The sequence below is a fragment of the Panthera tigris genome, chromosome B2, assembly GCF_018350195.1.
Source record: "Panthera tigris isolate Pti1 chromosome B2, P.tigris_Pti1_mat1.1, whole genome shotgun sequence".
In the NCBI taxonomy this organism is placed as follows: Eukaryota; Metazoa; Chordata; class Mammalia; order Carnivora; family Felidae; genus Panthera; species Panthera tigris.
The window spans coordinates 62599671-62743849 of record NC_056664.1 but is presented as its reverse complement, the minus strand read 5'-3'; the positions used below and the strand labels follow the sequence as shown (position 1 = coordinate 62743849).

General features: G+C 36.0%; 1 protein-coding gene across 1 annotated transcript; it reads left to right on the top strand.

Moving 5' to 3' along the window:
- Window positions 1-25144: 25144 nt before the first annotated feature.
- Window positions 25145-138028, top strand: LMBRD1 (LMBR1 domain containing 1). The gene is made up of 16 exons (XM_042986622.1): window positions 25145-25333; window positions 31534-31710; window positions 37147-37207; window positions 52731-52828; window positions 54950-55017; window positions 67280-67368; window positions 70590-70663; window positions 80739-80864; window positions 86309-86461; window positions 105001-105065; window positions 105172-105274; window positions 105819-105923; window positions 107856-108005; window positions 109787-109865; window positions 136541-136632; window positions 136775-138028. Exons 1-16 carry the CDS (start codon window positions 25256-25258, stop codon window positions 136889-136891), a joined length of 1635 nt encoding a protein of 544 aa, XP_042842556.1. The 5' UTR covers window positions 25145-25255; the 3' UTR covers window positions 136892-138028.
- Window positions 138029-144179: the final 6151 nt, after the last annotated feature.

Below are 144179 nucleotides of genomic sequence, written 5' to 3'. Positions count from 1 at the left end.
TTACATCCTTGCCAACATTTCATATTTTCAGCCTTTACATTTTTTCCCCATAGGTGGGTGTGAGTAGTTTCTCAATTGTTGGCTTAATTTGTATTTCCATGATTACTAAACAGTTTGAGCATCCTTTCATAAGTTATTAGCCATGTATACTATGTGGATCTTTATATATAAAGGTCAAAAATAGGAAAAATTAATCAGTGGTGATTGTGGTCATCATAATAAGTGCCATGTGATGAGGACATGGGTAGTTGTTGATTGATAGAGGCCATAAGGATGCTTTATGAAGCACCATATATGTTCTACAGCTTAATTTGGGTGGTGGCTACAGAGGTATACTTAAGTAAAAATTTGTTAACGTAAAGTTCGTGCACTGTACTGTAGATATTACATAGCAATGAAAAAGGATAAACTCTGAGATAAAAGGGAAAATGTAAATAGAACTACAGAATTTCTAAAATAATAATAATGAGGGGCATCTGGGTGGCTCAGTCAGTTGAATATCTGACTCTTGATTTCGGCTCATGTCATGATCCCAGGGTCATGGGATTGAGCCCCAGTTAGGCTCCATGCTGAACATGGAGCCTGCTTGAGATTCTCTTTCTCTCCCCTTTACCCCCTTCCCCTCTCCCCAATTTGCATGTGCTATCTCTAAAAAAATAAAATAAAATAATAAATAATAATAATAATAAATACATTATATAAAAGAATCTTTGGGGTACAATTAAAATAGCTATTTGAGACAAAAATTATAATGTTAAAAATATGTCTTATAGAAAGAAATAATAAAGATAGACTCAGAAATTAATGAAATGGAAAGACAATAAAACTAATAAATCAAAATACTGCTTTTTTAAAAGTCAGCAAAATAGACAAATACTGAGAACACAGAATAAAAATAACTAGAGGAAAATAACCACTGAAAGAGAGAAATTTAGAAAATGAGACCACTTTACACGAATAACAAATCTTTGTAATAAATTTTAAAGTACAGTTTAAATGGGTAATTTTCTAGGAAAATGCAATTAACCAGAATTGCCAGAATTGATATAGAAAACTTTTACACACTAGTCTCCATGACAGAAAAGTTCTTTTAGCAGTCTTCACTAAAGCTACACATGCATGTACCTTAAGACTAAATTCTTACAAAATAATTACCTATGAAAAATGTTACAGGGAATTCTATGAATCTTTGAAATTAATAACTGAGTGATACTTTTATTATTTCATAAATTAAAAAATAGAGAAAACTTCCAAATTATTTTCATGAAGCATAAAATTAATTAATAGTCTTAAAATATATACACAATAACCAGTTAGGATATATAATGTAAGAGAAAACCCTATGTAAAATCAAAACAAAGGAAGATAAAAATATTTAGAAGTAAACTCAACAAGAAAAATGCAAAACCCTATATGAGTAAAACTGAAAACTTTACTAAAATATATAAAAGTAAACTTGAAGCTTGAACCTATAGAAATCTCACGTTTATACACTTACGTACCAGTTTTATTTTCTGAAGTCAAATTTAAGGCATCAATTTTAAAATTTATATATAAAACAACATGCAAAAATTTTTAGAATAATCCTGCAAAAGGAGATCATTAAGATTCCAGTCTTATGGTAGTTTCTTGAAACTGCCATAACCAAAAGTACCACAAACTGGGTGGTTTAAGCAATAGAAATTCCTCATTTCACAGTTTTGGAGTCTCGAAGTCCAAAATCCAGATGTCAGTAGGGTTAATTCTTTCTGAAGGTTGTGAGAGAACAATCTGTTTAGGTCTCTCTTATTGGCTTGTAGTTGGCTATTGTCTTCCTGTGTCTCTTCACATCGCTTGTCCTCTATGCACATCTTTGTGGCCAAATTTCCCATTTCTATAAGGATAGATACCAGTCATATTGGATTGATCGCCACACTACTGACATCATTTTAACTTGATACCTCTCTGAAGACCCTATCTCCAAATAAGGTAACATTCTGAGGTCCTGGGGATTAGGACTTCAACATATAAATTTTGAAGGGACACAATTCAATCCATTGCAAATGGAAGCTACCATGGCTGCTATCATTGTATATTATTAAAAATATAGTCAGTGTGATATTGATATAAGTAGAGAGACATAAATAGAAGAATAGTAAGTATAGAAATAAACCAAAGTACATAAGAAAATTTAATGTGTGATAAAAGATGGGATTTCAAGTCACAAAGGAAACAATGGCCTTGTTAATAAATGACACTGTAACAACTGATAACCATTTGGAAAAAGGCAAAATTGAACTTACAGCTCACACCACATACAAGAATAAACTACAAAAGATTCTGGGATCTAAATGTAAAAACTAAAGCCATACAAATGCTAGAGTAAAACATGGGTGACTTCTTTTATAAACAGGCTGTGGGGTGGGATTTTCAACTTTCTAAAAGAAACAAACAAACAAACAAACAAATTAATTTAACTACATAACATTTTATAAAATTTACTTGACAAAAGGCACAATAATTGAGACCAAAGACAAATAACAGCCTAGGAGAAAACTATTGCACATATATTGCAGTTTTGCTAATTTTCTAAATATATAAAGAGCTTTTAAAAATCAATGGGTGCTAACTAAACTTATTGTGGTAATCATTTTGCAATATATACCTATATCAAATCATTATGTTATACTCGTAGAACTAATACAATGTTATATGTTCTAGTATATCTCAATTTAAAAAAAATCAATGGGGAAAAAAGGCCAAAACCAATAGAAAATGGGTGCCAAGAAAACAAAAACAAAAACAAATCTCAGGAAAGAATTACAATGTCTCTAACATATGAAAAGAAGACTTAACCTCTGTCATACTAAGAGAAATGTTAATGAAAACTACTTGATACATTTCTTACATATCAGGTTTGCAAACATTAAAAAGCTTGATAATTGTGTTTATGAAGCACTCATTCATTGCTAATAGAGCAAAATAGTACATTCCCTCTGAAGGGGAAATTGTTATTATTTAAGGGAGAATATTTATGAATTTATTTTTTGACCCCAAATTCCCACTTTTGGAATTTACTGTGAAGATTAATTTGATCCTATATATACTTACACATATATGAGGTTATTCATCATAGCATTATTTGTGAATGAGTGAATAGTAATGCCATCAAGTTATTGAGAATAAGGAACAGATTTCTGAGAGAAGATGAGTTCAGATTCATATATGTCTTGAGATGTTCCAAATAGAATATCCCACAATATATGTGTAGAAGGCCATGGAAACTCTTGAAGAGATTGGCACTATGTTCCACAGTACTTGGTGCCCTGCAGTGTACTTCAGTGAGTAAAACACATGGCTGCTCTTTCACTTCTGCCTTCTTGCAAAACGTCTTTTGTGGCCAACACTAATCTAGAACTATAAAGGTTAGAGGATTCTAGGAGCTATAATTCTAGTCTAATAAAGTCAACACAGTACAAGACCACAAATGGCGAACTGAGCCTCTGAAGGTTTTAGTTATTTGTGCACAAGCCTGCTGCGAGAGGGCTGTATGCTATTTGATTCTAAAGCTGGTGTTCTTTCTGGTACATTGCCCTGAAATTTTTACCTGGACTGGCTACACATGGGTGGGGAAAAAAGACCTGTAGATGAAAGAACTTTCTTTTTATATAATCACGCATACACATAACAGAATGTCTTTATTGCTTGTGGTTCTATGCCACTTATGTAAATAGATGTTTAGCAACATAGAGGAGATATGTGGCTGGGAATACTGTCTATAGGATGCTGGAGAGCAGGTTGCTACTCTGACAGGAGAGAAAACTGGTGCCATCTTTGATCTTTGTACCTGGAACCATCATTGAGATATGAGGGTGTGGCATTTTCTTAGTCTGCTTGGGCGGCTATAACAGAATACCACAGACTTAGTAGTTTATAATCAATAAACATTTATTTCTCAAAGTTCTGGAGGCTGGATATTCAAGATTCTGTATGGTTGGTGAGGGCCCCCTTCTAGGTCAAAGACTTCTTATTGTTCTCCCACGCAGTGGAAGGGGCAGGGGCTCTGTGGGAACTCCTTTATAAGAGCACGATCATGATCCCACTTTTGAGAGGTCCACTATCATGACCTAATCTTCTCCCAAAGGCTGCACTTTCTAATTCCATTACATTAGGCATTAGGATTCCAACATGTGCATTTTGAGAGGATACAAACCTTCTAGGTCATGACAGGCATATAGTGGAATGATTCCCAAATATCGTTGGCACAGGGAAGCCATTCGTGGAACTATCTACTTGACCTTTGGTGTTGGATGGATAGAATTCCTAGATGACAACATATTTTGTCTGTTAATCTGTTTTGATTAGAGAGACTGGTAACTTTTTGGAAATGAATACTTCTGTAAGAAAGATGAACAGGTAGACAGAATGCAACTAAAGGTTATAGTCAGGATCAGCTTCATGGGAATTCAATCACATTCGGATAGACCCCATGCTTGGTTTAATGTACTATCACTATCACTGCCTTGAAATTCATAATAATTACATTTGCTTTACTTATGTGAATTTGAATTCAAAAATTGTATTGGGGCACCTGGGTAGCACAGTCACTTAAGCATCCAACCGTTAGTTTCAGCTCAGGTCATGATCTAATGGTTTCGTGAGTTCGAGCTCTGCGTTAGGCTTCATGCTGACAGCACAGAGCTTGCTTGGGATTCTCTCTCTCCTTCTTTCTCTGCCCCTCTGCCACTCACACTGTCTCTGCCTCTCTCAAAACTAAATAAATAAACTTAAAAATTTTGCATTTTTCGTATGCCTGGGTAGCTCAGTTAGTTAAGCATCCAACTCTTGATTTTGGCTCAGGGCATGATCCCAGGATCATGGGATAGAGCCTCAAATGAGGCTCCGTGCTGGGTGTGGAGCCTGCTTGAGATTCTCTCTCTCTCCTCTCTCTGCCCCTCTCTCTGCACACTTGCATGTGTACATGCACTCTCTCTCTCAAAAAAAAAAAAAAAATTGTATTTTCAAATTTTGTAAGTGAAGTCCAGTGGGGAAATGGAGGAAATGGAAGAAATTTAAAAAGCTGTATATTAAAAAAAAAACTATATATTTTACTACCTTTAATAGCACTTTTTTTCTGCTTTTATAATAAGGAGTCCTTCATTTTCATTTTTCCCTGAAAATTATGCAGCCAGTCCTAAGAACAGTGGTGATATGAAACTAGCACACTGTAAAATAAATGAAATAGATATTTGAATTATGTGTTAAAACTAATACCAACAGTAGGGAGTCAATAGCAAAAATTCGATGCCGTCATAAAGTAGTAAATATTTTTCATTTAACAAAACTAAGCTTGTTTACAAGATTGAACTACAGAATATTAATATATCTATGATGTTTCACCAAGGAAAGCCTGGATATTTGATGTGGAACACTAACATTTGGACCTGTTTAGAGGCAAACAGCACTTGTGCCATGCTCAGAGGTGGAATATGGGATAGATGAACATAACTCCAAACAAAGGCAATGATCAAAATGTTTTGGAGTTTGGAATTTGGAGACTCCCAGCCTGTCCTTACAGCCACTGGGTAAAGCAGGGAGGTCAGGTGAGTATGCCTGGAAGATGGCATACGGCTCAGAGAATTAAAAAAAGGAGCAGCTGGGGTACCCTCAGGAAAGGCAAAATGGAGCAGATGGGCATGGAGAGAAGTAGGAGGGTGCAGTGGGAAATGGGCGGTGAGGCTGCTGGCTGGCCCGGACCCAGCACGTGTGGGAGTAACAAGCTGGAAAGCATATCCCAAAGAGGAGAGATAGTATTCCCTTTTACAAATAGGTTCAGGAAGAAGAGAACAAGAGCAAAAGAGACTGCGGGGAAAAGAAAAGACCAAATATATTCATAAAGAGGCAAAACATGTACAAAGAAATATATCTAAAATGCTCCACAAAATTGGAGTAGAATACAGACGTATTTTATTGCTCAAATGAATCATTTGACCTACAATATATCTGTTAGGAGAAGTTGAGTCTTACCTTCTTGAGGCATTTCCCTTTACCCCACACACTCATCATCAATAAGCCCAGGGCATGCTCATTCTGAGGGATTCAGTACTCTTTTTAACCAAGGAGAGCCGGGCCCACAGAGTGATGCAGTACACAACTCCATTGTTTATCCCTGTCATGCAGTGTTAGGTTGGAGACTGGTTTGGGGTAGCTCCAAAGTCTTATCCATCATCTCAGGGATGCTCTTGCTGTTTCAGAGCTGTGTTCAAGGTCACAGTGGTGCCCTTCATTGGGAGCCAATGTGGCTTCTCTTTTTCATTCACATTCCCTTGATCAGCTCTTATTCTCCAAAGCCTAACAACTGTGGCAGAGTCAGGAGGCACCTTTAGACCTTGTCAGCATAAATCCTCACATGATGCTTGGGGACCAACGTGAGCAATGTGATTTCAGGGACAAAATTTTCCCATGATGATTTTACCTCAAAAGTTTCTTGCTCTTTCTTGAAGTCTAAGACTTAGTGGAAACTGGTATGGCAGTTTACACAGCTCAGATTCTCAACGTCATGTCTCAGAGAACAGGATTTGGGGGTTGATTTTCTTTCCTTCCAGAAAGCCTTGGATTCTCCTCCAGGGTAATCAGCTTTTGCGTACAGGACCTTTAGTGAGGGACATCATTAATCAAATGATAAAAGGTTCTATTGCACTTTTCCCATGCCCATCACTAGTAAGTCTTATATCCCTGCTATTGTTTAAGAGAAGGAGATTCTCAGTGATTCTTCATAGAAAAAATAGCTGCTTATTGTGACTTTACATTTTGCCTTTCTGTAAGAAAGAAACAGAAACAGAAGTAACTTCTCTTATTAAAATGTGTGTGTTTATGTGTGTATGTCTAATGTATCCGCCGTATCAGACACTATATTTTGCACAAATGAAATGTGTAATACATAGAAACGATTAAGGACTAGTTTATGTGTTTGTACCTTTTTAGAATGGCTGTTTTATTTATTCATTTGATAAAAATTTATGGATCACTTCCTATGTGCCAAAACTGAAGACGTAGATAACAAAAATAGCCCCAGAGCTAGAGACTCAAGTGGAGAAAAAAATCGGTAAGTAGACAGACCATTTTAATACAACATAGTAAGTGCATATGCTAGCTAATGAGTACCGTGTTCTGCAATTATAAAAAGGTTGTATTAATTAGGCCTTCTTTGTTGTTGCAACGGCAGAACTTCCCTCAGAAGGACTTTAGTCATATGGTGTTTATTAGAAGGCTTCATGTGGAAATAAGAAAAAGAGAAATCTCACTCATGTGTCCTGGCCTCCTGGGAATCCAGGAAATGCCCCCAATCCAGTCCCCATGGGAAGAATTGAAATCTTTTTGGTAAAGATGGGTTTCCTGAACTGCAGGAATGTGGACAGTCATTCAGGATTCAATCTATGCCATCATCAATTCCTCCATGATGTAAATTTTAAAATTCTTTACCTTACATGCCACTGCTCATTCAATTTTCATTTATCTCCTTTCTGAGCTATAGCTTATGTTTCTTTCTACCTTCTCCTGGTATTTGGCAACTCGCTGCTTCTGGCCTGTAACTTTTATTGCCAGGTGATGGCTTCTGCTTTCTCTCTCTACCTTTTTCCTTTTGCTCTGTTATCTGGTCAACACTCTCCCTTTCTCTTTTCTTGATTTCAAAACTTCCTGTGTTTGTAGTCAGTTTATCCCCATTGTCACTGTTAGGCATAATTAGCCAGCATCCTCCTCTTATTTTCTCCTGTCCAGTTTATAGACCAGGTCCCCTCTTCATCTCCAGTATTGTCATCTGGCATGAAATCAGAATCAGGGCATAACATGGCCACTAAAGTGTCCTGATACTTTTTTGCAACAAAGGGTTACGGACAGGTTCACCTTCAAAGGGCCAATGGGCATAAGAGGCATTTCAAGGTGAGGTTTGCCTAAGACAAAGATCAATTTCAATATTTCTAATAATTTGTGAACTACTTATACAACATTCAAGTTACCAATAACAAAACTCTATTGGATATATAATTGTACAAGAGGTGTCATGATACCCTTAAAAGGTGATGCCTAAAAGCTTTGAGGCTTTTATCTTACAGGTTCCAAGCTCTCTACTTGAAGCCACAGATTTTTTAAGTTTTTTATTTAAGTAATCTCTACACCCCACATGAGGTTCAAACTCATGACCCTGAGTTCAAGAATTGCATGCTCTTCCAACTGAGCCAGCGAGGTACCCCAAAGTCACAGTTTCTTATGTGAATTTTGGTGTTACAGTTTTTGATTAATCAGAAACTTTCTTCAACTGTCTGATTTTATATGCATACCACACATTGATAAATATATAAATAACTGGGAAACCTATAAGATATTCAAACATAACTATAACAAAAGACTAAACTGACAGTCATAATTTTAGTAGTAAATTGCTAAGAAATATTTTTATGATTATCTTATTAGTAAAGCAAAATAACATTGAGAGCTTTTTAGGTCAATTTATTTTTCATTTTTTGGTTTTTTTTTTCACAAAAATCTTGCAATCATATATGAATTTGAGCATATACAAATCATTTGAAACACCTGGTAACTGAATACTATCTTGCAGTTGGTATTTCCTGTCCTGTTGGCAACAAGTGAAAATCAGATGACAAACATATCAAATTGAATGTATGAAAGTAGTTCATTGGTTGAAATAGAAAAATGTGATGGTAGAATTGAATGATCCCGTGGCACAAGATAATGCAGGCTTACCAAATTTAAAATAACCTCTTCGGTTAGTTGATGTTATATTCACATAATGAACAAGTGATTTGAAGAAATTCTATCTGTGTATGTCCCACTTTGTAATACTTCATTAGCAGAAAATGCATAATAATAAATTGTTCTATTCCCAATTCCAATAATAATTGAATTACAAAAACCATTTAATGCATACTTCAGTATGTGCCAATAGTGCCAATACATTATTTGCAAGGGAAGAAAAAAATTCATACAATTATCAAGTGGCTCCACTTTAAACTGACACTCAAGGATAACTCACTAGCACAGACTCAGTTAAACATAAAGTCTGAATAAACTTAGTGAGCAAACAAAGATTTGAAGTTATTAAGTACTCTGGGCACAGACATTTTCTACATTTGTGTTACTGAAATCAGAATTCCAAAACAGATTAATTATATAGCAGACATAAGCCTACATCTTTCTACTATTAAACTCACCACTGGGTGATTTTGTTTCAGCAAAACACCATCATGCATCATATTAAAATAATGTTATCAACATGAAGTTTATCTTCTTTTAAATTTTTGGTTAGATTTTATTTTTTAATTTGTTTTAAAGTTATAAAAGGCCTATAAGTTCAAGGTATTTATAGTTTTATATTTTTACATATTTAAATAGCATCACAAAAAATAATTTAAATTGACATTGGGGATTCCCCAAAATGTTTCCCTCTTTGAGAAGATCCACCCATATATCATTCAAGTTTGAGAAATACTGGCTAATCATGTAAAATATGGAGAATTTTATTCACTTTTAATCCCAAAGCAGAGACCTACTTCTTAGAAATGAGTAGCCAGAAGAGGGGGTCAGAGTAATAGAACCCAGATACTTAGCAGTTTTATGAGGTGGGAACAGTGTACAAAAAAAAAAATTCAATAGGGGGACAGGAGAGGGAGGGATACTGCTAAAGAAGGAGTAGCGCTTAGCACAAAAAATGTTAGCCTGTCTGGCCTTTAGCAAAGTTTCTACAGAGGAGCCAGAGGGAGAGAGAGAGGAGAATTTTTTTCTCAACTGCAAGGCAGAAACTTTGGGGAGGGGGTCCCTTTCACATAAAAGAATACAAAATTGTGAATACAAAGTCAAACTCAAAAGTGTATTTTCATTTAGAACAAGAAAAAAACAAATTAGAAAATTTTAATAGCTGACAAATATCACAGACATAAAAATACAACAACAACAAAAAAGTCCTCTGGCTCTATACTTTTCAAAAGTTTTGTCTCCATCACCCACAAACTTCTGCTGTTGGGCACTATGAGATTTGTCTTCCTATCACAATACAGGACTCTGTCTTGGCCTTTGTGTCATAGCATTTATTAAGTTGTGGGATATTTACCAACACCAACAAACAATTTTCAATTCTCCTGACACAAGCTGGGTGTCCAACAATTCAATTCAAATCTAAAACAATCTACCTGGAGCTGGTATCTGATCCCACAAGTTAAAGGGTTCAGTACCACAAGACTGCCTCCACTTGAAATACCAATATAAGGTACTAGGTCATCCATACTTCTGATTGGCAATAAATCTGGGTTTCCCACAATTCCCTCTGTGATTTGCTAGGTTCCACAATTAGCTAGAATGTCACACAAAACTTAGAAAAGCACTTTACTTATATTTACCAGTTTATTCAAAAGGACACAGTTCAGGGACAGCCAAATAGAGGAGATGCACAGAACAAAGTACAAGGAATGGGAGTCCTTGGAACTTTTGTGCTGTCCAGCATACCACCCACCCAGCACCTCAATATATTGGCTTACACTCTGGAAGCTCATCCAGTCATTCAAGAGTTTTCATAGTGCTTAATCTCCAACTCCCAATCCTTCCCTTCTCAGAGGTTGGTGAGTGAGGCCGAAAATTCTAAACCTCTAATCGCTGAGTCTTTACTGTGACTAGTCCCACCCTGAGATTGTCTAGGGACCCCACCCTAAGTTACCTCATTAGCATCAGTTTCAGTGTGATCAAAAGGGACTCATTATAATAACAGAAGACACTACTGGGGTGTCTGGGTGGCTCAGTGGGTTAAGCATTCCACTCTTGGTTTTGACTCAGGTCACGATCTTGCAGTTCATGGAATTGAGCCCCATGTTGGGCTTTGTGATGAAAGCGTGGAGCCTGCTTGGGATTTTCCCTCTCTTCCTCTGTCTCTCTCTCTCTCTCTCTCTTTCTCTCTCTCTTTCTCCCCCCACTCACACACACTCTCTCTCTCAAAACAAACAAACAAACAAACAAACAAACAAACTTAAAAAAAAAAAAAGACACTCTTATTACTCAGGAAATTCCAAGGGTTTTAGAAGCTCTATGTCAGAAATCAGGAGCAAAAAACAAATACATTTCTTATATCACAAGTGGAATAGTAAGCCATAAAAGCATTCCTAGAAGCCATTCCTGTAGCTGGACACCTAGCAATAACTTAACTATATAGGATTATAACTATGAGCCACACAAATACATTCCATTAAACCCACACTAAATGGAAACTTAACCCTATTTGCTCAGAGGTGGATCCTCAGAATGCCTCTGGTCACTCAAAAGACACTCATACATAGGAGGGGAATTGTGATAGATAATGTAAATGGAAAGAGACAGTGATATCAAAAGATTAAAGAGAAAATACATTACTCTAATTTTTTTTTTATATTTGTGTATTTATTTTGAGAGAGAGAGACAGACAGACAGAACGAGTGGAGGAAGGGCAGACAGAGAGGGAGAGAGAGAATCCTAAGCAGACTCCATGGTATGTTCAGAGCCTGATGCAGGGATCAATCTCACGGACCTCAAGATCATGACCTGAGCTGAAATCAAGAGTTGGATGCTCAACCGACTAAGCCACCCAGGCACCCCTAAATTTTTTTAAAGGCTTACTCTTTCTTTCTTTCTTTCTTTAGATGTTTTTTTTGTTTGTTTGTTTGTTTTTTTTTTAATTTTTAAGTAATCTCTACACCCAGTTTGGGGCTTGAACTTACAACCCCAACATCTAAAGTTGCATGCCTCACCAACTGAGCAAGCCAAGCACTCCTATTCTAAAAATATTTTACAAAAAACCACAAAAGCATGTGAACACATTTCTAGGCCCTCTTTCAGAGACCATGGAAAATGCCTATGCAAGTGAGTCATTGAAGTTTAAGTTTCATTAGTGTCACTGTAAATCTGACCCTGCAGACATGTGAGAGGAAATGAGAGTGAGGTCTAAAGAGGATTTTAAAGAAGCTTAATTACCCTAATTATCCTTTGGTGTTTTCTAAAGAGACAGAGTAAAGATTTCACTTGCTTCTAATTATATTTTTATGCCCAAATGGAACAATTCCTTGAATGTGACTCCAGACTGTATTATAAGTAGCCCCAGAATCATACAGGTTATGAGATAATTAGATAATAGTAAACAGATAGTTGACTTTGGTAGATGGTAAAGGTAAAGACCAAATGGTTTTCTTTTCTTTTCTTTTTTTTTTAACGTTTATTTATTTTTGAGACAGAGAGAGACAGAGCATGAACTGGGGAGGGTCAGAGAGAGAGAGGGAGACACAGAATCTGAAACAGGCTCCAGGTTCTGAGCTGTCAGCACAGAGCCCGACAAGGGGCTTGAACTCACGAACCGCAAGATCATGACCTGAGCCGAAGTCGGACGCTTAACGACTGAGCCACCCAGGCGCCCCAAGACCAAATGGTTTTCAAAAAAAGTTGTGAAAACTTGAATTTGCAAGTATTTATCAGAAAACAAATCTGGCCTAAGGAAAAAATGAGTTGTGAACATGTGACGTGGGAAAATTTCTATAGAGCTCCATTTGCCCTTCAAAATTAGGCATATTCTAGAATTGGTCAGATGTTAATTGCTGTAATGGCTTAGTGTTTTTGTTTTTTGTTTGTTTAAAAGTTATGAAAAGGAAATTTCTTAAAGGTTTCTATCAAATTTATTACCAAAGCTGTCTTTTATGTATGTATGTATGTATGTATTTATTTATTTATGAGAAAGAGGGAGAGAGAGAGAGAGAAAGAGAGCAGGGGAGGAGCAGAGAGAGGGGACAGAGGATCCAAAGCAGGCTCTGTGCTAACAGCAGGTAGCCTGATGCGGGTTCCAACTCAGCCAAAGCAGGACACTGAACTGACTGAGCCACCCAGGCACCCCTCTTCCATTTCAACATGAGAAAAGGCTTCTCTGAATGACAATGAGGTATCAATCCAGAAAGTGTGCATGTGGGCACATTTATGTATTGATGAGAATAATTTAAAAATTTGATACCTATTGTTTCTAGGTTCGTTTTCTCTAAGGTCTTATATATGTAGAAATAGCCCTGGCTTTTTGTTTTACACAATTCTTAAACTGTCCGCTAGTTAAAGATTATCTATAATTGATTCTAGAAAGGAAATAGATATGGAATCAATATTACCAGGGTCACTTGATCTATAAGACCTACAGAAAGTTTTTTGTTTTTTTTTTAATCCAGGATAGTTAACACAGTGTTATATTAGTTTCAGATGTACAATATAATGATTTAAAAATTTTATATATTACTAAGTATTCATCAAGATAAGATAAGTGTCCTCTTGGGGCACCTGGGTGGCTCAGTTGATTAAGTATCCAGCTTCAGCTCAGGGCATGATCCTGTGGTTCACGAGTTCCAGCCCCTCTTAGGGCTCTGTGCCAACAGCTCAGAGCCTGGAGCCTGTTTCAGATTCTGTTTCTCCCTCTATCTCTGCCCCTCCCCTACTCATACACTGTCCATTCCTCAAAAATAAATAAAACATTAAAAAAATTAAAAAGATAAGTGCACTCTTAATCCTCTTTACCTATTTCACCCATACCCCCAACCACCTCCTCTCTGGTAACCATCAATTTGTTCTCTATAGTTTAGTCTGTATTTTGGTTTGTCTTTTTTTTTTTTTCTTTTTTTTGCCTTTCTTCATTTGTTTTATTTCTTAAATGCCACATATAAGTGAAATCATATGGTATTTGTCTTTCTCTGATTGGCTTATTTTGCTGAGAATTATACTCTCTAAATCTACCTATGTTGTAGCAAATAGCAAGATTTCATTCTTTTTTTATGGCCAAATGATATTTCAATATGCATATACACACACACACACACACACACACACACATATATATATATATATATACACTACATCTTATTTATCCCTTCATCTATAGATGCACACTAGGGCTGCTTCCATATTTTGACTATTGGAAATAATGCCTCATAAACATAGGGGTGCATATAACCTTTTAAATTAGTGTTTTTGCATTTTGGGGGTAAATACCCAGTAGTGGAATTACTGGAGCATATGGTGGTTCTATTTTTCATTTTTTGAAAAACCTCCATACTGTTTTCCAGAGTGGCGGCACCAGTTTGCACTCCCACCAGTTGTTGTATAAATTCTTTATGTATTTTGAAAACTAACCCTTTATGAGATATATCATTTGCAAATCTTCTTCTGGTCAGTAGGTCATCTTTTAGTTTTGTTGATTGTTTCTCTTGCTGTGCAGAAGCATTTTTATTTTGATATAGTCCCAATAGTTTATTTTTGCTTTTGTTTCCCTTGTCTCAGGAAACATGTCTAGAAAAATGTTGCTATGTCAGAGAAATTACTGCCTGTGCTCTTATGATAAGAAAAAAAATAGGATAAAATGGGCAGAGAGGGAAAGGATTAGGACCTGAGGTCCCTGGGCAGGGAAAGACATATTTTAGAACAATGCTGGGAATGTCTGACCATAGAAAACCCCTTCAGGTGACTCCCCCTCAGGTTTCCTTCAGGAATTTGACAAAAGACCTGACTAAAAATAAATAGACCATAAGACCTAATACCCACAGGGAACTGGTATGGCCATAGACCACCCCTCATACAATGGAAACAAGCCAATCAGATATGGACAACCCAGCACCTAGAATTATCAAGCCGAAAGGGGTAGACTCTGAGAAGGAACAAGGAAAGGGTTGTCTAGAACCTTATAAAACAAGGACCCTCCTCTTGCACTGTTGGTGGAAATGCAAACTGGTGCAGCCGCTCTGGAAACCGGTGTGGAGCTTCCTCAAAAAATTAAAAATACACCTACCCTTTGACCCAGCAATAGCACTGTTAGGAATTTACCCAAGGGATACAGGAGTGCTGATGCATAGGGGCACGTGTCTCCCAATGTTTATAGCAGCACTTTCAACAATAGACAAATTAGAGAAAGAGCCTAAATGTCCATCAACTGACGAATGGATAAAGAAGATGTGGTTTATATGTACAATGGAATACTACTTGGCAATGAGAAAGAATGAAATCTGGCCATTTATAGCAATGTGGATGGAACTGGAGAGTGTTATGCTAAGTGAAATAAGTCAGGCAGAGAAAGACAGAAACCATATGTTTTCACTCATATGTGGATCCTGAGAAACTCAACAGAAGACCAGGGGGAGAGGAAGAGGGATAAAAAAAAGAAAAAGTTAGAGAGGGAAGGAGGCAAACCATAAGAGACTCTTGAGACTCTTAAATGCTGAAAATAAACTGAGGGTTGATGGGGGGTGGGGGAGAGGGTGATGGGCATTGAGGAGGGCACCTGTTGGGATGAGCACTGGGTGTTGTATGGAAACCAATTTGACAATAAATTTCATTAAATAAATAAATAAAACAAAAAGCAAGGACTCTCACCTAGAATCCTCAGTATTCATTTTTGAATGTCCCTTCTATGTAAAGAGAGCTTTCCTGCTATTCTTTTTTTCTAATCTTATATTCTAACCAACTTTTGCCTGGTACTCATTTTGTGTTCACCTTTTCATTCTTTGAAGTGGTGAAACAACCAATCCCGGGTATTGCGGTAAAAAATCCTACAACACTCTTCTAGGATTTTTATGGTTTCAGATCTCACATTTGGTCCTTAATCCATGTTGAGTTTATTTTTGCATATGGTTTAAGAAAGTGGTGCTGTTTCATTCTTCTCCATGTAGCTGTCCAGTTTTCCCAACCACACTTATTGAAGACTCCCCTTTTCCTATTGCATATTCTTGCCTTCTTTCTCAAAGATTAATTGACCATACAACCATGGGTTTATTTCTGGGCTCTCAATTCTGTTTAATGCAAAATCTATTTAATGCAATCTCTATCAAAATACCACCAGCATTTTTCACAGAACTAGAACAAACAATCCTAAAATTTGTATGGAACCACAAAAGACCCTGAATAGCCAAAGCAATCTTAAAAAAGAAAAACAAAACTGGAGGTATCACAATCCCAGATTTCAAGCTATTCAAAGCTGTAGTAATCAAAACAGTATGGTACTGGCACAAAAATGTACACAAAGACCTAAAGAAAGTTTTAACATTGTTCATTTTTTTCAGGGCTAAAGTTATCAGTAGCAGTTATTTTTTAATTATAAAGCTGTTTTTATGTAAAAAGACAAAACATGTCGATAGCTTTGTTATTCTGCATAGAATTAGAATCTTTTTTAAACCATACATATCATTGGTTGTTTTGATTATGTACAATACGAAATGCACAATGAATATTAATTAAGACAAGGATGTTGGGCCTTTTCTCATTTAGAAATATCAGTTTCTCATTAACTAGGCAAAAATTAGAATAGTCTTTGTTGTCACTACTCCTAGAGTAAATCACAGAATCTGTAGAAAACACCCTCTTTGTCTTCACCAGGAGTTCCATTGTCTTGGGTCTTAATTTCCTTTTGGACAAACCCTTCCTTTTCTGTTAATTGTCTTCCCTTTACTCCTCCAAATTCGTTCTCCACCATTCTCTACCCTGTTGTGTACCCAGGGAGGCTAACTATTATGCTGTGCATCAAATGGATTCCCTTACCCTTTGGCTTTGTGAATTTATCCAAAGGAGGCACTGGCAGGAGTTAAGAGGATGGGAGAAGAGAGAATTCAGGGCACTTATCCCCTTGGCTCTCTCTCTCTAAGAGATGTTGGGTTGACAATGGCTACTAGGTGGCTCTTACCTAAGTTTATAGGTCTTGCCAGATTTCAGTAACTTCTTGTTTTGTCCTTTTAGTAGTGGTACTGGCTTCCTGCTATTACCAATTTTAGGATGAGTTTCGCTTTTCCCTGCTCACACTTTTGTAAATAGTCCAGTCATTAAACTCTCTTGATAAACCCCTTTTGGCTATACTCTCTGTTTTTTTTTTTTTTTTTTTTTTTTTCTTACCAGAATCCTGGCTGATTGACTCATCTCCTTCCTCTCACCTGACTACCTCATTCCCAGTCAGAATGGCTAAAATGAATGAATCAGGAGACTATAGATGCTGGAGAAGATGTGGAGAAACGGGATCTGCCTTGCCTTGCTGATGGGAATGCAAACTGGTGCAGCCACTGGGGAATACTATGGAGGTTCCTAAAAAACTAAAAATAGAACTACTTCAACGATCCAGCAATTGCAGTTAGGTACTTATCCAAAGGGTAAAAAATACAGATTCCAAGGGGTTTATGCACCCCAATGTTTATAGCAGCATTATCAACAATAGCCAAAGTATGGAGAGAGCCCAAATGTCCATCAACTGATGAATGGATAAAAACGATGTAGTATAGGGGTGCCTGGGTGGCTCAGTTGGCTAAGCGTCAGACTTCAGCTCAGGTCATGATCTCGCAGTCCGTGAGTTCGAGCCCGGCATCGGGCTCCGTGCTGACAGCTCAGAGCCTGGAGCCTGCTTCTGATTCTGTGTCTCCCTCTCTCTCTGCCCCTTCCCTGCTTGTGCTCTCTCTTGGTCTCTCAAAAAATAAATAAATGTTAAAAAAAATTAAAAAAATATGTCATATATATATATATATATATATAATACAATATTATTCAGCCATCAAAAATAATGAAATCCTGCCATTTATAGGTTCCATGTGGATGGAGCTAGAATGTATTATAGTAAGCAAAATAAGTCGATCACAGAAAGACAAATACCAAATGATTTCACTCATATGTGGAATTTAAGAAACCAAATAGATGAACATATGGTGGGGGGGGGGGTGGAGAATAGAAGGAAATAAACCACAAGAGACTTTTAATAATAGAGAACAAACTAAAAATCAACAAAAAAGGTTGAAGGAGGGAGGTGGGAAGGGGGTGAGCTAAATAGGTGATAGCTTTAAGAAGACCACTTGTGATGAGCACTAGGTGTTGTATGTTAAGTGATGAATCACTGAATTCTACTACTTAACCAACATTGCATTGTATGTTAACCAATTGAAATTTAAATAAAAATTAAAAAAAAAACCCAAAATCTATGAAATACAGTAAATTTTTGTCATTCCTCCTTCCTAATCTGTTTTTCCTAATGTGTTCCCTATCTCAATTAGTGTCACTGTCATTCTCCACAGCTCTAGATTGAGAACTGGCAACAGTGTTGCTATGTAACGACTATGGTTAAGTAAATGAGATTATTTTCTATAATCTGGATTGGTTTGATCCAATCAGTTAAAAGGCCTTAAGGGCATGATTGAGGTTTCCCAGAGAAAGCAGAAATTCTGCCTGTGGAATTTCTGCCATTGTCAGCTCCTACCTTAGAGTTTTCAGCCTGCATTTTCTCATGGCCTGCTCTACGGCATGCAGACTTGCCTAGCCAGCCCCCATAATTGCATAAACCAATTCCTTGCTATAAATTTCTCTCTCTCTTCACCTTTCACACTTAGACACCATGTCTTGAAAATGAATCTTTATTACGATCTCATAAATTTGTCTTCTTCTTTCATGTTGACAGCTTGCTTAGCTTTTATCATCTCTTGCCTTGACTGTAGTGACAGCATCTTAACTGAAATAAACTCTGCTGCAAGTATTCTCCAGCTCCAACTCAGCATTCACATTCTTTTCCTAGCCTATTTGATAAACTCTTACAAAAATTAGTCTCTTATGATTCTGGAATCTAGAATTCCAAAATCAAGGTCGCAGCAAGGTCATGCTCCCTCCAAGGCTGCGGTTAGGGGCGTGGGGGAAGGTTCTGTCCCTTGCCTCTCTCCCAGCGTATGGTGGTTGCTAGCAATCCTTGGTGTTCCTTGGCTTATAGACACATTAATTCAATCTCTGTCTTTGTCTTCACATGGTGTTCTCCCTGTGTGTCTGTGTTGATAAACTCATTTTCATCCTTTAAAACCTAGCCCAATGTTGCCTCCTCCTGGAAGCATTTCTAAACCTCAATGAATATATTTCATATTTTTAATTAAAGCATTTTTTTAAAAAAGGATTTGGACATGGTGGTTGAAATTCCCTACTTTATATCATTAAAAAACAATAGAATTTACAGTATCTATTGGCAACAAATAAAAACATAAGGATAAATGTCTTTAATCATTTAAAAACTTAAAGATCGACTTAAAATTCTTTCATATTGTGCTACAATATCTAGACCTGAGCTACTTTAGCTCCATAAATTCTAACGAGAGCAATTGGTTTTTACAAAATTTTATGATTTATAAATTATTAACATGTGGGAATTTAACACCAAAAGTTACATTTTGATTTCAAATATAAGCTGAGAGCTGTGTCCAGAAAATGAAGGAAGCAGAACTACACAATGAACAAGAATAGATGTTGGAGTCAGGAGAGGAATCCTATTGTTAGAAAAAAGCACAACACAAGTTACAAATAAAAAATGCATCATTTATTAAAATTATTGAGTATGCTATGGATCATTTTAAATATAAATTTAGAATCAGTTTTTATTGTAATTTCTAATCAGAAATGATTTTGACATTCCCTTATGTTTGAGTTGTATATGCAAACTTAGTTTATACCTTAAAGTACATAAATACCAGGTTTAGGAATTGACACCATGAAAAACATTTGGATGTATTAAGTGATATTTTAGCATGTCTAGACTATGTTTAAATAATTTCTTTCATAGCCAGAAGAAAAATCTTAAGAAGAAAATAAACATGCACCACAAGTTCATGTGGGAATGTTTGTCCCACTAGAAGTATATAAATGGTATCCATTAAGAGTTTATAATTGCAGAAATATGGAAATGTGGATTTTACAATTCACATTATGATACTATGTGCAATCTAATTTTAGGATGACAAATTGGAAATTTGCCTCTGTTTCCACAAATCAGAAACACTCAGATATTAACATTTCAGTGCCATTTTCTATACAATGAAACAAATGAACTATACTTTTGAATATACCTTATACTTTGGGGCTCAATAAAGCTATTTTGATTTTAAATGAAAAAATGTAGACCATAAACATTTAATTTTTCATGGGTTGGCTCTTGTGCAAAAACCTCTGGCTCCCCACAGAATTATACACAAATGAGCAAATGTTCTAGCAGAACCAAATTGGCCTCTCCACCATTTGTGCCAATTCCCTCATAAACACACTTTCAGCCCTTTACAAAGGAAAGAAGAAACTTCTTAGGGTTGTGATGACAAATTCAGTTGGATGACAGTGGAAGGATTACGTGGGAAAGGAGATAATGTAGTGATGGGAGAAAAAGGTTTACTCCAACCTTCTCAGGCCCACAGTAATGTTCACTCAGGATCACTGTTAAATCTTTTTGACAGAAGATTAAGTGTAGGCAGTACATGGAGCACAAAAGAGAGCTAAATTCTAAATCAACAAATAATGGATCAGGATAGACATGTGCAAAATCACTAGGATCTGAGGCCAGCAAGGCTTAACTGTAACCTGACTGAAGGTATTAAACAAGCTAAAGAAAGAATTTGTCAATCAGAAGGATTATTGGTTAGCAACAGAAGCACAGACAACATGACAGAAAGAGAAATTTTGAGGCTTTTCAAGTAAGTGTCTTATTTGGACAGAAAGTCCAATGTTTTACATTTTCAACAAAGTAACAAAATAAAAAAATGATGTATAAAAATCAGCTGTTTTAAAAAGAAAACAACAGCATGTTAATATCTGATCTGATTGTATAATACATAGTTAATTTGGATCCATAACTAGACTTTGTTATTGTCTAAATGTAATTTCATAGTACAAGCCATATCAACTCATATAGTTCCCATTGTGTGATTAGTTTGACTATGGAACTTTTTTGGATTGCTGATCCCTCTGCTGGGTCCTGATCCTTATGTGTCCTGACTCATCCTCTCTTCTACCCTCTAGATCCAGGCCTTTGTTAGGCCTCTAAATCCTACTTAATTTCTTCATTCTCTACTCCCTTGGTGTCCCCTTGACATCAATTTTTCCTCCAGCCTGTTACTTCTTCTTCTTAATTAACTGAAACTTTCAGTTTTTTTTTTTTTTTTTGCTGTTTCTACCAATTCCTATGTAAGATTGTTTTTATAAATTTTACTTCCTAGCATGATCATAATCCAACCTTTGGTTTTCCAAAAGCACTTTGTAAAGGGAATGAGAAACCATTCTCCTGCCTCTTGTTTCCCAAATCCATCCCCAATTCCCCAGCTTAGGGAGGGGAACCACTTGAGGGGAACCACTGGTTCCATAGGGGCCAGAGATGAGAGGAATAATTATCCTTTCTTTATGAACTCTTTTGCTGGGAGTTTTGGCATCTGTGATCATTGTAGTTTTCTTTATTCCATCTTTGTCTGGTTTTGGTACCAAAGTGACCTTTGTAGGTTATTACTGCTTGACCCACTTGGGGCTGTTTCTTCAACTTTCTGCTGTCCACAAGTTCCTGGTTCTCAGAATTCTTAGAAAGGCCTCCTCCAGTACAGGTTGCTGAATCCATCCATAGGAATAAGCACATAGATAGGGTGGTTCTCAGAGGCCATCTACCAAAGCCTTCAGTGTGAACTTAATGGGCTATTGTGGGGCAGGGCTGGGAGGAAGGGTGGGAAAGAGCTAATCCACACCCTTTCTGCACAGGGATACTCCCAGCACAGGTTTCTATGCTAGCTCAGCACTAGGCATGTCTGTGAGTCACTCCCTCTCAGCACTTGGAGCAAAATGCTGGGCCTCTCCCAAAATTCAGGTCACACCCTCTAACCATATGGGTGATTCCCTGTGTGTCCTCTTCTCACTGGCTTTAGGGAAGAAGGACTACTCAAAAGCTGAAGGAGAGAGGAATGGGAGAAGGATAATTGCTATCTTGCAAATGTTGCTTTCCCCCTCAGAGGTCTCTAGCTCTCTCTCTCTCTCTTTTTTTTTTTTAACATTTATTTATTTTTGAGAGAGAGACAGAGTGTGAGTGGGGGAGGAGAACAGAGAGAGAGAGAGGGAGACACAGAATCTTAAACAGGCTCCAGACTCTGAGCTGTCAGCACAGAGCCCAATGCAGGGCTTGAACTCAGGACCGGTGAGATCATGACCTAGGCCGAAGTCAGACACTTAACCAACTGAGCCACCTAGGTGCCCCAAGAGGTCTCTAGCCCTCTTAACAGTAATGGGGGCTAGGTTTTGATAGGTTTTCTGCAAGGTATCCTCTTATTAAATCCCTTGGGAGTGATGGGCTCTACATGGCCATTACTTTGAACTTAAAATGGAGCAGATTCCACAGAAATTCTGGTACCTTCCTGGTGGGGAGTAGGGCAAAGGTATTCTTTAGTAACTCCATGCATCTTAGTCTCTTTAGCCTGCTGTAACAAAAATACCATAAACTGGGTGATTTATAAACAACATAAATTTATTTTGTATAGTTCTGGAGACTAGGAAGTCCAAGATCAAGGTGCCAACAAATTCAGTATCTGGCTAGGGCTTGCCTCCTGGTTCATAGGTGGCTGGCTTCTTATAATTTCATATGGTAGAAGGGGCAAGGGAGTTCTCTGGGGTCTTTTCTATAAAGGCACTAACTATTCATGAAGGTTCCACCTTCATGACCTAAGTACCTCCTAAAGGCCCTACCAATAAATACCATTACCTTGGGCTTTATGACTTAACATGAATTTGTGTGTGTGTGTGTGTGTGTGTGTGTGTGTGTGACAAATATTCAATCTATAGCACCTGGAGAGCAGGACAGGATTACCTGTATCAACAGATAGTATCTGTTATTTCATCCTTGCTGGCCTAGTCTGTATGCTAAATGAATAGTCCATCCTGACTAGGCTGAAGAATGGAGAGACAGGTTAATATGCACATCTCTACCTGTCCAGATGCCTCACATTCTCTTTCTTTTCTTTCCCAATTTTCCTGAATCAAACTATTACTATTCTTCTACCTAGTCACACTTGTCAGCAACATAGGTTATAAGGTTTTCCAACTTGAAAAATCATACAACTGCCCAACAGGATCCCAGTACTTAGGCATTCAGAGACAACAGTTTATTAAATGGACTTAATTCAATGGACAGCATATCAGTACAGAAATAGGCTGTTTGATCTTGCTAAAAGCTCCAATTTCGCATAAAATGTAAAGTGGTAGGGAAGATTATGGTCTTTAACTCTTTGTTTCCCTCCTAGCCTTATGTAAATTCTCCTTTATATGCAGAATTAAAAAGGGATGTGAAATGGGGCACCCAGGTGGCTCATTGGTTAAGCCTGGCGCTCTTGATTTCAGCTCATGTCTTCTCATGATTTGTGAGATTGAGCCCTGAGTGGGGCTCTGTGCTGACAGCATTGACAGAGCCTGCTTGGGATTCTATTATTCCCTCTCTCTGCCTCTTCCCCAGTTGTGCTCCTGTGTTCGTGCTCTCTCTCCTTCTCTCTCAAAATAATAAACACTAAAAAAAAAAAGGGATGTGAAAGGAATTTTTTCTACAACTCTTGAACCCCTCAGCCAGATAAAATACTAGTAAATGGATTAGAGTTGGGAGAAGAAAAGTTGCAGAGATTTCTTTCATGAGAATTGTTGTTGGTTTGTGGATCCCCACCTTTAACTCCAAAAGAGTGTGTGTTTGGGGGTGAGGGAACATTGGGTTAGGATGTTTCCATTTAACCTTAGACTAGTGAGGCCTCAAGGGAGCTACTTGGAGAATTTGAAATATGGTCCCTGCAATTGAGAGATACGGAGGGCTGGTGCCTGACTCAGGCATGGGAGGACTACAGCAGACTGTGGAGTGTAGGCTGACTCCCTCTGGGATATCCAAGAAGGGCTGATAGCTTTGATGGTAGAAGTAGCAGAATAGTTACACAGAGATTGGCCTGCGCTTCCAGAGGTTGTTATGTAAGGTACTTATGATCATTTCCTATAGAGGGGATTTGAGCCATGAGGGAAAGGGGGAAAACTGGCCTGGGGTTGTCTTGAGACCCTTCCTCCAAGCCAAGTGAGCACCTGGGAGAGGATTAGGAGACTAACAGGAAAAAGCAGAAGAGTACCACAGAGGTGCCTGGCTGGCTCAGTCTGCAGAGGGTGCAACTCTTGATCTTGGGGTTATGAGTTTGAGACCCAGTTGGTTGTAGAGACTATATAAAAATAAAATCTTAAAACAAAAACAAAAACAAAAATATACCACAGTATGTCTGGAAACTGGTGAAGGAATCTAAATGACCACTTGGAATAGAGATGTCTCTATTCACTTTAAGGAAACTATATAGGAAAGATGTCTCCAGAAAAGTGAATGTTGCACAGAAGAAAGACATGATCAAACATTCACAGGTACAGAAAACACAAAGCCAATTTATGACAGTATCAACTTATGTTAAAACCATTCTCTCCTCTATTTTCTTCTTTTCTCTTCCCTTCGTCCCCACTCCTTCCCTACTTCTGGATTCAGCTAGAAGTAGGTCTTAGGTAGGGGGGTAGGGAATAATTTACCACCACATAATGCATTGTAAAGATATGGTAGGCTTAATTCATAAATTGTGTCTTGATTACAAGTTATGCTCCTTCAATTTAGTGGTTTAATATGTACTCCGACTGCAGGGGACCCAGGCGAGCTATCCCAGGAACTACCTCCTTGTCTCAATAGGGCCTACCATACTGTTTCGTTCACTTATGAATATTAGGAGAGCTTTCAATTTCCCTATGAATATGTTCACAAAGTCATTATGGAAATTCACAGTCATGTATAGGGGTAAATCGAAAAGCCACAGCACCATGTGATAAGCCCATATCCAGTGAAACAGTTACTCAGGCTGGGGGCCCCAATGTCAGCAAATTAGAAAGTCATTTAGGCATTGGGCAAACTTTTTTTTTTTTTTTTTTTTTTTTTCAGACGGCCATTCCTGCAACCTGGTGAGCTCTGCTAACTGCATGGCCCATTCTGTCTTGGACACTAGGGACAAACTTCCTTTCTAGGAGAAAGTTGAAACTCCTAATGTTGGCTTGAATTTCCAGAAAAACCCAATCCAGGCCTTGTGGAGTTCCCTCGCTTTCCCGTCTACCAGCTTGGGCTGAACCAGTTTTTCTAATAAGGTTGCGATGCAGTAAAACAACACCCAGACTTAAAGCCTTCACCTCACCTCGGGAGTGAGTAGCGCGGTGACGTCACGGCGCCCGGGCGCGCCCCGCCCCCGCCCGGCTCAGCGCCAGGGGACGCTAGAGGGCTGGGGCTCCTTGGCAACCATTTGCTCCGCCCCTCCCGCCCCCTCCGCCTCCTCCGCCCCTTTAACCTTTAGGGTGCACGGGCGCAGAGTCCTTCACACTCTTTTCCCTTTCCCCCTCCCCTTTCCCCACCCCCCGTGCCCAAGTCTCCGGGCCGGAAGTGAAGATGGCGGCTGCGGCGCCTTCTGGCGCGGCTTCAGCGGAGCTGGTGATCGGCTGGTGCATATTCGGCCTCTTATTACTGGTAGGGGAGGTGCTCATAGTTTTCCCAGTGTTTGGACTGGTGGGAGAGAGGGAGGGGCCGGTCGGCCCGGCAGCTGGTCTGTTAGGGCCTGGGAGACCCTCCTCGTCCCGCCCCACCCCCCTTTTAGTTTGGACTGTTGGGGGCTCCTCTGCTCCGGGGCGGGGCCTGCTCTCGGAGTGGGTACGGAGGCACTGATTTCCGGCTGCTTTTGATGTATTTTCCCTGATGACGTCTAGTATTGTAGGTTTCCATTATCGAAACTCTTACCCTCATCCCTCACTAGAGCACTGGGGCGGGTGGAGTTTGGGAACGGAGGAGACCCTCCGGGTTCAGAAGGGAGAAGTGACCCCTGGTCCCCACGTGAGACGGGAGCACAAGGTGTGGGGCAGCAGCGCCTGATCTTTGCAAGTTCAGTAGGCGCTGGCCTTGATCTGGCAGGAGGCCTCTGCTTCCCAAAATTGTTTGTCCGTGTTCCCTACCCTTGGGATTATTAAGTCTGCAACCTTCTGTACCGATTGTGCGATGCTTTGATGACGTGAGGTGTTCCTTCTGACTTCCCGGTTTCACATTCCTTTTCAGTCTTTTGTGGTAGATGTAGAAACCTATGTAGGGAAGAGCTGTAGCCCTCTTTACTGCCATTATCAGGGTGTGTATATACTAAAATGTATCTGACCTCAGGTACCACCTTTCCCAGTCGTCTTACTCCTGTTTAGTGATCAAAACGTGGGCCTAAATAGCCCAAATGGCCTAGTTTTTACTTTACTGCCTCATATTAAAATCCTTGGGCTTATTTTATTTGGGGGTCCAATTTATTTCTCTCCATAACCCTCCCCATTCTCACTCTCCTTATCCTGTTGGGTACTTTGTGTCCCAAAGTATTTTGCTGCTTTGCAATTACTAAAACAGAAAACAAAAATCAGCCCCTAAAACTGCTAACTTCAGTTCTGGAAATCAAGACTTGTTAGATTCCACTACAATGTCTGCAAGCCGGGTAGTATGTTTTGCTGGTAAATGTTTCAGAAAAAATGCTACAAAGAAAAAAATGTGAAAACTTATGGAAAATTATCTCTTGCTACCTTCACTCTCCCAGAAAATAATACTGCCTTTACACTGGAACGTACTTTATTTACTCTTCTTGGTGGAGAAAATGGAAACTAGAGAGGGTGGCCATGTCTCCAAAGCCCATCCAGTCTTGTACTTACGGAGTTCCTCGCGTTCAGGAGTTCCTGAACAGACTATCATATTCAGTTGGTTTAGAAGCAAAAAAATGAGCATGTAACCAGTATCAAAGTCTAGCAGGAATATCTTGGCAGTTATCGATTAATAAACATTTAATGTATATGAGTTGTGCTATAAATTGTGGGAGGATGTAAACAAAACAAAGTAGCTTTTAAGTGGGCCTGAAGATAGGTGGGAAAACAAAAATTCTTAAAATAGGTATTGTAAGTACTGAAAACCAAAGTATGATTTTATAAATGATATAGCACTTCAGAGAACAGAGAGTAATATCAAAAGAAGGTGGAATTGAGGTAGACATTGGATGGATGAATAAAGGAAGTCATTGAAATTGGTGATGATACACCAGGAAAAAAAATAAAATGAGAAGGGAATTGAGGAGTTTGAAACTAGATGTTGGAACAGGAAAAAATTAGTAATAAGGGCTATCGTTTAATTTTCTGCAAATTTCTATAATTCCTGGCTTATTAGAAGAGAGCTAGATTTTTTTTTATTATTTTTATTAAAAAAATTTTTTTTAATATATGAAATTTATTGTCAGATTGGTTTCCATACAACACCCAGTGCCCATCCCAAAAGATGCCCTCTTCAATACCCATCATCTACCCTCCCCTCCTTCCCACCCCCCATCAACCCTCAGTTTGTTCTCAGTTTTTAAGTCTCTTATGCTTTGGGAGAAAAGAGCTAGATTCTTATGTCTGCTTTTGCATTCAGTCTTTGAAATGTTATTTTGGTTGAAGTGTATGAAGAAAATCCCGTTTTAGTGGTACCTCGCAGAGGAGTATTTTTTAGGTAATTGTGGATATTCTTAAATATGACACCAAAACTCAATAAATAGAAGCTTTCTAAAGGTTAGTTGAAATAATGGAATCTGAAACCCTGTGAATAAACTTCATTCTGTTACAGTAAAATTTGTTGATCCCTGTTGCACTTGAATGGATCTTTCTGCCCCATGCATGGTTTTATAACATCATGCATTGATTATTTGGAAAATACTGGTTCACTGAGTGATGCAGATATTCCAAATATGGATATATTTCAATATATAATGTTAACATATCACATTCATTATTATTACCACTGATCTTGTCAGAAGAAATGTTCCAGAAATAAGTACTGAGAAACTGTCAAGCCCACAGTTGTGGATACAAGTTTTCCAAAATTCTGAGTTTCATTTAAACTCTCGAATTTTATCTTTGGGAACACATACTGTCAGGTTTTGTTTTGTTTTGGTTTTTTCCTCTTGAGGTGATAGGTTCTGTTCATTTCAACAAAATATGCCGAATGTCCAAGTCTGAGTAACCATAATCACACGTACTGTCAAGTCAAAGCGATATTCCTTTGAAACCCGTGCCTGACTTGGTTTTCAGCTCCTACATTACTCCTAAGAGATAGGCAGCACACCTTAACGTGCAGCAGCAGAAACTCCAGCCTAATCTTTGCAGTTTCCCCCATGGAGTATTAAAAAAGATTCAAGGGTTGAAGTTCAGTAAAGTTAATTTTTACTGTTTCATTAAGCACAGTCTTAAATTGTCCTCTGTGGGTGTGTATCTGGAGGTGAAGAATACAGTAACTACTGGCACAATTTGGTGCTGTTGTCTTGATTCATGCTTAATTTGCCAGCAGTTTTTACCCATGACTTACGCAACATGAGTGCAGATAGCAACATAGTGAAAAAGACAAATGACTTTTTAGTATTATGAGAATAGTTTTCAATTTGCAAATCCTTAGAAAGGGTTCTGGGACTGCCAGTGGTTGGAGGACTTCACACTTTGACAGCTGCTGGCAGTAATCTACTGAAGAATCGAACAGTAAGATTGACTTATTTGTGTGATCCTGGGCAAACAGAATGGACTTCAGTTTCTTCTGCCACATGAGGAATGGTTAGATTTAGTCCTCCAAGCCTATAATCTAACTACCTATGTTTACTATATGAAATCTAAACCTTTCTATATAAGTCCCCCAAGATCCTCAATTGCATTTCCCTTTGCTATATAAGACAGAGACTTCGTTTCTGTAAAGCAAGTTTATTCTTGTTATTCAAAGTGACCATCACCTTGTTAGATATACTAACAAGGGAACTTGTTAGATATACTAAATATAAGACCCCAGCCTTACTGACACGGAAAGGATCTATGCTCATTAGTTTAAGAAACATTCATCCGTTCTCATTCCTGCCTCTCCCCCAGTCATTGTCAACCTTAACTTCTCATCAAAGTCAACTAAGGAGTTTTAAAAAAGTCTACTGCCCAGACCAGTTAAATTAGAATCTTTTGGGAGGGGTTGGAGACTGCTCTAAACTTTTCTTTATAATTATTAACAAAATTGCATATTTCTTTTATGAAATGTTCTTAAGATGTTATTTCACATGACATTTGGTTTCATATGATGTAGTGACCTATGACAATTCATATGACAGTTGCTATTTGTGAAGCAGTTATTGTGGCCAGGCACTGTGCTAAACTCTTTACATCTTATTTAAGTCTTTACATCTTATTTAAGTCTTATAACCTTCTATGAAATATTCTTATTACTATTTTGTAGATGATGACATTTGATTTATTTTATAATGTAGTCACTACTGATAGATTTTACCCACATAAACAAAAAGCTCTTTGGGGTTCTCAGTTTTAAAACTATAAATATCTCCTGAGACCAAAAAATTCAGTATTCTCTGTCTTAACTATTTTGCTTGAGTTGCCCTTTCCCTACTTGTCTGTCTGGTTTTGGCAAACATCTTCCTTTGCAGTAATACCTATCACTTTGAACTTTGTAAAGTTCAGATCTTTTTGAAATCCATCAAAAAAATTACTGAATACTTTGTGTCAGGTCCTGCTAAGGATAGAATGATAAAGCTCAACTTGCAGTGGCTTCAAAATAATTTGAGGAATGTTTTAAATATTTGTGAATTCATTTAAAAACAAAAATGGTAAAATATTAATATAAATTAATGAAAAATGTTTTCCTAACACAAAAATAAATTCATAAATAGCCAGAATTTGACACTAGGTCTTATTTTTCCTCCAACATCCAGTTTCCAAAGTCTACATTCCCTTCTTACGTTATTTTTTCTGCTGTTCTGACACCAGCTGAAATATTAGTAATATGAAGGAATTACATGCAACAACTTGGATGGATTTCAAATGCATTATGCTAAGTGAAAGAAGCCAGACTCAGATGACATGCTATATAATATAGTACATTATGACATTCTAGAAAGGCAGAAGCTATCGGGACAGATAACAGTGGTGGAGAGTGGACAGAGGGGTTAACTACACAGGGGCAAAGGGGATTTTTCTGTGGTGGTGGAACTGTTCTTACATCTTGGTTGTGGTAGGGGAATTTGGAAGCTGTGAAACAAGTTGAGTGGTGGTGTTAGTTCAGTTCAGGCTCCTGAACTAGGATACCCGGAAAGGAAGTAACAGTGGAATCTGTTGAAGAGAGTGAAAGGACAAAACGACGCTTTTGTCCCAGAGCTCTTAATAGAGTTTATTTAAAACAATGGTTCTCTCTTATGGTTAAGTCATATTCCATTGCCATTTGCAACAACATGGATGGACCTAGAAGGTGAAATAAGCCAGAGGCATAAAGGCAAATACCATATGATTTCACTTGTATGTGGCATATAAAAAGCAAAACAAAAAACCAGAAACAGACCCATAAATACAGACAACAAACTGGTGGCTGCCAGAAGGGAGAGGGTGAGCAAAATGGGTGAAGGGGAGCGGAAGGTACAGGCTTCTAGTTATGGAATGAGTAAGTCATGAGGATGGAAGGTCTGCGATATTGTAATAGAGTTGTGTGGTTATAGATGGCAGCTACACTTGTGAGCATTGCATAGGGACTAGAATTGTAGAATCACTATGTTGTACACTGGAAACTAATGTAACATTGCATGTCAACACTACTTTAATAAAATAAAAAACAAAATAACAGTGGTTCTCAAATTTGGCTCAGATTGGAATCCTCAGGCTTTTTAAAAATGCTGTGGCCTGCAGGAACCTCACTCTGATTTGTGGGGACAGCATAAAGGTATTTAAAAACTGCCCAGGTGATTCTAACCCAGCCTAGGCTGAGAATCACTGGTTTAGTACCTATCTGTAATTCCCTACATTTGAGTAGAGGAGTTTCTCAAAATGTAGTTCTTGGACCAATAGCAGCCTCACTTGGAACTTGTTACAAAGGCACATTTTCTGGGCCCACTCCAGACCCCTGAATCTGAAACTCTGGAAGTGGGGCTTAGCATTTTTTACTATAACAACCCCTCCAGATGATTCTGATATTCCCTAAAATTAGAGAATCGTGAGCAAAGTCCTATGCTCTGTGTTAGTCATTAGAAAGGCATTGACAGCTATTAAGAGTACCTGGTGGATTAGAGATGTCATCCTCAGTACCTCTGAGTGTACTTTTATCACTGGAAAGTTCCTTGCAGTGCACATGTACTCATTTTTAATGTTCACGTTTCTTTGTTTAATGCCCTTTAAAATTTGAATTATATTATAACTTGTCGATTGCATCGTGATTATTGGCAGTTAGTCTTTTAGCTGAATGGTACCCTTGAACTGTCATAATGGGGCAGAAGTTAATTTCAATTCAAGTTATATTGTATTAGTCTGGAGAAATCTATAGGTAAAAAGTATGCAAAGCTAATTACAACTATGACATATGAGACCATTAATGATTGCAGTGTATTCAATGAGGATATATGTAACTGAGCACTGTTATCAATAACTTGTTTTTTGGTGTGTCTTTGCATCTAAGTGAGATTGTACTGCATTCATGAAATAGGCTTTGAAAATTATAAATCTAGAATAAGGTTATAAGAGGTAATGGACCTTCATTACACATGTAAAAGGACCTTCATTTGACATAGTTTCCCATTGGAAACTTTCAAACACATGCTAAAATCAGAGTTAGAGAATACATAGTGCAGTAGCAAAACATTTCTTTTTGTTCTCTTTCAGGCTATTTTGGCATTCTGCTGGATATATGTTCGTAAATACCAAAGTCAGCGGGAAAGTGAAGTTGTCTCCACCATAACAGCAATTTTTTCTCTGGCAATTGCACTTATCACTTCAGCACTTCTACCAGTGGATATATTTCTGGTTTCTTACATGAAGAATCAAAATGGTACATTTAAGGTAATTACTATCGTACTTTAAGGTAATTACTATCATACTTGTGATTTTTTTTCCCCTTTCAAATTCTTGGCAAATAAGTGTTTAAGTTTAGTAGTCCAGTATATATTGTGCTTCTGTTGTTGTGTCTGGGAATCAGTGAGGGTGCACATGCAGCACAGAGGCTAAGAATGGGACAGCCAACATGGAAGACTAGAAGTGAACTGGTACTGATTCAACAACTCTGCAAGTGTGAAGAATACCTTTTGTTAATCCGAAAATATATTAAGTAATGCAGTAGGTTTTATTTTGTATCTCTCCTAGCTCCCTTGAAGTTTGAGTTGATTTACATTAATGCAGTAAATAATTTACAAGGGCTTTTTTTAGTGGTGGATCACAATTGCAGTCTGTTTCACATTGAGTACTTTGAGTCAGTATGGTATATGGAAAAGACCACTAAGCTAGCTGGGAGTTACAAGACCTGAGTTCTAGACTTGACTCTACTATCTAGGCTATATTTTGGTCAAATTAGTTAAGTTTTCTAGACTTCAAGTTCTTCATTTTTAAAATGAAGGATGTTGGACTGGAAGATTTCTGATTTCCTTTCCAATTATGCAAATTATTATTTAAAACATTTTTTTTTAAATGTTTGTTTATTCTTTGAGATAGAGAGAGAGAGAGAGAGAGAGAGCACGAGCAGGAGAGGGGCAGGGAGAGGGAGACACAGAATCTGAAGCAGGTTCCAGGCTCCAGGCTGTCAGCACAGAGATTAATAAAACACATGAAGCTGCTCTTTTCATGGAGCTTACATTCTGTAAGATCAGGCCAACAGTAAACAGTCAAAACAAGTGAATTTCATGTTGATACATTCTGTGAGGAAATATAATAGATTGATGTGAAAGTTTAAGTTGTGGGTAATTCAGATAGGGGCACAGGAAGGCCAGATTGCTGGAACAGATTACTTGAGATGAGACCTGGATAAGGAGAAGCCAGTCAGGTGAAGAACCAGAGGGAAAAGCCTGTGGGGAGAGGAAACAGCAAATACAGAAGCTCGAGATGAGTTTGGCCTATTTGTGGTATTGTGGTGTTGCACTTTGGTACTAGCTGAGATTAAGACGAGGCCTGGTGGATTGTTTATGACCTTAAGTCATGTTAATAGAACTGTATTTTGGACAAATTACCTTCAAAATGCCTATTGTATATATAAAAGTGGAGGTATCAAGTTGGGAGTTGGAAGTGTTGTTGAGAGGTGTAGGGAGAGGGGTAGAGAAGTGACCGCTGGCTTTGGTCAGTGGTAAGCAAGGAACAAGATAGTTTCAGTGGAGCACATGGGTGGTCAGGTTGGAGTGGGTTAACTCTGGATGGGAGGTGAGGAAGTGGTGATAGGGAATGAGGAAAACTTTTTGAGAACTTTTCCTAAGGGAAAAGTTTCCCTTTTCCCTTTTCCTCCTAAGGGATTAGGAGGTGGGATCAAGAGAGGTGTTATTTGTGGTGGTTATGCGTATTATCCCTGTGCTTGATGGAAGTTACTAGAGTTGGTATACTTTAGGATTCAGTACAGTGGGAGAAATTTTTGAGAGGGAAGATAGGATATCATTGCAGGGACAGTGTTCTTGAGAAAGCAGAGGAGTTGGAGATCTAAATGTGAAAGGATTGGCCATAAATAGGACTATAGGTACTTGGCTGGAGGAAGGACTAACATTTGAATACAGATGGAGGTAGGTGTTAGATTTGGTAGTAAGTTGAGTAAGCTCCTGTCTTACGGCTCCAAATTATTTTAGGGAACTCCAAGTCAGCATTTTTTAGGCATTGACATTTTGTGCTGGTTTATCTTTGTTGTGGGGGTTATCCTGTGCATCATAGACAGTTAACACATCTTTGCTTCTACACACAAATGCCAGTAGCACACTGACACTCCCCCCTACCCCCTGGGTCTCCATTGCCAAATGCCCATGGGAGCCAGAGTCACCCCTGAATAAAAACTACTGGCCTAAGGTAAGAATACCAGGTAAAATCGAGGTGGGTTGTGTAGTTTTGGGTTGGGCTGATCATTTCAAAGTGTCATCTTGAAGAATAGAAAGAAAAGTTTACATACATAATCCACTATATCTTTGTTCTATGGAATTTCTATTTTCCTTTCATCTCAAGTGGTCTTTAATATTCTCTAGTATTAGTTCTTGGGTCTTCAATGACTCTGTAGTTTCTTTTGGTCTCTACCTTGGGAGGCAGTGGTCTACAAAATGTATCAAGGGCATAGCGGTTCTCAAAATGTAAAAGAAGGAAGGTTTCATAAACTAAGCTCTTTTGACAGTATATACCTTGGAGGCAAAACTGTATAAAAGCCATATGCACTAATAGTACTGGAATGATGTATATTTTACACATATTTTTAGCTTTAAAATAGTAACAGAAATATTTTCTTCTTGCCGTAAGATTTGGTTAAACAAAAGAACCTTGCAGGATGAAAAGTACTAAATGTCAGTGAATCTTTGGCTTTAGATTACCTAAACATACTTTCTACTTTTAACTTTTTTTCTGAGGTTGGGGTCTTGTTTAAAGTTTAACTTTTAAGTAATTCTCAATGGCCACATTAATTCTTGTGGGATTATTTTGGAAATTGGAAGGGAGTTTGTATTAGGGATAGATGAATTATCCTCTATTTCAAAAAATCTTCAGGATTCAGAAATCTTTTTAAAATTCTGTTTTGTGCATACACAACAGCTAAAGAAACTGTTAGGAGCTGAAGTTTTGATTATGTACATATTAATTTGGATACTTGAATCATTGAAAAAATTTCCAGTCATGGAACAGAATTCTCCCCAGTGCTTTGCCATGGCCATGTGGTAAACACTGTTGCAAAATTTTTTTTTTTTTGTATATGTGTGGGTGTTTCATTTTTTAGACAAAGATTGCATGTGTTAAAACTATTAGCTGCAATGTGTTCTGTGCTATCCCCTCATGGATATCTATATATGCTAGTTTATATAGATTCCATTGTTTTTAATGTCTATACAGTTTCTCCTCAGGCATTTAGATTATTTCCAGTTGTTGTTACTGTTTTTTAATTTTTTGAACAACACTACACTGAATATTGTTGGATAAAGAGCTCTTGAGTGAAGAATCAATAAACATTTGGTGCAGGCTGGAATTACGGAGAGAACGGTCAGCAAGTACACAGGTTCTTATCTACTTGACATTCTGCAAAACGATGACCTTTCCCAAAGTGCAGGTGCTTTAGCAGAGGTACCTCTTCCTCCTTTTGTTCGCTCATCTTATATGGCAAGAAGGAGAATGGCCTTGCAGGTAGATAAACAGTATGGACTTGGGTGCCGGGTAGTGTGCGCTTGATACAAGCTGTTCATGAGGTGCTTGGACATTCCAGTTGCTGAACATCTAGAGACTTTGGGCTCCCTTTAGTCCTGTGAATATGGGGTTCAGCTCCTCCTACTGTATGGGAAATGGAGGCTTCATTTTGGTAGCTTGTTGCCATATAATCCAGTAAGAGCTCTTGAGGTCATTCATTAGACAGTACTATTTGTCTTTAAAACATATCTGTGTACTGATACCTGTCCTGATTTGTGTGAATCTTTTTAGGATATATTCCAACAAACAATGTTTAGATCATAGACTATTTTACTTACCATGTAGGAGATGGCTTTGTCTCCACATTTGCCACTAATAATGTGTTTTAAATTTTGCCACCTAGGTAAATGAAAAGTTACTATAATAATAGATTTTTATGTTTTATTTATTTATTTATTTTTTAACGCTTATTTATTTTTGAGACAGAGAGAGACAGAGCATGAACGGGGGAGGGTCAGAGAGAGGGAGACACAGAATCTGAAACAGGCTCCAGGCTCCGAGCTGTCAGCACAGAGCCCGACGCGGGGCTTGAACTCACGGACCGTGAGATCATGACCTGAGCCGAAGTTGGCTGCTTAACCGACTGAGCCACCCAGGCGCCCCGATTTTTATGTTTTATTAATAAAATCTCATAATTGGGTAAATTCCTCATTGTTGATCTTTTTCGAAAAATTTCCTAGCTCTTGCCTGTATGTTTTTCAGATGATTTTTTTAATCAGCATGTCAAAATACTCCCACCTCCTAGTATATTGGGATTTGGATTGGCAGTATATATAGTTTTTATAGATTAATTTGGAGGGATTTGGTATTTACAATCTTTTCATGTGGGAACATGTGACTGTCATTTATTTAGATCTTTAAAAAGTTCTATAATCAAGTTAATTTTCTTTGTATAATATAACATTTGTATTTAACCTATTAAATTTTTTATAGTCTTTATTGCTATTGGAAAAATACTATTTTTATTCTACTTTGTGTGTCCAGGTTTTGCTTTTGTGGTGCTAAATTTGGATTTTCCACATTTTTGTTCTTTTACCAATTTGTCAACAAGAAATTCATAGATGTTCATTGTTCAAAGTGTTTGTAGGTGAAAAAGAAAAAAAAAAGAAAAACCTAAATTATTTTAGAAGGAACTTTAAATGCTGATACCCTTCCTTAAGAGCCAGTATAGTGGGATGTTGATACCACTTGAGCTCTTAAAGTGTTTGTAGAAAAGAAATGACCTTTGATACCAATTTGAGCCTTACTACTTAATAGCAGTAGTCACTTAGACTCTCCACATTTAATTTTTCATATGCATAAAGTTTAGGACATTTAATAAAAAGATTTGCATTTAGTTCTGATTCATTAGTATACAGATTTTTTTATTTGAAAAGATTAATTTGAATTATTTTCTAAGTTAAATTACTACATTTAAATTACTAATTTAAAGAACACTTGTGTGGGATGAAGGCAAAGAAGTTTAGATTGACTTTTTTTTAGGTATTTTTAAAAAATGTATATTGTACTCAAATATCTTCTTTCTAAAATTCAATCGTATTTCACTCTCTCTATAATAATTCGTCACTATTTTCTGTTTTCCTTAGGACAAAGTCCAAAATACTTAGCATGACTCATAGTCCCTTAAACCTGGCTCTTTCCCTCCCTTGCTCCACCTGCTTTTTCTTAGCTTTCCAAAGGCTCTAATGAAACTATATATTTAGCTTCTTGCAGTTTTTTCAAACTTTCAGGTATGTTCCTCCTATCTTCTGTACTTCCTACTGTTTTTTTGTTTTTTTTTTTTTTCTCCTATTTTCTGAGAACGACCTTTCTTTCTTCATTTTTCGGGTTAGAATCATTTTGGGAAGCCATCCCTGATCTTTAGGCTGAGTTTGGTGGCGCCTGTTTATGTGTTTCCCTAGAACTATGTTGTCATCTGAGCATTTGCCTGTTGAAGTTTGTTTACTTATCTGTCTCTTAATTAATTATTGAAGGCACAGGCCATACTTGTTTAGTTGATGATGTATTTATAAGTGACATTCAGTTATATTAAAACCTAATTGTAATTGTTACACAAATGGATGTTTCGTTAATATTTCTATTTCCTTTTTATCCCAGGACTGGGCTAATGCTAATGTCAGCAGACAGATTGAGGACACTGTATTATATGGTTACTATAGTAAGTATCTCAGTTTCATTTCCTATTTGGGCTGCTAACCAAAATGTAGAATTAAGCTATGTGTAAACATTTTGCTATCACTTTTGTGATTATTGTTTCAACACCAGGAGTAAGTAATACAGCATTCATTCCCCTAATCTGGAAACTTTTAACCTACTCTGCTTCATTTGGGTTTATTTATATGTCTCTTTAGAGTTTCAGTCAAGTTACTTTAAATCTCAAGTCTTGTCCTTTGTTAACATTACCAGTTTCCCAGTTGCGCTCTTGAGTTAAAAAAATCTCTGTTTTCTAGACATTTTTTTCTAAGCATTGACACTAGTAGAGGGTACACTGGAGAGTTTGTAGCATCAACTTTATTGTGCTATACTGATCCAGTTTAATCCAAGGGATTCTGGTTGATTGGGTCTTTCCTCTCTCTTCCTTCCCAAATGTTCAATTATAAAAGCTTATTATAAGCACCTAAATGTTTCCCAGATGTTCTCTCTGGATATACATAAGACTTGTGTTTTTATAAAAATATTAATGCTGATTTAAGGAAGGGATGTCAATTTTTTTCAGCAATGAATCAATGTGTTGAATAAGAATTCAGCAGGACACTAAATTGGAAACTGAAAAAACATAGTTTCTTTTGGTGGGATAATTTTTTCAAGGGTTTCATTGAATTTTAACTTAGTTGCTTTGGCTCTGCCTTTGCCTTTTCTCCTGATCTAAAATCTTCAGAACCCATGTAATTCTATCCCTCTGGCATGTATTTTAGAAATATTTTGTGGTATTTTAATGTAGAATTCATTATTTCTGATGAATACATTAAATGTAAATCATAAAATATAAATTTGACCTGTTAGAACCTTCGAAATGGTGCTGTATTAAACAGAATGTTATCTTTTCAGTACAGATTTTGGTAGGATGTATATAAATCACTTCAAAAAAGTTTTGGGGGAAGGGAGCCTCTCTTCTATGTGACACTAAAGTGTATTTGTGCAATAGAGCACATGACAAGATAAGGCAACTTTTATCTTGGTGCAGTCCAGGTTGAAGAGCCATATTTTATCATTGAACTTAGAGGCTACCAGATTAATCCATTGTAACCAAGGTTACAAAGACTTTTATACAGGAATGTTAATTGAATGAACATGTTAATGAAGCCCTTCCAGTTGTTTTATGGAGAGAATTAATCTACCTAAAATGATTTTAGTGTGTATTTTTCTCAATTCTCCTAAGGAAATATGTCCCTACTATTTTAAATGCATAGCATGGGAGATAAGTTAATCATTACAAACAGTAGAGGACTTAAGGATAAAGGGTTTGATTTTTGGCAGAACTTGAGTTATAGTTGGAAACATAACTACCTTGGGATAGTATAGTTGAGATACTGACCTAGGGAAGAAATTTGCATGAGAAGCCAAATAATGATAGAAGATTTCTTGATGACTGTGGATTCAAAGCAAGACTAATATTAATCGTTTTTGGCATAAAGTTAGTCATATCCACCTTAGCTATGGCTAATAGGCTCTTGGCTTTTACTTAGATGGTGACCTACCGCCGGGAGCCTAAAGGATTGTATAGCTTCTGAAATAGTTACTATTCCCAAGCACACCTGTTTCTCCAGAAATGCTAGATATTATCCAAAGAACTATTTTTATGTATCCATTCTGTGAGATTCCATAGTTCATCTAATTTCTTCTAACATATCAACATGTTTTCATTGTCTAACCTTGCCAAGAACTGTATGAGACTTTCATATTCAACGTTTTACTTAATTTTCATGAATGTCATTTTTTGGGAAGTATTTTCTATCTTTTACAGATGGAGAAATTGATATTTAGCAATATTAAAGATCACCTTGTTAGTGAGTGGCATAACCTAAAGCTGGAGCTTTGTGGCATTAAATGAGCTGCCTTTTAATAAATGGTTCTGGGGATGTTACCTGTGGGAATTCTTCATAGCACTGAACCCCCAGGGCAGCTCCAAAAATCATCTGGGATCTTTTAAATAATACGGAATGCTAGATTACACCCAGAATGAGTCTGGTTTACGTTGGTGTTCCATTAATGTCACCAGTGCTCTTACCAGAAAAGTGTTTATGTATTGGAAAGTTGTAAAACTCAAGGTGGTGGATTCAAGTTTTCCAAAAATCTTAATTTTCTTTTGAAAACTTAGGTTTTATTGGGCAGCAATACTATTACTTATTTTCTTTGAAGTGACAAAGCCACTTTATTCATTTTTGAGAAAGTCTATCTAATACTCAAGCCTGGATAACTACTGCTTGTCTGTCAGTTGTTCTTTCAAGAAAAATGGTGTTCTTTGAAAAAAAGTGCCTAGTGTAGCTCACAAGTGAAATACCAGAGTGCTTCTCACAAGGGCAATTTATGTGCACTTCTCTTCTCACAGGATATTAAAAAGGTGGGTACTCAAAGGTAGACATCTAATGGAATTATTACCGCGTCAAAAGGGACTTCCCTAAATAAAAGTTTTCCCCACTGGTGATTGCTTGGTGGCGAAAAATATAATAACTATGGGGTGCCTGGTGGCTCAGTTGACTAAGTGACTGACTCTTGATTTCGGCTCAGGTCATGGTCTCACAGTTCGTGAGTTCAAGCCCCATGTGGGGTTTTGTGCTGACAGTATGGAGCCCCCTTGGGATTCTCTCTCTCCCTCTCTCTCTCACCCCTCCCCTGCTCGCTCTCTCTCTCTCTCTCTCTCTCTCTCTCTCTCAAAATAAATAAACTTAAAAAAATAGTAGCTGTTAGTGGAATGGCTAATGACATTTTGATATTATGAAAATAATTTTCATATTTGCATACCCTGAAATGATCCGTGCTAATCCTAGGGTCTGGAAACCGTATTTTTGAGATACTTCTGTTATATTAATGGAACTTTGGGTATTTTTTTCCTGGAGATTCAGGCCAACTAGCTGCTGCTTCTACCTGCTTGTTCTCCCCTAGCTATTGATTGGTTATTAACAGTCCTCAGGTACCTGAAGCTGCCTGCAAAGGAGTCTCCTGGAGCTTGTTGAAGGATGAGAGAGTAAAGTTGTTTATTTCTGCTCTTTTGCCCTATACTCATAGGGATTCTGTACTCAGAAGAGACCCCCTCATATGAGGCTATTGTTTATCCTAGAAACATTCAGGATTCAGTCCTTTTTTCCTTTTTGAATGTTTTTATTTCTTGATTTATATCTTTAAACTTCTTTGATATTTTCTTTTATAAAACTGCTCTTGTCTGACATTTTTGTTTCACTTCTGTTTTAATCTCATGTTTGAACCTGTTCAAGTTTTTATCTCATGTATGTGTTTAGGCTTTTTATCTGAGTTCTATTTTTACATTTCAAATTTATTTTAATCTTTAAATTTTTACATTGTATTAATTTTAATTTATTGTAAAGCTTACTATAATGTTTTCTCTAACCATTCTTGAAATTTTTAGTTTTAACACTTTCACTACTTTCTTTTAATTTCTTTTATAAAATTTTTAATTTTTAAAAAATTTTTTAGTTTTTTAAAATACAATTTATTGTCAAATTGGCTAACATACAGTGTGTAAAGTGTGCTCTTGGTTTTTGGGGTAGAATCCCATGGTTCATCACTTACATGCAACAGTGCTCATCCCAACAAGTGCCCTCCTCAATGCCCATCACCCATTTTTCCCTCTCCTCCACCGCCCGCTTCCACCTTCAGTTTGTTCTCTGTATTTAAGAATCTCTTATGGTTTGCTTCCCTCCCTCTCTGTAACTATTTTTTTCCCATTCCCTTCCCCATGGTCTTCTGTTAAGTTTCTCAAGATCCACATATGAGTGAAAACATATGATATCTGTCCTTCTCTGACTGACTTATTTCACTCAGCATAATACCTTCCAGTTCCATCCACATTGTTGCAAATGGCATGATTTCATTCTTTCTCATTGCCAAGTAGTATTCCATTGTATATATAAACCACATCTTCTTTATGCATTCATCAGTTAATGGGCATTTAGGCTCATTCCTTAATTTGGCTATTGTTGAAAGTGCTGCTATAAGCATTGGGGTACATGTGCCCCTATGCATCAGCACTCCTGTATCCCTTGGATAAATTCCTAGTAGTGCCATTCCTGGGTCATAGGGTAGTTCTATTTTTAATTTTTTGAGGAACCTCAACACTGTTTTCCAGAGTGGCTGCACCAGTTTGCATTCCCACTCACAGTGCAAGAGGGTTCCCGTTTCTCCACATCCTCACCAGCATCTGTTATTTCCTGGGTTGTTAATTTTAACCACTCTGACCGGTGTGAGGTGGTATCTCAGTGTGGTTTTGATTTGTATTTCCCTGATGAGGAGTGACGTTGAGCATTTTTTCATGTGTCTGTTGACCATCTGGATGTCTTCTTTGGAAAAGCATCTATTCATGTCTTCTGCCCATTTCTTCACTGGATTATTTGTTTTTTGTATGTTGAGTTTGGTAAGTTCTTTATAGATTTTAGATACTAATCCTTTATCTGATATGTTATTTGCATATATCTTTTCCCATTCCGTTGGTTGCCTTTTGATTTTGTGATTGTTTCCTTAATTTCTTTTAAGTGAATTTTCATTTTACTTAATAGTTTCTCTAACTTTTTGTTTTGATTTTGTATGCATTCAGGGGTTGTAGCAATAGAGCCCAAACCAAGAGCGGGAATTATTCAAGACTGGTGTGTTCAGCCCTTCTGTAATTGTCCTATCACTTTATCCTAGAGACCCTTCCTTCTTCTGACACTGATTCTTGGGTGTCATTTTTTGTGTAGATGTAAATTGAATTATATAGTATATATTGTTTTCTGTTTCGTTTCTTTAGTGTTTAGCATTATATTTGAGATTCATCTGTATTATTGCAGGTAACAGTACTTTGTTGATTGTCATTGCTATAAATATTCCATTGTATTAACATATCATAGCTTGTTTATTCTGAAATTCATGATCAGTTGAGTTCAGTTTTGGGCTGGTTTTTTTTTTTTTTTTTTTTCAATATATGAAGTTTATTGTCAAATTGGTTTCCATACAACACCCAGTGCTCATCCCAAAAGGTGCCCTCCTTAATACCCATCACCCACCCTCTCCTCCCTCCCACCCCTCATCAACCCTCAGTTAGTTCCCAGTTTTTAAGAGTCTCTTATGTTTTGGCTCTCTCCCACTCTAACCTCCTTTTTTTTTTTTCCTTCCCCTCCCCCATGGGTTTCTGTTAAGTCTCTCAGGATCCACCTAAGAGTGAGAACATATGGTATCTCTCTTTCTCTGTATGGCTTATTTCACTTAGCATAACACTCTCCAGTTCCATCCACGTTGCTACAAAGGGCCATATTTCATTCTTTCTCATTGCCACGTAGTACTCCATTGTGTATATAAACCACAATTTCTTTATCCATTCATCAGTTGATGGACATTTAGGCTCTTTCCATAATTTGGCTATTGTTGAGAGTGCTGCTATAAACTTTGGGGTACAAGTGCCCCTATGCATCAGCACTTCTGTAACCCTTGGGTAAATTCCTAGCAGTGCTATTGCTGGGTCATAGGGTAGATCTATTTTTAATTTTTTGAGGAACCTCCACCCTGTTTTCCAGAGCGGCTGCACCAGTTTGCATTCTCACCAACAGTGCAAGAGGGTTCCTGTTTCTCCACATCCTCGCCAGCATCTATAGTCTCCTGATTTGTTCATTTTGGCCACTCTGATTGGCGTGAGGTGATATCTGAGTGTGGTTTTGATTTGTATTTCCCTGATGAGGAGTGACGTTGAGCATCTTTTCATGTGCCTGTTGGCCATAGTTTTGGGCTGTTTCAAATACTACTGGTTTGAGGATCTAGTGTATCTGTATTTTTTTTAAAAAGCATTTACTGCATTGTTGTCCACCATACGAATGCTCTTATTCAAAGAATCCTAGATTATTAGGTGTTATAATAAGTTCTTTTTGCTCTTCAGTGTTTCTCTAGTGAAAATAGATGTATGCATAGTTGGATGAGGTTAAGTTACAGAACTAAGGAAGAATAAGATGGACCAAGAAACTTACAAACTCCTATTTCTATGCCATGCCTTTTCTATGCCATGCCTTAAGAGCACTTAAGAGGGCTTTTATGAAGTTTTTCGTTACTCCCTGTTGGTTAAATCCTGAAAAGTTGTACCTGGAGTCTTTACTATGCATTTTGAACGTAGGGTTTACAACCTCCTAGTGTCTTAGTTTGAGATGAGTACTGTGGGACCTTGAAGTCATTTAACTTCTTTATGACTACTCCACTTGTGAAGTGGTGATAAAGTAGTATCTACTTCATGGTATGAGGAGTATGAGACATGTGGTATCTGGTATCTGTTGTTGTTTTAATTCACATCAGCTAAGAGAGCAAGGAAAGTAAACCTCTGTGCAATGATACGGGAAAATTAGAAGAATTGACCTAACATCTCATCAGATTTACATCTTTTTGATTCTTTGTTTTAAAATATTTTTTTAAGGTTTATTTATTTTTGAAACAGAAACAGAGACAGAGGGGGAGCGGGGGAGGGGCAGAGAGCGAGGAAGACAGAATCTGAAGCAGGCTCCGGGCTCCGCGCTGTCAGCACAGAGCCCGACGTGGGGCTCGAACTCACGAATCATGAGATCGTGACCTGAGCTGAAGTTAGACGCTTAACCGACTGAGCCACCCAGGCGCCCCACATCTTTTTGATTCTTTATTGTTGTGAAAACATCTCTAAATTGCTTTTCTAGGTAAGATGGACTGAGACTAAATTGGAGGACTTTTTTTTTTTTTTTTGATTCAGTTTTGTGAAGTTCTTGATGAGATAGTTGTGCTTTCCTTCCCCCTTCTTAAAAGACTGTATTCTTAATTATTGGGGGAGTTTTCTAAATGGCTTTGGATTACATTTGCTCAAGACATTCTCTGGATAATGACTCCATGAGACTTAGTGTCCTAAGGATTTGTTTCCAAGTGGAAATAGTAGGGGAAACAAACAACCAAAAAAAAACCCAAAAAACCTCTTAAGGAAAATGACTATTCTTCAGACTACATATTCTAAGTTAAAGCCTATAAACAGTTTTGTTCTCTGAGTTGTATACTGTCAGATCATGCTCCTTGCTGTTTGAATCAGTGAGTTACTATTAACAGCAGTAGTAGTTACCTGTTGTGTGTACCAAATCACACCCAAATTTAGCAGTTTAAAACAAACATTATCTCACAGTTTCTCTGGGTCAAGAATCCAGATGCAGCTGACATAGCAGTATTGCAAATATTGACAGATTTGATGTTTAGTCAACATATAATACTTTTATACTTGCAAAATATTTATTAAGCATGTAACATATAAAGTTTGAAGTCCCTTGTGTGCCTTTCCCTGGTGCCATCTCTCCTCCAACCCCCTTAGAAGTAATCACTATTCTGACTTTTTTAGTCTGTTAATCCCTTGCTTTGCCTTGCTGTATCTGCCATGCTGTATCTTTGGTTTTACATTTTGAACTTTATACGAAATTACTTGTTTTCATTCAGCCTTATGTTTCTGAGATTCTTATGTGTTCTTGCATAAAGTGTAGTTTATTGTGTCTGAATATAACACATGGTAATCAGTCTGGACATTTGGATTTTTTGCTACTAAAAACTGTGTGAGGAACATGTTTGTACATGTTTCCTGTTGCATATGTGCCAAATACATACATAAAATTGATGGACCATAAGTTATGTGCATCTTGAACATTCTAAATAATGACAAATTATTTTCCTCAGTATTTATACCACTTTAATTCCCATGAAAAGGGTGTGATCCTTCCAATTGCTCTGTATCCTAAAGTTGGTGTTTTTGTTTTTGCTGTTATATTCCAATAGAACATTATTTACAAAATCAGGTGGTGGGCCAGATTTGGCCTATAGGCTGTAGTTTCCTGGCCCCTGGCCCGATCTATTACAGTTATATAGAAAATAAAAATAAAAGCTGTGTGTGCAATCAACAACTAAAAGAAAACATCCCAAAGGTTAAATTAGGTGGCATTTAGGTAGTTGAATTATGTGTAACTGTTTTATTTTGTGTGTATATTTTTATTTTGCAAGATTACCAAAATGAGTATATACTACCTTCAAAATGAAGGGGAGAAAAAGAACATTTAAAAGTGTTCATGTATTGGGGCACCTGGGTGGCTCAGTTGGTTAAGTGTCTGACTTCAGCTCAGGTCTTGATCTCATGGCTCATGAGTTGGAGCCCCGTGTTGGGCTCTGTGCTGACTGCTCAGAGCCTGGAACTTGCTTTGGATTCTGTCTCCCTCTCTGTCTACCCCTCCCCCGTTCATTCACTTTCTCTCTCTCTCTTTCTCTTTCTCTCTCTCTCTCTCTCTCTCTCCTCCCTCCCCCTCTCTCTCTCCTCCCTCCCCCTCTCTCTCCCTCTCCCTTACCCTTTCTCTCTTTCTCTCTTTCAAAAATAAATAAACATTTAAAAAAAAGTGTTCATGCATTATCTGAGTTCTTGGAATAGCAAGGAAACTGTAACCTGAGATTAAAATATTGCTATAAAATACTACTGACAAGGGGTACCTGGGTGGCTCAGTCAGTTGAGCATCTGACTTTGGCTTAGGTCATGATCTCCTAGTTAATGAGTTTGAGGCCCACGTCGGGCTGTGTGCTGACAGCTCAGAGCCTGGAGCCTGCTCTGGATGCTGTGTCTCCCTCTCTCTGCCCCTTTCCCTCTCATGCTCTGTCTCTCTCTGTCTCTCGAAAAATGAATAAACATTAAAAAATTTTTTTTAAATACTACTGACAAGACTAATATTATTTGGATAATATGGAACGGCGAGACTGTGGCTGTAGTTTCAGAATCCATAGTGTACTTTTTTTGGAGTATAGTTGACACACAATGTTACATTAGTTTCAGGTGTTCTCTATGCCAAACTTGGATACTGCTATGTATTTTTAGTTTTTGCCAGTGTGGCAAGTGTGAAATGATAGGTCCTTAATCTTCATTTCTCTTATTTTGAAAAAGAAATTGCATGTTTTTAAAAAATTTATTGGCTTTTTCAATTTTCTATTTGAGTTACCTTTTTTAAAGTTAGGTTGTTTGTGTTTTTCTAACCGTTTTAAGACATTTTTTTAATGTGGTCTGAGCTGTTCACACAGTGATTCCAAATATTTTATTTTTCCTCCCACTGAGTTCCACTCCCCCCATCTTTCTTATGAAAGTCGGGACTTCTGAGCTTTGATTTAGCCATATTCATGAACCCTATAATGATGACTGGAACATACTCATTAGATATTTGAGTTGAATACATTTTATCAGAGGAGATAATCATGTGAGGTGGTTTTTTTTTTTTTTTTTAATCTTTTAAGTAATGTATTACATAGGTAAATTATTCTTCAACCAACTTTGCACTCCTAGGATAAACCTTGATTGGTCATGATGGTGGCTTTTTTGGTTTTTAAATCTCTTGTTGGGCTTGTTTTGCTGTTACCTTATTTGGGATTCTCTTAAAAATTGAGAGGTGAGACTGGTTTATAAATTTCCTGTATCTTATTATTCTTGTCAGGTTTGCATATGAAAACCCTGCTAGCTTCATAAAATGAACTGAGAAGTGTTTTTATTATTACTGTTATTATTATTTTAGAGAATGCTATGGACCAGTGAGCATTACATGGGACTCTGTCCCATAATCTGTACCCATCTTTAATAACTAAGGGATAGAAGTGAGTGTGGTAGTTTGTACAATTATTTCTAATGACCTAGTCACAAAACTTGTTTCTAGTAACTGAGTTCTGCTGGTTAGAATTCTTAATAGCCAGATGGAAGCACTTCTAGTAAGGATGAAACAATAGTTTCATTGAATTAGAGGTATTACTTCCACCTAACCATTTGGTTTCCTTATTCTATTGAAATGAACAGGCAATAATAGTTACCATGTTGGCTGGAATGATTGATGCTGGTTATTAGGGGAAATAGAGTTGCTGCTACACAGTGAAGGCAAGAGGTATATCTAAAACCCAGGGGATTCTGGGGCATCTCATGATGCTAGCATGTTCAGTGGTAAAAGTTAATTGAGATCTGTTACACTCATGACTCACAGGCTACCAACAGCTCTGGATAGTTCAGGAGTGAATGTTTGGGTTCTCCTATTTCTCGTGTCATATTCTGTTTTAGGGCTTACACCTGTCTGCTGTTTAACAGATTGGAAATACATGGCATATATAGTATAGTGTTGTCCTTATTTTATTTTATTTTTTTTTAGTCTCATTTAAAATAAGTCTGGAAATGGGCTATTCAGGGATCATATGGCAGTACTATGGCATCATGAGGGTCGTAAGCTTGTGGGGTTTTTTTGTTTTTTTTTTCCTCTGCTCTCCATCCTTAGTACATGATTTCCATCTTATATAGTTACCAAAGTCCAAAATGATGGCTGGAGTTTAAGTTGTCATGTATCCATTTCAGGCAGGAAGCTGGAGAAAAGGGGAAGGACGAAAAGGGGCATAGCAGCTGAAATGAAAATGAGTATTTGGATATGCAGCTAGCAGTCCTGACCCCGGATTCTTTCAGCTGGGTAAATGGGATAATTTTAGAAGGCTTTTAGAATTCCCAGAATATCTTTATACTTTGACCCTCTAAAACAAAATGCTTTGTAGTAAAGATTAATTATATCTCACAATATTGACTAAATTATCCTTTGTTTTAGTGTTTTCATCGGTAGTTAGGAGGAACAAAGAATGTCTAAAAATTCAAAAGCCTAATTTATCCCAGTTGGGGCACTTGGGTGACTCAGTTACTTAAAGCGTCTGACTCTTGATTTCACTTCAGGTCATGATCTCATGGTTCATGGGCTCGAGCCCCATGTTGGCTTTGGACTGACAGCATGGGGCCTGCTTGGGATTCTTTCTCTCCCACTCTGTCTCTGCTCCTTCCCTGCTTGCGTACTCTCCCTCTCTCTTTTTCAAAATAAATGAACTAAAAAAAAGCCTAATTTATCCAAATTCATTTTCCTGTGAGTTGCAATTTAATGATAGACATTTTTTAAAAGGTAGATTGTCTGCTTTGTGTATATGAAATGATCGTAACAATTATATATTCTTTGACCCAGTTTTTGTCCATATCCTTTTAAGATGGACATGACATGATTGCTCTCTGTTCATTTGTTTTTGCTGCTTTCTTGCTAAGTTTTTTAAAAAAGAATTTGTTTTATGAGTTTAATTCTTGCCAATTTTTGTGGACATGAGGTTCTAAAATTTGTTAATATGTTTTCTTTGATGTTAGTGGGACTATTAAACCAAACAGTCTGTTTATCTTTTACTTGCTAGTAGCAATCTTTTAACAAAAACATTTACAAATTAAAGCACACTTTATAAAGATGTAAGGATATCAGAGTGTCATCACTGTTAAGAATAATTTTCCTTTGTACATAATTATCAGTTTGAAGTAGAACTTTAAAAGAAGCAATTTCTCTGTTTCATGATAGTGGTAGCAGCAACTTTTTTTTTTTTATTTACAGGTATATAAACTCACCTGGACATTAGGGAACTAATCTGAAACACATAAAAATGTTAGTTTTTTTTTTTTCCTTACAGATTAACATTTATGGACTAAAGGAAGGGATCTTTATGAAGGACACTGAAAAAGAATAGTCAGAAGATAGTTGATTTAGAGTGTGGTGTTAGCAAAGCAAAGATTTAGAGCAGTTGTTCTACATGTATTTTGAATCACAGACTGCTGAAGGGATATTATAGAATCTTCTCGGAAGTGTGTCTCTTCCCCACTTCCTTCCTTCAGGTGTTGATTCCTAGAAACTGTCTCTTTTGGGATGTTCCTGTCAGCAACATATGCAGATTTTAGTTGCTGTACATCTTCATATCTCTTTACAGTCAGTAGCTACCACAACCACTTTTTTGACTTGTGTTGCAATAAATTAGTTTTCCAGTTTTAGAACTTCCTTAAGTTCAGTCACAAAAAATGTACTCTTGTGTCTGGGCTTGTTTTATTCCTTGTGTGTATCCGTAGTTTGTTCTTTTTTGTTACTATATACTAGTCATTTGTTTAAATATAATACCACTTAGTTTGTTTATCTGTTTACCTGTTGATGGACACTTGGATTGTTTCCAGTTTTTGGCCACTGTGAATAATGTTGCTGAGAACACTTTTGTTGTTCACCTGAGTCTGTTCAGTTATCGCCTACCTTCAGGAAGGCCTGCTTGTGTGGCTGACCCTGGACTAACTCCTGTGAACCCAATGCTTGGATGTACTTTGTATTGTGCCTGTTTTACAAGTCCCCAGTAAAAGCCCTGGACTCTGTAACCTCAGCAGGCTTCTCTGGGCAGAAACACTTTGCATATTTTGCTGCTCTTCATTGAGAGAGGAATAGACTTGCTAGATCACGTGGTAGTTGTAAGTTTAACCTGGTAAGAAACTACTAAACGGTTTTCTGTAGTGTTGGGCCACTGTACCCTGCCTCTAGCAAAGTATGAGAATGTCAGTTGCTTTACATTCTTGGCAGCACTTGGTATTGTCAGTTGAATTTTGGCTGTTCTTTTGGGTATGTGTATCTCATTGTCGGTTTAATTGACATCTTCTTGATGACTAACGATGAGGGCCTTTTAAAGTGTGCTTGTTGGCCATTTTGTATATCTTCCATGGTGAAGTGTCTGTCTTTTGTCCATTTTAAAAAATGGGTTATTTGTATTTTAATCAGTTATAGGAATTAATTTTATAGTTTGTTATGCTAATTGAATACGATGTTAACTTATGTAGCTACAAGATCATTGATCACAGGGGTTCAGGAATACAAGTAATGTTTATGAAATAGCCATAGGCTGTTTGGCTACCTAAAGGCATAAGCCACCAAGTAGTAGACATAAGCAACATGCTGAGAGTGAAGCCAAGCCTTATGGCACCTGTTAATTTATGAAAATTTGGGGGATGTGGCTATCAGCCCACTAAACTCTGTTATGCTAATTTAGGGTTCCTCCTATTCTATATAAGTTATTTGATTAATTGATTATTTATTTATATTTTGAGATAGTGTATGCACCTGAGCATTTGAGTGGGGCAGGGGCAGAGAGAGGGAGAGAGAGAATCCCAAGCAGATTCTTTGAGCTATTAGGGCAGAACTCAAAAAGGGGCTCAATCTCAATAACCATGATATCATGACCTGAGCCGAAATCAAGAGTCCAAACACTTAACGGACTGATCCACCCAGGTGTCCCTATTTGATTATTTTAATCATAATTATTAGAATAGTATTTAGTGTGATTTGTAGTTGTGTCCCTTTTATTTTTACTTTTTTAAAGTTTTTAGAATACTTATTTTGGTTACATTTGGAATATGTGTTATTTCCATTGGCTGTTAGATTTATAATAGAAATATTAATAATAACTACAGCTGATTGTTGACCAACACAGGTTTGAACTGTTAGTTACACTTAATGTGGATATTTTCTGATAAATCCGAACAGTACTATAAATGTATTTTCTCTTCCTTATGATTTTAATACCATTTTCTTTTCTCTAGCTGGTGTTATTGTAAGAATGTGTTGTATACTACATGTAACATATAAACTGTGTGTTAATTGACTGTTTATGTTACCAGTAAGGCTTCCAGTCAAGAGTAGGCTATTAGTTAAGATTTAGGGGAGCCAAAAGTTATATGCAGATTTTCATCTCTGCAGGGAGTGTGCCTCAATCCCCACATTATTCAGGGGTTAACTGTATTCTCAGTCTTGTGATAGAAACACCAGTGTTCATTACCCTTAAAGAGTTACTGCCATTAATAGTTTCTCATAATATTAAAGGACTGCATATATTTCTTTTTTTTAATATGAATTTATTGTTAAATTGGTTTCCATATAATACCCAGTGCTCATCCCAACAGGTGCTCTCCTTAATACCCATCACCCACCCCCCATCAACCCTCAGATTGTTCTCAGTTTTCAAGAGCCTCCTATGGTTTGACTCCCTCCCTCTCTAACTTTTTTTTTCTCTCCCCTTCCCCCATAGTCTTCTGTTAAGTTTCTCAGGATCCACATAAGAGTGAAAACATATGGTATCTGTCTTTCTCTGTATGGCTTATTTCACTTAGCATCACACTCTCCAGTTCCATCCATGTTGCTACAAAAGGCCATATTTCATTCTTTCTCATTGCCAAGTAGTATTCCATTGTGTATATAAACCACAATTTCTTTATCCATTCATCAGTTGATGGACATTTAGGCTGTTTTCATAGTTTGGCTATTGTTGAAAGTGCTGCTATAAACATTGGGGTACAAGTGCCCCTGTGCATCAGCACTCCTATATCCCTTGGGTAAATTCCTAGCAGTGCTATGGCTGGGTCATAGGGTAGATGTATTTTTAATTTTTTGAGGAACCTCCACACTGTTTTCCAGAGCAGCAAGACTGCATATATTTCACTAAACATCTGTAGTGCCCAAATTTAGTTTGCTGACAGTTATTTTATGATTGCTCAATAAAAATTACCTTTTACTTTTCTATTGATTATTTAGGGCTGTTTGCTGAGTTTTATAGCTATGCTGCATTTCATGGGGCTGTTTCATAAGTGGCCTCCAGATAAATGAGATAGTGCTAGCAAGTATTAAGATCATGTTTAAAAATTCTATAACATATAATCATTCCTTCCAACGGTAAAGTAATTGAGGTTATATTATACATTACTAACAAATCCTTTTTTTTTTTTTTTACAAAGGAGTATAATGATTATTATCCTGTGATTGTCTTATATAATTATATTGTCCCTCTTTCCGTGAACTTATGTACATGCAAATAAGTGTAAATTCACAGAAAATTTTAAAAACACGTTTCTTAGGTTTATGAAGCCTCTAAAAGTTGTTTATGTTGTTTTTGTTGTTAAATATACTTTGGCTGTTCAAATTTTAAGTTTTAGATTGAATTAAAAAAATACTTTGGCTACTGGGTCAGAGTATCTTTAGTATTATTTTAAAGCAGATAAATAGTAATTTGTATCTGTTAACTTTGAATCTGATTTTACTGTTTTACCATTCTTAACTTCTCTCAGTTTTGATTTGTATAAGATCAGTTTTATAACACTCCATATTTTAAACTTAGATTGAGGAAATTATTTGTACCAAAAGAACAGTATCAATTATAGCTGTTTCTTTAACTTGAGTGACTGGCAAATGTTTTGTCAACTTTACTTGATTTTAAGTTGGAAGGAATATAAAAGTTAACATTCCCTTAAATGAGGTGGTTCATAGGAAGTTCTTAGCACTGTGGTGAGTACATAGTAAGAGCTCAAATGTTAGCCGTCACACTTGTTATAGGCACAGTTATTATCATTATTATTGCTGAAAATTGACCCATAGTTAATTTGAATTGTGATGGTGCTATTGATTTCTTGGGACAGGGGTCAGAAAAGGCTGATTTGGATATTACATATAAACATAGAGTTACAGGTCTAAAGATCAGATGGGGGAGCAAATTTGGTATGTAAATGTGAATTTGGTTAAGTTAATTTGTATGTTAATATACACACACATAAGAATATATGTATGATAATTATTAAGTTCAAATGTATTCTGTAGAACTCAGTCTATTATTTCTTTCCACAGCCTTATATTCTGTTATATTATTCTGCGTGTTCTTCTGGATCCCTTTTGTCTACTTCTACTATGAAGAAAAGGATGATGATGATACTAGTAAATGCACTGTAAGTATGTTTGTTTTAGAGGTCCCAATTTAGGGGGAAGAGGAAAGATTATTTCCTCAAAGAATGACATGACTGTTTGAATTTATTATAGAGTTGTGTTGTCTAATAGAAATACAATGTGAGCCAGGTGTGAAATTTTAAATTTTCTAATAGTGACATTAAAATAAGTAAAAAGGAGCAGTTGAAATTATTTTTAATGGTATGTTGTATTTGATGTAATAGGTTCCAAGTAGTATTATAATTTTAAATAGAGGCAAAACACATTATTAATGAGATATTAAGTTTCTTTTTTCACACTAAGTCTTTGAAATTTAAAATGTATTTTACATTACAGCACATCTCAGTTTGAACTAGCCATATATCGAGTGCTCAATAGCCACATGTGACTTGTTTAGAGCAGTTCTAGAACAGGGATTGGCAGACTTTTTCCCTAAAAGGCCACGGAGTAAACATTTTAGGCTTTGTGGGCCATATAGTCCCTGTCTCAACTACTCACTTTTGCTCTTGTACTGTAGAAGTAGCCAGAGACAATACTTAATGAGCAATAATGTGATCCAGTAAAATAGGAAGCAGGCTACATGGGGCCCACAGGACAGTCTGCTGACCCTTGTTCTAGAACGTAAAGAACACTTGCAGACAATTTTTACTAATCCAGGATAACACTCATATAAAAACCTGATAAATATAACATACATGCATGCTCCAAATTTCAGACCATTGTCACTTAATATTGGTATAAAAATCTTAACTGAAATACTACCGAATTTAATTCAGAGGTATCTTAAAAATACATTAATATAGTATAACTGAGTTGGGCCCATCTCTAGATTACATGGGTAATTTGGAATCAGCACACCTATTAATATATAGTAATTTAATAGGTCAAAGAAATTGTATGTTGAAAGGTATTTGCTAAAATTGAATAGTTTTTTTCTGATTTAAGGGAAAAAAGCAGCATAAAAGGAATGTCTTTTGTCTTTTTATTGAGTTACAGGAATTTGTTTTATACCTTGGTTATATTTTGTATTTAAGCACAAAAAAATATATGCAGTTTTCACTCAAAAGCCAGAATTATGCTTAATCAGGTTTATTAAAACCTTAAAGTATTTGCATTAAGATCAGGAGCAAGTACATAACAATATTTTAACTGATTACCTGAGTGGTAAAAAGTACAATTTGTTAGAGAAAAAATAAGATGTTTAAATATTTATAAAGAAAGTCAAAATTAATTATTTGCAGATACCTATGTAACTCTATTTGAAAACCCAACATATGTAAGGTAGAGTGGCTGGTTAGGAAATTAATGTTAAAAACTGAATGAGATATATGCTTTCTCTTTTCACTTGTTCTAAAGTTCATCTTCCCCAACTCTTTGGTTGATCTTAAGATCCTCCTTAACCTTTAGTTTTTTTCCTAAAGACTGTCTTAAGTCCTTTGTGAAGAATTCGTTTATATTAAGCATGAATTTAAATTTTAAAAAGTGACTTTTAGAGACTTCATTAGGCTGAGAGACAAAATTTTTTTTTTTTTTTTTTACCAATTTAACCTTTTCTTTGAGGTTAACTTGTCTTTTCGTATTTAGAATATCCAGCTTTGTATTTTTCTTTGTCTTTGAACAAAGATAATGATAGATGTCTTATAAACTTACATATATGTTTTATATATTTGTTTTATATAAATACATATTTTATATATAAAGTATATACACATATATGCATATTAAATATTTATTGCAATTACTATTATAACCCATTTCAATGAATTGGGGGAGAGGTATTATAGATTCTGATTGCTTCCTGTTTGGGGGAATATTTTATTAAATATTCTGATAATTTTACTAATGATGCTCACTGAAGAATTGATTATGTTTTTGAGTACTGATTTTCATAAGGTCTAATCATTGAAAAGATTTTAAAATCTAGTATGGTTTGCAGAGATACTTATGATGTGGCATATATGTTGTTTTTTATTAAATTTTAAGATTCTTTTTTTCAACAAGGAAATTTTATGCAATTGAATATAAATGTACATTTGATATGAAAGTACTGTTACACTGTAGCAAGAATATTTTATATTTTAAAGGTCTTACTAAATGGTATACTTTTTCTCCTTGGCATCTAGCAAATTAAAACAGCATTCAAGTATACTTTGGGATTTGCTGTAATTTGTGCACTTCTTCTTTTAGTTGGGTAAGTCTTGATTTTTTTCCCCCTGAAAATGGAAATAGTATATAATGGAAATAATAAAGACTCATTCAGAAAAATGTAGAAAGAAAATATAAGAAAAAGAATAAACCACCTTTTATATCATCACCAAGCAATAACCACAATTATCCATTTTTGTCTGTGTTGTTCTGCCTAGACATTTTTTTATGTGGTCAGATACATGCAGAGTGCCCTTCCCCCCCATACATATGCCCTCCATGTTATAGTTTTACAGAAATGTGATTTCATTTTATGTAATTCTTGATAACCTACTTGCTGACATATTTTAGGTATGTCTTTAGGATAGTAGTGTAGATTCATTATTTTTGACAGTATTGCATTCTCTTTTTAGGATACAGTTTATTTAGGGGCCCCTGGGTGGCTCATTTGGTTAAGCATCCAGTCTTGATTTTGGCTTGGGTCATGATCTCATGGTTTGTGAGCTTGAGCCTCGTGTTGGGCTCTGTGCTGACAGTACAGAGCCTGCTTGGGATTCTCTCTCTCTCTCTCTCTCTCTCTCTCTGCCTCTTCCCTGCTCACACTCTCCCTCTGTCTCTCAAAATAAATAAATGAACATTTAAAAAAAAAAAGATGAAAGTTAAAGGATACAATTTCTTTAATCTTCTAGTGACGACTACTTGGACATTTATGATGTTTGCAGTTTTTCCATTTTTATAAACAGTTCTTTGATGAAAACCCATCTGTGTATCTTTTCGAATCCAATGCATCAGTCTAAATCTTTGAATTAATGTTTGTCAGTGAGTTTCTTTCTTAAATCTTCTTCCTTAACGTTTTAATATCAATAAAGTTTTACAATTTTTTTTATACATTTAAAATTTTCTCTTTGGAAAACATTTATCCTTTGTTAATGGAAGACATTTCTCCTTATTAAAATAGGTTTTGATTCTTTTTTTTTTTTTAATATTAGGAAATGTGTGAGGTGCTAATAAGCTTTTCAAAGTTCCCTTTTGTAATTTGATCTCAGAAACTTCAATAAATAAAAAGTAGCATTTATCAAATGCAATTTGTAGTGGGACTAAAATTGGTCAATAATCTTTTGTTGTTCTGAGTTCTTAGAACACAAATGCTTTATAATCAAGGCATATTTCCAGTACTCTTTGTCTGCCTTGATGTGTCATGAAAAAAGAGTACTTATTGAAAGAACATTTTTTTAGTAGTTTTTCTATTTATTTTAGGTATTGAATATATTTTTTTAGTGTCTGTTGGCCTTTTAAAAAAGCCAGTTATGTTAATGTGAAAGTTAATGTGAAAGTCTCTTCTCTAGAAACATAAATTATCCAGAACAGAGATCAGCAAACTTGAAAAGAAATTTTTTTTTAATGTTTATTTATTTTTGAGAGACAGAGCATGAGCGGGAGAGGGGCAGAGAGAGAGAGGAAGACACAAAATGCAGAGCAGGCTCCAGGCTCTGAGCTGTCAGCACAGAGCCTGATGCAGGGCTCAGACCCATGAACCATGAGTTCATGATGGGCTGACGTTGGATGCTTAACAGACTGAGCCACCCAGATGCCCCAAACTTTTGTTTTTTAAATGTTTATTTATTTTTGAGAGAGAGAAAGAGACAGCGCAAGCTGGAGACGTGCAGAGAAAGAGGGAAACACAGAACCTGAAGAAGTCTCCAGGCTTTGAGCTGTTAGCACAGAGCCTGACATGGGGCTCGAACTCGTGAACCATGAAATCATAACCTGAACCAAAGTTGGACGCTTAACCAACTGAGCCACCCTAGTGCCCCAGCACACTTTCTTAAAGCGTAGTTTTTTAAGTTAGAGGTCGATACGGTTTTTGTGGCAACTGCTCAACTTTACTGTAGCTCTATAGTAGTTGTAGACAATATGCAAACAGAATGACGTGGCTCAGTTCTAATAACACTTTATTGACAAACACCGGCAGTCAGAAGTTTGCCAGCTCCTGATTTAGAACATAACTGAGAACCATCAGTAAAAGTATAAAATCTTTATAACAGCCAGAGTATCTGTCCCAGATAAAAGGTATCCGAAGTGTGTGTGTGTGTGTGTGTGTGTGTTTAAGAGAGAGAGAGACCTTGAATGGGGGATAAATGTAGGGAGAGAGAGAGAGGGAAAGAGAGAGAGAGAGAGAGAGAGAGAGAGAGAGAGAGAGAGAAAATCTTAAGCAGGCTCCACGCTCAGCGAGGAGTCCAACACAGGGCTCAATCCCATGACCCTGGGATCATGACCTGAACTGAAATCAAGAGTCGGACACTGAACTGACTGAGCCATTGAGGCTCCCCCGGAAGTGTATTTTTAAATTTACTCATTGTTTTCATGGCAGATTACCTTCAATCCTCATTTAGAGTAACATTTTGCACGATTCTGATAGTTTTAACAGATCTCTAGATGACATTTATTTATTTATTTATAATTTTTTTTTTTTTTACTGTTTTATTTACTTTTAAGACAGAGACAGAGCATGAATGGGGATGGGGCAGAGAGAGATGAAGACACAGAATTTGAAGCAGTCTCTAGGCTCTGAGCTGTGAGCACAGAGCCCAACACAGGGCTCGAACTCAGGAACTGTGAGATCATGACCTAAGCTGAAGTTGGATGCTTAACCAACTGAGCCACCCAGGCGCCCCAACATTTATTTATTTAGAAGCAGTATACTAAAAGTTAAGCAAATGTTTCTTGCAAATATACCAATAACAAGAAGCGACAGTTTGGCCAGCCATTTTGAAGACTGTAACATTCACTTTTTTCCCACATATTATTGTGTACTAGTTATGTTGCAGATACCGTGCAAGGTGCTGGTGAAACAGCACTTAACAGAAAAGACAACTCCTTTTCTTCATGGCATACATTCAAGAGAGGCTTAGAGGGGCAGAGAAAGAAAATATACAAAAATAGGTTGTGTTGAGGTTGTGAAATGTTAGGGAAGGCACTGATGAGAAGTTAATATTTGAGAAGACATTTGAAGCAAGTGAGAGAGCCATGAATATTTGTGGGGGGAAGAGCATTCCAGCAGATGAAAAGCCCTGTGGCAGCCCTGAGCCCTGGCATGTTTGAGACAAAGTGAGGAAACTAGTGTGGCTGGAATGGAGTGAATGAAGGCTGCAGTAGCTGAAGATAGGGTCAGAGGTAACTAGATCTGCCAAATTTAGTAAGATATCATAGGCTTTTGTTAGGACTTTGACATTTCTTGTGGGAGAGATGAGAAGCTATTAGAGAGGTTTTGTTATTGAGGAACATAATCTGACATTTTAAAAGGATCCCTGGATGATGTTTTGAGATTTGACATTATGGCGCTAAGGGTAGAAATATGAGATCTGTGAGGAAGCATGATGGCAAGGCATGATGGTAGCCGTTGGAGAAAGAGCCAGCAGGATATTCTGATAGGATAGATAGGTGGGGTGTGAGAGAAAGAGAGATTGAGGATGTACCTACTTTTAGCCAAACTGCAAAGTCTTAGGAACATTTCTTTCACTTTTAACACCAACTGCAACTTTGGGAAGTTCCTAAAACCATTCTTAGGTTTCATAATTCTCTAGAAAGATTTAAATAAATCACTGATAGCTGTTATGTTTATTGTTACCGTTTATTATAAGAAGTGAATACAGTTTAAAATCAACCAAAAGAAGAGATGCATAAGATAGAGTCTGGGAGGATTCCAGATATGAAGCTTCCATTGTCCTCAAGATATGTAACTCTTCTGGCATTGATGTATGACTGTATACGTGGAGTATTGCCAACCAGGGAAACTCACATGAGCCTTAACATTCAGAGTTTTTATTGAGACTCTATTATGTAGACAAGTCTGATTGATTGATTGCCCACATAGTTATCTCAGCTTCTAGGTCAGTGGATGCCATATGACCCAGAGTCCACCACCGTAAATCATATGGTTGGTCTTTCTGGCCCACGACTTAAGATTGGGTGTTGCCAGCTCCTGCCCTAAATAAAGATACTCCTATGAGGCATGACAGTTGGGTACCTGGTGGAGCCATGGGCAAAATTCACACCTCTTTTTGGGCAAGGCCAAATTCTTTGCTACACAGAAAGAAGGGTGAAGTTGTCATCAACTGAGATAGGCACTTCTGAAAGAGGAGCAGGTTTGATGGGAGAGTATCAGAAGCTCAGTTTAGTTCATGGTACATTTTATAGGCATTCAGGAAGAGATGATGAGTAAGCCACTAGATTAAGCATTAGAAAAGTCAGAGTTTAGTCTCTGCTCTTCCAATATCAGTATCTAGCTCCAATGAGAAAATGAGTTTTTTTTTTTTCCTTTGTAAAATATGAAAGATAAGCTGAAGAATTGCTAAGTGTTACTCCCTGTGCTACCTCCTGCCTTTCTCAATACTATGGTCCTTTTGTAATTGAATTGATAATGTTGGCTATCATGGTGGATAACAGGTGAGAAAGAATGGCATAGAAAAGCACCCATACAGGTGGAAGGCTTTGATTAAGGTGGAAGGATATTTCCTCCGTTGTTACAAGAACGATAAAAATGAAGAGGTACAGGTAGGTTCTTAGGTTTTGTGTGCAAATAAAAGTATTCCTCTTTGATTGGCCTCTATTTTCTCATTGATATTTGAGATCTTTAGCTGAGAGCACTGATAGAGAAGGACATATGTGGACTCATGTATTTCACAAGCCTGAAATTTGTGAATAAAAGACTAGTAATTGTTTTGGTTACCCAAGGTAGTGTTCTTCTCATTACCATATTTGAATGAGGTATATACATTTAGGTTAAGTGATTGACTAAATTTCCTGAAATTTTCTTGATGGTGACCTACTCCTCATTTTTGTTAAGTGATTTTTTTTTTCTTTTAAAACAGTAGATAATTTTATGGCAAAAACATTGTTGAGGTTTAATTCATGCAGCTAACATTTTTGGAGCACTTTGTTGGGTAGTGTGCAAAGTCTTGGGGATAAAGATGAAGGGTCATTGTCTATTTCCTCAAGGTTCACAGTGGGGAGAGAGACATAAATATATAACTTGAGTTATAACATTTAAGTGCTGTAATAAGAGATAGGTACCAGGTTTTGATGATGGAGTAGCAAGTTCCTATTCTTTTTTTTTTTCCTAACATTTTATTTATTTTTGAGAGAGAGACACAGAGAGAGAGAGAGAGACAGAGTATGAGCAGGGAAGAGGCAGAGAGGGGGGCAGACACAGAATCCAAAGTAGGCTCCAGGCTCTGAGCTGTTAGCACAGAGCCAGATGTGGGGCTTTAACTCACCAACCGTGAGATCATGACCTGAGCTGAAGTCAGACGCTTAACCGACTAAGCCACCCAGGTGCCCCAGCAAGTTCCTATTCATATAATAGGAATTCTGCATTGAAGAATCAGGAAAGACCTACTAGGGAATAATATTTGAATTGAAGTTTGAGGAGTGGAAATTGATCAGCTGACTAAAAAAAGTTGAATAGCATGTATAGTATATTAGTCTTTTCAGAGTGCTGTAAATAATAGACATTTATTTTCTCATAGTTCTAGAGACTAGAAATCCGTGATCAGGATGTTTGCAGATCATGTCCTACAGGATCTTTTCTCTGTGCTGTCACTCAGGGAGAGAGTGCTCTCTGGTGTTTCTTCCTCTTCCTAAAGGACTCAATCCCATGGGGCTAGGATCCCACCATTATAATTACCTTCCTAAAGGCCCTGTATCCGAAACCCTTCACATTTGGGGTTAGAGCTCCAACATAGGGATTTTGTGAGGACAAATTCAGACCATAACATTCTATTCTCTGGCCCCCCAAAATTCAGGTCCTTCATACATGTGAAATACATTCATCCCATCCCAGCAGCCCCTAAAGTGTTAACTCAGCATCAATTGTAGGTCTAAAGTCTCATCTAAATATCCTCTAAATCCAGTATAGGTGAGACACCCGAAGTGTGATTTATCCGTCTGAGTCAAAGGAGTCAAAATTCTTCATTAGCAGTGAACTTGTGAAAACAGACAAATTTTGTGCCTCAAAGGTAGAATGAATGGTAGGACAGGCATAGGATGGACGTTTCTATTCTGAAAGGGATAAATTGGAAGGAATGAAAGTGTTATGCATCCCATGCAAATCCAGAACCTAACAAGGCAAATTATTCGATCTTAAGGCTCAAGAATAACCATCCTTGGTTGAATGCTCCACTGTCCAGGCCCATTGAGGGGTAGGTAGTAGAATCACTACTATGGCGCTAGGTATTGGGCCTCTCCTCTTAGTTCTGGGCATAGGTCCTGCTCCCTTGACTCCTTGCAGCAGTTGCCCTGTGGCCACAATTGAGGAAATAGAAGAGGAAGCAACCTTTCCCCTGGGCCTATAGTGGGAGTGGCAGCCCTCATTATAACCGAATTGCTTTTGGGTACTTTTTCTTGAAGGATAAAGCACGTTCTCAGCTAAATAATTTTGTTATCCTGTCCTGTGAATCCCCCAAATCTCATAACCTTCCTTATTTTGTCCCATCTGTGTTCCCTTTATGTCAAATTGGCAATGTTTCTGTTAGTATCATCCCATCATTGTTCCTGGCTTTTGGTGAGAAGGCTGATTAAATCTGTGGTTTCCACCCTTATTAATCTCCTTATCAGCCTGTTCAGCCACCATCTTAGAACAGGCTTCGTTATTTTTTACAATACTTTTGGGACAGTTCCTTTTTGCTTAACAGTTCCTTTACCTTTCCTCTCTCCTCTCACAGTTTTCTGTAAACCGTAAGGAGAAACCAGCCTACTCCTTCAACACTTTGCTTAGAATCCTCCTCAGCTAAGTACCCAATTTCATCTCTTAAAAGTTCTGCTTTTCATAGAACCACAAAACAATTCAGCCCAAAAGTCCTTGTCACTGTATAACGTGTTATCTTCTTTCTTTTAGTTTCCAATAATATGCTCTTCGTTTCTAGCTAAGATTTTACCAGGATGATCTTTAGCAGCCATATTTCTACCACCATTGTATTCATGAGATGATCTATATCTTTTCTAAGACAATGGTTTTCTCCATAATTCTTTTTTCAGTTGTTCCTAGAATTGTGTTTAGCATCCATATTTTTTATCAATAGTCTCTGTTAAAATTCAAAATTCCACTGGGTAAATTTGAAGATCTAGTTGGCTTTATTCAGCAATTCATGAATTGGACAGCATCCATCTAGCAAATAGAGAGGAGCTCTAAGGAGTTAATGCAAAATGGAAGGCTTCTAGAGGGAGAAGTTGGTGAGATAAGGAAATTCAAAGAGTGAATTGTTTCAGGGAAGGTCACCTTCCCTGAGGGGAAGGCAGGGGATTTTATCAGGCAGATTACTTTACTAGTACTGACTAGGAAGTTTCAGATTGATTAGTTTAAAATTCCACTTCTAGGGGCCCCTGGGTGGCTCAGTCAGTTGGGGGTCTGACTTCGGCTGGGGTCATGATATCTGGGCTCCTGGGTTTGAGTCCCGTGTTGGGCCCTGTGCTGACAGCTTGGAGCCTGGGGCCTGCTTCTGTGTCTCCGTCTCTCTGCCCCTCTCCTGCTCAAGCCCTCTCTCTCTCTCTCTCTCTCTCAAAAATAAAATAAGAAAATTGAAAAAAAATTTTTTTTAAATTCCACTCCTGGGAGAGGCTGCAACTGCAACTAGGTTGGGTATTAAATATTGGTGGGATTCAGCACAAGTGACTCCATTTGGGACCTTTTTTTTTTTTCTTTTATTCTTTTTTCACACCTTCTGGGCAGCCCAGGCTTTTTCTGGCATGCACCTTAAAACTCTTCCAGCTTTTGCCCATTACTGAATTTCAAAGAGACAGTCACATTTTTAGGTATTTGTTACAGTAGGAATCCACTTTATGGTATCAAAATCTATAACTGTCTACTTGGGCTGTGGTAACAAAATAGCACAGACTGGGTAGCTTACCCAGTGAACGTTTATTTTCTCACAGTTCTGGAGTTGTGAAGGCTAAAAGTCCATGATCAAGGTGTCAGCACATTTGGTTTTTGGTGAGGATACCTGACTTGTAGATAGCTACCTTTTCACTGTGTCCTCACATGGTCTTTACTCTGTGCTAGCAGGGGGAGAGAGAGCTCTCTAGTGTCTCTTCCTCTTCTTATAAGGACACCAATCCTGTTGGATTACAGCCTTACCTGTAGGACCTCATTTAACCTTAATTGCCTCCCTAAAGGTTCAATATCCAAATGCCATTAAATTGGTGATTACGGCTTTAACATATGAATTTTAGGGGGACCAGTTGAGTTCATAACATTGTGGTAACGGAGAGGCTGTAGTTAGCATGAAGTATTTGAAGAATGACTAAAACATACAATGTGAATTTAAACTCTCACAGTACCGAAAAAAAGTATGTTGTGACGTTTCAGGTATTTGTGTGGGTGACAGGCTATGGCATTAGCCAGGTAGGTGAACTCTGGGTTTTATATACAATGTTTAAGAAATTTCCAGTTTTATCCTGCTGATCAGTTGAAAGACAGTGAAGATGTATATACATTTATGTTTGTGAATGCATGAAAGTAATTATATATGAATTTATTTTAAGAGTTTTAACACCATGAAGGATGCATTTGAAAGGGGCATTTGGGAATTGGGTTGGAGAATTGAAATATAAATGATAGGAAGACCACTTAGGTAATTATTGTAATAGTTCAGCTGACAGATGAGGGTCTAAACTAGAGTAGTTACAAAGAGAACAGACAGGAAGAAACTGATAAAATATTTGGAAGATAAATATGACTTGGTGATTGGGTGTAAGATGTGAAAAATCTTACTTTCTATTCTACTGAGTTTATCATTTCAGTTTCATATCTACTGAAATTCATTAGCCTTTCCATTGTCTCTTCCTTTAAGTGAAAATCTGTATTAAACTAATACAGTGAGTCAAATTGGGTATAAAATATTTTTACTAAGCAGTTTTTCAGTTTTACTATTTTAAGAGTGTAAGAGAAATTTATAACCTTATGAGGCCGCAGTTCTCATCTTGATCTAGTATGGTGTGTCTTTGGAAGCTGAAGTTCTCTGTATGCATTTTTTTTTTTTTTTTTTTTTGGGAGAGACTGAGATTAAGAAAATATCTGTACTTTCTACCACACAAATCTCATTATACTCGTTGGTTATTTTAGTGTCATCATCATTTAGTAAATGGCTGATAACCTTATTAAATGCTGCCTCCTCATCAAAATTGATGTATTTATATTCCAGACACATCTGACTTTAGTTTTAGTTGCCATTGCATCTGTTAGGAGAAACTCCTTTCTCTTCATAGATCTTTGTCTATAGGCTGACATTTGGCTGGTGAACACTAGTTTGCCCCTTCTGGTTGTTAAGAGGTTGAAACGCTTCCATGTGAGTCAGCTGCTGCCCTGCCTTCTTGAGTCTTCTTACCCCACCCTAGGCCCATTTAAAGGGTAAAGCCTGGTTCAGCAGTGTCTTCCAGAATTAGGGCCAGTGTCTCTGTTGACTGGTTCATGTTGTTATGCCCAGAATTCGTAATCCCCAAAGACCACCAGGGAGCCGAGTCCGATGCAAAAGCAAAAGAGCCTTCATACGAGCTAGCTCGAGCTCAATCCCCTACCTGCACCGATGCAGCGGTGAGATACCAGGGAGAGAGAGCGAGTTTCAAAAGGACAAAGGTTTTATTGGGGCCTAGGGGCAGTTGGTGAGGTAATGGCTGTGGCCTCAGCTGATTGGCTGGGGAAGGGTTGGAGTCCTGTTAAGAAGGTCGCTGGGCGTGTTTTGACCAGGAAGTTTGAACGGGTGAGTGGGAGGTTACTCAAGGGGTGGAGGTGTGGTCTAGGTGAAGGACACAGAACAAGATGGAGTCGGCCGGCGTAGGCCCGCCCTTTCAATGTCTTTGCCATATTGGTTGTTAAATGTTTTGGATATTACTGTCCAGGATATATAGATGAATTTAGTTGTAACTCTTGAATTCTGCTTATAGATGTTTATCTTAGTTTATGTGAAAATATTTTGCAAATGTTTCTTAGATTATACAGTCCTGATGGCAAGATTCCCCTAACTGAGGAGAACCTGTTTGGGGTTTGTGCTTTCGTTACTCCCTATAGTTCCTACCTAAAAATCAGTGCTAAAATGTTAACTCTCCTGGATCTCTTCACAATCAGTATTTTTCCTGAAGTCATCCTGACAGTAGTTTGGGCTATTTGAACTTTAAATTTTTTTTTTTTTTTTTTGGTCATAGAAAGTTTCTTTGTTAAATATTTGAACTGCTAAAGAACCCAGCTCAGGAGTTTGAACATGTAAGTGTCATCAACAACTAAGAGTTAATTTTCTTCTACTTTTGGGTAGAACCTTTGTTTACCTAAAACTGACATAGATAAAAAATATTCTAAGTATGAATACTAGTTTTAGATATTTGTAATACATATTTCTGTTTAAGTACTATAGGTGATATTTTGTGCAACACAGAAGTTTTTCCTCCTACTCACAGAATTGGTCACTGCCAACTTACAAATTCAAAATAAACTTTTTGAAATATAAATATATATATCTGGAAAAAACTCTGTCCAAATAAAATAGATACTATATAGATAGTTTTTTCTTCCTTGCTTTATACTTTTATTCAAATGCAAATAAATAAGTTAATATCATCATAGAAGTATAATTTGCAAGAGGTTTATTTTTTTATGTTTTGATTCTACTTGACTACTTTTATTTGTTTTTTGATTTTATGGCCAGGGCAACAAATAATGAACTTTTTACATTTATTGCTCTAATTTTGTCACTTTTCTTTCTGAAAGTGGTGTGAAATAAGTCTCCAAGATTGAGTGAAGTAAATGGACATCAATGCAAATAGTTAAAAATTTAAATAACCTCCTGACATGCTCTGATCATTCACCTTTTTATAAGAATAAAAAGTATCAGTAGTACCAAGGGGTAAAGGTTTAAAACAGAAAAGTAGAATGATTGCTTTGTTTTACTTGCACACATTATCGGAGTGAATACCTTACTGTATATATTGTTGAACTCATTTAGTATTTCGTCTTTACAGAAGAGGATAGATCTTTGTGCTTTGCTTACAATTAAATTAGGTTAGAAAGGAGGTAGTGTTAGAGTCATTTCTTACATTCCTGTTTGATTCTCTAGGTGTACAATTTAAGGGATACCCAGCCCTTTACCTTAATCTTGTTTCTGAGTTAGGCACTAAAGTGACTGTCAACCTTCTTCCTTCTCTTCCCTTCTCTTTTCTTTCTCTTGTTTATTTTATCTCTGTCTTCCATTTTCTCCCAGTTTAAGCATCTAGAGTAAGTCCTAGGAAGCTAGCTCACTGTTATTTCCAAGATGCCCCTTCAACTGTGGATTGAAAAATAAATAGAAACTACTTTAATTTTATGTATTGGTTAGAATCTTGAATGACATAAAAAAAAAATGCTAAGAAGAGAGTAAAAATTGCCCTAGCTTCACAACATGATATTTACCATTTATTTTGATATATTTCCATTCTATTCTATTTATATAAATATGTTGAAATCACTATATATATATTGTGTTCTTCTGATTTAAGACAAATTCTTGACCTTTTTTGTATTATGGCCTTTTTGGTTTTTAGCCCATGTCTCCTTTTCAAAATTATCTTATCTTTACTTTGAGAGAGCAGGAGAGAGCGCCTGCAAGTCAGGGAGAGACAGAAGGAGAGGGAGAGAGAGAAACTCAAGCAGGCCCCATGCCCAGCATGGAGCCCCAATGGAGAGAGGGGCATGATCTTATGACCTTGAGATCATGACCTGAGGCGAAATCAGGAGTCAGATGCTTAACCAACTTGAGCCACCTAGGTGCCCTCTTCTCAAAATATTTTAAATGCAAAAAATAAAATACATAGGACTACAAAGAAAACTAATTATACTGAATACAGTAATAAAACTAAAAGAAATTTATAATGTAATAAACACATATGTAAGAAACTTACCACACCCCTCTGTACATGGTGCAGATTTGGTTTGTTAAGTTGTGTGTGTGGTGGTGGGGGAGGTTAATCGTTGTATAAAAAATCACTAGACGGGCACCTGGGTGGCTTAGTTGGTTGGGCAGCCAACTTTGGCTCAGGTCATGATCTCACAGCTCGTGAGTTCAAGCCCCGTGTCGGGCTCTGTGCTGACAGCTCAGGGCCTGGGGCCTGCTTCGGATTCTGTGTCTCCCTCTCTTCTGCCCCTCCCCTGCTCACACTCTGTCTCTCAAAAATAAATAAACATTAAAAAAAATTTTTTTTAATTACTAGAAATTGAATTTTAGACCTTTTCCTTTTATTCAAATTTTTATCTTTAAAACCATTAAGCAGAATTATTTTCTTTTTTGTAGTGCTTTTGTTCCTCTGAATGTTCCAAATAACAAAAATTCTACAGAGTGGGAAAAAGTGAAATTCTTGTTTGAAGAACTTGGAAGTAGTCGTAAGTATTCTTTTTACAAACACACTCATAATAATACATATTTTGTACCTCTTGGGACTTTTCTGAGTAGTCCGTTTTTATAGTGTTAAGAATTTAACCTTACAGCTCTTTTGACTTGTGGTTAAAAGTGTGCTAGAAAAATTGGGAACTGTGTGATGTTAAGACTTACTTCTAGCTATTATGTAGTTAGTCTCTTCATACAGTTACCAAGTTGAAACAAAAATATGATCTTCAAAGAATTTTAGCAGTGAAGGTCTTATAATTTCTATGTATTCATTAATTCACCTGAGATTATATAGACAATGTTAAAGAAATGTGCTTGATATATTGTTTTTTATTTCTAACTTTTAGCCAATGAGAGAACCCTATATTGCTGTTTGATCATGATTAATTTTTTAAATGTTTATTTATCAGAGTGACATAGTGCGCGCATGTGAGTGCGAGTGTGGGAGGGGCAGAGAAAGAGGGAGAGAGAGAATCCCAAGTAGGCTCCATGCTGCCCACCCCCTAGACACAGGATTTGATCTCACGAACCATGAGATCATGACCTGAGCCAGTGGCAAGAGTAGGATGCTTAATCGACTGAGCCACTCAGGTGCCCCAGTAATTTTTGTATATAGAATATAAATTACAGAGGTTTTATATGAATGAAATAACATTTTATTATAAATGTACCTTACCAAAACATTCAGAATTGCTTTTTCAGAAGTTTTTCTTATGTGATTTAGGGTTTTAGAAGGAAAAAAATAGGCAGGTTCAGGTTAGGTTAAGAAAGATGCTCACTCATTGAAAAGATACAATGGGTATTAGAAACTGATATAAATGTGTACTTATTACTCAATTTCATGTGCATTTGAACATAGTAATAACTTTATTTTCGAAGAAACCTAGAATATCTATTTTACAAACCTGAAAAATTCTTACTGCTTTTCTATTTATTTTTAATAGGTACTGTACATTCTTGATCAACATTTCTTTTTCCTTACCCAGATACAATATTAAATGATTAAATTAAATCTTAGAGTCCTTGCTATACAACTTCTTAATTTTCTTGCTTTCCACTTAAGATTTCATCTTATAAATTGTGTTCCATTAATATCTTGCTGATACTAGCAAGAACTAGGATAGCAATCCTGGCATCTACTAATACTAAATTGTCAGGATTTATGCACCTGATCCTATTACTGAGGAATAAATTGCTTCTTTTCTTATAGTTAACTCCTTCAGGTCTCTTGAGTAATTACTCCTCTGCCTTAAACATCATTTCATAAGTTATGCTAGTCTTTGAGTATTAGTATAACTTGAATCAGTAATTTTATAGGTAGCATTATTCTAATTTCTGTAATCTCATGCTCTTTAGTCTTAACATTATTTCTTTTATCTCAAATCTTAAACACCATATCCTAGAGTACATTTTACTTATCAAAATTAGTAATATTAATTTTTTGATTGGTCAACCATGTTAGCATAATACTCCATTTTATCAATTGTAAGATGCATAGTTTCCCACATTTTTATATTTCTAATATTAGGATGCATTTTATTTTTTCTTTAATTTTTTTTAACGTTTATTATTTAATTTTGAGAGAGAGAGAGAGAGATAGAGAGAGAGAGAACAAGCCAGGGAGAGACAGAGAGAGAGGGAGACACAGGATCTGAAACAGGCTCCAAGCTCTGAGCTGTAGGCACAGAGCCCAATGCGGGGCTCAAACTCAGGAATCATGTGATTATAACCTGAGCTGAAGTCAGATGCTTAACTGACTGAGCCACCCAGGTGTGTTTTATAAGTGATAGTACTTTAAAATTGCTATCAGCAAAATACCAGATCTCTCCTTGTTTTATGAACACTTTCCATTGATAATTCTAGTAAGATCAAGAAAGTAATAGCACCAAATGTTTTTGAGTCCATAAAATGTGATGTTTTAGCTTCATGAGATTAAGGCTTAAAATTTAGCCTTGCATGGTTTGTGAATTTGTTAATAATATGCTTTGTTCATGTGTTATATAAAAGCAAGACATGAGTTTTAAGAAGAGAAATGATTCTAATTTTATTGTTATTCATGAAAAGATTAATATACATTAAATTAAAATTATATTTGGTTCCACAGGACTTGCATTTTAACTAGTTCAAAACAGTTTCAGGGTGCCTAGGTGGCTCAGTTGGTTATGCATCTGACTTCAGTTCAGGTCATGATCTCACAGCTCGTGGGTTTGAGTCCCGGGTCAGGCTCTGAGCTGACAGCTCAGAGCCTGATCCTGCTTTGGATTTTGTATCTCCCTCTCTATCTGTCCCTCCCCTGCTCTCTCTCTCTCTCTCTCTCTCTTTTGTATCTCCCTCTCTATCTGTCCCTCCCCTGCTCTGTCTTTCTCTCTCTCTCTCTCTCTTTTTCTCAAAAATAAGCATTTAAAAAAATGAAAAAAAAAAGAAAAGAAAATGAAACAGTTTCGATAGGACCTGCATTACAACTGGAAAAATTATTATTACTAACTAACATTTAAGAAGATTCAAATTTGCATTGTATTTTTTTGTATAATTTGGTATAATAATTTAAAAGTGTTACTCCTGCCTCTGACTTATTGTCCTTCCCTTAAATAATTTCCTAAGTCTAACTTGTTAACATAGAATTCTATATTGGTGCTTTGTTTGAATTTATTTTTGTGTTTGCTTTTTTCCCCCCTGCCACATGGGCAGGCCAGCTCCTTTCAAATTAAAGGGTGAAATAAACTCTCTAAGATTTTAGTTTTAGACTCTATGTTGAAAACTTAATTGAAAATTAAGAACAAAGAAACCAAGAGTATCAAGATGGAAGGGAGAGGAAGAAAAAGTCAAGGTCACTGGCTTTCCTGGGCAATGTTGTTTTTCAAGGTCTGCCATTGAGAAAGTCCAGGATGGTTTTTTTTACCACCTTTTGAGCATGTAATATTTTGCTGCTTTCTTTTTAGGCTCAATTAGACAGTAGTTTTTCTGTTTAATTTTAAGAAGTGAAAGAAAGAAAATCTTAGTCCGAAAGATCTTCTGCAAATCAGTTTGTGAATAGCTCTTTAAAAACTCTTGTCTCTGCTTGGAGTTGACACTTCAAAGATGAGGTAATACACATTGAGTTTATTCCTTCAGAATGTATTAAGAAACCCAGTTTTTATATTTTTATATTGATTTTTTGAATATGAATGTTTGAATAGTATATATGTACACTTTTAACAGAGTTCTTATTTCTTTGCAGATGGTTTAGCTGCATTGTCATTTTCTATCAGTTCTCTGACCTTGATTGGAATGTTGGCAGCTATAACTTACACAGTAAGTGTAATGTTGATAATTGAGTTAAAATTAAAAAAATTACTTCATAAAGTAATACCTTAGTCATGTATTCAATTATATATTCCTCTTTAACATTTTAGTGCATTCTTCTTCATTTTCTTAAGTTTTCTTTACATAGAGGAAGGCAAACTTTTAACTACTTAGTCACAATCATTTTATCTGTGTTTCTGAAATTTAGTATTTAGAAACAAATCTTATAACTTGTAAACCTTGAAGTTAATTATATACTATCCAGTAATAGAGTTAGTGATTTATAAGCATATTAGAACTCTTAACTGTAGATCAGTATCTATTATGGATGCAATAGATTCATCCTACTTCGGCATATAGGGATTTTAAAATTAGATATTTATAACTTCATATTTCTCTAGTGTATAGAATCTAATCTTATACTCAGAGTATTTTTTATTTTCCTGGAGTTGGTAAGGTCTGAGTTAATAGCTTGCCAGTCTTGTGTACAGACTACTCTTTGAGGGTTTTGCTCCCATTATAGTTTTCCATTACTGGAAAAACCAGTAATAAATGCTTCTTATCTACCTCCTGAAAGAGAATGGTATAAGAAACTTTAAATTATCTAGAACCTTTTCAGATTAATGGAATTTATGTTTATAGCATTCTTAATTCTTGCAGAAATGGGAAATACTGGTTATAAAGAAAACATTTTTGGATATTGTTCCAATATGTCTTTCTTAGGCATGAAAGAAATGGGCTCTTAGTGTGATAGCAGAATCTAGTTTTGTTAGATAATCATTCAGGTGTCATGATTTAGAATAAAAGAAGTCTAAAATGCATGCATTTTAATATCTGTTAGGTGCTTATTTGGGTACTCTGTTTTATTCATTGCCATTTTTGTTTTTTTTTTCATGTATCACTACATAAGGAATTTGTCATAATATTAGTGGGTAGTTATTCTTCCATCTCACAGAATATAGGGGTAGTATGTTATTATTGTCTTTTAAGAAGCAGTCACAGATTAACAACAAATTAAGAGTTAGACCTGGACTCAAATTGCTATTCTGTGCCTGACTTATTAAGCTCATTTTGTATTTTTTAACCTTCCTGGGTCAGTGCCTTTCCCAGTAAATGGGAATAGAAAAATGCCTCTTACATATTTTTGAAGGTCAAATGACTTTGAAAACTGTAGGAAAATTAGTATATAACAGTGGATAAAAGATTAGTCAGGAGAAACAGATGGAAAAAGAGGAAACCAATACGTAAGATCAATATCAAGAACTGTGAAGGGTCTAAAATTTTATCCTATTTGCAGCCTGCTACAGCTCTTTGGTTGTTGACTGAAGATGCAAGATTTCTGGGTCAAAGACAAAGACTTTTACTTACAGTAATAGCAGTAGCCTTAGGATTAGCAGTTTCTTGTGCTGGTTTCCTGAGTTCACTTCCCATGGGACAACGTTAAGTACACCAGATAGTACTTTCATGTAGAAGAGGAACTTTGAGCTTAGGGAACCCGAATCTTTAGAATGGACAGTAAGCCTTTCTGCCCTTTGCTCTAGAGAAAGATGCTATCTTTGTTTTCTGAAGGCTGTTTTTCTATGTAAACATCCTTGAAAAGATAGTATGGAAAAAAAATGAGCTTTAGTTGCAAGGTGTGCAGAAATGAGAGACCCAGGGAGGATTGTCTTCCAATAGTCAAATGGTAGATGCTATGAAGAAAAATAAGGCAGTATAATGGGATAGACTATACTGGAGGCTGGTTCTGCTGTAAAAGTCAGGAGTGCCTTCTCTAGTATTTAAACAGAGACCTGAGTAACCAGCCATGAGGAGGAGTTAAGTGCAAAAATCCTGAGGCAGATACGTGTATGCTGTGTTCAGATAATAGCAGTGAGGCAAAGCCAGTGTGGCTGTAACTCAGTTAACAAGGGGAAGGATGACTGAAGTTTAGATGAGAAATAGCCAGAGGCCATGTTATGTAGAGCCTTTTAGACCATGGTTAGGATTTTGAATTTTGTTTTGAGATTAGAAGCCATTGAAAAGTTTTAAATGGAGAAGTAATAGGATCTAACATTTTAACACCATTGCTCTGGTGGATCTGAATTTCATAAGCTGTGGCAATGGTGAGTGTGGGAGTGGAAAAAACGTGTGAAGTTATTAAAATTCTTTAAAAGAGAGCTTCCCTCTAGGAACAATATTATTGTAAAGTAAATATTTTGAAGTAATATTTTATATTAGTCTAGCTGAAGCTGCAAAAATTATCATTTAAGCAATCAACTAAACCAAATAAAATAATCATACTGACTAAGTTATGATATCCTTAGAAGAACTTTATTTTTCTAGAGTGCAGAAGGCTGGGCTGAGGACATTGATATAACATGGCCCATGCTGGGAACCTAAAAGACATAGACGGTATGCTGAATTGGTAGAGAGGGATCCCTTAAGTCCTAAGCCCGAGGGAGAGGGTCCAATGGAACAGCATAGTAAGATTAAACTACCTAGGACTTATATTTTTTCTTTAAGTAGAATAAGCAATAAAATACGATCCTTGGTAAAGAGTCGTAAATGTGGATACTGTCTGTGGGTCCCTTGAACTACTCTACTATCTAAATTTACTGATTTCTAAAGTGGGAATAATGTTTAATAAGATTTTGAGAATTTAAGCAGTTTACAGAGTCTTGGAATTTGTTGGCCCCTCAGTGGTCACTAGTAGCTCACACTGTTGAATGTTCACACTTTAGTGTGATTTAAACTGTAGTGTACACCTCTTTTCCACATCTTGCAATGAAAGTCAACCAGATGCTAATAGCAGTTGGGTCATGATCAGTGAGAATGTGGTTTATGTAAAGATGAGTAAGTCAAAGAGGTATTCAAAGTTCGGTGGTCGTTGCTTGGTGGGGGAGGGGATGGAGAGACAAACATCATTTAAATAGCACAAAATATGCTCAGAGCTCAGTGGAAGAATGTTTTGCTACCATACCAGTCTGGCCAGTTTTACTATCTAGTGTGTATTGAAGAGACCCTGTTTAAGGGGGTAGCATGATGGTTGTAGCTGAGCGCTAGTCCTGAGTGAAAGTCTTTATGTAAAATCTGTTATCTGAACCATAGCTTCTCTGTCTGTAAAAATAGGCCATTACTACTCAATCTTTATTTAAAACTTGAGAGTTGAAAATTAACCTGTTTATAGATAGATGGTTTTATTATACAGAGGTGGTTAATAGTATTAATTACCATATTTGCTTACAGATATAAAGCTTTCTTCCAACTTGTTATGGAAAAGCTTGAGAATTGAGCTTTTCACATTGGTGGAGCATGGAAAGAGCGTACAGTACATATCCATGGGAAATAGAGGAGATTTAATTTTAATTAAAATACCCAAAGTGGGAAGTTAATGTTTAGACTATTTTGACCCTGAGTGCGAAGAATTAATTATTAAAGGTAAAGTCGTGTCTGTTACAGACTCTGTAACTGTTAGTATTGAGACCAGAGACGTTTTTGTAATGTGTCAATAGAGTGTGATTTTTCTTAGCTATACGTTATTGTTTAGTTTAGAAACTAGTTGATTATTTAAATTTTACCAAGATTGTATCTATTCTGTGTCTTTAAGGGATAACCCAATAATTGGGCGCTCAATTTTAGAAGAATATCAGACAACATATAGCTTGACTATTGTTTTCAGCTTAAATTGAAAAGAATCTGCTACTTTTCAAATAAAAAAAGGAAACCTTTAAACACAAATATTTATGTGGATATTTTAATTTTTTTGGTGCCACCAAGTGGGGAAATGTTGAATGATACTTTTCATACAAAATGTATCCTGTGGACCACTGAAGTGCCTATAGAGGTGGTAACTACTGAACTTTCTATTATATACACATTGCAGTGAAAATCTGACCATGTCACGTGTGTATATGTGTATACACATGCACATACACACACATATAACATGCTAATACATATACATTTAATATAAAATATAAAATGCTGGATTAAAGAAAATAAAAATGATAAACTAAGGATTCAGAAATAGAAATAGAGCATTGGTTCTCAGTAATCTTTGAGGAGAGGAAGGCTCTTTAAAAGTCAAATTTCTCAGCTTTCCATGTGATACAGTTTCATTAAGTCTATGCCACTTATTGTAAAATGTACTTTTACTTTACGTACCACTATGATGATCTCTGCCTATGCTTTTTATTATTTATAATTTTTGTTTTATATTTCATGAGGAGTTTTTACATATGTAAGTACTTTTATTTTTTTCACTTATATAAATACATTTAAAAAATCATATTCTTCATATATAATAAAAATATATATACATGAAATAAATTGAAAAGGTGTTCCTAAAACTTCACATTTGGAATCTGAGTCTTCTAATTCACTTTTTTGAATTGGTTATTCATGTCCATGTTTTACTATACAAGATTGTTTCTTGGGGCACCTGGGTAGCTCAGTTGGTTGAGAGTCTGACTCTTGGTTTAGGTTCAGGTCATGATCCCAGGGTCATGGGATCAAGCCCTGTATTGGCTCTGCACTGAGCATGGGGCTTGCTTAGATTCTCTCTCTCTCTCTCTCTCTCTCTCTCTCTCTCTCTCTCTCTCTCCCCCTCCCTCCCTCCCTCCCTCCTTCTGCCCCTCACCCCAGCTCACACATGTGTGCTCTCTCTCAAATTAAAAAAAAAAAAAAATGTTTCTTTTGTCTTATCAAGAGAATTAGTGATGCAGCTTTTCTTGAAGCCTCCACTCTTATCTCTGAAATTTTCTTTGAAGGTGCTAACATACCCAATGTGTAAGTATAAACTGATTTTGTTGTTTCTTGTCTTGCCATATGAAGGGCAAATGGAAAATGGCTTTTACCTTGGGTATGTTGCTTTAAGCTCATAAAGCACTTGACTGTTGCTTTGCAAGAAAATTCAGAATTATGCTCCTTGTTTCAATAAATATTTGCTTCACTGTTGGCTCCTTTGCTCTCTTTCTACACATTAACTTTTTGTTTCAATGTCAAATCACAGCCCTATCTTAAAGATATTTTAAGTGGCAATTAAACTCAGTAGTGATAGCAAGAATGCATGTAACTCTGATGAAGAAGTAACTATAAAGCAACCAGCTGAGACCAAATTTGTGCCTGGGCTGGTAATGACAGCTATGTCATGACTTCTGTGTAGCCAGTGATTATAAGAGGCATCCGAATTTCACTAATGTTAAATGTGAGAAAATATATATGTATCTTAAAATCCATGAATATTTAAAGGGGAAATCTTAATTGAGTATATGTTTAATGAATTGTTTCATTAGTCATAACAGCACACGTGTTCTTGAGTAATAGGTGTTACAAGTACATGTAAGACATTTATGCAGTCTACAGGCAGTGCCTTTATAGTATTCCATGGATCACAGATTGGAAACTATCATTCTGGATATTAGAGAGATATATGAGGAGAGAAAGGCTCTCTCTCCTCATATATATAGGGAAAAGTTGCTGTTCTAAACTGGGCAGTGTAAGAAGGTATTAGAAATGTTTGTAATTTGTATATATTCTTTTGAAAATTTTGGGTTTTAATATGGATGGTGCTTTATTTTTGGAACTTGAAACAAATAAAATTGGAAGCAATTATGACCAACCTGGAAGCATATTAAATGATACAATCTCTTTAGCCTTGTTGATTTTCTGGTAATTCACTAGAGGGCAGTAGTAAGCAATAAAAGTTTGTTTCTGAAAAGGATAGCTTTTTAAATACATTTTTTTCCAAAGAAGTCTGAGGTTAAGTTCAAAAAGACTATTTGAGAACCTAAGGTTGTATTGACTAAATGTTTCATGTCAATTTTATTAGAATCTAAATATTATGGTTACATTTCCTGATAATCGTTGAAACTTAAACATGCAATCCTTCCTCCCCCCCCAAAAACTCTAAAAGGTAGGTAACCCTAAACAATGACAACTTTCTCTAATTGTTTTTTTCAGACAATTAAAAATTCATGAAAAGATGTATTCTGGTCCCCTGTTAGCACAAGGTGTTACCAAGGACATATCTTTATTTTCTTAGATTTTTGTGTTTAAGCTATTTAGGAATTTAGTTCAGCTAGTCTAATAAATATGTAAATTCCATGTAAGGAATTAGGTTTGTGTGAACTAAGATTTATTTTTCAAACAATTTTTGGTTAAATATTAATAGAAAAAATTATTTTAGTAATTTAATAAATCTTTATTCTTAGAATAAAGGTAGGAAAAAGAATTGAGACCTAGTTTTTATAGATCAGATAGTCTCCTGTACTTGTTAGTAGTCTGGCTGATAAATCTATGTTTATAAGAATTTTCTGAGTGATTCTGATTAGCCAAGTTTGGCCAATGTGCAATGTGTTTAGTGATGAAACAAATGTACAGACCAATCATGTTAACGTACGGTGTTTTGTACTATAATAGAGTTATAAGCAAGGCACATTTCAAGTCAAGGCATATTTCTCAGACATGGTGTAATTAAGCTGAGGCCTGAAGGGCACTGAAATTTGCTAGAGAAGTAGAGATGATAGGTTGGGCATTCTAGATAAAGGCACTGCATGTGCCAAAGTGTGGAAGCTGGAAAAGCCTGTGTAAAACTGGAGTGTTTTAAGAATAGTGAACTATTCAGAGGTATGAGGCATGAGACACGCTGGTAGGGGTCATGAAGAGGTTTGTATGCCAGGATTAGATAATTACAAGACCAGTAATTCACAAGACCAGTCATTCTACCTGTCATTGAAAAAAAACAAAACAAAGCAAAATGAAACAAAACAATCTTACATGATACAGAAAAAAGTTGTACAACATAGAATTGCTCTGGTTGAAGTAGCAGCAGGCCTGGCTACCTGCCTTCTTGTCTCCTGTAGTGGCTCTAAAGGCATCTACCCAGAATCCTAGGGTCTCCTCCTAGAGCCCTTTGAAAACTATTTTAATTCATCCTAGATATCTTACTGGAAGTTAATTAGAGGAGTGACATAATCTGATGTGGGTGCTAGAGATTACTTTGCAAGCAGTGTAGAAGTTAGGTTTATAGAAGTGAGACTAGTAGACTACAGATTCTTTCGGAAATAATATTGAATACTGAGGTTCTGTATTTAGGGATAAAATCCATTCAACAGAGAGTAACAAGCATTGGGGTAAAATAAGCTTGTTTGGAGGTGGTTGGGAGGACAGGGAATTTATTTGGGCATAAACTGTTTAGCAAAATATTTTTGCCTTGGAATTTGGTTGTAAAAAGCAACATAGACTTGGTGTTAAAACGATATGTGAATGCAGATGATTGGCAAATAATCATGGTAATACTGCTTATTCATCAGAGTCTGAAAGTATTATGTTACTTTCTTCCCAATAATGTTTTGAAAATTTGTGGAACTACTAGAAGAAACAAATGGGTCAGATGGTAAAAGGGATAGGAAAGTCCTGTAAGGAAAGGTTAAAGAGCTGTGGTATACTTTGGCTCCTGTAGGCTTCTTAATTTACATTTTCAGTGTTTTAAGTATATAATATTTTATATTCTTTACTTTTTCTATTTTATCAAGGTCATTACAAGTATAGATTTGATAAGAATTTATTAATTGCAAAAAAATTACTCTATGTGTTCTTCTAATATGAAACAGAACCTTCTTCCTACTATCGGAACCTACTTCCTACTACCACTTTAGGAAGAAGGGGAGGTGATAGGGAAATCATGAGAACATTAACTTTGAAATACTATATTTTAAGGTATTTCTCCCTTAGAAAATAACAAGGATTTGAATATTGGGTAATAATTTTGTATAATTATCTAGATACAATTTGTTATAGGTAGTAGGTATTACCTGATAGAACTAGTTGATTTCTGGGATTTTAGTATGTTCTTTGTATTCTCCCTTAATTAAAAATAAATAAATAAATAAAATAAAACAAAACCAAACCATGGAGGGAGTTTAAAGATGGTGGCATAAGAAGACCCTGAACTCACCTTCTCCCATGGACACGATAAACTTACAGCTATATTTGGAACTAGATGAACAGCACCTCCACAACAAAAGACAAAAAAGACACATTCAGTAGTGTAGGAGAATCAAAGATATGGCCTTACCCAGGGGACCCCATCCCAGGTGACACCACAATCAGGAGGGATCCCCCAAGTAAGGAACTCTCCCTTGAGTAAAGAGATTGTGTCCCCTATCAGGCATCCTGACCCTAGGGGCTGGCACTGGAGAGATATGCTGCCCCCCCCCACCCCCCTGCCAAAAAAATCCTATCTGGTTTTGAAAATCAATGGGTAGGTTAAGAGAGGGAGAATCACAGAACTATAGGGAACAGAGATTTCTGCTCATAAGTGGTGTGTGCGTACACCTGCTCTCCCCAAGATCCAGCACAAAAGCAACAGATTGAAGAGTACTTATACTGTGAGAGAGAACCACTTAACTAATTTTAAGGTGGCTATGACAAAGGCAGGGACCTATAGGGACTTTATCTGGGATGGAAGCATTGGTGGAGTCCATTTTTGGAATCTCATTCTAACTTGCTGATGACAGAGCAGATGTGTGCCATTTTTGTTATCCTTCCTGTAGCATGCTAGCACTAGAGTGCATACTCTGTCCACTTACCCCTTACCCTGGCTGGCAAGCACCCCGCACCACATAGCCCCCCAGCTGCAAAAGGGCCAGGCTAGTGTCCCCACTGTACTCATTCAGTGATTAGACTGCACATGGACCAGATGAGCACCATGATCCCCACTTTCCCCATGTAGCAGCCGAGCTGCAGGTGGTCCAAGTGGGTGCTGTAAGTCCTGCGCAACCTGTGCAGAGAACCAAGCTGCAGCTGGGCTGGTAGAGTGCGCTGAGCCCTGCCCTCACTGTGCAGCAGCCAAGCCACAACCCAGTTGGTCCAGCAACTTGAGTCCTACCTTCCTGTGCACCTGATAGGCTACAACTGGGCTGATGAGCACCTGAGCCCTGTTGTCCCCTAGCAGCAGCCAGGCTGTAATTAGCTTCCAGAGGGACCTTAAGGCCCATCTAACCTGCATAGAGACTGGGTCATAACCATGATGGGCAAGCAGATGGAACCCCACTCTTCCTGCACAGTGCCTGAGCCACAACTGGGTGGGATGAGTGACCTTTCCACACAGCAGTGCTGGCTCTGCCACAGCTGGTGGTGGGCATATGCAGCAAATAGAGTGGACATTCATATGAAGTGCCTGGCTCTGATGGCCAAGGGAGATTGGTCTCATGGCCCACATGAACCAGCTGTTACACAAGACCACTCTTTCAAGACTGAGGGAGGTAGCTATTTCACATAATACATATAGACATAGAGGCAAAATGAGATAGAAGAGTATGTCCCAAACCAAAGAATAAGGCACATCTACTTAAAACAAAACAGAAACTTCAATGAAATGGAGATAAGCAATTTACCTGATAAAGAATTCAGTAATGGTCCAAAAGATGCTTACTGATTTGGGGAGAAGAATGGATGAACACAGCAAGAACTTTAACAGAACTACAGAAAATATAAGAAGGTATCAAATAGAAGTTATAACTGAAATGAAAAATACACTAGAGGGGTTCAGTAGCAGAAGGGCTAAACAGAAGCATGAATCAGTGAGCTTGTTGTACTATATTTACATTATTTTTGCAACTTTACCTTTGAACCATACATGTTATCTATTCTGTGAATAGTATTATACAGATGTAAATTTATATAACTGTTAATGTGAAATAAGAGAATTATGGGACAGTATAATCATGATTCACTCCCATGTACCATGTTCTTCAGTGACTATAATCCTTTACAACTGCTTACTCTGCAGTTGCCCTTTTTTTTTTTTTTTTTTTTTTAATTTTATAAAGAGAGAGTACATGCGAGTGGGGAGAAGGACAGAGAAAGAGAGAGGGAGAATCTTAAGCAGCCTCCACGCTCAGCATAGAGCCCAGCATGGGGCTTGATCCCACAACCATGAACTTGGTCATGACCTGAACTGACATCAAAGTCAGACGCTCAACTGATTGAGCCACTCAGGTGCCCTGGCAGTTGCTTTAAAGGATCTTTCCCCCTCAAAATTGTGTATAATTGTGTGTAAAATAGTGTTACTGAAAACACATTTTAATTTTGTTTCTTTTAGGCCTATGGCATGTCTGCATTACCTTTAAATCTGATAAAAGGCACTAGAAGTGCTGCTTATGAACGTTTAGAAAACACTGAAGACATTGAAGAAGTGGAGCAACACATTCAAACGATTAAATCAAAAGTAAGTTGGTATTTTATTGTAATTGGGAAGCATAAAAGTACATTGTCTTTGTGCTATTTTCTGATATGACTTAGATATTGGCAATTCCATATTTTTGACATTGTTTGAATTTTTTTGCAACATATCCTTAAGAAACTATGTCCTTAGTTTTAAAATTTGTCTTCTGTGAAATGCAAAACATTGACAATTTGAGAATTTCTATCAGTGTTCAAACAACTAAAAAACAAAATTCTTCTCAGGTATGAACAGGACCTTGCTTATCCCACATATACTGATTACATGTGTAACATCAGATTTTACTGTATCATTTATGTTCAAGTTTTATGTACTAGTGGAATAAGCTAAAAGTTACATGTAACCACTTGCCAATTAAATGTACTTCTAAAAACACAATGAAGTTTTTCTTTCTCTATCACCTTCAAGGAGCAGATAAATATTATCTATAGACCATAGTAAAAAATGGAAAGTTTTCTGAATTATTCTACTAAACTAGCATAATCCTGATATAGAAACCAGATGGTAATTGCACACAAAAAGGGATATATATATGTACTGATCTCTCTTATGAACATAGAAGCAAATGTTATAAAGAAAATATTAGCAATTCAAACCTATGCTATAATAGAATATGTTGTAATTATCAGATTAGGTTTATCATAGAAATGCAAAGTCTGACACATTAGAAAAATCTGTTAGAATAGTTTAATATGTTGATAAAGAATGAGAAATATTAGCATCTTAATAGATGCTTAAGAATATTTAGTAAAAGTCAATTTGTAGTTATGATTTAAAAAGAAGCCTTACCCACTTGTTGGGATGAGTACTGGGTGTTGGATGGAAGCTAATTTGACAATAAATTATATTTATAAACAAACAAAAAAGAAGCCTTACCAAATTAGAAGAAAAGAAAGTACTTAGGAAAGGAAGCCTGTAACAAGCCTCATACTTACTGATAAATGAAACATTCCCATTCAGGACAGTGCAGTCAGTATCACTGTTGCTTGTTAGCATTTTCGTGGAGGTGCTAGTCAGGTAAGAAAGATTGCAGGTATAAACATTGGAATGAGAGAGTGAAAACAAGGGAAATATCCTTTATTATTTGCAGATATCATCTACCAAGAAAATCTGACAGAATCAAAGAGTCAGGGTTAGGGTTAATTAACCCTGATTGTTTATTAATTAATCTTAATTGGGGCACCTGGGTGGCTCAGTCGGTTAAGCGCCCAACTTCACTCAGGTCATGATCTCACAGTTTGTGGGTTCAAGCCCCGTGTCAGGCTCTGTGCTGACAGCTTGGAGCCTGTTTTGGATTCTGCGTCACCCTATCTCTGCCCCTCACCCACTCATGTTTTGTCTCTATTTCTCTCAAAAATAAATAAACATTACAAAAAATTAAAAAAAAATTAACCTCAATTAATTATTAATCAAATTAATAGAACTAATAAGAGTTCATCAAAGTGCCTGGATACAAACATGCAGAAATCATGAACGACTTGGAGGATGTAATAGGAAATGATCTCATTCACAATAGCTGTAAACAGTAAAATAATAAGAAATGTCAGAATTTTCCTGATAGAAATTATAAAATCTATTGAAATACATAATAGAAGACTGAAATAAATGGAGAACTTCCTCAGTTCCTGATTGGAAAGATTCATTATTGTAGAGGTGACAGTTGTTCATAACTTTAGGTAGAAATTCAGTGCAATCATAGAAGACAATGAAATTTTCATAGACCCCCCCTACCATAGAGTAAAACAATCCTGAATTCAAATCAAATACAAAACTTAAAAAACATTAGGAGAAAGTGAAAGTAAAGTTTTTGTTCGTGTATAGAAGACCTTTCTAAACGAGGCACACAAAAATCCCAAATGCTGATTGAGACATTGGTGAGTTTTACATTTTTATGTTCTAAAATTTATGTACCCGGGGCGCCTGGGTGGCCCAGTCGGTTAAGCGTCCGACTTCAGCCAGGTCACGATCTCGCGGTCCGTGAGTTCGAGCCCCACGTCAGGCTCTGGGCTGATGGCTCAGAGCCTGGAGCCTGTTTCCGATTCTGTGTCTCCCTCTCTCTCTGCCCCTCCCCCGTTCATGCTCTGTCTCTCTCTGTCCCAAAAATAAATAAAAAACGTTGAAAAAAAATTTTTTTTAAAAATAAAATTTATGTACCCAAAAAGTACCACCAAAAAGGAAGTTAAAGAACCAGCAAAAAAAGTGTGAGGAAATAATCTGCAGTATAGGTTATGTATAAAGAACATCTTCCAGTCAGTAAGAAAAAAGGACAAGCATTACATAGAAATATTGAACAAAAGACCCAAATAGCATTTACTGAAGGAAAAACTATCCAGTGAAAGTTACAAAATGATGCTTCAGCTCTTTAGTAGTAAGTAGGTTGACCAAGCATCCTAGTTCACCTAGGACCTGAGAGATTTTCTAGAACATGGAACTTGCAGTACAGAGACCGATTGGTCACCTTCATAATCAGAGATGTGCTAATTAGAAGTACTCATTATATATATATATATATATATTTAAAAAAAAATTTTTTTTTTTAACGTTTATTTATTTTTGAGACAGAGAGAGACAGAGCATGAATGGGGGAGGGTCAGAGAGAGGGAGACACAGAATCTGAAACAGGCTCCAGGCTCTGAGCTGTCAGCACAGAGCCTGACGTGGGGCTCGAACTCACGAACTGTGAGATCATGACCTGAGCCGAAGTCGGACGCTTAACTGACTGAGCCACCCAGGGGCCCCTATATTTATTTTTTTTATCTTTTAGAAATCTTTAACATTTTTACCTCTGTCAGGTATTAATGAGATTTGGGGCATAGATACACTGTTTGTGGGAATGTAAAGTCTACAGCTTTTTAAAGAAAACTATGTGATGTGACATGTACATATACAAACAAACACACCCGTTAGTAAAGTTTAATCCAGCAGCTGATGTCTAGGAATGTATCCTACTTCATTATATAAGGATGTTCATGCACACTGTTAATGCACACCCTCCCCTTCCAAAAGAAAACAGTCTAAGTGTTCAAAAATAAAGTATTTATTAAGGTGCCATGGTATAATGTGGTGTGCAGTGATGAAAAAGAATGAGGTAGATTATCAAATCAGTCTCTCAGTTCAAATTCTAGCTCTCCTTATCATGCATATTATAGTATCTGTGAGCCTTATTTTCCTCATCTAGTAAATGGGTATACTAGTACTACCAACTTCAAAATTTTGTTCTGAAGATTTAAGGAGAATAAACATAAGGGAACAGATAAGTTTTAGGCACAAGAAATGTGCTCAAGAAATGCTAGCTATTACGTATAACAAAAACCATATGTTATATTAGCATATATGAATGCATATAAATCCATAGAAAATGTGTGTAAGGATACTGATTTACTTAATGGTGATAACAATATGAAAGGGCAGTAGTACCTAATGACAGTGTGAAGGGAAGCTTTCTTTCACATTTTACTTTTTTTTGAACAAAGGCTATGTGTTCATATACTTTATATGTATATTTTTTCCAGATGAGATAATTAGTTGCCGAGTTTCTTTAAATATATATTTTTTAACGTTTATTCACTTTTTGAGAGACAGAGACAGAGTGCGAGCAGAGCAGGGGCAGAGAGAGAGGGAGACACAGAATCCGAAGCAGGCTCCAGGTCCTGAGCAATCAGTACAGAACCCGACGTGGGGCTCGAACTCACAGACCAGGAGATCATGACCTGAGCCAAAGTCGGATGCTTAACCAACTGAGCCACCCAGGCATCCCGCTGAGTTTCTATCCTGGTGTTTGTTTCTCTAACCAATATTCTTCTTATCTTGGTTTGGTTAATAGGCAAAGCAGAATGGACTTCTGTCTTTTACTCCACTGAAATATTCACCAAATAGGCAGATAACTTGGATTTATTTTCAGTGGACCCTTAAATCAGTTTACTAATTTTTTTTTTTTTTCTGAAATAGTGAAAGCCAGCTGTTAAATAAAACTACTTTATTGCTGGTATCCTTTGGATAATAGAATGGCAGTTTTGAGAAAAACAATGTTTAAGGTACAAAGTACCAAACCTTTCTCATACCATACACTTGAAGTATTATTGCCTGGATCTGTCTTCTAGAAGGGAGTGTTTGTTTTATTCCTTTGTCCTTCTGAAAATACCTTTCTCCCAGGTTCCTTTTATTGAGGATACAATTTGATAGTACATATGGTATTTGACTTAAAGGAGTGAAGATAATTAAATATAGCCTCAGGTATGTCAAGTATGGTCCCTGTTTGGGTGGCACCAGCATCTCCTGGGACTTTGGTAGAAATGCAAATTTTAGGCCCCACCCAAGACCAACTAAATTTTATTCATAGGGTCTAGAAATCTGTGTTTAACAAACTTTTCAGGTAATTATGCATGATAAAGTTTGAGAAGCAATATGGTAAGGTATGGAAGAGGATGGCTCGGTCTAGAAGAGCATGGCAATGCCATTATGTAAAGAGATCTTTATGACTGTGTAAATTTCTTTATTAAAGGATATTTGAGTGTTGTCTTCATTATTTTGATGATTTCAGATGAGCCTGCACTGGGATACACTAGAGAGCAATTTTGTTGTCTGTGTCTTAAGAACCTACTTAAACCTAAGTAGGGATATTAACATTTTAATATCTGATGTCTTTATATTTTAAAAATGTAGTTCCATGTAAATATGTTTCTTGTTGCTTCCAATAAAACCAAGTTTACATTTCACCTTTTTGTATATTCAGCAGTTGTCATATTACTGTAGTTTATTATTGTACCTAATTGAAGACACTTAGGGCCAGGAGAATTCAAGTGGGAAAGTGTTATCTTCGAGACCATGGAAAAGGTACTGCTCAAGGTTACAGTAAGCATCACATAAACATAGGTCGATGGGAGTTTTCCGTCAGTAGGTTGGCTAAAGAAAACATGACTCATTTTGCAAAAGTACTTGGAGAATAAGAAAGTGCAAGTTCTCAGCAGTTCTAAAAACATCTGCATAGCACATACTAGTATTGCATCTCTCTGCTGATATTTGAAACCTGTGCTGACCAAAGGGAGAGGAGGGGTAGGACCAAACATATTAAGGAATAGAAGGAGGAGCTTGGAGGTTAGGGAGAGTAATTGAGCAAATTGAATAAAGTACCATATAAAAAGGTATTTTTAAAGATATTTATGTCTCTCCATGTAACTTGACCATGTATTTGGAAAACAGGGATCAAGAAGTTCAGTATTAAATGTGTATACATCTGCATTTTGATGCTGACCTTGGTTCAGAGATGTGTGTTGTCACCTAGTTGTTGTCTGTATTTTTCAGTTTGTAAATTTGCCTGAGGAATATCCAACCTAAAAAAAGCTTTTGTTGCATGATTTTCTAAATTTGATGGATACTTTACTAAGACCTTAATGGTAAAAAACTGTTTTATTTTGGTCTGTTATTTGTAGAGCAAGGATGGTCGACCTTTGCCATCAAGGGATAAACGTGCTTTAAAACAATTTGAAGAAAGGTTACGAACACTTAGGAAAAGAGAGAGGCACTTAGAATTCATTGAAAACAGCTGGTGGACAAAATTTTGTGGTGCTCTGCGTCCCCTGAAGGTAAATGGAGTTTTCAAAAATTATGTTGTCACTCTTCAGTTTATATAGACCTGTCAGAGAGAATGACTTCTCTTTGTAAGGCATTATAGCATGATACTTATGAGCATGAATTTTGAAGTTAAACTGGTTTTGAATCATAGCTCTGTCATTTGGTAGTTTGGGCAAGTTACACACCTCTGTGAACTTCATTTACTCCTGTGTAAAACAAGTATTGTAACAGAGGTGTTGGGAAATTTAAATTAGAATATAGGTAAGTAATGTGTGCTGCCAGCACGTTTTTGAAAATTTGTACTTTTTTTTAATGTTTGCTTATTTTTGAGAGACAGCATGAGTGGGGGAGGGGCAGAGAGTGAGGGAGAGAAAGAGAATCTCAAGCAGACTCTGCGCTGTCAGCCCAGAGTCTTGACGCTGGGCTTGATCTCATAAACTGTGAAATCATGATCTGAGCCAAAATAAAGAATCAGACCCTCAACTAACTGAGCCACCCACATGCTGCACAAGTTTGTACTTTTCTATAAATAGGAAAACTGGGACCCACTTTAGAACTCAGGTACCCTAACTGAAATTAATAGAATTTGCTTCCTTGTTAGGTGGTATGTTTCTGAAAGTATATAAAAAGGTATTATTCAGGGCAGAAAACCATTTCTTTCTTTCTTTCCTTTCTTTCTTTCTTTCTTTCTTTCTTTCTTTCTTTCTTTCTTTCTTTCTTTTCTTTTTTGAAACGATCATTTGCTAGCCTTGATTTCTTCAGATTGGATAGTGGTACCTACACTTAAGGACCTAGATTGAACTAAGGGCATAATAATACAACTCTGAGTCTAAAAAGTGTCTAGAACTGCTGGCAACAGACTTCTTTATTGTCCATTCTGTATCTGGCATTTCAAACACCTGAACTTTGTATAGAACAGTATGCATGTTGTAATTTACAAAGTGCAGCGAATAGACTGGTGTAAAGAATGTTAGGCAAGATGAGGCTCTAAAGTGGGTTTTACCTAAGTTAAAAAAAAAATGTTTTAGAGAGCCCCATGAAAGGATTAGTTAGGTTGAGTTTTGCTTTATCTTTTTCTTATAATTAGAAAGGAAATAAGGAAATGCACTGACTGCTCATCCTAAAAATCTCCTTTTTGGAAGAGTTCTTCAAAATTATATCATAATCAGATCTATTGTGTATTACTTTTTTTTTTTTTTTAATGTTTATTTATTTTTGAGAGACAGAGCATGAGCAGGGGAGGGGCAGAGAAGGGGAGACACAGAACCTGAAGCAGGTTCCAGGCTCTGAGCTGTTGCACAGAGCCTGATGCGGGACTCAAACTCACAAACCATAAGATCATGACCTGAGCCGGAGTTGGACACTTAACCGACTGAGCCACCCAGGCACCCCTATTGTGTATTTTTAAACCTTCTGTTAGAATCAATTTTGTTAAAGACTCACCACTCTTTTTTTTGCAAGGTGATTGTCTTAGTAATACCAAAGGTATGCTAAAACCCTCCTCAACCTTATCTTCTTCTTTTTTTTTCTCCTCAACCTTATCTTAATTCTAAATTTTTTATATGGCTTCTTTATAAATATTTATAACCTGGTCTCTAACATTAGCTGCCTTGATTTAAACATGCTCTGTCCTATTTCACTGAACCTAGTTTAGAGGGATTTTTAAATCAACTTTATTAAGTGTGCAGATTGATTTTGCCAACTATGTAGATATAGAAGACCCACATCACTTCAAAAACTACCCCATGTCTTCCCGTCTCCCACTGAACTCAGACCCCAGATGGCCATTGATGTCCTTCTGTCATTATGGTTTAGTTTTATGTGTTGTATTATTTCATATAAATGGAATAGAGTGTAGTATAATCCTTTTTCTGGCTTCTTTGGTGCAACAAAATGTTTTCGAGATTTGTCTATGTTGCATTTTTTTTTCAGTAGTTCATTCTGTTTTATTGCTGGGTAGTATCCTGATTGGTGTCTATGTTACAGTTGGTTTATCCACTCACCTTTTAGTGGAGATTTGAGTTATTCCCAGTTGGAGATTATTATGAATAATGCTGATGTAAACATCTGTTGGAGATGTGTTTTCATTTCATTCATTTTTCTTGGGTAAATAACTAAGAGTAGAATTTCTGGGTCTAATGTTTAATGTATGTTTAACTTTCTAAGAAAGTACCAAAGTATTTTCCAAAGTGGTTGTACCATTTTTTTTTCCCACAGCAATGTGAGATTTCAGATTGCTTCATATCCTTGTCAGCTCTTATATTGTAACTGTTTGTAATAGTTATTCTGATGGCTGTATAATAATATTTTATTGTGGTTTTGATTTGCATTTCCTTGGTGACTAATGATATTGAGCACTTTTTGTATTCTTATTGGCCATTTGTGTATTTTCTCTAAGAGTTTTTTAAGTGTGTTTGTTTATTTTGAGAGAGATAGAAACAGTGTGCGTGTAGGGGAGGGGGAGAGAGAGATCCGCAAGCAGACTCTGTGCTGACAGCCTGGAGCCCAACAAGGGGCTTGAACTCATGAACCGGGAGATCATGACCTGACCCAAAACTGAGAGTCAGCTGCGTAGCCGACTGAGCCACCCAGGCACCCCTGTATATTTGCTCTAAAATGCCTGTTTAAATCTTTTGTCCATTTTTAAATTTAAGTTTTTGTTTGATGAGTGAGCTACGAATTCTTTATGTGTCCTGGATTAAATACTTTGTCAAATATATGTATTGTGAATGTTGTCTCTTTTTATGGCTTGCCTTTATGTTTTCTTAACACTGTCATTCAAAGAGATGTTCCTTAAGTTTTTATAGCAATCATTTTCTGATATGTTTTCTTCTGGAAATTTTACAGTTTAACTCATATTTTAGGTTTGTCGTCATTTTTAAGTTAATTTTATGGGATGGTATAACTTAAGGGCTTCTTTTCCATGTGGAGATGCAGTTGTTTCAGCAACATTTTCTTGTCAAGACTGTTCTTTGCTCATTGGCTTTCCTTGGTACCTTTTGCCAAATCAATTGATCATGTGCATATGTGGGTCTATTTCTGGACTTTTTCTTTTGCTCCATTGATTTATATGTCCTTATGCTAAAACTTGATTATTGGTGTGTTATATAATCAGTCGCAAAATCAAGTAGTCTAAATTCTTCAGTTTTGTTCTTCTTTTCAATATTGTTTTAGCTATGCTAGATCCTTCACATTTCAATATAAATTTTAGAATATTACAAAATGCCCACTGGGATTTCTAGTGGGATTACTTTGAATCTGTAGGCAAATTTGGGGACACTTGATATTGTAAACTGAACCAGATGAGAGTTCATCCATCTGATGCACAGCAAGCAAGTAAAAACTTGATACCAGCCTATTGCAAGAAAGGCTGTTTATTGGTGTGGCACCACCCAGGATAACAGGGAGCTAATGCTTCACAGTCCTGAACTCTCCCAGTGGCTTACAGGTGAGGGTGTTTTTTTGTTTTGTTTTTTAACTTTAGAGCACGAGAGTGCAAGTGTGAGCAGGGGAGGGGCAGAGGGTGAGAGAGAGAGAGCGAGAGAAGGAAAGAGACAGAGTGAGACAAAGAGAGAACTTTAAGTAGGCTCCACTCAGCATGGAGTCCAACTTGGGGCTTGATCCCATGACCCCGAAATCATAACCTGAGCTGAAATCAAGATTCAGATGCTCAGCTGACTGAGCCACCCAGGGGCCCTGACAAACGAGGGTTTTTAAAGGCAACTTTTGGTGCAAAGGCCCTCCTAAGAAGGTGGACCCCACTGATTGGAGGCCCAGAAGGTCATGTTAGCAGGTGCTCTGGTGTTGCTTTGTCTGGTCTCCTGAAAGTCTTTTCCATTTCAGGAGACTTGGAATCTGAAAAATGCTTTTACTCTTTATGTTAGAGATTTCATTAGGTACATTTGGTGATTATATCTTTGTTTATAAGCTAGTGGAGTTGCATTTCTGCAGGTTCCCTGGCCAGTCCAGCCTTGCCTGGGGATGATACAACCTTTAGTGCTCATTCTTTCATCTGAGCTGACAAGATGGATGCCGGCTTATATTTTAATACTGAACCTGCCAATTCATGGACGTGAGAGCTTTCCATTTATTTATGATAACTTAAATTTCTCTTTGCAACATTTTGTAGTGGTCAATGTAGAGGTCTTGAAAATATTTTGATAAATTTACCTATATCTTTATATTTCTGTTGCCCCAAAATTTGTATGTTGAAATCCTCATCTCCAATGTGATGGTATTTGGAGGTGGGGGCTTTGGGAGCTGATTAAGTCATGAGGGTTGAGACCTTATGAATGGGATTAATGCCCTAATAAAAAAGACCCCAGAGGGCTCTCTCACCCCCTCCTCCATGTGAGAAGACAGAAGATTTTATGATTTTGTTTACCTTCAATCCTGAATTATTGGCTTCTCTTAGTATGTAGAAATTTGTTTTTGTGCATTGACCTTATATCATGCAACCTGGCTAAATTTTTACTTCTAGTAGCTTTATTATAGTTTCCTAAGGAATTTTTATGTACATGAACATGTTAGATGCTTAAAGACAGTTTTATTTCTTCCTTTCCAGTGTAAGAGTCCCAATTGCTTTTTTTTTTCTTCCCATTATTGCACTGGCCCAAACCTCCTGTACAATCAATTTACCACTTATTCTTTTTGTTATATGACTGTATTATTCTTGAATATGGATCTAAATTCTTACCTTTCTTTCATTTTCTGGGCCTAGGTTAAGGATAAGAGGAATAATTAGGAACAGTGAGGAATGAAAATAGGCATGCCTGAAGGAAAACTCTGGGGATACAAACTTAAATTGTTATATAATTGAGGGTTTAACATGATTGTGACGGGATAAACACTGCTTTTTTTTACTCAAATGAAATATAAAAATTATTAGCACTTCTGTGTTTGTGCATAGTTGATATAGTTCATAAAGTGGAAGATACATGCTCTTAGTGCTTCTTAAATATTAGCATCTAAGTAGTCCTAGTGGAAGAAGGTAGAGACAGGTCCACTCATCCCACTCACTGTTCCCTACCTGCCGGAGGTGACTTACAATCCATGAGACTCTCCTGATAGAAATTCCTTTGAAGTTATGTTCTATCTCAAACTTTTGTGCTAATATTGCCTTTTAATCTGTATTCTGATCCATGTTTCTTTTATTAGAAAATGTATTGGAGGGGCGCCTTGGTGGCTCAGTCGGTTAAGCGTCCGACTTTGACCCAGGTCATGATCTCACGTCCGTGAGTTCAAGCCCCGCATCGGGCTCTGTGCTGACAGTGCAGAGCCTGGAGCCTGTTTCAGATTCTGTGTCTCCCTTTCTGTCTCTCTGACCCTCCCGCATTCATGCTCTGTCTCTCTGTCTCAAAAATAAACGTTAAAAAAAAAAAATTAAAAAAAAAAGAAAATGTATTGGATTTAAATTTTCGCAAATGGAAAAATTCAGTTCTACGATTCTATAGTTTTTTTTATGACAAAATATTATAATTTTTTTTCATAAGAGTAAATCCTCATGAGAAACCTAATGATCTTGTGGTTTCACATTGCTCTGCATTCTTAGGATATGCATACCTCATTTCAGAGGCATGGACTTTGCTGTTTCATACACTTGGTTTTGAGTCCTTGCTCTGATCCTAACCAGCTGTCTAAACTCTGTTCCTTCACCTTTCTAAACCTTAACTTTTCTCACCTTAACTTAACTCACTAATGGATTTATATACTTACCTTATTTTTGTTGTGAGAATTAAAAGAAATAATGTATGTAGTGTTAATGCCTTTTGATGTAAACAGCTCAGGAGATTGCAGCTGCTATTGTTATAGGTTTATATTTAAAATTTTTCAACTTCTTAAATGCTGCCATAGAACTCAAAGGAAAATACCCGTTTTATGTCGTAGACATTTATAAAACTAAGCATCTAATTAGAATAAATTAATGGCTTCTTAAAACAACTTTCAGAAATAATACTGAACACATTTCTATGAATACAGTCTGATGTTCGTTAACTACATGACAGCATACTTCGAACTTGTATAGCTAATTGGCCTGGGTAACCTATGGATTCATTAGGTTTTAAATCCAACTTTTGGTTTTACTATATATATATACCTTATATTATATACATGCCTCTTGTATTTACATAGAAAGTTGTAAATACATGTTCATAATTATATCACAGATTTTTTGAGACTTTTTAAAAATTGTGGTAAAATGTATATAAAATTTACCATTTTAACCATTTGTAAGTATGCATTCCGTGATACTAACCATGGAACATTCACAACATTATGTAACAATCACCATTATTCATTTCCAGAACTTTTTTACATCTCAGAAACACCATACCCATTAAACAAGAATAACTCCCCATTCCACACCCACCCCCAGCCCATATCCCCTGATGACCTCTGTCCTGCTGTCTCTGCCTGTTCTAGGTACATCATATAAGTGGAATTATTACTGTGTTCGTTTGTGTATGGCTTATTTCAAATTGCATAATATCTTCAAGATTTATCCATGTTGTAGATGCATCAAAATTTCATTTCTTTTTAAGACTGAATTACATTCTGTTGTGTATGTAATCTACATTTTGCTTATCTATCTGTTGGTGCACATTTGGGTTGTTTCCAACTTTTGGCTATTGTGAATAACACTACTGTGGTAATTGGTGTTCAAGTATCTGTTTGAGTACCTGCTTTCAGTTATTTTGAGTATATACTTAGAAATGGAATTACTGGATGACATTTCCGTTTTGTGTTTAGTTTTTTGAGGAACCTACAAACTTTTTTTTCACAGCGACTGTACCATTTTATATTTCCACCAGAAATGCACAAGGGTTCTAATTTCTTTCCATCTTTGCAAACACTTATTTTCTGTTGTTTTGATAATAACCAACCTTATGGCTGTGGAGTGATACCTCATGGTGGCTTTGATTTGCATTTCCCTAATAATTAGTGATCTTGAGCATCTTTTCATTTGATTATTGGCTATTTGTGTATTTATTTTCTTTGGAGAAGTGTTCACTCAAGTCTTTTGTCTGTTTTTAAATTCTTTATGTTTTATTGTTGTCAACTTGTAAGGGATTTTTTTTTTTAGTAGTCTGAATATTAATCCCTTATCAGATATAGGATTTGGAAATACTATCTCCCAACCTTGGTTTGTCTTTTCACTATGTAGATAGTGTCCTTGATACACTAAAGTTTTTAATTTTGATGAAGTCCAATTTATTTAATATTTGTTGTTGTTGTGGCCTGTGCTTCTGTGTCATATCCAAAAAATAATTGCCAAGTCCAGTGCCATGAAGATGTTTCCCCCTTTTTATCCCTAGAAGTTTAATAGTTTCAGCTCTTAGGTTTAAGTCTTTTTAACTATATTGAGTTAACTTTTTTATATGATTAAGGTTAAGGGTCCAATTTCATTCTTTTGCATTTGGATGCCCTTGACCCAGCACTATTTGTTGAAAAGACTGACCTTTTGGTCTTGACACCATCGTCAAAAATCGATGGATCATATATGGGAGAGTTCATTTCTGGGGTCTATTACATTAGTTATATATCTGTCTTTATGACAGTACAAAGCTATTTTGATTATTGTAGCTTTGTAGTAAGTTTTGAAATCAGGAAATGCAAGTCTTGTAACTTTTTCTTTTGTAAGATTGTTTTGGCTATTTGGGGTTTTTTGAAATTTCATAGGAGTTTTAGAATGGGTTTTTCTGTTTCTGCAAAAAAACCCAGAAAATAAACAAAAAAAAATTGTAATTTTGATAGAGATTGCATTGATTTTGTAGATCACGTTTAGTAGTATTGTTATTTTAATAATACTAAGTCTTGAAGTCCATGAACATGGCATGTCTTAACATTTATTTATGTCTACTTGAATTTCTTTGAGCAGTGTCTTGTAGTTTTCAGTGGATAAGTCTTTTGTCTCATTGTTTAAGTTTATTCCTAAGCATTTTATTATTTTTGTTTTATTCTGTTTATTTGAATCAGACACATAATAAAGAACTATTAAAATTTATATTTCTACTTGTCCCACTAATCTCCTAACCCCCCAACACATACACAAACACAACTAAAATTCATAAGGTAAACAAACAATGAAAAATAGTTTTATCATACATAGACAGTGCTTAGTTGTTTTGAAGGTGTGTGGGAATATTTTAATTTTTTTTAACTAATATTTTTGTCATCCCAGGAGCCTCTAGAATTTACTACAACTATGTTTAAAGATGTAGCAGATTTCCTTTCTGAGAATAATATTTAAAGCATGTATGTTTTTATTGTTTGTTTTAGGTCATACTATTTAGGTATGTCTAAAGAAAAAGACTGGCACTTTTTAACTTTAAAGGAGGCTTTTACTGGATGTATAAATGTGCATTTCAAATTTTACTTGATCACTATTTGAGAGAGATTTTTTGGGGGGTTTTAATGTAGATGCTTCTTAGAGTAATAGTAATTGTATATTAGAGTTTCTGGAACCTACAGTATCTTTTGTAGATTCCCAGTAACTTTATGGTATGGATATTGTAGTTCATATAAAGAATAAACCCACTTGTAAGTGACCTAATCCATCTTTACATTGGTATAATAATGAAACTCCAGTGCATAGAAAAGCTTGGAGTGGGTCTTAAAAAATCAATGACTGATCTTTTTTTGTGTGTTTGTGTTTAAGAAGACTTGTTTAACATATATGGTTGATTCATTAACATTGAACTGTAGATGTAAGATCAACATCAGTATTACTTCTGTCTGAACAAAGCTTACCTACACAAGTACATCCTCAGTAATCAGAGCCTTCTTAAGTCTTAGGAACACTAGAGAGCGCTTCAGTACTATGCTGGGGGCTCTTTGAAAGAGCAAAATTACCAACACAAAAGCACAAAACAAAGAATGTAATGCTAACTAGACCACTTACTGGATACTTGTTTACAGTATGAGAGCTGAAACAAGAAAGGGTGTACCCTTGTTCAACCTTAGCTGGGAATTTGCACATCAGGTGACTTAGATTTTTCATTACCCTGCACATATCCCAGAAGACCACGTAAGTGCCCTAAGTATTGATTTTAAGGTTATAAATAAATTTTAGTGGGTAGATGCATTTGCAAATACAGAATCTGCAAATGAGAATCAACTGTACCTCTAAGTAAAAACAAAAAGAAATCTCCCAATCTAGCAAGTCTTCCCTCCAGCTCTTATTGCAAAACTTTGTGTTTAAACAAAGATAGTCAGTCTGGGGAAAATTGCATGGGAGAAAAGGGGAAATTTGGAGGTGGGCCTAAGATTCATCTGAAAGCCCCTAAAAGTTAAATGAAATAAGCTGGTCACAAAAAGATAAATACTGTGTAAGTCCACTTATATGAGGTATCCAGAGTAGTCACATTCATGAAAACAGAAAATAGAATGGTGGCCTCCAGGAGTTGGAAAGAAAGAGATATGGGGAGTTGTTGTTTAATGGGTACAGAGTTTCAGTTTTGCCAGATACAAACAATTCTTGGAGTTTGGTTATACATTGTGAATGTATTTAATGCTACTAAATTGTGCACTTAAAATGTTATGATGATACATTTTATGTTATGTATCTTTTACCATTATTTAAAAAACAAAAACAAAAAACCAGAAATGGCCAAGAACCAGAGTGACATGAAGAGTTGGACTGTGGGAAAAATGAGAGGAAAACAGAGATGAAAACAAAATTACAGGGTGTCCAAAGGAAAATAGACTCAAAATTTGGTAAGCAGTATTGAAGAAAGGTAGGAGAAACAACCAAGAGAAAGAAACAAGAAGTAAAAAGAATCAAAAAGTGTTGAAATGGAAGAGAAGGAAAAACTACATGTGTTTAATTGGAGAAGGAGAAGCTTAATTGGTCCATGCAGAAGCAAAACAAAAGAAATTAGTGGAACTAATATTTAAAGTTGTGATTCCAAAAAATGACCTAAAAATAGACATGAAATCTACACATTGAAATAGCCACTTTGTACCTGGGAAAATTTATGTGCATTTTCCTAGTAACACTGACTTCAGAATTAAAGAAGAGTCCTTAAGATTTCCAAGTAAAAAAAAATCCACTGATTTACAAGGTCAACATAGTTAGACTTATTATCAGATTTTTCAAAAAACATAAAGCAAGCAAGAATGTGGCGGGGGGACATTAAAAAAGGCCTAAATGAACAGTCCAAAATCAGAAGTTTATATTTGGCCAAACTATCTTTTAGAAAAGAGATTTTTAAACATTTAAGGACTTAGGGAATTCTGTACCCACGGGCTCTTGAGAAATCCACTAATTGCCAAGCTCTAACCAACCAAGAGATGAGGTGGAAAACATCAGCAAAAGAAGTAATGGTGAATATTTAATATTGCAGATCTATGAAGAAAAGATGTGGGCAAGGGTGAGAATATGTGTAAACATAGGTTCTGATGAGACAGAAATCATGCAATTAAGAGAGAGAAGTAGAATTTCTTATAGATTACTGTATGGGTAGTAGGTGGGAGTTGGATACATAAAAACTAATCAACTTTATATTAAAGGGCTAAATATGAAAACAGGGGCTAAGAGCATTTGAAAATTAAAATACACTGAAACAAAAGTATAAAGCTACTTGACAAAAAGGACTTAAAAATGGAAGAGTGAAGAACACATATTAACAAGGAAACACGAGAAATATAAAATACACGCAAGTCTCAGATAATAATATATGTTGAGATTAATGTTCCAGGCATATCAATAAATATGAGTGGACCTAACTCACTATTAAAAGAAAAATTTAAATTTTCCTCACAAAGTGAGGTATAACCTAAAACAGATGACAAAGGCTAAAAATGTATATTAAAAGATATACTAGGCAAATGGAAATGATAAAACGTATAGCGATCTTGATACTGGACAAAGTAGAATTTCGAGCTGAAAAACATTAAGTCCGACAGAGAAGGATACTTTTTGTGATAGAATCCTTTTCTCCTCCCTCAGTGATTTCCATGCCCTAATCTGTGGAACCCTTTATAGTAGCCACATGAAGTGGCAGAAGGGACTTTGCAAATGCAATTATGGTTACAGACTTTTAGGAGGTTATCCTGGATTATCTGTGTGGGCCCAGTCTAATAACATGTGCCCTTAAAAGCAGAGAACTTTTTTGGCCTGAGTCAGAGAGATGTATGTGGTATAGAGAGTAAGTCAGGGATAGTGAAAATGTGGTAAAGGATTGGCTTGCCATTACTAATTTGAAGATGGAGAGGGCAGTATGAAGAGGAATGCAAGCAGCTTAAGGAACTGAGAGGCTGATAGCCATCAAAGACTACAACCCTGTATTGAGCCCTACAACCTCAAGGATCTGAATTCTATCAACACTCTGAAAGAGCATGAAGGGATTCTTCCCCAGAGCCTCCCGGAGGGAATACAGCCCTGCTGACAACTTGGTAGTTTGGCTTTGTGCCACCTTAAGCAAAGAACCATCTGAGCTGTGCTGTGCCCAGACTTCTGACCCACAGAATAAGAAGTAGATGTTGTTTTAAGCCACTACATTTGTAGTAGTTTGTCACTGTAGCAATAGAAAACTAATATACTTATTAAGAAAATTTGTAAGTTATGATGAAGATGAAATAGTTACGTACCAAAGAACACACAACCACCTTTATGAAGCAAGAAGTATGAGATATTCAAGGAGATGTAGATTGAAATATGTTAATAGTAGGAGAATAACATAGCACCATACTCAGGGTAAGACATTTCGGATGCACAAAATTGAGTAAGAATATAGAAGACCTAAGTCAATAAGGCATATCATAACTTTGGGACTTTAAATCCCAATATAGAGTCTATACTTTCCAAGTACACATGGAACATTCACTAAAATTGATCATATATTATGTCATGAAGAAACTTCAATAAATTCTACAGAGTAGATATATTACAAACACCTCTTCCCTGATTGCAATGCAGCATTAAAACTAGAAATTATAATAAAATCAATAAAGTAGGACACTTTTCACTTGGAAATTAACCTTGTATTCAGCAACTCTTGGGTGAAAGGAAAGGAGAAATAAAAACAAACTTCAAAATTCTTAAAATTAACAATGGAAATATCATATTAGAACCTATGAGATACATGTAAGATGGTGATCATGAAATAAGGATCAGGAAATTCAAAGCCTTAAACACATTTATCAATAAAAAAGAAAGGATAAAAATATACTCTAAATTCCAAGCATGCAAGGCTAGCAAAGGAGCAAAGTAAACCAACAGAAAGCACAAGGAAAAAAGTAAACATAAAATCAGAAAACAATGAGAGGAAAACTAGATCAATAATTTCTATGTGTATGTTTCAACTAATAGATAAAACACTAACTTCAATGAAAGGAAACCGGGCTGATTGGAGAAATGGTTGATGCTGAGGCTGGTGCTGGGAAAGTATATAAGCCCACACCTGCTTATGTTAGAGAAGAAGTATAGCTAGAGTATGATAAGGGAATGTGCTTGAAGGGGCTCTTGCTTCCTAAACCTGGGACCATTTAAGTATCAAAATATATGAGTATAATGATGGAAATAAGTAAATGGAGAAAGGAAAGCTCTACCCTACAGTGGCATTCTAATAAATGTAGAATAAATGTCAGAATTAGAAAATCAGTATTTGGCAAACATCACATACAGTACTGTTTCTTGCAAGAGAAATAAATGAATACTAAAATTAGAAGGTGAAAATTTGGGGATAACAGGATATTTGCATAATCTCACTATTTCTACACAAGACTTACTAATTACAAAGGGGATAGTAGTAATTGTACAGTGAAGAGACATGGCTTAAACCACCTTAACCATGTGATCCAAGTTAAGCTTATCAGTAATGGGGTAATAGATACGATTGTGCCTGTCATTTCTGCCAAAAATACATGAACTGAATATAAATAATTGTAAAGAAATAGGTAGCCCACATTGAAGGACAACGCAAATAACTGTCCTGGACTCTTCAAAATATAAAGGTCATGACGGTAAAAGTGATTTAGGAACTGTTCCAGATTAAAGGGTACTAAACAGATAAAAGCAAAGTATAATGCTGAATTGCATTTTGGACCAGAAAAAAAACAACACAACTTTGTTCTCTAAAGGACTTAAGTGGAACAATTAAAATTTGAATTAAGTCTATAGATTATATAATAGCCTCTATATAATAGTGTTATATCAATATTAATTTCTTGATTTTGATAATTGAAGTGTGATTATGTGAAAGAATTTGCTTTTGGAGGATAGGTATTAAAGTATTTTTCTGCAGCTTATTCTCAAAAACAGTTCAGCCACCTAGAGAATGATAAAGCAAGGTAAATGTTAACATTTGGACAATTTAGTTGGAAGGTATACCAAAATTCTTTGTGCAGTTTTTGCAGTTTTCTCATATATCTGAAATTATGGCAAAATAAGGCTTTAAAATCTTAAATTCTACTAGACCTCCCCTACTTCCCCCTCCCCCCCACCCTGATTTTGGCATTATCCTTACCACTCTCATTTTTAATGTCAATCTTTATGAAAGTCTCTTCTATAAGAATAGTATAGAACAATGACCAAATACCATTAGCTAGTACTACCCTAACAAATCACTATGAGATTCTTTGTAATTTAAAATACAATAATTTGTAGCCAGAGCTGAATATTATTGATCTTCTAACTTTTTAAAAAACTTTATGTACAACACTTGCAACATGTAAAGAAACTTAATTCTTTTCCTAGAACTGTAACTTACAATGTCCTATCAAGATTTGATAATGAAAATTATGTATTAACCTTCTACCTCTGAGGAAAGTCTTGAAGACTAATTGATTTGCCACTTAGAGTTAGGGGACCTGGGACCCATGGCCATTAGCTATGTAATACTGGACACATAATGTCAGATGGGTTTCTAGAGAGAGGAATGTTCAGTTTGGGTTAAATTAAAACCCAGTTCTCCATTCCAGAATTATCTTTTCAAACGCTTGTTAACCTGGGTTGAAGTGGTATCTTTTTATGGTAGTCATCTGATATTCTAAATGACTTTTCTAAGGCACAGTTTCTCAATTGTAACATAAGAATTACTTGGGACTCTTGTTGAAATACAAATTCAGATCCAGACCACCTTTGGTAAGTCCCAAGGGTGTGTAAGCTCCAGCAAGCTCCCAGTTGACACTGATGGTCCATGACCACTCTTTGGTTAACAAGATTCTAGGTAGTTATAAAGGGACCACATGCTTCTGTTTCCTATCCTCATTGTTATTAAAGAGTAAGAAAGCTAGAAAAAGGCAAAAAAGGAAGCAGTACATGGTATTTTATTTAAGGTAACAAAAATAATAAGATACAATAGAAATTATTTTTATCTTACATTTGTAACTATTATTTGAGTCTCTAGGTGTGGTAACTTTCTACTTTTTTGGGTTATATTTCTGTATACACAAAAGCTATTTTATGGATATAGGAAATTCACCTATGAAACTTGATAAGAGGTGTGTCCTAAAAAAAAAACAAAACTGATCCTAAATTATTTCTTTCTATACTGTTTGGAGGTTTTGTTTCACATTGTCAGACAGTATTAAATTCTAGGATAAGAGATTTATGGTAGGCTAATTAGCATCTCAAAACACAAATGATTTTAAGAGAGTGATTGAAAGTTTATTTTTGCTAAAGTGATAGCTTATTCATGCTGCTTTCTAAGACCATTCAGGGTTCAATTTAAATCAGACTTTATCAGTCTCAGCACAGTTGACATTTGGGGCCCAATAATTCTTTGTTGGGGAGGGTGACTACTGTCCTGTGCATTTTAGGGTATTTAGCAGCATTCTTACCTGCTTGCTGTAACACCCCTGCCCAACTCAAATCATGACAGACTTTCTGTAAACATTGTCAAATGTCCTTTTGAAGGGGGGTAGAATATATCCAATTTAGAACCACTGATTTAAATGAAAGAAAAGAACACAGGGTTTTAAAGTTAGTAAAAGGGAAAGGGAAGAGATTTGGGGGAATGGTATGCTATTAATGAGATAGAGGAACATAAATTTTCTTTGTAGGTAATGGAAAATTTTCTGGACAGTTGATCCATCATTGCTTTAGATAACATCACACGTCAAGTTAGTAACATTGATAGTATTTTTACTCTGAAAAAAGTAATGTCTTACTTGGTATTCTTTGTAGATTATAACGTTTCACCTCTTTAATGTGGTTTAATGAACATTACATGATTCATATCTGATTAATACACAGGAAAAACTTGGTTTCTGTTCTATATATTTATGTCTCTAAAACAACATTGTTTTAAGAGGTCAATTTTTCCCAACTTGACCTATAAATTTAATGCAATTACAATAAAAATCCCAAGTTATTTTGTGGATATTCACAAATTGATTATAAAACATATGTGGGAGGGGGAAAAAAGACCCAGAATAGCCACAATACCTAAGAACAAAGTCAGAGGACTGACACCACCCAACCTCAAGACTTACTCTAATGCTACAGTAATCAAGGCAGCATGGTATTGGTGGAAGAGGAGACACATAGACCAGTACGACAGAATAGAGAGCCCTGAAATAGACCCATAATGAGGTTAACTGATCTTTGACAAGGGAGGAAAGATAACTCCTTGGAGAAAGGATACTCTTATCAACAAATAGTGCTGAAAGAATTTGACATCTACACAAAAAAAGTGAATATAGACATAGACTTTAGACCTTTCACAAAACTTAAAGTGAATTATAGACCCGTTGTATTAAAACACAAAACAAAACAAAACAAAAAAAACTATAAACCTTCTAGAAAGTAACAGAGAAAATCTAGGTGACCTGAGGTATGGTAGTAAGTTTTTAAATACATCACCAAAGCGTGATCCATGAAAGAAATAAATGGATAACTTGTACTTTATTAAAATTAAAAAGTACTGCTCTGTGAAGGACACTGTTAAGGAAGTAAAAGGACAGGTCACAGTGGTGCTTGGGTGGCTCAGTCGGTTAAGCATCTGACTCAGCTCAGGTCTTGATCTCAGGGTTGTGAGTTCAAGTCCTGTGTTGGGCTCTGCGCTGCATGTGAAGCCTACTAAAAAAAAAAAAAAGTCACATGATCTCAGGGTTCCATGAATTCAAGTCCCCCATCAGGCTCTGCACTGCCCGCACCGAGTCTGCTTGGGATTCTCCCTATCCCTCTCTCTCTGCCCCTACCCTGTTTGCGCTCTCTCTCTCTCTCTCTCAAAATAAATAAAGTTAAAAAAAAAAAACTTAAAAAATAGGCTTCAATCCAAAATACATAAAATACTCTTAAAACTCAACTATAAGAAACTACTAGGTTTATCTAAATTGTTTTCCTACTGTCTTCTAGCCTTCATGGCTTCTGATAGGAAATGAGTTGTTAATCTTGCTGAGAATCTGCTTTACATGAGTCTCTTCCTTCTTATTGCTTTCAAGATCTCTTTGATTTGCCCTCCCCTCCATTTATGCATGTCTAGGTATGGATGTCTTTGAATTTATTCCTCTTAGACTTTGTTGAGTTTCTTGGATGCATAGGTTATTTTTCATCGAATTTAGATTGTTTTTTTGCCTATTATTTCTTGAAGTTTTCTTTCTGCCCCTTTCCCTCCTCTTTTTCTGGGAATCCTATTGAGCTTATATTGCTGTTTCAAGGTGTCACATGTGTCTAAGTCTCTGTTCAGTTTATTTCATTATTTTTTCATTCTGTTCCTCAGACTTGGTCATCTCAGTTGCTTTAAGTTTGATGATATTTTCTTCTTTCCTGCCCAAATCTGCTGTTTAACCCTTGTAATGAAATTTTCTTATCAGTGTCAACTCTAGAATTTCAATTCACTTCTTTTTTATAATTTCTCTCCCTTGATAGTCTTTAGTGAGACATTGTTTTCATTATTAGTTTTAGTTCTTAAGTCATGGTTTCCACTTAGTTCAAGTACTAATTTAAGTTCTCATTTAAATGTATGTTGTTTTGAGGTTTTTATAAAATTTACCTTTTCACATTTATAATATATTCTATTAAGTAGCTATGATTAAACAGTTGAACTCTGGGTCATATATCCCAACAGATTGGGAAAATAGTCAAGGACTTTTTTCCTTTTTTTTTTTTTCTTCCCCAAAATCGACATCAAGGAAAGGGAATTTTAACTTTTGCTATTTCTGTGTCATGTTCTTTTTACTACTACTTGGTATCTGGTAGTTATACTCCCTCATTCTACAAGCTATTTCTTATTAACAGTCTATTAGGAAGTAATAGGTTTCACTTTTTGATCCTCAGTGTAATCATATGGTCCTCACCTAGTTATCAAATAAAGGTGCTCAAATCTAGTAGAAAAAGACTGTGTAAGCTCCTTTATAGCTTCTACTATAACGAACTTTTGTTACTATAAAGGAGTCACTTCGAACCTCTTTAGCAGTGAGACCTTTTTTAAATAAATGAATTCTTATGTGAAATTCCAGGTACATGCATTGTTTTCTATTTCAAGCAATGACTATAGCCTTTTTGGTCTTCTCTTGCCAACTTTCTTTCCCAATGAGTTCCAAAGGCACTCTCTCAGAACTGAAGAATTCCCAGGAACACAGCTTAAAATTTATTCCAAAACTCATCTTTATATGTGGGGTAGGATGCTGTTTTACTTCATTTATCCTGTCAGAATTCTAAAATGTGAAGTAAGGTGGAAAACACCATCACATTCATTATATTATCCATCTATTCCTATCAACTCCAGTCAAAAGAGAAGGTAAAAACACTGAACTCTGCTTAATTGGAATCTTTTTTTGTTCTGACGTTGTGGACTCTTCAGCCTACTTGTCGCTGGAACTTAGGGAAGATGTCAGGGAAAAAAAGAACCTACATTATTACTGACATAGATTTCAGGCGTTTTTATTCTTAAGAGACCCAGTTCCAAAAATTTTTTGCTTGTTTTCTACCATCTCTAATATAAAGTTCATACAGTAAGGAAATGTATTCTACTAATTACAGTGCTTAATACATTTCTTCACCAGAAATCTTAACATGACAATGTCTTCAGTGCTGTTCTGGGCCATAGTTAGTTAGTTAGTTAGTTAGTTAGTTAGTTAGTTAGTTACCACACAACATATAAGCAAAAACTGTGAATTTGTGTATGTGTGTGTGTGCGTGTGTGTGTGTGTGTGTGTGTATGTCTGAATAAAAAATCTGTGGGGAAAATGTTCCAAGTTCCCTTTTTGACAAAAGGTTTATATAACCTGATGAGTTTCATGGTTTTGGTTTGTCTGTGTATGTAGTAAGTCTTAATGTACTTTTCATTTATCTTTAAAGTTTATATTTCAGTCTAACTGAACATAAACCTTTTATGTGACTTAGCAGAGTCTCCTTTGTTTACTTACTAATAAAGACTTTTAAATACTTTGTCTCTTTTGTGTATGTGTTTTGAGTCAAATAGCCTCATAATGAAAATTTAGATGATGAATGCCTCGGATTATATGCTGAATTAAAATATATCATGGATCATTTTATTTGGATCATTGTCGTATGCTTGCAACTCATATTGAGCATAATGGTTTTGTGCTTTTAATATCACCTTTTAAAATTATATTTTAATGATTTTTTTTGTGCTTTTAGATCATTTGGGGAATATTTTTCATCTTAGTTGCATTGCTGTTTGTAATTTCTCTCTTCCTGTCAAAGTGAGTATAGTACACATATTCTGTACAGCACACATCCTGTGAAGTTAATTAAAAATGTGCTAGTATAATGTATAAATTCACTCTTTATAATTATTTGTTGTTTTAGTTTGGATAAAGCTCTTCATTCAGCTGGAATAGATTCTGGTTTTATAATTTTTGGAGCAAACCTGAGTAATCCACTGAATATGCTTTTGCCTGTTCTACAAACAGTGAGTAAAAGGAAAAAAAAATCAGTCATTTTCTTCTCTAGCAAACATTCTCACACTCTGTCAAACTAGTATGTTAACAGACTATTGATACTTGGCAATATATGCTTGGGCTTCTGCTGATTTGGCTCATTTACATATGACTTCTACATCGATAATAGTACTTTCAAGATTATTATAGTGACATATTACTGAACTCTTATACGTAATTTGATTTGGGATACATTATAATACCTAAGATGAACTTTTCCAATGAATTCCTATTTTTGAACTAATGAAGTCTTTTATTCCATACATAAATGTAATTTTTGTTTAATTTGTTACAGGATTTTTCTTAGGATAGTGGCACTAAACAATTTAGTAACAATCTAGTAATTGTTTTTTGGAGGATTATTATTATTTTTTTTGTATTATCATAGTAGCCTGATCTAAATCAGAGTTGATATTTTAAACATTTGTCAAATATGAATGAAGTTTCAGTTAACTTTATATGACTTCCAGAACTCCTGTTGTTTGTGTATTAAATTTAATTTTATCTTTTTTTCAGGTGTTTCCTCTTGATTATATTCTTATAACAATTATTATTATGTACTTTATTTTTACTTCAATGGCAGGAATTCGAAATATTGGCATATGGTTCTTTTGGGTTAGAGTAAGTATAACAATATTTTGATTTTTTTCATTTTGTATGTAATTTCCATTACTACAAATTAACCTAGATTTATAATATAAAAGTAAATATCTTGATATTAAAAGTGATGGAAATATTTGCTTTCTCACTTCATGGTAACATAAAAATGCTTTTTGTCTAGAGCAGTGGTTTGTAAATGGGCAGGTTTGTCCCCTGGGTACATTTGGCTATGTCTGGAGATATTTTCAGTTGGTAAAACTAGTGTGTGCTACTGGTGTGTAGTGTGGGTAGAGGCTTGGGGAGTCTGCTAAACACTCTGTGTTGCACGGGGTAGCCTCACACAACAAAGACTTATCCAGCCCAAAATGTCAACAATGCCAAGGCACAGAGATCCTTGTATTTTTTCCATAGTGTTTGGCTGCATGGAAGTATTGAAGTACAGATGGATACACTATAGCTCAAAAGACAGCTCTTCCTACTAGAAGTTAAAGATTACTATATGATTGGAAAAAGTTATTTTCTTCTTACACTCATTTTGAGGTAAATTAAGAATTTTAAGATGAAGGTGATTCAGATAGAAACTACGTCCTGCTGTGAGTAAAAGAAAACCCAGTTAAATAGTGGTTTGAACTAATGAAAGATTTCTTGCTGTGGAAAATTTCAAAAATCTAGCATTGCTTTGTAGCTCAAAAGTGTCAAGTCCGACATCTCTGTAATTCTCTTGGCTTCTCCTGCATGATCATAATATGGCTGCTGCAGCTCCGTTTATCCTGTTCAAGTTCCATTAGAAAAACATTTCTATCAATAAAGCAGCACTCCCACAAATCCCCAGCACACTTCTTTCCTTTTGATGTTTAATATTTTATCACTGCTAGCTATGATGAGATGTAAGGGAAACTGGGAAATGTCAATTTTTAGGTGTTCATGTTTTCATCTCATCCAGAATTGGAGTTAATTTACTCTATGTTGTCCTAAAATCTATTAATAAAACAGGGAAGTCATATCTTAGTTGCTAAAATAAAAATGTTCTCTGACACTGAAATGAAGAAAGTCCTGTGGCTCATTGTATTTGATACCACATGTTTTAGTTTCTCTCTATTATAGATATATATGAAAGTATTTACAATCAGATTATTATAAATTATTTTAAACTAGAATTTATAACAGTATGGTAGGAGGATGTCATGAGTATTTCATAGAAATGAGTATTTATAAACATGTGACATGTCTGTTCTTATACAGTAGTATATAAAACCACAAATATATTACTAATACCTACAGTTTAAACTCATTCCTTTAATCTTTGGATAGAATTAGTGGTAGTTCATAATATTTCTTAGCTCTATAAGCTTCTAGCAGATGCTATTACATAATAAGTTTAGAAGATTTGTCTGGAAACAAACCAGCTGAATACTAATATATTCTCTAGGTCTTGAGTTTTTCATGGATCATTTATAGGATCCTTTGAATATAGATGCTTTGCTATGACTAAAGGAAACATAAATCTACACCTAAAAGATTTGCAGGGAAAGAATTGTCTTTGTCATTCTCATAATCATTTGAAATGATTAAGAATTCTTTAAAAAAAATTTTTTTTAACGTTTATTTTTGAGAGAGAGCACACGCGCATGTGCGCAAGTTGGGGAGGGGCAGAGAGAGAGGGAGACAGAATCCAAAGCAGGCTCCAGGCTCCATGCTGTCAGCACAGAGCCCAACATGGGGCTCGAACCCACAAACTGTGAGATAGATCATGACCTGAGCCAAAGTCAGATGCCCAACCAACTGAGCCACCCAGGTGCCCCAAAATGATTGATTAAGAATTCTTAATATTTATTTTGGAAGAAAGAAATGGTTGATTGAACTGTGTCATTACCTTTAACATATGAGCAGGACTTAGTGCTGTACAAATAAAACATATTGCTGAAATATTGTTACTGTCTTTTTTCTTTGCAGCTATATAAAATTAGAAGAGGTAGAACGAGGCCCCAGGCACTCTTATTTCTCTGCATGATACTTCTGCTTATTGTCCTTCACACTAGTTACATGATTTATAGTCTTGCTCCCCAATATGTTATGTATGGAAGCCAAAATTACTTAATAGAGGTAAGTGTAAAATTTTAAACTTCATTATCTTGACATTTTTTTTTATTTAAAATTTTTTTTTAGTATTTATTTTTGAGAGGGAGAGAGAGAGTGAGCTGGGGAGGGGCAGAGAGAGAGAGGGAGACACAGAATCCAAAGCAGGCTCCAGGCTTTAGGCTATGAGCTGTCAGCACAAAGCCTGGCACGGGGCTCAAACCCATGAACCACAAGATCATGACCTGAGCAGAAGTCAGACACTTAACGGACTGAGCCAGCCAGGTGTCCCCATTATCGTGACATTTTAAAGATAGTGATATTTAAAAACAGTTTTTAATTTGTGAAGACTCCAATAAGGTAATAGCTCATCAGATTAAGTTTAATATTGCTAAAATAGGATTTTCATTCTATTTTTGAACTTATTTATATTTGTTTCTTACAAGTTTTTTAATAACACTCTGAATTCTATTATAATAGTTCCTTAATGGATCCCCTGGTACCAAGGTGCTGAGCTTTATCTCAGCACTCTATTGAAACTCATAATATTTTCTCTAAAATAAATATTTCAAGTAATTTTATTAATATGACTTCCTCCAAAATTTTGATGAGCAAAGTTTGTCATCAGTCCTGTGAATCCCACAGAAGAGGCTTTAAAAATATTTTATTTGTGGGTGTCTGAGCTTCCTTTTAACATAATGGGTATCCTCTTACCTGTTATACTCTTTCTTGATATTGATCTTTCAAAAAGCCAGCTGCAGTTCCTAGTTGTAACTGGACAGCTAGTTTGGATTTTTTGACCTATTAAAATATTTTGACCATATCTGATTTAACCTTTGTGTGGTTTGTTTCTTTTTCCTAAAATACTTTGCTCTACTTAATAATGCAAATCAAATCTGTGTTTCAGGTTCTATTTCAAGCCTTGCTCTTAATGGAGTCTTTGGTTACTAATCTACCCAGATCACTCCTTTTTTTTTATCATGTAGTTCCTTCTTTCTTTACTTCATTTAACATGTAATTAAGAACAAAAATTTAACAAGTACATCCAGCCTTCCATCAGTACCATACATAATATTACCGATGGTTGAAAAATTAGTTCACTGACAAATATTAAGTAATAATGTAGGTGGAACAAATATAAGCACAAACTGTAATAGAGGTACATGAGTAACCTGAGTTTGGGAAACATAGTACTGGAAGATCACTTGAATCATATTTTCTACTTCTTGTATGTTTTTATTCTCTTCTTGCCTTATCCCCTCCACCTAGTTCACTAGGTCATGCCTGTTAAAGTTTCTTGTATGAATAAATGAAGTGAGGTCATGCATTTGCATGGACAAAAGATAATTCTTGTTTTACAGTGGAACAATAAGTAGGCTGTTTCTCTGGGAAACACTCTGTTGTTCAACCAGGACCTAAAGATTGTTGCAAAAAGGTCCAAATGTTAGAGGCACCTGGGTGGCTCACTCAGTTAAGTGTCTGACTCATGATTTGGGCCCAGGTCATGATCTCACAGGTCGTGGGACTGAGCCCCATGTCAGGCTCCGTGGGTTTCTCTCTCTCCTTCTCTCTCTGCCCTTCTGTCTCAAAATAAAAAAATTAATTAAAAAAAAAAAAAAGCCCTACTGTTACATTTACCATAAATCTTTCTCTTCTAATTGTAATTTTGCATAAAAATTACCTTTTAGAATATTAGCTAGATGTAGTTTAATAGAAAACAGAGTTAAAATTCATAATGTGATTACTTTTTAGTCCAAATGTATGTATTAATGTAATATTTATATTTTAATTGTATTTTCATCTTTCAGAGCAATATAACTTATGATGACCATAAAAACAACTCAGCCCTCCCTGTGCCAAAGAGATGTGATGCAGATGCCCCTGAAGGTAAGTGAGGCAGCTCTTATCAACTATCTTAAAGTTTATAACTCTATGAGAAAAGAGTTGGCTTGCATTTTGCTGTGTTAATCATTTGATTCATCTGTTTTAATATGTGGCGACAAAGGAACTTTTAGCAAGAAGAAATCGTTAAGTCTTTTCAATAGAATTTCTTGGTGATATATTGATTTCCATTAGGGAAAGGACCATTATAAATTAGTTACTTATGAAATAGCAAAAGGTAGTTATTATTTATTACATTTACTAATATAATAAATCACTCTTAAATACCTTTTTTTTTCCTTATAAAACTCAAGATAGTTTTGGTAGAATGTGTAATTCTTAGGGCCAAGACCGCAAGTACCTATGACTTAGAACTTTTAATTCATACGTGTCTAGTTATTTAATAATAGTAATGTTAATGACAATAGCAGTTCACTTTTAAGAACATATAATTGCATTCCAGGCACTATGCTAAGTATTTTATGTGTATTCTAAGAAAAACTGTGATCTTATGCTTTTCCTCTGTGTAATTTTAGAAAATTATTTTTTTCCTCTTCCTGTGCATTAGGTGATTTTTTTTTCTTTTGAATATTATAGTATTCTGTCCTTACTAAGGATTCCAGATACATTCTGTCAGAATTTGCAATTTTTTTTTTTACTCCTGGCTTCAAAATGCTTTTATTTCATGGTAAAATAATATGTCCAATATAGTATATCTCTTCATAAATCACCCATGGGTACCATAATAAAAAGATAAATTTTTCTGAGTTTTTAGCAGGGTCAACTAAAGAATGTGATGGAGTAATAGGAAGAATAGGCATAGAATACTGGAATAGCCCAGAGGAAGAATTACCTCTACCTGGAGGAGATCATTGTGCAGTGGTAGTCAAAAGATGGGCTTTGGAAAAGCAATATCAGAGCTGCATTTCAAAGTTAAAGAAGAATTTATCTGGTGTGTGTGCATCAAGGGAAGTTGTTCTAGGCAGAGGAACAAAATGCACAAAGTAGATTATCTTAAACTATATGGGTATGTGTTTAAAAAAATTTAAAACATTGTTATTGTTTTGTATTTTAAATTATAGGGGTAAGAGTTTGGAGAGATGGAGGAAACGAGATTATAGAGTTAGGAGTCAGATCACAAAATGTTCTGGAAAGTAAGAGCACCAATGAAAATTTTTGAATGAGGAAGTAGAAGTTATGATCTGATTTATTGTCCGTAACTTAAATTGTAACAGTTGTGTCTTATATAGAGCCTGGATTTGAAACCAGGGCATAGAAATCAGATGAGAGGGGTATTCAGAAGGACCTTTAAAGTAATCCAGGAGTGATGGTAAAAGCCTGAACTAAACAGTGGTCATGAGGGTGTGAAATAAAGAAAGAAATTCGGATGAAATGAGATTTCTGATTGGATCTAAAGTGTTTTTGAAGAAGACAAAAGATTCTAGAATGGCCCTCTAGTTACTGAGTCATTTGGTGAATTTTGGTATCACCAAACTGAGATAAAAATACATATGAAGATTAGAGAGAATTGTAAGAAATGATGAGTTGACCTGAGATATCTCTGGGAAATTCAGGTGGAGGTTTCCAAGACAGATGAATATATATGTAAGGAAGTGAGATGACAGAGAGTGAGAGGAGCACAGAGACTGGATCTCAGGAAAGTTATCTGAAAGAAGGTAAAGAAGGTACAGAGAAGAGGACTGAAAAAAAAAATGTTGATGAAGAGAGATCTAATCGCATGGGTAAAAAGGAATATATATCTAGTGACTTATTAGTCTTCATGGAAATTTGTATTAGGGACTGAGACTAGGCAGAAACTAAAGACATGCAGGGTCAAAGAAATTTTTGTTTTGCTGTTTGTTTGTTTGTTTGTTTGTTTGTTTGTTTGTTTTAATAGATTAAGAGAGACTTCAGGGATGATGAGATGGAATAGAGGAGGAGAAGTTGAAAAATATCAGAAAGGATGAATGAGGAGACAATGTCCAGTTCCAGAGGACATGGTATTATGAACATCCAAGACAGGATGCTTTAGGTAGAATGACTGTGAGGGAAGAAGCAAGGATATGGACTCAGATAGTAATTTCTTAGTGATGAGTATGGGCAGGAATTTGTCATTTGTATATGACTGTCTCAGTTCGCTCTGAAGTGTAAGTTCTGGTCATCTGCTGAGAATTGAGTAGGCCATGGGGGCATGAAATTGACAAAAGTGGCAAACGTTTCTGATAGGCCATGAAGGTGAATAAATAGGGATATGACTGAAAATAAGTTGGTGATAGATAAATACGTCAAAGGACAAAGATGAAATTGTCAATTTGTGTTTTTGTTGAATAGATCTTTACAACTGATATGATTATTATCCATCAGTGCTTAGGTTGTCTGGGGAATGTAGGTTGAAGAGTTGAAGTAGGATGCAAGGCAAAGGACAGGCTGAGAGTGAGAGAATTAAGTGACCAACCACAGAATCTGGGATGCATACGGGATAGGGAAGACTCTAAAACTGGGAGAAAAGAACAAACTAGAGAGGAGATGGGAAAACAAATCCAGTGGGATACCTTTTGTTGCCTGAAGAAAAATAGTAAAACGTTTCTAGTATAAAAAATATGACTTGACTTTCCAATTATACTTATGTAATGACTTTAGTCCCAGATTTTTGACTTTGAAATGTACACATACATCACATCACAAATAGGTTTGATAGTTGAAATGCTTTGGGTTGTCATTTTTAGCTAAGTGAAAATAGAATGAAAAATTACTGCTGAGTTGACTTGTAATTTCTTTTTTTTTTGAACTAAGAGGGCATTGACCCTGAAGATCTAAAATAGGTTCTGCTTTTAAAAATCTTATGGCAGTATTGAAATCTAGCAGAAAAAATAAATTTAAAAAAATTAGGATTTCAAATTATGTTGCACTGGTAAAGGGAATTTAAAATGCCCCTGTATTGCTGAACTGAGTGAATTTGTGTATTCTAGATCAACAAGCTTTAGTCAGATGGTACAACTTGACCATAACCTTTTATGAATCACATTTAGTATTTTTCTTTTTCATCTAATTTAGTTAAAATGACTCCATTTGAACTGTTGAAGATTTTTCTTAAACTTTTCAGTTGAATTAGCCTTTGAAATGTTACTTTGCAGTACAAAAGCACACCTTTAGATTTATGGATATGATTAATTTTTCTCCACCTTTTTTCTTTGTTTTCTAGTTCATCTTTAAATGTTCAATTTGCCTGTGCATACTTAGAAGAGGATGGTAGAAATATGGCCATAGTTTTAGGGTAGCAGGGTAGATTTTTTAAATACAAATAATGATGGAGAGAGATGAAGAACAGATTAGAACATGAGATTTGACACATAGGGGTGGGAATGGTGTGGAATGTATGGTGACAGACTGGTATGGCTGTATCCATTCAAACATGAATTCAGAAATCTCAGCATGCAGAGAAAAAAATCAGCACTAATATTTGTGACATTTTGTTGGGCACATTTGGCTAGCATAGATGATGCTACAATATAAATATGCCATAAGGCACTTGATGGCACCTTTGTTATGTGTCTTGCAAGTAACAGAATTTTGGAGAGTGTTAGATTTAAAAGCAAAAATTATAATTTATAATGTTATACTTAAAATTGTTTCTGAGAAAAATAATCTCCTTGGAAAGATATTAAAGCATCAATTTCTAAAAATACATATATGGATCTTTTATTAATCAGTACATTTTAGAGACTTTTTTCTTAAGTAATATTGTGTTCATATATGAGGTAGTCTTGCATTTATTAAACATATAGAAAACATACTGACACCCTACTTTTAAGTGGTTATAGTGTCTAAGATTCAAAAGAGTCATTCATCTAAAAATAGTTTAGGTTTTTTGTGTTTAAAATAATCTCTTAAAGAAGGGAATGATTTAGCAGATTTATGAATAATACCTATCATACTATGTTTATAAAGTTTTCCTAAAATGACAATATTATGTGATTTATCTTGACAGGTAGTGCATAGTTTATATGTTTAAAGTGAGTCAACTCAGCAAATTAGAAATCAAGCTTTAACTTTTATATGCCATTATGGCAAAAGGATCTTTACATTCCTAGTTTTATATATTCTTTAATTGCTACTTAATCTAATAAGCATTAATGTACAATTTGGGTGTTTATATGAATAAAATATTTAAGAAAAGCACAGAATTATTAAAAGTAACATATACATATATAAATATTTGAGTCAAAATAGGAAGATAAAAGATCATTGTCTCTTAATAAACAAACACAGTAGATATTGTGAATACTAGGGTAGATTTTGGGAAAGTGTCAGAGGAAACGCCTACCTAGTATATGTATCTCTGCCATCGAGTAGCACACAGACTAGTGCAGTTAGATATGAAAATAAATAATTGTAATAGAAGGAAAAGTAAGTGGCAAACTATAAAGAAATTATAGGCAAAATGCTATGGGAAGGCAAAAGGTGATAATGATTTATTCTACCCAAGAGGCAGTATAACATTTCAGCTGGGCCCAAAAGCATAAGATAAATAAATCTAAATGAACAACAACAACAAAAAAATACTAGAGGATATTCCAAGCAGAGAAGGCACCTGCATTAATAAGGCATAAAGACATAAATATATTTGGCATGTTATAGTAACCATAAATTGTGGCAGGAACATTGAATATTTGGGGAATTCAGTGAGGGATGAAGCAAGATAATATGTTTCCAAATGACTATTTTTAAAAACCCATGAACCCCCAAGTCTTATTTATGCTGTCGTATTTAATTCTTTTATCTTTTCTTGAAGTTAACTTGTGTTGTCTTGGAACTGGAAATGATCATATAAGTCAAACTTGATTTTTGTGGGTTATTCTAGTTAAGTGTATTTGTTAATATATATAGCCAATCTTAAAAAAATAATCAGATGATCTATATAGCATTAGATTTTCATGTTAGGCTATAATTTTACCAGGACAAATGGTTAAGATGACTCAAGTTAAATGATGATGCTAAAATAGAATTTGATGTGTTAAACTAAACTACATGAATTACAGAAAACTGAGCAGAGGGACGCCTGGGTGGCTCAGTCAGTTAAGCTTCAGTCAGTTAAGCTTCTTGATACCAGCTCTGGTCATGATCTCATGGTTCCTGAGACAGAGCCCCCTTGGGTATGGCTGTGTGCTTCTACTGCAGCACCTGCTTGGGGTTCTCTCTCTCCCTCTCTCTCTCTGCTCCTCCTCCATTCATGCTCGCTTTCCCTGTGTCTCTCAATTTAAAATAAACATAAAAAATAAATATTTAAATAAAAATAAACATTAAAAAAACTGAGAAGACTTAAAAAGCTAAAGTAGGGTTATAATTATAGAGCCTAAATACAAAGGGAAAAGTGGGAATTATTTTGAATAACTAAAGAAAAATTTAATAATGTTAATAAAGTAAACTGTGTATTGATAGCTTGCTTTAGAAAGTAGTTAAACACTAAATTCTGGAGTAAACAAGCCCATCATCCAGAAATGACTCAAAATACATTCTCTGTAAATGAAACTTGTTTACCTGGCTGTTATGCCAGCAAATAAACAAGTTGACCTGTTTTCTCAGAACCTCAAGTAGCTATCCTTCTAAAAACATTTATCTAAGATACTGTGTTAGGTATAGAGAATCTTTTTTTTTTCTTTGCATTTTTTTTGTGAGAATTCTAGAAATGAAAAAAGGCCACAAAGAGACATGTAAGTTGTAAACAGTTTTAAGATATAAATTAGAATGTTAAAGTGAAAAACAAACAAAAAACAAAAGTTACTTTAGAGAGGACATCTAACTATTTAATTCCCTTTATTGCAGATACAGAAACTAAGGCCCTAAGAAATGGGAATTAAAAGTTATACAGATAGTATGAGACTTTGGACTTCAATGCAAGTGTCTGGATTCCTAGTATCTTTTTTTCCTACATTTAACATTGTTGTGTCTTGTGTTTTGTTTGCATCATCTGTCCTTTAAATTTTAAAAATAAAGTTCTAAGGGAGATAGTTATTTGAAGCCTTGAGGGAATGAAAGTCACAGACAATAGAAAGGAAAACCAGAGGTTCAAGAGTTAAACCGAGGCTATTGGAGAAGGAAAGTAAGAGTCTGGAAAACGAGAGATGAAAACCAGACTACTATAGCATTATAGTAACCAATAGAGTGTTGTGTCCAGAGGTCAATAGTGTTGATGCTTCAGAGAGAGATTTAGCAAGCAAATCTTAAACCTTTGACAATGCAGTTTTAGTAGGGTAGTTTGGGGCTAAAGTAGTAGAGAATTAAGTGAAAAGATTTAACAATGAAGAAAATTCCTTACCTTGATGTGGTTTTGGTTTGGGATTTTGTCATGCTTTTTACATAGCCTTAAAAAACCCCATATATTACATGGCATATGAACTAAAAGCATGGAGTTATTACTAAAGTTGTATATCAATCTAATTTTTAAAAAAAATTTTAACGTTTTATTTATTTTTGAGACAGAACATGAGCAGGGGAGGGGCAGATAGAGAGAGGAAGACAGAATCTGAAGCAGGCTCCATGCTCTGAGCCATCATCAGCACAGAGCCTGATGCAGGGCTCAAATCCACAAACTGTGAGATCATGATCTGAGCTGAAGTTGGACGCTTAACTGACTGGGCCACCCAAGCACCCTTCAATCCAGTTTTTAATATGAGATTATACTAAAATTCATTCAGGAGCTTGCTCTGTGGCTAAGTCCTCAAGTCTTTTCACAAAGTCAATGTATTCTTTTTTTTTTTTTTTTAATTTTTTTTTTATGTTTATTTCTGAGACACAGAGAGACAGAGCACAAGTGGGGGAGGGGCAGAGAGAGAGGGAGACACAGAATCAGAAGCAGGCTCCAAGCTCCAAGCTGTCAGCACAGAGCCCGACTCGGGGCTCGAACTCACAAACCGTGAGATCATGACCTGAGCCGAAGTTGGTTGCTCAACCGACTGAGCCACCCAGGCGGCGCCCCAAAGTCAATGTATTCTTAATTCCACATTTCTGTTTCCTTAATTCATGCATTGAGTAAGAACATAGAGTTCAGTTTTGAACATTTTTGTTTGAGTGTTCCTTAAATATCCAAGTGGAGATCTTGAGTTGGCAGAGTTGGATCTGAAGTTGTAGAGAAATTTATGCTGGATTAGTCAGGGTTCAGTGGGAAGTAAAGCTGTAAGACTGGGTAAGAGATCACTGAGTATAGTGGAGAGGACGTACAAGAGGCTCTGTGACTGTCTGGTGGTTAGAGGTTAGAAAGAAGAAGAGCAACCAGCAAAGAACTAAGAAGGGACAACCAGTGAGTTAGGTGGAAAATTAGGCAAATATAGTTTCCTATAAGCCAAAGGAAGAGTGATGAACCATTTCAGATGCTGGCATTTGCCAAATTAAAAAAAAAAAAAAGAAAAGAGAAAGAGAGAGAAACTGTATTTGAACAGATGATAACAGTAGGAAAAGGGGAACTGTTGCAATAAGGAAAACTTTCTGACCATGAAGCTGCAATTGTTTCAGAGATCAGGCAGAAAAGAGGATTTTTCCCTAGGTGGGGAGGAGTAAACAAGGCTAGAAAGAACCAGCATGGTTTCCGAGATGACAGGGCTCTGGTCAAGTTCAACATTGTCAGGATAAGTCAGGTAAAACAAGGACTAAAAAATGACTTTTGGTCATTTTCATGGGTCATTTAATTGGATGACTGACAAGAACAGTTATGACAAGATGGGGCAGGAAGAAACCTGATTGGAGCAGATTAAAGAGGGAGTAGGGACTTGAGTGGCCAACAGTGTGAAATGATTGTCATGGCAGAAACACCAAGGAAAAACAACAACTGCTGAGTAAAATACCAAATTTCTTAAAAGTATCAAAGTGCTGATAAGATCTTAAGACAAAAGTCTCAGGGGCACCTGGATGGCTCAGTCCAATTCTTGATTTCAGCTCAGGTCATGATTTCATAGCTTGTGAGTTTGAGCTCCACATTGGGCTCTGCGCTGAAAGCGTGGAACCTGCTTGGGATCCTCCACACCCCCTCCCGACATCCTCCTCCCCCCGCCTCGCCCTTCCTGGCCTCCCTGGCTTGCTCTCTCTCAAAAAATAAATAAATAAGCAAAACCAACAAACAAAAAATCTCAGTTCTCAGTCAACATCATTAGACCAGCAATATCAGGGAACTTGAGAACTTGTTAGAATACATTTAAATTATTAGGCCCCACCTAAATCAGAAACTCAAGGGATGGAACCCAGCAGTCTGTTTTAATAGTCCGTCCAGGTGATTCTGGTGCTGCATTGGTCTGAGTGAAGGAAAGAACCCCAGAACAAAGAAGTGAGTAGAGTGCTAAGCTGCTTTGTTCTGAGGTCACTTACCAAATTCAGTGATTTAAGCTACAATTTTCACAGCCTTTTGAGGGAAAAGGGACAGAAAATGAAGTCTAGAGCAGTACTGTACAATGAAAATGTAACGTGAATCACATAAGTGATTTAAACATTTTCAGCAGTCACGTGAAAAGAGAAACAGAGGACTTTAATTTTATTAAATGTCATTGTATTTAAAGCAGTATATCCAAAATAATGTTTCAACATGTAGTAACTAACATAATGTTTTGCTGAGATACCTTATAGCCTTTTTCCTACTAAGTCTTCAAAACCTGGGGTATATCTGACACGTAAATAACACCGTAATTCAAACCCTAAGTTTTCATCATCTAAATAAAATCATTTATTTTTAAAAAAAATTTTTAATGTTTATTTTTGAGAGAGAGAGAGAGAGAGAGAGAAAGTGGGCAGCGGGGTGCAGAGAGGGAGGGAGACACAGAATCTGAAGCAGGCTCCAGGCTCTGAGCTCTCAGCATAGAGCCTGATGTGGGGCTCAAACCCATGAACTGTGAGGTCATTACCTGAGCTGAAGTCGGACACTTAACCAACTGAACAACTCTAAATGAAACCATTTATTAAGGTGAAATATGGTTCTTCCAAAGCAGGAAGGTTGTGTTTAATGAAAAAAATATTATACACTGCTTCAGTTTTTAATTTGAATTAATTAAAATTAAATAAAATTAGAAATTCAATTCCTTAGTCTCAGTGGTCACATGTGAAGTATTTAACAGACACATGTTCCTAGTAGCTGTTATATGGGACACGCAGGTCTAGAGCCCACATGAGTGGTAGCATCTCAAAGGTGATGCAGGTACCCTCTTGTAAAGCTGAGCCCCTCCCTCCCCTAAGAATTACATCACCAACATGAGGGTGAACAGAAATAAAGCTATATTACTTCCAGAAAGCTGAATGAAAATTTGGCCTCAGTGTTAAGACTGAAAGGGAAGAATCATATCCCTGAGAAATTGTAACCACAAAAGTACTAACCCTTTGCAGATTTGCAGTCCAGATACACATCACTAGAGTGAATCTGTTTCATTGTCATCTCAGACGGGCAGACCAGACACAAGGCACAAGTAAATGCTCACTAGAGGAACATACCTTAATTGAGGCCTCAAAAAATTCCTGCAGAGGAGCACAAATAAAGACATTGGAGCCACATATTTAAGCACACGATGAAACAAAGCACCATGAAAGAAAGCTAGAAAAAATAGCAGGCAGCAAAAAGGGACTTGCAAAGACCAAATATTGGAATTATCAACACAGATTATAGAGCAGCTAGCTATGATAAAAGGAGTAAGAACAGGTCAAAATATTGGCAGGGGACAACAGAATGAGTGAAGGAAAAGTAACAGATTCATAATTGAGCCAAATACAGTATTTATTTATTTTATTTTATTAAAAAAATTTTTTTTTAATGTTTATTTATTTTTGAGACAGAGAGAGACAGAGCATGAATGAGGGAGGGTCAGAGAGAGAGGGAGACACAGAATCCGAAGCAGGCTCCAGTCTCTGAGCTGTCAGCACAGAGCCCGACGCGGAGCTCGAACTCACGGACTGCGAGATCATGACCTGAGCCGAAGTCAGCCGCTCAATCGACTGAGCCGCCCAGGCGCCCCAAAATATTTAGAAATAAACACACAGTAATGGGAATTAAACTCACTTGAGGGACTACAGCTTAAAACCACAATGAGTTCTGCACACATTGTTTATTAGTTGTAAGAGGAAATGTAGTAGCTATGATAGCTGTACATCAGAGAAGCTGGGCCATATCTGTACCAGGTGAACAAAATTACTGTCATCAAGTGGCAGTGCATCACGTGACTTCAGATATGACATCCTGAGAGGAATGGAGAGCATGAATCAAATCATGAAGAAATATCAGACAAAACCAAATTGATAATTGACGAACGTGGTATAAAGTAACTAGCCTGTATGATTTAAAAATGTCAGTGTCGTAAAAGACAGGAGGTTTGGAACTGTTACAGATTAAGGATATTAGAGACACATGTTAACCAAAAGTAATATATGATTTTGGATTGGATCCTGTAGTAGAGGATAAAAATACTAGAAAGAATAAAGTGGGATAAATGACAGGGTGGGAATATGAATTGTAGAGTAAATTTCTAAAAATATAGTATCAATGTTAAAATTCTTAAATAGCTGTACTCTGGTTACGAAAGCAAATATCCTTCTGCTGAAAAATACAGACATGTTAAGATGTTAAGTCGACATATACAGTTCAGAAAATATAAGTGTGTATATGTTGAGGGAATGATAAAGGGAGTAGACTGCCACATGGGAACGGCTGTACACCAGCAAATGACAACTATTTTAAACACTCGCAGTCCCAAGGATAGGACAAGATATGAAACTACTGAAGACGGCCATTTCTAACTACCATTTGGCAGATGTTATACATTATATTATTTATATAATTATATATTATTTATTACTGTTAAAAATGTATACATGTATATGATATTTTTCTTAAGTTCCATAAATTTAAATTTATATCCCCAGTGGTTCAATGTTATATTTGCCCTACAAAATGATAGGACACATTTTGAACATAAAAGTTAGTGAATTCCCTAAGCAATTTCGAATAAAAGGTATAAATTTTTATGAAATTGAGTTAATCTTCCTTGTTTGTTTTTAATTTTGAATCTTCTACAAAATAATTCATGTATCACATTTTCCTGTCACTTCTGGTATAACTTTCTAGCATCAAATAAACCTTGATTCAATTATAGACATACATATTGAGTCATGTAAAATGAGTCTTCTTTGACTAGGTTTACAGAATGTATTCTATTGAGGCCCTATGCAGAAGGATAGTTTAAATCCAGAAAGAACATATTAAAAACTCTTTAGAATTAAACCTCTTCTCTAAAGGCACATAGTACTTTAAAACTTACTGAAGAATTTTTTCATATTTTTAGTAATCCACCAATTTATAAGTGCAAAGATGGTGTTCTATATTTGGCAATATAATCCAGTTTCTTTAAACAATTTAAGATTTTTCTCAAAATTTATTACCTATTTTTAATGATAGAGCAGTTTTTACATTTTTTTATGTGAAGCTTTTGTTTGAAAGCTATGAGCTAAAACATGTGGGTTTTCTTTTTTTTTTTTTTTTTTTTTTTTTTTAATTTTTTTTTCAACGTTTATTTTATTTTTGGGACAGAGAGAGACAGAGCATGAACGGGGGAGGGACAGAGAGAGAGGGAGACACAGAATCGGAAACAGGCTCCAGGCTCCGAGCCATCAGCCCAGAGCCCGACGCGGGGCTCGAACTCACGGACGGCAAGATCGTGACCTGAGCTGAAGTCGGCCGCTTAACCGACTGCGCCACCCAGGCGCCCCAACATGTGGGTTTTCTAACTCGTTTCTTATGATAGTGTCCGCAACCTAGCCTTCTTCTTTCTGAACACTTTTCAGATTTACTGTGTTAACTCTAGCATATTGTCCTTTCCAGAGTATCATATTTTAACAATTCATGATACACCGTCTAAAGTCTAAACCATTCTCAACTGCTTATCAATAAATGTTAAAACCTTTTGAATCCCATAAAATGTTGGGAACTGACACCAACACAATGTTGCTAATGTTCAGCAGTTTTGGGCACAGACCTATCTCCTATCCCTATGTTAAATAATACTGAGAACAAAAATAGTTTTATCTACTTGCTTCAGGAAGTACTCCTGACTGTGAAACTACTAAAATAGCTTACTTGCTCAATAAAACTTACTTTAAGATTTCTCATTTCATTGTATCCACCAATCCAAAACTTCTGTCCAAAACCTAGCCCAATTGTACCCAGTTCCCTACCTTTCAAGACCTTGATTAAAGCACATTCCAGCACATTCCAATCCTTTAAACCTTATAATTATCCTGTCTTTTCCCTTGTTTTCCCTCACTATAGTTAATCTAATAAATTTAGCTCCGCTAGTTGACAATAAATAAGCCTACTCATGCTGAGTAATTTAAGAAGGAATAATAATTTAATCAAGAGATTCAGAATCTTACACCTCTGTTTTTATTTGCTGGCTGCTAGTATCTATATGGAAATGCATGCCCAGCCAACCCCTCAAACCTCAAGTCTAAGACTCTTCCACTTTTCCTACCTGTCACCTTCATGTTATTGCGGGGAGCAGGGGAGTTATCCTGTTCTTTTTCTGTGCCCACAGCTATTTACTCAGATGGAAATCTTGAAATCGTATTTACATTTTTTTGCTCTTCCAACAGCTAGCCAGTTGTCAAGTCCCATTGCATTTAGATAGAAATAGCAAAGAAAAAGAAACAACTTAATGTTTATCCACCAGTGAGAATTCTTGAAATAACATCATAGACAATGATATAGCTTTATGTTTCAACATAGAAAAAAAAATACTGTATGATAGTAGGTGGAAAAATACTGTATGATAGTAGTAATTAGAAAATGATACTCATTTTTTATTCTGTTGCTGGCAAACACATCTAGAAATCTGTCTGTACCCCAGGAAAATGAAATTTGGAGTAAAGACAAGAAGTAAATATTTACTCTTTTTTTAAAGAATGGATTTTATTCTGTAATTAGAAAGCACTGTAAGCCTTTTTAGGGGTGGAAATAATGACAGATGAAATAAAAACCCATCTACCAAGTAGATACTGATTTTGCAGAAGACTTTTTCTTCCCAGTTTGTTGAAATGTGTGAGTGGGTTGGGCGTTTACTGAAACTTTGAAAAATTTCTTAAATTCTTAGTACCATCCTTTTTGCCAGAATATGGAACTTTTTTTTCTACTTAAGCTTCTGAGGTTCCAGGAAATTTTAATTTTGAAGTCTTAGGCAACTAAGCAGTACTGCTCAAAGCATTTTACATGATCACTACACTAACAATGGATTCAGGTGATTTTTTTTTTTTTTTTTTTTTTTTTTTTACCCACCTACCCTTACTTTGGCCAATAAAAAATTTTTAAAAATTTTTAAAAAATTAAAAAATGCATTTTGTGGGAGATGCTGACCAGTCTTATTAGGGGCACCTGGGTGGCTCAGTTGGCTAAGCATCTAACTTTGGCTGTGGTCATACATGATCTCATGGCTCATGAGTTCAAGCCCAGCATCAGCATCAGGCTCTGTGCTGACAACTCACAGCCTGGAGCCTGCTTCAGATTCTGTGTCTCCCTCACTCTCTGCCCCTCCCCCACTCGCACTCTCTCTCAAAAATAAATATTTAAAAAAAAAAAAAAAGAAACATCCGTATTACTAAAGGAGTTACTACACTAGTTGACATTTCATGTTTGGTTTATATAATTATAAATAAAATGTACATTTTAAGGAAAGCCAGTTTTAATAGGCTGAAAATGAAGCTGCTCAAGAGATTTCATTAGAAACTAAGCCTTAAGGGTTGAGGTCAAAAAAAGGACATTGCTATTTTGTGATGACAGTATTTGTTAATGTCTCCTGTGGTGCTGTGTCCACGTCGGTGGTCCTTAAATATAATCTGAAATGAAAATGATAGCAGACTCTTACTATGGAGATTTAAAAGGCAGATTTAAATATGGACTATCAATTTAACACCTCCTACCCCATATTGGGTGAAGCTAATTAATTTTAGCTTTCTGGAATTTTGTAACTAATAAGTAGATCCATTTCTGGAGAATATGTGTCATCCTTACCCTCAGACTCAAGCACATTAGGGCATTGGCCTTAAAAAGAAAAACTATATGGTCTTTTTGTTTTATGAAAATTTGGGGGTGGGAAGTTAAGGATAAGTCAGCTCTTAACATTGTGATGATTTTAATAGCTTTATTCAGAAACTTATCCAGTTTGAGAAATCCAACATTAAGTACTGACTATTATAATTTGCACACTTTTAGAAGATATTGACATCTTTTTTAGTAATACTAAGGATTATAGTCCTATTTGTCTTGAAGTTCTGAGGTAAATTTATAGATGTGCTAATTTCCAGGATTCTATATTATCATTTAATTTTACTTACCTATTATTCCTGTGTTTTTTCACTTAACAAATGTTTACTGATATCTACCATGTGTCAGACATTTTTCTAGGTATTAGTGATATAACAGTGAACAAAATAGTCAAAATTCCTGTCCCCATGAGGCTTACTTAGTAGAAGGAGGCAAATAAGTATGTCAAGTGTTAAGTATTATAGAGAATAATAAAGGGCTAAAGGAGAGTGAGTGGTGCCCAGAAGGAGGGATGATTGGAAATTTTGAGTAGAAAGGAAATTACTACTGAGAAGCTGTCATTTGAGCAAAACGACCTTAAACAAGTGAGGAGCAAAGGCAGCTATCTGGGGAAGAGCATTCCAGACCTAAGAAATGTGCAGAGTGGGAGTGTGCTGGAGGAGGTAGAGGAACAGGAAGCAGTCAAGTTTAAGGACTTTAGCTTTTACTTTCAGATGCAAGATTGTGAGCAGAACAATGACATGATGTTCTCAAGGGATCACTTTGATCACTGTGTTGCATATAGGCCAGGGCTTGGCACACGTTTTCTGTAAAGGATAAGATAGTAAATATTTTATGCTCTGTGGGGCACACTGTTCAACTCTGCTGATTGCAACATGACCGCTGCCATAGATAATACATTATGGATGGCTGTGGCTGTGTTCCAGTAAAACTTATAAAAACAGGTGACGGGCTGAATGTAACTCTTAGGTTATAATTTGCCAAACCTTGAGATAGGCCATTATAAACCCAAGGACAAAAACAGGTTGCCAGAAAGCTTTTGGAGTAATCCAAGGGAGAGCTTGGGGTGGTGCAGGTGGCAGGAAGTGGTCAGATGCTGATGTATTTTGAAGGTAGAACCAGTAGGATTTGCTGAGGAATCTAGTATAAGATAGGAGAGAAAAAGGAGTCAGGGGTTATTTCTATGTTTTTGTTTTTGTTTTTGTTTTTTAATGTTTATTGTGAGAGAAAGCACACGTGTGAGTAGGGGAGAGGCAGAGAGGGAGAGAGAGAATCCCAAGCAGGCTCCACAGTCAGCACCCCCTGCTGATGTCTATGTTTTTTAGTATTTTAATTAGAAAATGATACTTAATATTATATATTTACTTATTAGATAACATCTAGAATAATTATCTTTAAAACCAATATTTGTAGCTATTAAGGTTATACATTTTTTCCTTGAGCCTGTTTGACTTTGCTTAGTTTATGGTATTACTTCATAAGTTGGAAACTAACAAGATAACTTACTAACTTCTTAGTCTATGGTTAGTCATTGCACATTTTCTCATTAGATTTCCCTTAAGGCTGAGAGCAAGTGTGGTATGTGGTATGTGAGGTTAGGGCATTACCTCATGGTCAAGAAAGCAGGCAAAATAAAGATGTGAGCCTGTTAGCTATCTGTGCATAGCTCTAAATAAGATTTATCAATCCAATGAAAATAATATATAGAGCCTACCTTATTCTGTTAAATGTTTAAAATGAATAGTTTTTAGAGTGCCTGGGTGGCTCATTGGGTTAAGTGTCCAACTTTTGATTTCGGCTCAGGTCGTGATCTCATGGTTTGTGGGATTGAGCCCCATGTTGGGCTCTGGGCTGACAGCACTGAGCCTGCTTGGGATTCTGTCTCTCTTTCTCTCTCTTTCTCTCTTTCTGTGTCTCTCTCTCCCTCTCTCTCAAAATAAATAAATACACATGAAAAAAATAAAATGAATAGTTCTCGATAAAGAGAATACAAACTATTACATAAGGACCTTGGACTATACTGACTTCATTGTGTCTCACACTACCACCATTCTTCAAAGCACAGTTACCTTCAATCCACTCTTTCTGCACACCTAGTCAGCTGCTAAGGGACTGTAGCCAGATTGACCCTCAGATCTCACCTGCATGACATCTCACATGAATTGCTGTACCTTTTAACTAGTACTCCACTCTAATCCACACTACCCAGTGCTATTAGCTTAATTGTCCTGAAGCGGTGATTATCGAGTTTATGCATGCATCTGAGTCTCCTGAAGGCTTGTTAAACATAGATTACAAAATTTTTGATTCAGTGAATCTGAGGTCAGACTCCAGAATTTTCTGAGCATTCTGATCTGGGAGCCACAGTGTGGAAACCGCTATTCTGAAGTAGTCTGATAATGCCATTCCTTCAGTAGAAACCTTAAGTTCCTCTCCCCTTATCATCTGACAGATTCAGACTAGGATTGATGGACTACCACTATTTAATCCATCCTTCAAATATGTAGGATTTTTCCATACATTTTCTGAACATGACCATCTTTTCCACCTTTACTTTTTAACTATTTGTCCTTGAAATGTCACAACTAGTTTCTGTTGTCACCCTGCCCATGTTCATCACCCAGAATCCTGACTATCTGATGTTTACTTTAAACCTGACCTTCTGATTTGAACCTTCAAACATGTGTGGTCTCTTTTTTTCCTTTGAATTCCCATAACATTTACTTGTTATCACATTACCTTACTCTGTTTTAATTTATAGTCATTTATATATCTTATCTCTGTTCTACTCTTTCTTAAATAATCTCTGTGCCCAATATGGGGCTCGAATTCATGACCTCTAGATCAAGAGTCACATGCTCTAATGACTAAGCCAGCCAGACACCCTTTTATAGCTCCTTCAGGCTAAGAAAATGTTACATAAGTATATTTTTCTGTCTCCCTCAAAACAACAATTTGTAGAATTAAACTACTTTTTTTATTTGTTATTTTTTTCTCTTTTTAAAAAATGTTATTAAAGTATCATAAAATATTAATATACCTAGCATCTTGTAGCTTCTTGCTTACTTTATCTGTTGAATGAAATCCATTGTACTTTCTAAGTCCCTACTGACTTCCTTTTCTTATTTGGTTCAATTGCTTTCTGATTCTGCTGCTCATCTATAATGTTATAATTTCTCTTCACTGGACTTTTGATGCATTATAAACCATATCTTTTTTCTTGATTTCTTCCCCCAAACCTCTGGCTTTACTTGAGCTTAAAAAAAAAAAAAAAAAAAAGACATGCTTTGTATGAAATACATATCAGAAAACACCTATATGTTTGAAAACTATTTTGTTCTCAGTTGATATAATTGATGGGTTGTTTGGTTATGCTTAGAATTCTGTATAAGAAGTTATTTCTTTTAGAACTTTAAAGGCATTGCATCATCTTCTGTCTTTCATTTTTAACTGGTGAGATATCTAATGCCAATGTATTTCTTCTTTTGAAGCTAACTTGGTAAGCTCTCTTTTCTCCACTTTCCTTTTGGGAGCTTATGTTCATTAGTTGCTGGATATCTTCAGTTGATCATTTGTCTTATCTATATTTCATATTTTATGCCTACCATTTTTAGTCTGGATTCTTAAGTATGTGTTCAGCTTTATCTTCAGACTATATCCTGAATTTTTTATTTCATATAACAAAGTCTTACTTTCCTCAAGTACTTTAGTATTCTGGTCTTTTTCAAACATCTTTGTTTTATGGATGTGTAATATCTTCTCCAATATCTGAAGGTTTTATACATTTTTCGTAATGGTTTCCTTTAAATAAAATCACAATTCTGTTTGTCTAGGAACAGTTCTGTTTATCTTATTCTTTCTCCTTCATGCTGATATTTTCTATATATATCTGATAGTGTATTCATATTTATGTTAATTTATATTTAAGTGTCAGAAACTAGGAGGCCTCATCATGAGAATTCTGTGATTGAGGATTCTAGTGATCCTTAAATTTATATTTTATAATAAATAGGAGGGAAACCAGTTTTACTGGAAAGCTTTTAAATGTGGCTTTTCATCTTCCAGATTTTTGTTGAAGTCTCTAATCACCTGATGGCCTTCTTCCCATTCTATTTGCTGTTAAAAGATTGCTCCTGGCTTTATTCCTCTACTCTAGCTTTAATGAGGTTCTGGGAAGGACAAGGAACAAATGACTGTGCCCAGTCTGTCATCTTGAACCAAAAAACTTTTCTTCTCAACAGATTGAAATAGTCCTTCATGGTTAAGTACTGTAAATTTATAATATTTTACTTGACAAATAATAAGTTTGTGAATTGATAGCTTTATTTGATTTAAATCTACCCATCAAATACTACCATACCTTGGTGATCACCAACTATATTTGGCTTCAGATACCTGAGCAGAAGAGAGACTAATGTATTAGCCAGCTGTGAGTTCATTAATTTACCACAGGAAGCACAACTATCAAAGAAACTAGAGGCCTGGGTTAGTGAACTCTCACAAGAGACAAAGAATCTGTATGGAAAATCAGATTTATAGTCACATAGTTTCTAGGTAGGCATGGAGTCAGAAAGAGGGCTTCATTGATCTTACTGGCTGGTAAAATCCAGCTGAGATAGCCTAATGTCTTGTGTCTCTTGTCAAGTGAGGTTGCCATGCAGACCAGAAAATTAGGTATTGACCAGAGCATCATTTTTCTTGGATTTTGCTTGAGATCCCGAGAGTTTCTTGATATCAAAGTTCTTTTTCTAGGTGATGATAAAAGTTCAACTAAGAATAGTGAAGTTAATTAGGTATAAGCTTTCTAAGTTCTCTGGAGTCTATGCCAAAGCCAGTCTAGGTAATTTGTGAAACTTCTCAGCCACGAATATGCAGATTCTTTTTTAAGGTTGCTAACTCCTAAAACATCAGCAATCACATGTAGATTTCTCTCTATTTTTAATTCTCAGAAGGTCAGTCTATCCTGTCATTGTATACCTCGGGCAGATATCATCTTATTGTCACTTACAAAGAAACTGATACCTCCGTTTTCTATCTCCAACTTTAGGATTTTTTACTATACCCACCAAACTATTTTTTTTACATGAAAAAATTAAGTAGTGGAAAACAATTGTTTTCTATTCCCTTTTTTTATTTGACTATCCTTGGTCAATTAAGACTAATAAATAATATGGGGAACTTGAGTGGCTCAGTTGGTTGGGCAGCCGACTGCAGCTCAGGTCATGATCTCACGGTCTGTAAGTTCAAGCCCTGTGTCGGGCTCTGTGCTGACAGCTCAGAGCCTGGAACCTGCTTCAGATTCTGTGTCCCTCGGCCCCTTCCCCACTTGTGCTCTGTCTTGCTCTGTCTCTCAAAAATAAATGTTAAAAAAAATTTAGAAAAAGACTAGTAGATAGTAAATCTTGTTAATTTAGAGTTTACTAATAAGTTTGTGATTATTTCTACAAGTTATATGCTAATGCTTACCTTTGTAACTCCTTTTTATAAATTTTATATGGCTGGTGGATAACACAAATGAAATTAAGAACATTCTTTCTTGGAGCACTACATAATTTAGCACCTTTGAAATATCTTAAACTTACTTAAATGTAATCAGAACTCAACACCAGTTATACTGGCTCTTAAAATTAATCACTATAAAACTCATTGTTTAGTGTAAAACATCTGACAAGTGTTATCTTTATTAACCAGATATAGTTTGTGTATTCATAAAACACAATAAAACTATTTCCTTTAGAATTTTGATTTTTAATGTTCACCAATTCTTTCTTTCCCTTTTACTTGGCTCCCCCAGTGAAATTTAACAAAATATTGATTTAACTATATGCTATTTGTTTTTTTTGATTCATTTTATTTAAAGATAGCAAGTGAGTGGGGGAAGGGCCGAGGGCAAGAGAGAGAGAATATCTTAAGCAGGCTCCACAGGGCTCCATCCCATGACCTTGGGATCTTGTCCTGAGCCAAAATCAGACCCTCAACCAACTGAGCCACCCAGGTAACCCCATTTATTAAATTTTAAGATAAATATACAACTTTGGTTTTTATTACATATTTAAAATTTTTTTCTGCTTTTTTTTTTTTTTTTTTGGAAGTATATTGCCAGTACCTCTTTTTTTATTGGGATGTAATTTGTTAGTATCTCAAAGGTTTTTATGTGTATATATTTCATATGCTGTAAGTCTGTTTGACAGTAAAACAGTGATTAACTGGGATTTTACTTCCAAAATCTTTCAGTCCAACCTGTTTTTCTATCCTGACAGCTCACGTTTTCACTCAGATTGTCTCCTGACTTAGTGAACTTCTATCTACTCTCAATCCCCTCTGCCAGTCTACATTCCACTCATGTTATTCCCTTTCTTGAAATCATTTGATAAATAATTCCTAATCATATCACAATAAAGTCAAGCTCCTTAGCCTATGTACAGTTAAGATTTACATGTCTATTCTAAATATTCAGTAGTATCAAGACCCTAAGCAGAAATCAGAGTTAGCATAATCAGGGGCAACCATGAGACATAAAGTGGCATTCTAAATAGTCCAGATGTCTGTTTTTGTCAGACAAAATATTTGCCTTAAAGTTTAAAGTTCATTCTCCATGGCACATGAATTTTCTCAAAGGCCTTCTCTATATATGCATATGTAATATAAGAATTCATTATATAAGTTAAGTACAGATATAGAGTGTAATTAATTCTGAGTTGATTTCAGGTGAAGGTATAACATGATGACTTAATTGTGGCTTAAATCAACACTACATGTTTTAAAAATATATTTGAAGTAGAAGTTGTGGTTTATCATAGTTAATAACCAAAGTTATTTTAGTGTCAGTCAGCACACATTAACAGTGACATACGGGGGCGCCTACGTGCCTCAGTTGGTTGAGCATCTGACTTCGGCTCAGGTCACGATCTCATGGCTCGTGAGTTTGAGCCCTGCGTTGGGCTCTGTGCTGCCGGATGCTTTGGATTCTGTATCTCTGTCTCTCTCTGCCCCTCCCCTGCTCACTCACTCTCTCTCTCTCAAAAATAAATAAACATTTTTTAAAATGACATAACAATTTAAAAGGAAAGAGGAAATACATAATATAAAATTTATCAGGTATATTTATAATGGTTGCTGTTACATGAAAAATAGAGATTTAATTGCACTTTCTGTTATTCATCTGTTTGATAATAAGTGAGAAGAGATGGAGGAAGGGTTGACCATCATGTCAGTAGTCAAAAGTATCTTGTTTTATTCATGCGCTCCAGATATCCTTTCCTGGGTCTTAATTTTGATCCTTTTTGTGTGGCCACCTTATCATCAGAAAAAAAAAAGTTTTTATCTGAACCTTATTTTAATTTTTCATTGTTAACAGTACTCTTTAGTTTAATTAGAACTTTTATATGTCCTTATGAGGAACAACAGAAATTTCCTGAACAGTTAATTTTAGAACACAATCCTTAAATGAAACATCCAGTGATTTAAATTTATTTTGAAGGTCAAACCAAGTTCAAAATACTTAATTATAGGGGCACCAGGGTGGCTCAGTCTGTTAAGCATCTGACTCTTGACTTCGGCTCAGGTCATGATCTCACAGTTCATGGGATCAAGCCCTACATCGGGCTCTGTGCTGAGGGTAGAGCCTTCTTGGGATTCTCTCTCTCTCTTCTTCTGCCCGTCTACCCCACTTGCACTCTTTCTTTCTAAAATTAAAAAAAAAAAATCAACAAAATATTTAATTATAATTTTTTAGATAACTGTATAAAGACATCCATAGATCTCCTAGATATCCATGATTCAGGTAAACAGCTGGAAGATGGCAGATGGTGAGGAGAAAAGCCCCCTCTGTTGATTGAGTGTGGAATCATCACTTGGATATAAAATATTTGCATGCACTTATTAACCAAAACTCTTCTGTGGACATATACCACTTTATATCAATATAAACATAATGATATATACGTTACATATAAAAATAGCTATAAAGAGTTGTTACATACTGTGTGTATGGATTTGTGATCTAGTGTCATTTTTCAACAACATAGAAAACTAACAATGACTACCTTTTAATGTTATTTTAGAAGGTTTGTGTCAAATCTACAGCCTTTAAAAATGGTAAACATGTAAAATAACATGATAGGAAAAATGAGATACATTTTTTTGTGGTGGGCCAAACAATCAGTGGTGATAAGACAAATTAAAATGTCACTGAATGGTTTATTAGACCTCTATGGAAAAATAAGTTGATTTGACTGACTTCTGCCATTTCAGCCTCTGTTTTAAAATCCCCGTTCTGGGGGCACCTGGGTGGCTCAGTCGGTTAAGCGGCCGACTTCGGCTCAGGTCATGATCTCGTGGTCCGTGAGTTCGAGCTCCGCGTCGGGCTCTGTGCTGACAGCTCAGAACCTGGAGCCTGTTTCAGATTCTGTGTCTCCCTCTCTCTGACCCTCCCCCATTCATGCTCTGTCTTTCTCTGTCTCTCTCTGTCTCAAAAATAAATAAACGTTAAAAAAAATTAAAAAAAATAAAATAAAATAAAATCCCCGTTCTGGCCCTGAGATTTCTAACTCAGTGGTGTTTTGAATCCCGAAATATCTTTCAGTATGGAAAGGAGTAATGGAACTTTTATTTTTAAAGTTTAGAACATTGTAACAACGTGGAGAAGGTTGAAGAACTTTTCTCAAACATGTTTATACTTGTAGGGTTAAGCTCATAAAATACTTAAGCCATAGAAGATACTGTTCTTGTTTTTAAAATAATTGTTAACAGGCGTTTTTTGCACCAGTCCCAGCCTGTCCCTCTCTTCATTTCTGAAACATTCAAATGGATTATTTTTATTTAAAGGTATATTACTGTTTAGCACATATCATATTACTGAATTATACACATTTGAATTTCGCTAAATCCATTTGTGTCTGAATTTCTAACTGAACCAACATGAATTCTCTCCTTGGTGAGTTAGAAAGTGCACCAGGTTGAGTTGTCACACAAAGAAAACTTTTATTTGCAGCAGATAAGGAGATCATGTGGAATGGCTTCCAAATCTGTGACTCCCCAAGAGAGGGTGAATGAGTACCCTTTGTTTAAGGTTGGGGTGAATATTTAGATATGGAAGCCTTGTAGTCATATGTAGAGGAAGCATAAGGTCACACATGAACCTTAAGAAGACATGTCTATACATATCGATATGTATAGACATGTCTATACATATCGATATGTATAGACATGTCTATACATATGTTATATGTGATGTAAATGAGGCTAAGGCTCCTCCTTGGGCAGACGTTCAGTATTATAATGAAGTAAAGGTAATTGCTGGTCATTCCAGGGATCACTTCTTGGTGCATCTGTGCAGGCACAAGTCAGGGGTTTAGCTCAAATGGTCTGGGTGATCTAGTCCAGTGGGAGGTCTTGTCAGGGCAGTCACCATCACCTGGGGGTGGTTTCCAGTTTCATTTGCCTGAATTGAGAGGTAAGCAAGAAAGAAGTGCTTAAGGAAAAACATAAGACAGAGATTAGTGAATATAAGCTAGTGGGCAGTAAAGGTCAGGTCTTGGGGTCTAGGTGGTGACACTTTGACTATAGAGACATAAAAATAAGGAATATAGACACAATAGTCATGATACCGATGTCTAAGCCATTATTTTCTTTACTACTATTGGACATATACTTTAAAAATCTTAATATTAGTTGTTTTTCTTGAGACCACTTGAGCCGCTCTTAAGTATGTTCTTTATCATGGGTTCAGTTATACCTTGAAGAAGGGGGAAAAAAAAAGAAAGAAAATTAATATTAACTGCCACTTTGCACGGAGATTTTGGTATACCTCATTTGGTCTTTAGAATGACCCTGTACAGAGGCAATCTCTCCATTTCACAAGCATAGTCTCAACAGTTCACATTTGCCCATTCACTTGGCAAGGAAGTGGCCAAATGATATTTGACACTGTTTGTCAGACACCAGAGTCTGGGTTCTTCCTTCACCATACTGGACATTGTAGTTATACTTCATATTCATGATCTATGCAAGTCTCTCGTTTTGACATCCTTGGAATCTTGTCAGATTTTAGTTACATTAGAAAAGGTACTATTTAGCAATACAATTTTTAAATAAAATACCCCTTTTAAAAAATTTTAGCTTACTTTGGCAGCTATTTTAAATATGAATGCCAGGTTCACTGATGGATACTTTAGAGTACTCTGATGGATACTTTAGAGTACTCAGACTTATCTAATGGGAAAAGTGACAAATTGAATACAGGCATACCTCGTTTTATTGTGCTTTGCTTTAGTAATGCACTTTGCAGATACTGCATTGTTTACAGATTGAAGGTTTGCAGCAGCTCTGCCTGAGCAAGTCTGCTGGTGCCATTTTTACAACAGCATTTCTTCAATTCATGTCTGTGTCACATTTTAGGATTCTCACAAAATCCCAACTTTATTATTATTATCATATTTGTTATGGTGATCTGTGATCAGTGATTATGAGTTGCTGAAAGCTCAGGTGATGGTTAGATTTTAGCAATAAAGTATTTTTTAATTGAGGTATGTATATTGTTTATTTAGACATAATGCTGTTGCACACTTAGACTACAGCTTAGTGTAAGCATAACTTTTATATGCGCTGGGAAAACAAAAACAATTCATTTTATTTGCTTCATTGCAATATTGGCTTTATTGAGGTGGTCTGGAACCTAACCTGCAATATCTCCAAGGTATGCCTGTAATTCTGTTACTTTGAAGCAAGATCTGTAGTGGAGGTGAGAATAAAATATTGTGGAGCAGAGTAAATGACTAATGACTTTCCTCTCTGTGATTCTCCTCTGTTAGACCGAACTCTCATCTCAGCACAGCACCCAGCTATAATCTTGAGTGCTAGTAACCATAGGACAGGAGATAAACATTTGTTCAGATGCCACTGCTTGAAGCCATTTTGGTTTTTGTTAGAGAGCTTTGACTTTTCCTTCTAGACTTTTCTGTTGAGAAAGAGAGAAAAAAATATGAAGGAGGCCCTTGATGGGGGACAGTAGATCATCATTAGATTGGTGGTTCTTGTTTATGAAAGGAAGAGATTGCTTCTTTATTAAAGAAGAAATAAAAAAAAAAAAAAAGATTGCTTTGTCCAGTTTGGTATTGAGCAATTCAGAAATAAATGTTTGAAGTACAGTGGAAGGGATTAGAGTAGATAAGATTTAGATTATCTTATATGTATGTAACATATCTAAAACTTTACGTAACAAGTCTTGTATTTGTATAAACTATAACCTAAAGGCTATTCTCAGAAAACCATGTGATAGCCCCAAAATAAAGTGTATTAGAACCCTTGTGTAATAAATTGAGCTACAGATTCAGCTTAATTTTATGTTTTAAGAGAAAATAGCATTTATTGATGATGATAAGAGAGTTGGTAAAATTAGAAATCAGCAGTGTATTTATTTTCTTAATCAGCTATAGGATTATGATATTAGTCTCCTAACTGCATGTGAAATTTCTTGCCATTGTCAATTTTGGTTAAAATATGCAGAAATCAATAGACTGGAAAGAAGTTGCCTTGTAAGATAAGGGTTTTCTTCTGTAATGAACGAAGGGCCCTCTGAAGTTTAGAAGGTTAGAATCCTTTATTAGCTGCAGCATATATAATTTTTCAATCAGATACATTATATTGTATCTGTTGCCCCAGCCTTTTCTGAATGGTTTTAATAAACGAATATTTCCTTAGATATTATTTATCAGATATATGTGTATATGGATAGAGGACTCTGTAAGCTAATGAAAATACTCTATTTGGATAAAACTAGTATGGAGTCTGACAAAAATGTTAAACAATCAGTCTCTTTAAGAGTTACGTTTTTCTTTATGATTGATTCATTTTGGTGTATGATTTATTTTTAATTCAAAATTTAAATACTAATCTAAAATTCAAGCAATATCATATTAGTAAATAACAATTTTGTATTTAAAAAAGTAGCAGCCTTTTCAATAGCATTCTTAAAAAGAAAAAAAAATCTCAAAAAACTCTCAAATTTGAGCTGTCCTGAAAATTGGATTCTTAGAAAAGTACAACTTAATTATAATCAATTCTGATTACTTTGGTTTTTTTTGTTTGTTTGTTTTGTTTGTTCTTTTGTCTTCGTCAGGGGAACTTTTTATCTGTTTTGTTTTAGCACATATCTGACACTCCAGGTTTAAATGCTTTTTCTATTTCAAATTAAACTAGCGCCTCTCTCTCTCTCTCTCTCTCTCTTTATATATATATATATATATAATGTATATATATAATCTTGGCTTTTAAGTATATATATAATATATATATATATATATATTATATATATATACACATAATCCAATGTAATCCTGGCTTTATATATATATATATATATATATATATATATATATATATATATATATATACTTATATAAGCCAGGATTACATTGGAGACATTCATTTTTTTAAATATCCTATTATTTGGTAATTTAAAAGGGTACTGAAAGAGTGGACTTTGGAGAAGGACCTAGATTTCAGTCCTATCTCTAACACTTACTGACCGTGGCCATTATTTGGTTAACAGTCTTTTAGATAAAGTATTGATAGTCCATTTCAAGAAAGAAAATATCTCACCATAGTCCTTTATTTGCTTTTGTAGATCAGTGTACTGTTACCCGGACGTACCTGTTCCTTCACAAATTCTGGTTCTTTAGTGCAGCATACTATTTTGGTAACTGGGCCTTTCTTGGGGTAAGTACTGTTATCATACCTAGGGATGATTTGATCCTTAATTTCCCATTTGTATCACAGTAATGACATTGGATTTTAAATTCATTACTTTCTGAATGATTTTAGATTTAAGAAGTAACATGTAACTTATTTAAATTTATAGGTATTCTTGATTGGATTAATTGTATCCTGTTGTAAAGGGAAGAAATCAGTCATTGAAGGAGTAGATGAAGATGATTCAGACATAAGTGATGATGAGCCCTCTGTCTATTCCGTTTGACAGCCTCTGTCGTAGGGGTTTTATAAGGCTGACTGAATGTCTGTTATGCATTTTTAAAGTGTTAAACTAATATTAGGATGAACTGACTAGCTTTCATCAAAAATGGGAGCATGGCTATTAAAAGAAACTATATTTTTTATGTTATCTGAAGTAACATTGTATCATAGATTAACATTTAAAATTGCTATAATAATTCTATGTAAATATAAAACTATGGATTTTGTGAAGGAATGTTTGTGGAAATTTTTTTTTTTCTCTAGTGTATAATAGTGTTGAATTGATTAAAAATCTTCCAGAACTAATATTCCCTTTTGTCACTTTTTAAAAAACATAATAAATCAATTGTATCTGTGCCTTTGGGTCTCTAGAGTAATGTGGAATTCTGAAGTGTCTATAAGTGATTGTCTAAAAATAATACTCACAAAATAGCTGACAAATAAATGCTACTCCCCTCTGCAACTTGTTTTTCTGTTTTGTACATTAAATCAGTAGTGCCATTCAAATATATTTCATGAACAGATTTCAGGCTACCTAGTGCTATGAGACCGTGGCATTCCAAGATGTGTTCTATTGTTCAGATATTAATCCATGAGATATCTTACCACCTCTACAGGAATTAAGGCCTATACATTGTTGTAGGTAGCCCACCTCAACATTTGCCTTCCAGCATAAATGTGAGCGTTGTCAAAAATAATTAACCTTGAAAAAAATCATTTTACTGATTAGTTTAATACATTTGACATTTCTGGCTTTAAAGGTTTTTTTTTTCATTCCAAAGATTTATAATTTTCAAAAGGTATAAGGAATGTTACATAATACTGGTATTTTGAACACATTTTGGATAGTGAGAAATCATCACAAACAATATTGTAAATCAGAACTCATAAAAAGCACAAATTAGAACTCTTAAAAAGCCCATCTTTGAAGTAAAATACCATTAACTTTCTGAAAAAGTCTTAGGAATTAATAGCCATCTCCCACTAAATTCTTCTTGCCCTTAATTTTTGTGCCACTCTCTTTTGTTCTCATTTTTTGTCTGTCCAGATATACCTTCACAGCCTTCATGTTTGGCTTCTTCATGCACCCTTAAAGTTATTTACCGAATTTCATTCCCTTTGTTTTTATTTTATATTTTCTTTCTAGATAATCTCCTGTACCCTGGGCTTCCATCTATATTGTTGGATTATATCATATCATTAATATATTTATTATTTTTTCCTAAGCTTCAAATTTTACTTACTTGTTAACTAGAAATGAGTACTTCAATTGGAACTTGAACTTCTCACTTTTCTGAGCACACCAAGCCTCCTTCTCTATTGTTTTTGTTTGTTTTGACAAATGGCACCAGCATATACCTGATTGCCTAAAGCAGAGATCAAGCAGAACCCCTTATCTCCTGTGTATACCTGACTCATCAGTCAAGTATTTGATTTCTACTTCTTAACTATCCTTCCATTTGTCCTCTCTTCTCCATTCTTACTGCCAGTCACTTTGTTATGGACGGAGTTGTGTTCCTGAAAAATTCTTGGGTTGAAGTCCTAACTTCCAGTACCTAAGAATATGAGTGTATTTGGAGATGGGGCCCTTTAAAGAGGTAAGTTAAGGTGAAAAGAGGCCAGTATGTGGAGCCCCAATTCAGTAAGCTGGTGCCTTTATGAGAAGAGGAAGAGACATCAGGGATATACACAGAGAGAGAAAAGACCATGTGAGGCCATCTGCAAACCAAAAAGAAGACTCTGGAGAATCCAACCCTGCTGCACCCTGATCTTGGATTTCTAGCTTCCAGAACTGTGAAAAATAAATTTCTAATGTTTAAGCCATACAGTCTGGGGGTTTTTGTTATGACAGCCCTAGCAGAGTAACACAAAGTACTTGAACTTTCTCACTGGATTTTGTGCCAAGCCCTGACTCCTTTCAGTCTTACCTTGATAATACAAATCAGATTATTCCATTACTTTGCTGTGAAAAGTTTTCATTTACTTTGGAATGAAATCCTTTTTTGTCATGTGACACGTAAAGCCTTTCTGGTATGTTTCTTACCTGACTGTCCTGCTTTCTCTGCTATCCTCACACTGATCACATGAGCCAGGTATCTCACCATTATCCAAGTGGCTGATTTCTCAGATCTCTTGTCTGTTGAACTGTTCTTCTTCCTATGATACCCTTCCCTTCCTTTTATCTCCTAAGAAAATCCTTATTCTTGAAATCTCCTCTGGTACTCTTTCCCTAAGTCTTTCAGGCAGTTAGGTGGTCTTTACTCACATGGCACCCTGTGGAGTGTGATGTCATTTATTGCTTTCATGTGTGCTGCCTCTGGAAGGTAAGTCCTTGAACACCTGTCTGGGTTTTCAAGTTCGTCCCTGGTGCCTAGAATAGTTCCTTGCACTTGGAAGGCACTCAGTTGACAGGCAAATTTGTTAGTTAGAATCTTTAAGTCTGAATACATGATTTAAGCCTATATAAACCATTAGGGTAAGGGGAATGTATGTTTGGCCTACTTTTAAGATTTATTTTGCTTTATTATGAAAATATTGCCCTATTTGTCTTGAATACTAAATATACATTTTGTTACTGCTAGGGTTAGTTTCTGTTGTTATTTGTGTCAGAGCAACTGTTAGCTTTTCATTTGGCTAGTTCTATTTTTTAAATAGTTTTTTTTTCTTCTTAGATTCTATAAATTTGCTTCTTGCCTATTTAGAAGTTTACTTTAACAAAGTTTCCCCCGACCCCTCAGTCATGGAATGGCTTTAACTTTATATTTTATGACGCTGATTGGAGTTTTGTGACTTCACTAATGAAGGACATACTTTCTCTGAAGTCCTCTGAAAATGCCTAACTTAGAGATCATCCCTAGTGATGGCTTTCTAAAAAGTCAAGGCCCTCTTATTCCATGCAAACTTCAAACAAGTAATTAATTTGTTCAGACATGCAGCAGGAAACTGGCAAAATGAGGACCCTGGAACTGACATCTGTCACAGTGCCACTATGCCAAAGGCAATAAAAATGCATATTATTCTTTTTTTTTTTTTTAAGTAAAAGGGAAAGAAAAGTAGGAGCTCCAGGAAAACAACATGGATACAAGAATGCTTAAAGTATACTGCTGAACTTTTCAGTGAATATACATAGTTACAGTAATACACTGTTTTAGAATTAATCCATAGAGCACAGTAGACATTGATTATGGTGCTGCATGTAAATATCAACCTTGACACTGTAAAAAGACAGCTGTTAAAAATTAGAAGATTGAAAGGAGGTGGAAGAAGACCTAAGGGGAGAGGGCATTTATATCCTTAGTTCACAGGAGATTGGTGAGGGGTGGAGGACGTGAAGAAAGGAGAGAGACTGTCTCTGATAGAGGAGGCAGAGAAGAAAGAAAAAAAAAGTTATAAAGGTAACAAAGCATCATAAAAACTAATAACTTGGGGGTTGAGGGAAGAAAAGAAAGCAAGGAGAAATGGTCTCAAGCAGGCAAAGTTCTTTTTTACCATGGAAAGTCAGTAGATGTTTAAGATGGATAAACTTAGAAATAGCAATATGTTAAAATGTAACAAATAAAAGATTAAAACAATGAGGTATTATTTAAAAGAAATCTTATCAGAAGATAAAATAATCATTGCAATTATACGTAAATATATCTTTGAATTTCCTGGCAGCAAAGACAAAAAGACTATGATGGATGATGAAGTTTTTACACCGGATAAAAGGAAGCACTTAATTTTTCCTGGAGTTAATTTTTTCTGGCACCAGAATTTAGAAGGAGGTTACATTGTGAATTCTTACGTAAAGAATGTTAACAATGAACAAATGTCTTTGCTAAAATTTAAATAGGAAGGCCTATTCAAGGAGACAGAATTTGGGATCAACAGAAGGAAATATAGTGGGCTATCAGTCAGCCTCACAATGAATTAGCTATATGTGCACATCATTTATTCATTCCACTCAGCAACTATCCAAGCTCCTACATATACCAGGTGTTGGATGACAGCTGCTGATTTTCTAGGATTAAAGAAGAGAGTCCCTATCCTTTCAGAACTTGGTCTGGGAATTTGTAGCTAGCTGAGTGGTTCTTGGCAGTAACTGGACCTTATCAGTATTTACTAAAGTTGTATGTATCTGATACCATGAATACATTTTTAAAAATCACTTTTGTCAGGTTAGAATTACAATGGAAAACGCTCCAGTAACTGTAATGGTCACATCTCCAAATCACAACGTATCTTCTCTTCATGTAATCATCAGAAGGCTACTTGTGCATGGAACTGAAGTGGTGTGAGGTAAGTACTTTTAAGGGGCATTTCAGGTATTTGGTGTTGCTCGATTAAGTACCCTTTTTTTCAGCAGAGACCACTTCCAAAGTGACTGGGTTGCTCAGTTTGTCAGATTGTTGTGCTGCCTAGGACACAGGCCTAGACACATACCTCTGTGTTTAACTGAATTTCAGTTGACACATTATCCTAGAACCACCCATAATCTTCAATTGTGATTTTACAGGGCATGTCCAAACTTTCCTCTCAGAACAAAGCCAATAAGAAAATATTAAGTCATAATTTAAGGATAATTCTGTGGAGAAGTAAGCTGGTACAGTCAGGGATATAGCTTTCTGTATGTTTCCCTCTTTGGCTTTTATTTGCTTCAGCTCTACATTGAAGCTGCTGGATGGTTCTCAAATCAATGTTGAGCTCCTTAACAGGTATATAAAGCAATGTCTTCTGTACATTTTTGATAGCAGATGAGCAGGCAACAAAGTTAATACTTGGAGAAATTAGGGAGAACTTAGAGCTGTTTCATTTCCATATCAAGAGCTAGGGTATTTGTAGGCCAAGATAAAATGTGTATCTAAAATAAATGATTGTCCTGTTTGTACAAAGTTCATTCAATGTCTACCCAACTAGTGGTTACCATATGCCAGAAGCTGTTGTGGACCTTATTTTAATGTTTAATGAAAAGCCCCATCATATTTGGTAATATCTAATGTCCTCACCAGTTCTAGTTCCTCTTTCTACTATACTCAATGAAATTTTAGAGACCTCAGGGGTATGTGTGTGTGTGTAAATATTTATACGAACATGAACAAAATCTCATTGGCTGTAAGGGAAGTAAAAGAATAAGGGAAATGTAATGTTTATTTTTGATGTATACAAGAACTCAAGTGCTGACAAAACTATAATCAAGTCTGAAAAGTCTTCTGTAATGGACATACTTAGTGAGTCATTAACACTAACCAATATTTTTGGCCTGATATGTATCAGCAGCTGCTATAAATAGGAGATGCATAAATGAAGAAACAAAATGGTACCTATTCTCAAAAGGTGTTTAGAAACCATGGAGCAAATAAATTCAAAAATAGAAAATTAACAAATGCTATAAAAGATGTATTGCAGAATATAGTGAAGCTAAGAGGGATAACTTTTAAAGCGTAGGGAAAGCCTAAGACATGAGGCAAGCAAATATTGACAATTACAGGCACTGAATAATCCAAGCAGAAAGAAACTAGCTTCTATTTAGTGAGCCCATCCTGGCCTTAGTGGCAAGGAAGTAACCTAGAGGAAAGTCCTGAATGAGCTGCGTGGGTGGGAAGCAGGGCTGCATAAGAGTTGAGATGGACCAGTAACCCAGGAGCAGAAAGCCTGTCTCACCAGTACCAGCATGTGGTACTCTGTAACCAAATGTCCTCTCAAAATTAATCTCAGTCCTGGTAAAAAGAAGGGAATCCCAGATTGACATTAACTTTCAACTCCCTAGGTAGAATGAGAAATAGAAAGTAAGTTGTTATAGTAATAAATTCTATTTCTTGTACTTCTGAGTTTGTAGAATGATGTTTTTGCCTGCCAAAGCTAAATACACGTAGTAGTAAACATTTTGATGTAACTGCTACTTAATTCTGTAAATTAGTTACTTGAGTAGTGGACTAGAGAAAACGATCTCATATTTACACTGGGTAAGAAAAACCTCTTTAGATTGTACCTGCCCTTTCAGTGTTTGATTACTCCAGGGATTGGCAAGCTTTTTCTACAAAGGACCAGATAGTATATATTTTAAGCTTTGCAGAGCTACATAAGGACTCTATCATATAGTCTCCTTTCTTTTTATAACTTAAATGTAAAAAAAATTTTTTCTCTTGGATTTGGATTGGTAGTTGTAGTTTGCCAATCTTTTTAAAAAAATTTTTTTACATTTATTTATTTTTGAGAGACAGAGAGACAGAGCACAAGTTGGGGAGGGGCAGAGAGAGGAGACAGAATCCGAAGCAGGCTTCAGGCTCTGAGCTGACAGCACAGAGCCCGACGTGGGGCTCGAACTCACAAACCGCGAGATCATGACCTGAGCCAAAGTCGGACGCTCAACCGACTGAGACACCCAGGCGCCCCATAGTTTGCCAATCTTTAATTACTCAATCATTTTGCTTAAGGTAGTTTTGCTAAACAAAGAAAAGTTGGCTAATGACATCAAAATATAAAATTACAGAAGGGGGATTGTTAACATATATGAAAAGAACTTTTTCAAATTCCTTTAGCATGTTGTTTCATAGCTTTGTTTTTTAATGCATAAACTTTTATTCTGAGGTGATAAAACTTGTAAAAGAATTCAAACGAGCTGAGGTTGTGATTGACCAAGAGAGAGAAAAAATACCTCCAAAACTATTTGTCCAGGGACCTGTTTGACCCATATCTTCTTATATGGAGCCCAGTAGGAGAAATGATGGACAAAATGATCTGTAAGTTACCTTATGCTTCTAATACCTGTGTACTATTTCTGTCTTGGTCATAGAGAATTATAAGTGTGACTCCAGGGTTGAAAATTGTGAGTGCTAGTAATTTTTCTCTGTGACACACTTTCCTCATTTATAAAATTGGGATGATAATACTATTCCCTCCATAAGATTATTGGAGGCAATAAGTTAGTATGAAATGCTTAGTATAGTGCTTTTTAGGTGGTAAATTCTCAATATTTGTTAGCTATTGTTATTTCTTTTTTTTAAATTTTTTAATGTTTATTTTTAAAAGAGTGCGAGTGGGGGAGGGGCAGAGAGAGAGGTAGACACAGAATCTGAAGCAGGCTCCACGGTCTGAGCTGTCAGCACAGACCCGATGCAGGGCTTGAACTCACGAACCGCGAGATCATGACGTGAGCAGAAGTTGGACACTTCACCGACAGAGCCACCCAGGTGCCCCAACTATTTTATTTCTAAGATAGCTTTCCTTTATTTCATAATACTCTTCAATTATCAAGTCTCCACACACTTTATGTTTAAGAAATAATCCTGTATCTCAACCTGTAGGTTCCAGTA

What these genes read in the sequence shown, in the direction of transcription:
- LMBRD1 (XM_042986622.1), top strand. Translation starts at nt 25,256, where the DNA reads ATGGCGGCTGCGGCGCCTTCTGGCGCGGCTTCAGCGGAGCTGGTGATC. An exon ending in TGAAGAACTTGGAAGTAGTC is followed by an intron (nt 67,369 to 70,589) that starts GTAAGTATTCTT and finishes ATTTCTTTGCAG; the next exon opens with ATGGTTTAGCTGCATTGTCA. An exon ending in TTTTGCCTGTTCTACAAACA is followed by an intron (nt 105,275 to 105,818) that starts GTGAGTAAAAGG and finishes TCTTTTTTTCAG; the next exon opens with GTGTTTCCTCTTGATTATAT.